The sequence below is a fragment of the Trachinotus anak genome, unplaced genomic scaffold (assembly GCF_046630095.1).
Source record: "Trachinotus anak isolate AG129_WGS33_773 ecotype Australia unplaced genomic scaffold, CSIRO_AGI_Tana_v1 ptg000009l, whole genome shotgun sequence".
Taxonomy (NCBI): Eukaryota; Metazoa; Chordata; class Actinopteri; order Carangiformes; family Carangidae; genus Trachinotus; species Trachinotus anak.
The window spans coordinates 6379365-6490848 of NW_027273860.1; the positions used below are offsets into that span (position 1 = coordinate 6379365).

At 44.9% G+C, this 111484-nt stretch overlaps 2 protein-coding genes across 3 annotated transcripts; one reads left to right on the forward strand and one right to left on the reverse strand.

Annotated features, from left to right (window-relative positions):
* The first annotated feature begins 6299 nt into the window (after positions 1–6299).
* On the forward strand, positions 6300–15811 carry prpf4bb (pre-mRNA processing factor 4Bb). The gene is made up of 16 exons (XM_071484798.1): positions 6300–6449; positions 7892–7970; positions 8539–9677; positions 9964–10137; positions 10377–10535; positions 10834–10915; positions 11057–11258; positions 12450–12523; positions 12680–12770; positions 13001–13148; positions 13296–13433; positions 13548–13701; positions 13793–13907; positions 13999–14150; positions 14272–14358; positions 14553–15811. Exons 1-16 carry the CDS (start codon positions 6391–6393, stop codon positions 14754–14756), a joined length of 3057 nt encoding a protein of 1018 aa, XP_071340899.1. The 5' UTR covers positions 6300–6390; the 3' UTR covers positions 14757–15811.
* A 1145-nt stretch (positions 15812–16956) lies between these two features.
* Positions 16957–109514, reverse strand: gli3 (GLI family zinc finger 3). Of its 2 annotated transcripts, none has more exons than XM_071484797.1 (15): positions 108795–109514; positions 92066–92239; positions 73839–74084; positions 59257–59362; positions 41570–41775; positions 38182–38343; positions 34399–34600; positions 32513–32732; positions 31339–31452; positions 30024–30164; positions 23998–24147; positions 23742–23906; positions 23339–23629; positions 21737–22130; positions 16957–21150 (listed from the first exon to the last, which is right to left on the reverse strand). In XM_071484797.1, exons 2-15 carry the CDS (start codon positions 92196–92198, stop codon positions 18767–18769), a joined length of 4914 nt encoding a protein of 1637 aa, XP_071340898.1. In that variant the 5' UTR covers positions 92199–92239; positions 108795–109514; the 3' UTR covers positions 16957–18766. The 2 variants fall into 2 exon arrangements, with proteins under 2 accessions (XP_071340898.1, XP_071340897.1); XM_071484796.1 differs by having other exon boundaries at positions 92066–92242; positions 108795–109512.
* Between the last annotated feature and the right edge of the window lie 1970 nt (positions 109515–111484).

Below are 111484 nucleotides of genomic sequence, written 5' to 3' on the forward strand. Positions count from 1 at the left end.
GATCGCTCATCTCAGCGGTTGTTTACAGCAGGAATGGAATCATATTCCAGAAGAGCTCCTTCCAGTATTACTGTTCTCGCAGCTCCAAACATTAACCTGTATCATTACAATAGCAGAAATTACACAGTGGGAAGAAAATTACTGTGATGCACTGTAATAATAAACTTGGTCAGGGCAGCACTCAGTGTTTGAACTGTCATGTCATGGTTGAGGTGTGAGGTTCTGTGTTACACAAACCTTTTACAGAGGCAGAGCTGAGTCACCCTGAAAAACATCCAAGCCCCAAACTTAACTACATGACTTCACTAGATGTAGTGTGGTACACAACTAGGGTTAGGCTATGCTTTAATCACTGAGTTCAACTTCAGCGGACAGAGTCGAAGCAGCTTGACTTTCTTACTAACATCAGGCCGATTCCAGAAAGAGACTGAGAAGATAAGAGAAAAACTGTGGCTCCACTGTGTAAACTGTGGTTTAATTAAACTACAGAGATTATTTCAGTTTTTCGAGTAGCTTTGTGCGATGTTGTTAAACGATCCCTCGACTCCGAGTTGTGTTGGACTGTGTGGATGAATGATGGACAGGAGGCTCGGCCCTATTTCTGTTTATTGTCTGGAAAGGAACAACATATGGTCAGTGACACAATATTTGTACACAGTACTGAGCTTAGCACCCCAACCTGGGCATGTACCTCATGAACTGGCAACAATTACCACTGGCATTAATCTATTAAGAGAAGAGACCCAGTAAACCTATATGGATACATCAATTAATATAAAACAACAAATCAACTTATGACAAGTGGAAACACATACCATACAAACTCTCTACGGTCTATGACTCTAGCCAAGCTAGCAACTATATAAAGCAGTGTTCTGAGCAAAATGCTAATGTCAGAATGCTAGCAGTGTACAATGCCAGTGTTATCACGCTGATGTTCTATATTTACCCCGATCAACATCTATGCATGTTAGCATGATAAATTTCTCAATAGCACAAGCCACAATAAACACCTGATGCTGTTGGAAATGTTGTTAGTTTTTCATTTTTTATTTGTTTTGTTTTGTTTTTGGCCATTTATTGTAGTTGAATGTCTGGACCAAATTTCATCGCAAGCCATGCATTCAATCATTGTTGAGACATTTGGGCAAAAAATACTGCATGGGTTGCAGTAGTCAAAAGGATTTATCCTCTGGGGAGCATGAATGTTTATTTCCATAGCCGTGCAGTCAGCGTTGAATTATTTTAGTCTGGATCAAAGTGGTGGACTGACTGATCCACAGACAGCCCAAACTTTGAAAAACAATGAAGTAAGCCCTACTGTGAAATAATTCATTTCTTAGGGTTAGGGTCTGACACTATGGTTTAGTTTTTTCAAGTCTGTATATGCTGTATGCTGCACATTTCATTTTAAGCATGAATGATTAGAGATGATTATATTACATAGAGAAACCGCATCAGTGTTATCAGAAAACCCCTTCTCCCCTTGTGTAATAATAGGATCTGTCTGTTTTGAGCAGGGCTTCAATCTGTGGTTGGGCCACATTTACAGAGTCAGCACATTCTGCCTCAGTACCTCATTCCAGAATAATTCCTCTGAAAGAGTAAACTTTAAATGGAAAAATCGACTTTTGCCCACTCATCCTTAAAGCCCCTTTTCATGCAGAATTGTAAGCACATTTGTCTCTCATTACAACAGAGGCAAAGCCAAAACTCTGTTGGGAGAAGTAAAAAGTAAGCAGGAGGAAATGTTAAGAGTTGGTTTGTGAAATAAATGTGTAGATAGGGGAGAGTTTGTGCATGTTAAAATGTCCTCAAAGGATGGAACGGCTTCATACTTTTAATGGACTAATCTAGGATTAGCAATTAAGTTTAGGTTTGAAATAACAATTTGGATTTGCCTTAGGTTAGCATAAGGATTAATTCAGGATTAGCTCAGGATCAAGAATTGCATACAACTAAGTAGGACTTAAAATGAAAGTTTTACATTTTGGGAAATATACTTATTCGTTTTCTTTCCAGGAGTTAAATATAAGATTGGTAGCAGTCTCACATCTGTGTGTAAATATGAAGTTGGAGCCAGGGGACAGTTAGACTTAAAAATCTAAAGTGATTTCTGACATAGTGGTTTCTTAAATTTAACCAAAAGCAGAGTCTTTTCCTAATATAAACCAGTGATTTTGTTGCCTAAAGATAACCGCAGATGGGACTGTGGATATGAACCCTGGCCTCACCAGTAGCTCACTTGGTAGAGCATGTACCATGTGCTAAGGCTGAGTCCTTACCACAGTGGCCCAGGTTCAAGTCCAACCTAGGACCATTGCTGCATGTCCTTTCCTCTGACTTTCTTCTATAAAAATACAGCAGAAATGCCAAAAAAAAGACAAAAAGTTGTCTCAGAACACAGTCCAGTCAGTATTAGGAATAATATTTCCTGTAGTTTTGCTGTATGTCAAGCTAATTTCTAAAAGACACGGTTGTCTACTGGGGATTTCTGATTTACTCAGGTTAATAGTAGCGCATCATAGTGTTTTTTGATAACAATTTTTGGTAAAAGAGAAAAAAAATCTTATCTAAAATAACCTATAAAACATTTGAAGTTGCAGTACACAAGCTTCAGCTTCAAAGCTGGGTGGTTTACGTTGTTTATCTTGTAACTTGGGAGGTGGACTTACAGCACAGCTTTCAAAGTTAACATTTGGGGCCCTGATTATCACCCAAGTAAACTTTAACAGCCATATTTAATTATGCAGAGAGGAGGAAAATTAGGCCTTCTACAACTCCTGTTTTCTAATTTGTCACTCCCTCACTACCAGTCTCTAAACTGCCACACCCCGAACCATCACTACTCACTCTCCAAATGATGGCCCAGCCTTCCCTGAGTTAAAAGAGGTGTTGTGAATTTCTACGTTAAAATCACATGCAATGCTTACAGTGAAACCATCATCAGTTTTGAAGTAACTCTGCTCCAGTTGCTCACAAGCCATAACAATGTAAACCTGCTTCCACATCCCTTCTCTTGAAGCACCCATAAATTTCACTCTGCATCAAGGCCGTATGCTAAGGGCATACTTTCAAACCCACTGCTTTACCCTTGTGAATCGTATGCCAGCCTTAAAACCAAACATGAGAGGCTCATAAAGAAAATCTGTTCAGAAAGGAGCAGAAAAGAAAGAAAAACATAAAGATGTACGCATCGGTCAGAGGACAAAGAACATCTGCGCTGATGGAGGCAGGCGGTCCCTTTTTATTGAGAAGCATTGTGAGCTGTGGCACAGCTTCACTTGGAGGAAGTCATTCTGAGCCATAACTCTGTCTTTATCCACAGCAAAAGACAAAACCCAGTGAGGGGCTGGGGTGACAGTGGGTTAGAGAACTGCCTGAGTGTTTTTAACAGGCTCGATAATGGACTGCGGTTGTCTTCACTGAGCATCTGTTGGACCTCATGTTTTATGGCCTCATCCTTATTGTGTCTCCAGTGAAGCTTGGAGAGCAGTGGCTCTAAGAGTCAAGGCAGACCTGATGTCTGTTTGTTTTATTTCCTAACTATGGAAATCCAAGTTCCAGCAACACAGGCAATAACTCAGATCTGCAGGGTTGAAGGGCATCAAAACATCTGTGCAGTTGGTTCCGTGAATGTGGTTTCATCGGTAAATTATTACAGTTTTTATTGTTTTTTATTGCATAAACCAACAAGTCCTCCAACCTAACAATGTCACCTGACTCTCTCGTTTGCTCCTGTCATGATTAATACAGCTGCTAAAAAGTATCTTTGGGTTGTAATACAATGACGCAGATACACCTATGGGCTTGTGTTTAACAAAACAGTATGACAAAAATTACATTAAATGATCTGCCGATTCTATGCTTGCATAGGCTGTTTCTGGACTGTGGCAAAACTTGCATCAAAAATGTAACTCCTTAAACTTTTCAATTTATCCTTTAAATGTGTGTGTAATTTCTTGCACCAAAATGTTGAGTTTGAAATCATGGACTTTATATCCAATTTAAAATCTGTGGGTTGTTGGACCAGGCTGGCGATCTGGCCAAACAAAAAAAAAAAAAAAAAGCTCAGATAGCAATCTTTTTGGGTACAATTGCAATTCAGATATAAATCACGACCTGCATTCTATTTCTGCTCAGATTTTATCGTGAAAGTCCTGACTGGAACTTGGGATTTGTATCTTTCTGCCACCTTGACATTTCCTTCCAATGCGTTACAACCAATCTCACTTTTTGCTTCGTTCATATAGAATATTAGTTTTGACTGGCGCTGGTATTTATTTGTGGGTTGCTGTTTGTTTAAATTTGAAAGAACAGTCACTGCCCAGCTATTACCGCCTCATGTTCCCTGCAGGCAGGTCTCTCTTCCCATGAACGGACTGTAACTTTTGGAATTAAATCTCTAAATATAGCACCTTTTAATGCACTTTACTTGATTCATCTGAAAAGTCGATCATATGCCAAAGTAATATCCAAGATATAAGATCTTCAGATCGCCTAGCCACCATTTAGCTTGATGGCTAATTAAGTCAAAGTAAAACTTGGATATGAATTTTATAAGAATGCCAATGTCACTGTTATCCATCTACTGGGGAAATATGTTGACATTAGTACCTCGTTGGGGTTTTTGACAGTCATGATTATTTTATAATCTGAAAACGTAACAAAATATATTGTTATTTTCGGACTAGCCTACTCCAAACAAGATGTCAGCAAAACATGATGATAATGATCATGCCTGCAGGACTGTCATCTGCCAGAAGCAGTTGTCCCGTCTACCAGGACGTCAGTATTAATGCTGTGATATATCTTCACGCCTCCATTACTTTCACACTGCTGTGAAAACAGGTGCCTAACAATAACATGATGTACTGCTTCATATAAAACTGTCGGATGTGGTTAATAACCACCCCTTGAAAACTTTTGCACCCTTGAAAGCCGAGTTGGAGGCTGCTGCTCACTTTTACACCTTTACAACTTGTCTGTGTGTTTTAAATGCTATATGAAGCAATTACTATCCCTCATAATGGACTTGCACTTTGCATGTGTACGTCTTAGCAGTACTAATAAGTATAATTAAAATAAGGGCAAGAATGCTGTTACTTGCTGTACCTTGGTCATCTTATGAGTGTAGAACAAATATAAACTCAGGATACTTTCCATAGCTTCATATTTTTTCTTGTCAGTCTTGTGAAACTGTGAATTTCATTATTAGAATACGAGGTTTTAACATGCTATTTGTGTCATGCACAACTCTATCCTTAGATAAACAGCAACGGTTTTATACTAATTCAAAAGTACGTGTATATAACATGATTACAAGCCATAATAATTTACCAACCAAGATTTAAACGGTTTGGCACGTAAAAGATAGGAAAGCTGGGCTTTTCCAGACTACGCTGCTTCATCAATAATGGAGGATAAATTGGATCAACAAATTCAGTTACACATCTCAAACCCATCAAACAATGCAAGTTATAGTTCAGGTGTCTATGATTAAGGCAACAGGAATGTTTAATGGCAGGACCTTTAGATACTGTAAATAAGACAATGACGCACATAATATTTGTATAGATGATGGATAAAATTATATGTATTACATATGGTGCAGTCTATTTTACAGAAATACATCTCTTTTCTTTTACACAGGATGCTTTTGAATTCGAATGCTTAAAATCTCTACTCGGAAAGGAGTGTGTATTTTTCAGGATTGTGGATATTTTTGACATTCTTAAGAGTTAGTTTATTAAAAATGACAACAAAAATTAAAATGTTTCATAATGTGTGTTCCTCCACTGTAAGTCCAATATTGATCATTTTTGAGTTTTGAAGTTTTGAAACCCACCCCCAAACCTACTAGAGGCGGGATAATCAACTGAACAATTTGTAAAAATGTTTGATAATAAACAGACAATAATATATGTCTGTTTCTACAGTCTAAACACATTTTGGATCCTATTTTCACTCAAGTTACATTAATCAAAACAGTTTACAATTTCACTGGATGTCTGTCTCAATAAAGAATGACCCGACCCCATGTTGGCATACATGTGCAAGCGCTCACCCAAATTAAGTAAGAATGAAGTAAAATTGCTGATACCACATTGCAAAAATATCTCATTACAAGCAGAAGTCTTGCCTTGAAAGTGTAATCAGAAAAATGAACTTAAAGTATGAACAGTAAAACTACTTCATGCAGAAAACCAAATGATTATAAACGTTAAACTACACAAGCATACACCCTGGTGGACAAAACACCTACTTCATTGCACAAATCTGGGCTGCAGTGCGCCGCCAGCACAGTAGGGGGCCTGTCGGTGTTGTGGTACTGTCGCACTTCTGCTGTCAAAATATTCGAAAAAGAAAAGGCCTCCTCAACTGAGGAAAATGGCCGACGTTGAGATGGACATCACGTCTAGAAGAATGAATAATGGCAACGAACACGTGTAAGTGATTTAATTTACGATAGGACGTTCGCAGTAAGAGGACTAGAGCTCCTTGCTGATCCCAAATCAAAGAGAACTTGTTTTGTAAGTCGGTGGCGCGAAGGCTAAACTGAGCGGCAGGTTCACGTTGTTGCCGGGGCTAGCTAAATTACATGCCAACGGCTGGCTAACGCTCCTAGCCAAACCAGCTAATGTGCTGTAGCTCAGCTAGCGTTAAGTTTCGCTAAACGCACAGCGCAGACATACGTTAACTTCATTGTTGTGCATTTCCACCTATAATATACACATACAGTCAAACAATGGCGTTTGATAACAGGCAAACGACCCTGAAACGTAAGTTAGCATGGCTAGAAGCTACCCGAGGATGTAGCTTGTTAGCTCTAAGTTTGCTAAGAGCGGTTAGCATATCCTGGCTAATGATTGAAAACCGTCTTGGCGGTCGAGCTCAGGGGAAGAGCGAAACAAGTTGCAAGGTGCGTGGTGATAAACGCGATTCTGTGCTGCACTAATAAGCAGATCTATCTCTGAAAGTTACAATCAGCATGATCTACGGCATTGCTCATGTTTCTGCAATTTCTAGCTATGTTGAGCCCATTACGTAACGGCGGTTTACCCAACGATAGCCGCTTGTGATCTACATGCTGCCTTCTGAGCGATGGCTTCTTTTTATAAAAATGAATGTGCTAAAATGAGGGTAGAGCAACCGTATATAGTTTTTTTTTTTTTTTCATAAAGACGATTAATTTCACTAAATGGTGTCGTTGCTAAACACTGTTAGGCAGAAAGTGGATTTCACCACAGCACGGAACGTAGAGGATTTTTAGTGATGCCAAAGCGCCCTGGTTGCTATTGGTTTGGTTGCTATTGGTTACTAATGTTGGAGGAGACAACAACAAAAGCTTCTCCACAAGCTTCATGCTCTTCTCTGGCATCTCTGTTTTATATCATACTAAACAGAATATGACTCTTGGTTAGACAAGACATTTGATGAAGGCATTACCTTGGACTGTTAATTTTGATATCTGTACATGAAGGGATTAATTTAGGAAAATAACTGAAAGATTTATCACTAATGAAAATATATTTTAGTTGTGGTCCTAATCCTGATATCGATATCTTTAAATCAGGGTGTCTGCCGATACCAGTGCTTTATTTTTTCAAAAAGTAAAAACTTGTTCACCTGACTGTGTGGAATTTATTGGAATAAGTTTTATACAACCTGTTGTGAATGATGGAATTAATAGTGGAAAAACACCAACTCTTTGTGATTACTTTGACGAAAAAACTTTTTATTGTGGATCTGTCAAACACCAGCATTTTTAAAAAAAAAACTTGTATCACTTCATTAATACTCTGTAAATTAACTTCTTCCAACCCAACTGTTTTATCATGTATGTGTGATGTTGTCTGCTCAACATTTAAGACTTTCTTCTGTTAAACAGGAAGCAGGATCTGGAAAGCCATGAAAGAAGTGGAAATGAGGACAGCGGTGACATGTCTGAGGAAGAAGAGGAGGAAGAGGTAGGGGTGGAATGATGTCATGATTCTGACATAAACACTTTACATCAAATTTATTTTAAATTAACCTTAATTTAAGCAGTCTAAATGTTGTTGTTCTCAAATCATAGTGTTGGTAGTGCTGTGTGTCTGCACCTTAATATTTTGTCCATGTGGACACGTTAAATAACAAATTGTGGCAGTCATATAATAATCTGGAAGTTTTACACTTTACAACACATCTAACCTCATATGGTGCTTCCTGTCCTGATATTTAGATTTTTTTTTTTTCTCTGGACGAAATTAATTTTTTTCAATGGTAGTATGCAGATGGGTTTTGTGGTTGTGGTCATTTCTGCATGACCGTAACAACATATATCATATTTATGCTGTTGTGATTACATGCTCCATCTCTTTAATAACACTAGCCCGCGCATCATTCTATACGTACACCTGGATGAATACAATGTTAATATCTAAAACGAAGAAGAAGAAAAAAGATGGCCATGAGCACAACATATCCTGAATTTTGAATATTGTGATGATCTGAAACCTGAATCAACTGTCAAACTGATATGTTGTCTCATCCTAGGAGGAGGCAGAAACTAATGGCGAGAAGACAGAGGAGGGGTCCAAACATCACGGCAGCAGTGGTAAACACAAGAGGAAAAAACACAAGCATCGTAGTAAGCACAAAAAACACAAACATGCCTTTGATGAGGACAAGGACCGCAAACGCAGACACCGTCATAAACACAGGAAACACAAACGCAAAGAGGGCTCCTCCCCCTCTGGTGCTGGCCTCTTTGGCTCCACGAGCCATAGAAAAGTTGAATCCTCTCCCTCCTCTGGAAATCCAAGTCTGGATGACAGGGCCTTGCTGGAGGATTTGGAGAAACAGAGGGCCATGATCAAAGCTGAGCTGGACAGCCAGTTGATGGAGGGCAAGGTTCAGTCCGGCATGGGCTTGATCCTTCAGGGTTATAACTCTGGATCAGAAGAGGACGGAGATGCTAGGGTAAGAAATGGAGAACAGCGTCAAAGAGGCAGCTCAGGTAAACCTATATCTCCCAGAGGGGGAAAAAGTGGGAAATCGAGAAGGGACTCAACAGAGGGCAGTAAGTCCAGCTCCAAGCGTCGCAGTAGGAGTAAGTCTGCGGACAAGCCTGCAAAGGAGTCTAAGCAGGACAAGGTGACCAAAAGCACCAAGGACACAGGTGTTAAGGACAGAGGCCGCGGCAGGAGCAGGTCAAAGGACAGAAAGCGTTCAGACAGCGCTGATAGGTCCAAGGAGAGAAGGAAGTCCAACTCTCCCTCCAGCTGGAGAGGTGAGCAGAAAGGCAGCCGCACTGAAAAACGTTCCTCTCCACAACGGGATGACAGACCAAACCAGGAAAGAGCAACTCGACGGTCCAGATCACCTGGACGAGAGCGATCAAGTCGCTCTGACGCTGACCGGGACAAGCGGCCAGCCAAGTCTCCATCCAAGGACGCATCATCTGGGAAAGAGAACCGCTCACCTCACAGACGAGGACCTCACAGTCCCCCTCCAAGGAAACGCAGCACTTCCCCTCGCCACAGAGATGCCCGCCACCCCTCAGCTAGCGCCACAGACCGGACATCAAAACAGAGCCATTCTCCATCCAGAACAAGGTCCTCCCCGAGGAGAGGCCGCACTCGCTCACCAGATGTCAGGAGGAGGGATGCTGACAGGCAGGACTCACCACTGAGGTTGGTGAACAGAGAGGTTTTTGACTTGTGTAACTAAGTTATACTAAGTTGACTGGACAGATGAGTCACAAATGACAAGTCTGATTCTAAGAGATGTACAGGCATCTAATATTTTTAAAGTTCATACATATATCATGGAAGTGTTTAATGTAGCAAACTTAAGAAGAGAAATTTGCCGTATTTGAATACTCTCGCGAACTTCATCAGCATCGTAACAGTTTTGTTGAAATGACTCTGCAGTATGTCCATTTCAGCCTGTCAATCCACCGCTCTGATGTTTGTACAGGAAACGCCCGCGGGCAGATGCAGGGCCAGGCAGAGACAGATCACGAGAGACCAGTCCCAGATCATCGTCTCGCCGTAGGATGAGCCGCTCACCTCTGAGACGGAGGTCCCCATCACCACGGCGCCGCTCCCGCTCTTCCCCTCGCAGACGGAGCAGGTCTCCACTTAGACACAGGTGATGGCGCTTTTCTATAGTAGCAGCAGAGGATTTTTACACCAATGTACTTTATGTAATCAAAGGCAAAGTTTGACTTACTTGTGTATTTGGTGCTGGTACACTTAGCATAGCGTTAGTGTTAGCATTTCTCTCTGGAACTTTGCTTGCATCCAGTGTCTCGTAGTATTGTGACAAGACCGTTTTGAAGTTGTAAATTTCAAAGGGTAATAAACTATCCCTCCTTGACATCCTTACAGGTCTGGGGAAAGAGACAGGTACGGAAGGCTCAGACAATACCGTCGCTCAATGTCCCGCGATCGGGAGAGGAGGAGGCGGCGCAGCAGAGATGAAGACAAGTTCAAGGGTAGCCTTTCAGAGGGCATGAAGGTCGACCAGGAATCCTCAGAGGGAGAAGTGTGAGTAAAAGGAGACATATGCACTTGTGTTTTTTTGAACATCCATATGAGTTTTACATGTGAAAGGTATTGTTAAAATGATATGAAGTAATGGCTTCACTTGCAGAAAACAGATAAAATAATCTTTTTGTCTTTTTATAGTCCTGCTGCTACCCTGCTCAGTGAAAATTGCACATCTTTTGATGTCAGATTGCATTGACAGATTAATGTCTTAGCACATCCTGTAGGGATGTACTGATTCCAGTAAAAGGAAATTGTGGCGTTACCACATTTCTGAAAGCCTTGTTTGTGTTTGCAGGTTGGAAGACTTTGATGGTGAGGAGATAGATGAAGAAGCTCTCATTGAACAGCGCCGCCAGCAGCGTTTGGCCATTGTCCAGGTCAGTTTACACTGAACTGCTTTTGTACCATTCAGCTCAACTGGTGAGACTAAAAAGATTGAACAACTATAAGTTGTTATTTTTTATACTTGTCTGTTTGAGATGCATGCTTGTGGTCTCACTGTTCCTGCCTGTGTACAGAAATACAAGGTTGTAAATGAAGACACCAACATGGTGTCAGAGCCCAGCAGCCCCCAGAGCAGCACACGCAGCCGCTCTCCCTCGCCTGATGACATCCTGGAGCGAGTAGCCGCAGACGTCAAGGAGTATGAACGCGAGAACCTCAACACCTTTGAGGCCAACATCAAAGCCAAGCACAACCTCATCGCCCAGGAGAAAGACGGTAATGTCCTGGTCAGGGTCGTCATGTCTGTTGGCGTACAAGGCCAACTGAATGAACCGCACCGTCACGTGTCCCCTGTAGTTGACTGTCACTGTCCACATGCAATCAGCTTCTTTACAAATATACACACATATTGTGACAAGATGCAAAAAAAAAAAAAAAGTATCTTTGATAAATGCACAGACATTGTTCAGATATGAGGAAGTAGGTGTGAACACAGATCAGTGAATGTAGTAAACAGTGGAGTGGTTCTTCCTGACGTGGCAGATTTTGTTCCTCTTGCCAGTCAGTGTTTTTTTCTCTCCATATCTGCTGGGCATGATAAGACAGAGCAAATATATTTAAAAGGTGAAACATTGGTTTAAAATCATTATTAGTTCATTAATAAATAGTCAAAACTGGAATAGGAATATATCAAGCACAAATATGGCTTCATATATGGTGCTTGTGGCTGGATGGCATTAGCTTGACCCAGGTAACTACAAAGTATCATGCTTTATCCTTCCTCCAGCTTCATCCATCACTTAAGCCTTTGAAATGTGGCTGTAGAAAACATTCGTAGGTCACTGCATCTGCTCCCTTCATCACTGAAGAACACAGGCTTCTGTGAACATGAAGGAGTCCAGAAACCAAACAGCTAAAAGCTCTACCAGGGATCACTTTGGATAGTCCCTTAACAGTTTTTGATTTTTATTGGGAGCAAAATGGATTGTCAGTGCTCTTACAGTGCAGTTTTCCCCAGTTGGATCATGATGAGTTCAGCAGATGTGGAGGAAGGAATTTATAAAGAGGAAAAGTGATTGGTAGCATCTGTTGTCCTCCCTTAAAATTCATCAAACCATAACTGTGCATCAATATTGGTACTTCCCTGCAGTTTAGAACAATTTGGCATTTTGTGGTTTATTACACAGCAGAAATTGGGATATAGATTTATGATATAAGCTGGCTGAAAGATACCAGTGCATAGGAATGGAGTTGATGATGCAGGGATTTTAATATTGTTTCTTTTTGTCATGTGTTCATTCAGTTGCTGGCTTGTAATCCAAAGCCTGAGTGTCTCTGCCACCTGCAGCATGTTTTGATCTCTGCAGAGTATGTGAACCAAACACATGTTCCACATATTCTGTTTTACAACACAGTGGACAACAAGAAACCCATCATGTGGTGTTTTATTGTGGTTCTTTGTTTCAGGAGCCAATCCAAAGAAGCCTTCAGCCCCTGACATGTTTACTGAGTCAGATGACATGTTTGCTGCTGACTTTGATGTGAGTATTGTAATGTTGAATTCTGCAGGGCATTTGAACATTCCTCTTATAATGGTCTTCTGCATTTTAGTATCCATTTTCTAGCTTCAGAAGATTAATGGGAATAGAAGGAAACGCAGTTTAATGACTGACTTGATTTTTGTGCTGTGTCTGCAGAGTGCCAGGATGAGAGCAGCAGGCGTAGGAAAGGACTTCAAGGAGAACCCCAACCTCAGGGACAACTGGACTGATGCTGAGGGTTACTACCGTAAGTGCTGCCTTTCAAATTCTCAGATTATGGACTGTCTGTATGGGGGGGGGGGGGACACCCATGAATGTTTATTCAATTTCATGGCAACATATATCACAACCTTGCAGTGTCTCCTGTGTAGACCATCATCACATGGTGGTTGCAGTCTTGAGTCAACACACACACTGTCACATTTTTAATCAGACAAATGTGTGTGCCTGTGTGGGTTTTTTTCTTTGGTTATTTAGGGGTGAACATTGGGGAGACACTGGACAAACGTTATGATGTGTATGGCTACACTGGCCAGGGCGTGTTCAGCAACGTGATCAGGGCCAGGGACACTGCAAGGGCCGGCCAGGAGGTGGCAGTCAAGATCATCCGAAACAACGAGCTCATGTGAGTAAAATAAAGAACATTATTACATCAGTAACAAACGTTTTCATATCAAAAAAGTCCAGATACTTAGAAATACAGTACTGTCAACAATAAGTGCTTGATTGGATTTACATTGATGAACAATGTATATGAATTTTTGGCGAACAGGCAGAAGACCGGTTTGAAAGAGCTAGAGTTCCTCAAGAAGCTGAATGACGCTGATCCTGATGACAAGTTCCACTGCCTTCGCCTTTTCAGGCACTTTTACCACAAGCAGCATCTGTGTCTGGTATTCGAGCCTCTCAGGTACTGCAAAAAAGGGAAACGCTACTTTCTTCTCATATTTTGTGCATCCAATATAGGTAACATATATGTGATGGCCTCACTTGTTAATGATCTGTTGCTGTCTGTATTGTGTAGCATGAATTTACGAGAGGTGCTGAAGAAATACGGTAAAGATGTTGGGCTCCATATCAAGGCCGTGCGCTCGTACAGCCAACAGCTCTTTTTGGCCCTCAAGCTGCTCAAACGGTGCAACATCCTCCATGCTGACATCAAGCCAGACAACATCCTGGTACGATCTAAACACTGATTTCTGAAGTCAAGCTAGATCCTTGAGTGATGAAAGTGGTACTATCTGACTTGTTTGTGTCCATCTTTAAAAGGTGAATGAGTCAAAGACCATTTTGAAGTTGTGTGACTTTGGTTCTGCATCCCACGTTGCTGACAACGACATCACACCATATCTAGTCAGCAGATTTTACAGAGCTCCAGAAATCAGTGAGTTGCATTATTTTTATAAATGACTAATCTCACCATTGATCAGTTGCATTCAAAACTGGACCTTGCTCACAATGTCTTTCTGCCTCAGTCATAGGAAAGCCGTATGACTATGGGATTGACATGTGGTCTGTCGGCTGCACTTTATACGAGCTTTACACCGGCAAAATCCTGTTTCCTGGATCTTCCAACAATCACATGATCAAACTAGCTATGGACCTCAAGGGCAAGATGCCCAACAAGGTAAAGTTGCATCATTTAATCTCAGTTGTTTCCCTTTCTTAGATGAGGTGAGATGTGTTGCTGTTTCATGCAGTGTTCAAGGAGTCATGGCTGATGCAATAATGTGATTTTGTTTCCTCAGATGATCCGTAAAGGCTTGTTCAAAGACAAGCACTTCGATCAGAATTTGAACTTCCTGTACATTGAAGTAGACAAAGTAACAGAAAGGGTAAGGTGTTCTGACTCCTACACTGAAGGCTGTCAACATGTCCTGCAAATTTAATAACGAGCCTAAAATGTTGTCTTACTGGTTTAGATCTGATAATGCGTACCTGGCATGTAATGAATATGTTCAGTAGTAATCATTGTATCAAGTATGACTTCATACTCTCCTTTCATTGCCATGTCTCTGTGCACCATCAGGAGAAGGTGACGGTGATGAGCACCATCAACCCCACCAAAGACCTGCTGGCGGACATGATAGGAGGCCAGCGACTGCCTGAGGACCAGAGGAAGAAGGTGATGCAGCTGAAGGACCTGCTGGATGGCACCCTGATGCTGGACCCAGCCAAACGCATCAGTATCAACCAGGCCCTGCAGCACCCCTTTATCCAGGAGAAGATTTAACACTGAGCGCCACACACTCCCAGAGCCGACGGAGAACCAACCACTAAACCAGCTCTGACAAGAACTCTGCAGCGAGGCAGCCAACCCACAGACTTCTATTCAGAATGTCACTGATTTTTGTTCTTCCTCAACATTATTTTGTTTATGGATACATAATTGTGTTTTATTGTAAATAGATCATTGAAATGGTAGCCATTCTTGAATACATTGATTTTGCAATTTATCATTGTAAACTTCCCCTAATACCCGGCAATGCAGTTATGGACTTTTTTTTTTTTTTTTTTTTTTAATTTAACTGGCATTGGAGTGACAGATGTTTAAAAGAAAAATATAATTCCTGTAAATACTGTATGTCTATTGCATTAACAATCTCAAGCAGCAGACAGTTGACTTTTGTCGTAGTTGCAGATGTCTAAATACATCAGTCTTTTTAACCACATTGCTCATTGTGGGGCGATGCATGCTTTTTGAATGTGCACCCTTTGTGCGCTAGATTTCTGTGGTGCAGGCCTGTGTAAATGCTCTGTCTGTGCATCAGTGTCTCACATGTGACAGCACCCCTTCCCCTAACCAAGTTTCCAGGCCTTGAGGTCTGCGCTGAAGGAATAGATGCATATTATGTACTCCTTGAACAAGATTTTTTTTTTTTTTTTTTTTCTTTTAATTTCCAAAGCAGGTAGTCATTGTTTTCTGTTGCTGGACATTTCCATGTTTTTTTTACCTTCCTCTCCCTCCAGCACTCTGGCTAGGTCCTGGCTCTTAAGGCTCTCACATTCAAGTGCCTCCTGTATGAGCCTAGTGTGTTAAAACACCAAACAGTGCTGGCCTACTGAAGCCACACCTGTGACCCTCCTCCTCTCCCACTGTTGTAAATAGTCCATAGTTACTGTCATTTCATGTATGATTCATTTTTGTTTTTTTCCATTAAGTGGTTTAAAAAAAAAAAACAATCTTGTGATTTCAATAAAGAATAGTTGTGGAAACGCTGCTGAAAGAGCACCTTCAATATAAGACAATTTTTTTTAGTAATAAAATGTTTCCTATTGTATACCAAACCCCCGTTCTTCATTTCATCCCCAACATGTTGGCATCGAGGAAGTGATGTTTTGTATCTCAGTAGCAAAATTAATTTCAAATTGTTGAAAACAATGATGGTTTCATGCATGGATGTTCACTGTCCCAGGAGGTGCTTTTGACATAACCATGGGCAAGATCCTTGTACCTCAGTGAAGGAGGTCTGAAGATGGTAAAGGAGTGTTAGAAAGGTAGTGTATTCCTGGGGGGAAAAATAGTTTCTGACTGAGACAGCTGCAGCCTCACGGCATCAAAAGTAAAAATGCTCTATCTTGTACCCGGTTGAACAATTTACAAGCTCTCATGCTCTCTCTCTGCAGCGGAAGGTCTAACTGTACCCTTCATTTCCGTTGCATGATTGCACTTGTGTTGAACATCTAAAAAGCATAATGGGAGACTCGCTTAGAAAAGGTTCCCATTTTACTCCGTCTGGAAAGTTAGGGAATGATGCAAGATCTTTCTGTGCTTGCATGGAGCGCGCTAAAAGGACTTCTGATAGGAGCTGATGGGCTGTTAGCCTCAAGGTGTCTGTAAATACATGTGAGCTGAAGTGGAATAACCACCAGTAAAGAGGTCAGTGTCAATGGGCAAGGATACTAACATCTGCTGGCTTTAATCTCAACACAGAGAGACGAGGGCATGGCTGCTTTTAATCTGAATATTAACCAAACAAGTCATTTATAACCATGCTATCAAATTCATGAGGACGAAATTCACACTGCATAGTGCCCAACTTATGACATAATTGTAGTTTCTTGTGATGATCAGAAGAGGGCATCAGAGGCGCTAGCTATTCTCCATAAATGAAGGCACTGAGGGTGACTGTTCAGCACTAAAAGTGTAAATTATGTTTGTTTTATTTTTAATGAGGAGTATTAAAAACATCTAAACTAACATCAGACTTCATATTCATGTACTGTCTTGGCATAGTTTTATCAAGCTGCTGAATATGGTTTGAAAATGTGTTCAATCTAATTAATAAGGTGTCAAAATGACAAAAGTAGTTAATCATTTTATCTTCTATCATGAGGTGGCATCTCGATAAAAAGAAATATGTAATTGAAACCAATACATTTCATATATTATGGGACCAAACCAGCAAATAAAAAGGAAAAGAGACTTAAAATATAATTTCCATTTTTATTAAAACCATACAAACATTTGTAGTCAGTTATAAAAGAGCAAAGTGGCTCTTCTGGCGGAGGGGCAGCGCTGGGCACTTGAAGCTCCGCTCTGAGCCAGATCTGTCTGGCCTCTAACCAGGGCCTGGGAATCCCTGCTTTCAAAGTCAGTTCTTTATTGGCCCCAGGATACTCCCCATTTCCTCTGCTAAACCTACAGAAAGAGTATTGTATTTACATATTATATATAAAAGCACAATAAATGTGAAAACTTAAAAAAAACAAAATCAAAGAAAAGTAGAATGCATTTCGCAAATCTTGACTTTTCTGAAATTCAGACTTTTCTTATATAAATGTTCTAGCATTTTATCTTTTTTCAGGTCTCACAAGACACTTTACATGTTTAATTTTTATTTTTTCATAATTCACAATGGAAGATTGGCAGTGATCTTTCTCTTTACCGATAGGCAGATACGTATAAGGCACACACCTCAATGTAATTTCCTTCTTTCAAAGGAAATGATTTCTACTTCTTTGAAGAAAAAAAAAATACACCATCAATGCACAGCTACAAAAATGACAAAGTAGTACCAAAGAACAGTAAAACAATTTGTACCTCATTGTTTTGATGCTGAATAAAAGGTAAACTACTCAATATTCTGTGCACAGTCATATAAAACTGCAAGGCAATACTAACACTGCTGACAAAGTCACTGCAATACTTGATGGCAGCACACATTCTGAATTTAAGAGCTTTGGAGAAAACAATACAGATGATTTCCTATAAAACAAAACACATCACTTTACAGCACTTATCATCGTGAGAGGAAAATCCATGTGCTGTGGACCACTGATGGTCATTAAGACAGATTAAAACCATAAAGTACTCATATCAATTCATGTAAGCAAACATAAAGCACCAAATGGGACCTTTGATCGTCAAGGAGGAAATGTCAATTTTCACATCAGCTCCGAACAACCGTGCAATCCAACATCAAAAAACAGATTATCACAAACAGAATATAAAAACACTGTTATATACACTGAGTACCTTACCGGACTAACTAAATCAAGCCATTTAGATATCAAGTAGACGACTATCTACGGTGCCTTGAAGACTTGGATGTGTTGTCCATTTTTTTTGGACTCGATACCATCTTGACAAAAAACACCACTTGGTAAAAGTTGGTTGAAGCACTGAAACATTTACAGATTCACAAAAGTAACATACAAACAAAATGACAACGAATGTAAATATACCACTTATTAAAACCTATGATATATAAAGTTATCATCAGGGCCTGTTTAATTAATGACCCATGTCTCACCTGCTGGGACAAGAATGGATTTAGCGATTTTGTACCTGTGGGATCGGAACGGTAGATACTTGGCACATGGGCTAGTCTATGCACTTATATAGACAGTGTTCAATGTTTAACCTTGAATGCATGCATTTTTACCAACAGTGTGTACAGCAAAAACAGTGACAATACACAGAATACTGTTTCAAAGACGTGAGCTTTTGCTCACCATCACATAGTAATACAAAGAGAAGGGCTTCCAAAAATAGCCTTCATTCCAGAAAAGGAATATAACTATTTAACTATACATAATTTTGACACATCCCATTTCTGTGTGGGATGACATTTTTACAAAATAAATGGGTTTGGCATCTGCCTGTTCCAGAACACTTTAAGTACATAATAAAGTTTTCATAATTGCCACTTTTGTCTTAATCTTCACATACACCAGAGTTTTTCTCTTCCTTTTTTCCATTTTTCCTAAGGGAGGAGAAAGCAGAGAGAGAGAGAGACACTACTGCATGATAGCCAGGAACTTACTCTCCTCAGCAAGGGTGGTGAGGAGAGAGCTCATGTCTCCTATGGCCATGTTGTTTAGGCCAGGGGCCACACTGTGGAAGGTTGTGGATGCTCGAGGGGTGGTCAGCCGTGATGAGGTCCTGGACAGACCCTGGAAGATGGAGGGACTCAGCACCCCTGAGACCAAGCTACCCTGATCATAGCCATCCTCCAGCATGGCACCAAAGTCCAGACTTACCCCCTCATCTAATACACCAGGCACATTGCCATCCACCGTGCTGGTTACCTGGTCTGCACCCGGGGAGAGAAGAGCAACCGAGTTCCCGTTGCCACTGCCACCACCTTGTCCCTCGGACTCAGCCATGGAGTCGAGCAAGCACTCGTCCTCCAGGACAGGGAACGAGGCAGCCTTGCGATCCGCTGGTTCGTAAGAGAGGCAGTCACCAAAGCCCTGCTCTAAGTATCCATGGTCTGGGGCCTCCAGTTTCAGCCCAGATACCTGATGTGCCAGGGAACAGTGGTCCCCACTCCTCTGCAGCTGTTGCTGCTGGTTGAGGCTACCCTGGATTTCATTGGCGCTCTCGGCACTGAGGTACTGCTGGCTCCTGACCAAGTTCCTGTAACTGTTGATCGGTGGGCGAGGGACATGGACCTGCCGATTGTGATGAAGAGCGGTTCCCTGGGAGAGGCTGGGAAGGTTGTCCATGGAGCCCCTGCTATGGTTTAGGTTGTTTCCAACTTGACAAGAGGTGCTACTGTTGTGGTTCTGCTGGAAGTGGCTCTGTTTTTGAGGTCCATTAGAGGCCAGCTGTTTGAAGCCTTGGGGAAGACGCTCATCGATGATCTGTGAGAAGTTCGGCCTGCCAAAGGTATTTGTTGAGTTGTGACTAGTACCTCTCATGTCCATGCAGGAGTTAGGCGACGTCTCCAGCTTCACCCCAGTGTTGACACAGCATGCTCCTTGAGACTGATTAGCTTGGGAACAACTGTTCTGGAAATCAAGGGACACTTGCTGCTGAACTACCATGTTTCCAAACCTGCCAAAAGGTGCAGATATGGGTCCATGTTCTGTGCCCAACCACCTTCCACATTGTGTCTGGTGGTTTTGTTCTCTCTGAGGAGACCTGTCAGCACTCCCGGAGCTCACCTCATTCCACTGGATGGGAAGCTTACTGGGGCTCTTCCTCTCTGCTATCCGCTGCTGCTGGAGACTATGGGACCCAGGGAAGGCCAAATCCAACCCTGATGTCTGCATCTGTTCTATCTCCTCCATAGATGGATGGGAGGTGTCCCTTTGGCTAGAAGCTATTTGGTCCTCAATGTGCATGTAGGAGCCACCATCCACTTGAACCTGGGAGTGGAGATACTGCACCAGGTCATCTGGTAGCATATCCTCATCCCCAAGCAACAGGCCAGCCACCCCATCATCCTCCATGGCCAGGGCTTCTAAGGCTGCATGTTCTGCGATGCTAGGAGTGTACGGTGAGTGCTGCAGACCTCTCTGCAGGTTGCCTTCTGAGCGCGTGTAGTTCTGTAGGTTGAAGTTCCGAGTTTCTGGTGTAGAATGATGAGACAGAGGTGGAAGAGGGTGGAGGTTGTTAAGGCTGTTGAAGCGTTGCACCGGGGGCAAACTGCAAGTATCATGAGCCTGCGTCCGGACTGGGTCACTGGCCCTCCGGTTCCCATTCAGTGGTCCCTCACCAGGATAGAGGACCCTCCTCCTGTAACCTGCATGTCCCATATACCCATTGGTGTACCCATTGGTGCCATCACTGCAACGATGTGGCCTGACTAGAGGTGGCAAACAGTGGTTGCTACCACCCTCGTCCATCATGGCCATGCGAGTCTTCAAGCTCATGCGCTCCATGTTGGGCAGAGGCGTGGGAGGTGGGCCGCCAGTTGCTGCTGCATATTTGGCTTTAAGGTGGTAGTGCTGTGCTGGGGTTAAATTGAGCATTCCCCGTGAGCCCCCTCCTCCTCCCATGCCTACTCCTCCTATACCTCCACAGCCCCCACCGGAGAACATCCCTCCACCCCCTCCTGCCCCACCATACTGACTAGCCTCGCTGGACCGGCGGGAGGCATCAGTGGAGATGGGGTCATAAGAGTCGGTGGAGCTAAGGTTGTGGAGGCGGCGGTGGTGGGCAACTGCCATAGTACCCTCACTTTGGGAAGCCTGGCTGGAGCGTCGGCTGGAGAAGCAGGGGGAGATGCCTGAGGAGCGTCGGCTGCTACTCAGATAGGCCGAACTGGTGGCACTACCACTGCTGTCACGCCGGTCTCGGAGCAAGTTGAGCACTGTTAGCTCTGTGCTACCCAGCTCAGCATGAGCAGGTGGCTGAGGAGCAGACACCCCCCACTGCCTGCCCAGACAGGATCCTGGGGAGAAACACAGACGGAGAAATGGGCATGAAGAACGTCTGAACACAGAGAGAGAACAAGGAAATTATGTGGTGAAAGAGAGATTACAGGAGGGTGAGAGAAAAAAAAGCCAAATAAGTTAAGTGCGGAGAGATCCCTGAAAACAGATGTTACCAAAGACAACTGGCAGCATTTGGGCATGAAACATTGTTACATGCTATTCTCTCTGATACGATAAACAGCTTGATATGGGTTTGATACTATTTTCCGGCAGAAAATACATTTTAAGCATCTGTTTTGCCCGAAAGCTCCAGCCAAAATGGGCAAGATGGAATTCAGGATAATTCTTCTCTCAAAAAGTGATTTGTGCACACATTTGTGGTGATGTGTAAATTCTTTGTACAGGTGCTTTTTAACTGTAAAATGCCCACATGAGCTCTCTATGCACCAAATAAGGCTACTCCATCTGTTTGTGAGGGTCCTGGGCTAATGTAACATATTTTACACGCATTTGTAAAAGGTTTCCCAAAACCCACTTGGCTCTCAAATTCAAAGATTTTCCAACCAAATGAAACTGAAAAAAAGTTTAAAAAGTTAATCTTACCCTTCCCCAGGATGTTGGGTAATGTGGAAGCTTTGGGGGGCGGTGTAGGGGACAGGGGCCCCAGCCTGGGCAGCGCTCCATTCACCTGCTTCAGCCGCTCCATCTTGATGTGCTCCATCCAGCGCAGGGGGCGGCCAACACTTCGCCTCGCCTGCAGGGTCAGCATGGCCGCGGTTGCCGTGGAGACCGTGGAGTCCATAATGGGGGCTGGCTCACCCTCACACTCCTCCTCTGCCTCCTCTTCGTTTTCCTCTTTCTCCTCGTCCTCCTCCAACCCCTCCCCTGGCGAGCGTCCGGCGCTCACAGCAAGCTGGACTCCACTGCTGGGATAGGTGCTGACGGGGGACTGGTCACTGCTGCATGTAGACTGACCGCCAGGGCTTGGCTGAGACGTCTGACAGACACAAGCCAGGAATGAAAGACAAGACCGGCAGAAGATTGGGAGAAGAGCGGAGAAACAGAAAAGGAAAAAGGAAAAGCAGACGATTATGAAGATTCCTTTACCAAAGACAAGGGAAGTCATATACAGTCTCATATGTCACAAACAATCATACGATGTAGTGCTTTGAAGGATGCATTTCCTATCAACAATGATAATTATTCATAAAAATGTGCTGAAGATTATTTTACTCATGTGTTGATATATAATCCTCTTGCATAATCACTGCAGTTTGTGCTGGTCAGCCAAACCAACTGCTATCTTCACTCTTTTAGAAAAAAAGAGGTGTTTGGTAGATAATGCCTTGTGCATTATTGAGGCATGAGTAATGCCTCCCCCTGTGATCCACTCAGGACACTAAAAAAAAAAAAAAAAAAGAGAGAAAATCATGTTTTGGGTTGTTTTCAGAGGATAGGCAAATAGGATAACGGCCTCTTATGAGACTGGCGTCTAGTGTCTAATTAGGTTGTTTACTGAATTACAGGAACTATGTTGCACTGAGGAATAATGGAATCACTTCTTTGGCATCAAGTGTTAAGAGTGTTTAGAGGGTATTCATCCTGTTTCCTACTGAGTGAATTTGGCTGCACAGCACAGTGCAGTCCTGGACAGTATCAGGCATACTTTCAGCAGCTCACAGTTCTGCCAAAAGCAGTGGCCACTGCTCACAGACATACATCGCCTTTTAAATATCAAAAGTGCTGTACAATAGAATGAGAGGAATCATCTTTTTTATGAATGTGAGGGATGAAGGAAACCTACAATGACAACAAATCTGGTGAGCCTGGAGTGAAGGTGTCATGCAGGTGTCATAGGATGAGAAACAGACAATAAAACGATGGTCAAGAACATAAAGACCAGACTTCACAAATAGAATGTGAAGGGACACCTGTCTCACCTGATTACCCACTGTCCTTAGAAAGAAAGAGAGAGGCATGCCGAAGCATTGAACAGAAGAAAACATTTGCTCATTAGAAGACCAGCGTTAAATGTGCCCCAAGTTCAATGTTAAATCACACACAACAGCATTCAAATATTCAAATCATTATGTTCAAGTGAATTGCTAGTAAAAGTACTAAAGGAGACTTAAAGGAATCTAAATCGTGTTAAAGGTGTTAGTGTCAGGGAGCTAAATGGATATAAAACCTGAAATCAAGTCTTACCATAGGCTTCTCTGTCTTGATGGACTTGACCTGCAGACATTCATCTTGCTTTGAGGTAGCATGGTTGTACTCCCTTTGGTCTGTATACCCACTCAGGGGCAGTTGCCCTGGCGACCGGCCCTGGCCGTTGCCCCCTGGCTCCCGGGGCTGGGGCGGAGGGCGTGGGTAATCTCCACGCTGTTTCTTGGTGACGTGCGCCTCCGGACCGTGCACCGTCTTCACGTGCTTGCGTAAGGAGCTGGGGTCTGTGTAGCGTTTGGTGCATCCTGGGATTTTACACACATACGGTTTCTAAAAATGAAAAGGAGAAAGACGAGATGTGAGAGGCGTGTTGCTTGTCAACACCTCATTCGGGCGGCAAAGTGAGAAAGAAGTGTAACCATCTGAAACTGTTTGTCAGTACCTCATTCGAGTGCGTGCGATTCTGATGTTTCGCCCGATCGGAGGCGTTGGAGAAGGCCTTGTTGCAGCCTTCATGCTCACACACATACGGTTTCTCTCCGGTGTGGGAACGTAAGTGAGTCTTCAGGTTTTCCAGACGGGAGTAGGCCTTGGCGCAGCCCTCAAACTGCAGGAAGAGAGAGTAGAGGAAAATGACATGTAAAAAAAAACATCTTACGAATAAATGAAGTCAACTGAGCAGACAGGAGTCTCCTTACTGTGCACTTGTGTGGTTTTTCCCCAGTGTGCCTGCGCATGTGGACCACCAGCATGTACTGTGCCTTGAAGGGCTTCTGCTCTCGAGAGCATTCCTCCCACCGACACACGAACTCCTTCTTTTCCCCATGGATGTGGTCATTGTTGATGTGCTAGGAAGGAAGATGAGAGAACTTTAACTCAAAGCAGCTCCTGCATTATTAGCATTATTATGAGCTCTTGCTGGGTCTGTGCATGAGAATGAGGTAAGTGCTATGCCATTTTGCCTTTAACTGATTTGTTGATCGGTTTGAGGGAATTCTTTTGCTCCGCAGAAAGACAAATATAATGATGTCTTTCCCATTTTCCTTTTTCTTTTGCATGCGGTTCTTTTAATTTCTTCCATCTCATTTCTCTTAACTCTTTCCGTCCTTTGCAGCCGTTCTCTTTTCTTTCTTCCCCCCCTCACTCTGTCGAAATCTGCACAAAGACGGGCGAAGACGGCTCAAGACTTGTGAGTCTCAGTGTCCGATCTGAACAGGATTTTCAAATAAAACCCTGTCACTTCACATCACATTGGGCCTTCGCCCCTCCATGACAAGTGCTGACAGTTGTGCTGCCGTGGCAACTTCCCATCTGAGGCTTAGGAAGAAGGGGAGGTGAGAGGGAGGTGAGGAGATAGGGTGAGAAATCAGAAGTTCAGACGAGGCATCTGAAATGCAGGGGCTTTACAACTCCAGCCAGGCATTATATCTCTGAGCGCCACCTTTTCTCTCTTCCTTTTCTTCCCGTTTTTCTTCGTCTTCTCTCACTAACTGTCTTGTAAAACGGGCTAAGTGGTGGATGTTACAAAGGAATGAAGGAGGTGCAGAGAGAAAAAAAATAAAATACACGCAGCCAAAGACCCTCTGGGGATGAAGTCAACATCTGGCTGTCTTTCATAGACAACACTGTGTGGTGGCCTCTGAAGTGCCTTTCCGAGAGCAATTTAAACCCAGGGAGACAGACACAATATCCTGACCAAAAGAAACCGGTATTATTACATTCCTGAGCAGCAGAGAAGAGTCTTTTTAGCTTGGGGGTGAATGAAGAGAGCCGGATGGCAACAGGAGAGAAGGAAGGGAGATAAATAGAGACTTGACTTTGAATGCTCTTTAAATGTCTGGGGAAAACATGCCGTCTTTGAGCACTTGCGCGCAAGATTGTTGAGCCATAAAACATGCAAGACCAAAGCAAATAAAGTATCCAGGGTCAGTTCCCCCTCTGGGCATCACACTGCTCTGACAATGGCATCTTTGTACCTTCTTAGTTCCCTGCCCACTGGCCAGATAATGACCCCACATAGAACTATGACCAAGACATTCACCAGAATCCACCCTGCTTTTAATCTTTCCAACACATTTTGACCCTCCCGAGTCTTTTCTGACTACAAAACCACTGCACTCACTTCCCAGTGAAGGAGGAGCGTCAACAAATGAGTCAGCGCCGTAACAGCAGGGCGCAACAGCAAAAGCAAAGAGTGAGACTGACACTAATATATCCGCAAAGGACCTCCATTATTCTCACTTGACATTTTTTAATTTTAAAGTGACAAAACAAGACTAATTCCAGGGCAAATGATTGGGGACTGGATGACCACAGACGTTAGTGAAGTTTCCCCAAGATTGATCTCCTCCCCAGCTCGGTCAGAGCCTCAGAAAACCTGACTCGTCTTCTCTTTTTCTCCCTCTCCGTGAGGGAATCCCTGTGGCAAGCGATCGGTCTGTTGTGAGCAGCGTTCAATATCCCCCGGCCGAGAGCGATGGGAGAGCGCAGTGGTGCTGGATCACGCCGGCGGCTGGCACCGATGCACGCACTCACACACACACACACACAGATGGATACACGCTCACATCCTGTTTGTACAAATGAAGGAGGTCGTTGACGGGCGTGATGCATGAGCCTCCGAGCTGACAGAGAGGGGGACAGACAGCACGGGGAGAGGGGCCGCCGAGAAACCTAATGGCATGATCTAATGGCAATTCTTATTGAATCAATAATCTCCATGCTGAGCAGACAGGCCCCGTTGGCCGGCTAAATCGACAAACAGGTGCTGATAGCGGCAGCACGGCAGGTTATTCATCTTCCCCCTGCCAGCTTATCGGCCAACAACTGTAAAAACGCCACCAAGATGGATTTAGGAGGGAGTCGCACGACTGGGAGCGCCAGCGACACGGACACAGGGGACACTGAAGCCGTCTGTGACGTATGAGAGGAGCGCACACACACACACACACACACACACACACACACACACACACAGGTGCAACCACTATTTTCTTGAACCAGACCCCCGCTGCAAAAACACTCTACACATTAACAATAAAAAAAAACACAAACTATTTCATACGTGGATTAGTGGTTTTTTTTCATTTTTCTAAAAAATAAAAGCCTCTGATTTGAAAATTATTTTCTGTCCCTCTATGCCAAGTCAAACCCACACATCTCTACACATGTTACTGTTAATACACAGAATCCTATCTTTTTTTTCCCTGTGTTTGTTTTTGCCATTTCCCAGCATTTTGCCCACTTCAGTATCCATCTCCATGTCTCCTTATCAAACCCTCTCTGGGACATAGCCCTCATGCATTAGAATGCAAGCGTGCATGAAAAGAGGGCCTGTTTACAAGGCAATTTCACTAAGCTGTGGGACCCGCAACACCGTTTAGCTTTATCAAACACTGCCTAATAAATCATATGCTCTTTTGTGATGTCAGTTGCTGAAGTGCTTTGTGTAAAGAGAGAGGAAAAAACTGCATGAAAAAGGCAAAGAAGGAAAGGAGGGAGGGAGGGAGGGAGGGAAGGAGGGAGGAAAAGGGGGAAAGATTGAGTGAGTGAGTGAGCAAGGGAAGGAGGGTGGATGAGAGTAAGAGCGTGAGCGAGCAGGGGGCAGGGAGCTAGAATTGGCATGTGTAATTCAGCACAGTCTTTTCATCTTAGAGTAAGATACTCTAGACAGATAAGGGGCCTAATCCTTCTCCTGATCAAAAAAAATCTGCATTTTACCAATTAAAGGCCTGTGCCAGCAGCCAGAGAGGGGGGCTGCCTTCAGACTGCGCCCGCGTTTATCTCCCTGCAACACCGGGGAGGCGCACAGCAGCCGCCTCAGCAAGGCTGCACCCGGGGAGAGCCCGCTCCCCACCTAAGAACAAGGACATCACAACGCCACCGATTCAGATGACCTGGAACAGAGTGGTAGACTGTGGTGGGTAGAGAAGGCCTGATGAGCTGCGAGAACACACACATGCAGACCACCAACCCTATCACACACACACACAAACACACTTACAGTCATCCTCCAAAATCTGCTGCTTGCAAGCGACTTGTAGTGACAGGACAGAACCTGAACTAAATAATCACAGAAAATTACAAAAAAAGGCTGAAAAATAATTAATGATGCAAATTCATCCAATAATCTATGTGATGAAAAAACAACCAGCTTTTATCTAAATTTGATCACCTCCTATATCCATTGACTCCACAGCCACTTTTTACCGAGAGGAAATGCTTTGCCATGCAGAGGACAGTATGGCTCACATTCATTTTTTTCCACCGTGCAACAGCAGTGGAAATGCACAGCTGCCTCGCAGCTTTCTCCATGGTGAAGTATCAGTAATAGATCAATGAGAAAATAATAAAAGATTGTTGAGCAAGGCCATATTAGGGAATTATGGGAGTGTGGGGTTGGCATCTCCGGCGACAAACCCGAGTGAAAAAAGCCCACTTCAGAAGAGAGACATTAAAGAAGCCACCAGGCCTTATCTTTAAAAGTGCTCCCTCCGAGGGGAAAGAGGGGAGGGAGAGAAAATGAAAGAGAAAATGAAAGAGGGAGAGGTTTATGCCCAAAAATGGGGAAGCACGAGAATTTGGAGCTGAGTGGAGAGGGAGATGGAGAGGTATGGAGCTGAAATGTAATAAAATGAAATAAATACAGCAAAACTAAAATTGACACCCGCCTCGCTTTTGCTGACTGGGTAGGCCAGATAAGTGAGCTAAATTGCATAGATCTGATGTTTATCTTATCGGCTGCACCGAGAGCGCTTAAACGCGGATGATAAAGGAACGCCGCGGCGTGTCATGGTGAGAGCACGTTTGAGAGTGTAAAAATATGCATCAAGAGCACGGCAGGAGTGCTTTTGAACAAGGTGGAAAGCGATGAGGGTGGTGTGAAGGCTTAATTCTAAAATTAGGCCAGCCACAAAGGAAGTGGGATACTGGAATCAGTGCAGCCGCTACTTTTAATACTTCAGAAAGCCTTTTTTTATGACTGTCAACATGGCAGACAAATTGTTTAAAGGCTAATACTGCTGAGTATGAATCCTTGTTTCAACTTTGTGCAAAAGCAAGTGGTGAATGGTAAATGGTTCCAACCAAGGAGAAGCTGGCTTTTTTTTTTTTTTTCTCATCATGTTTTTTTCCCCAAAGCCATTTCAGAAGACAAGTACAGGGGGAAGGGACGCTCCATTGTTTGGTTATATGGAAATCCCCCCACCCCCAAACCCCTCCCAGTGTGAGAGGAGAGCCACTGTGGTCCAAATACTGTACTTATCCTATTACTGAGGGGGGTGGGGGTGCGGAGAGATAAGAGCATTTTCTCGTCCGCTCTGCTGAATTAGAGGGCAGGGATTCTGTAGGCGAAGACTTTTATTGGCATCTCTCTGCATATCTGCGTGTGCATAGAAAATGAGAAATAAAATGCAATATCAGAAAGTCAAATGCTGGAAAAAAAAGGGACAAAAAAAAAAAAAAGAAAAACAATTCCAAGATGGAAAAATGGAAAACTAGCTAATACGGATTTTGTTGGTGTGTGCCTAGCCTGCACAATCTGATAATGGGTGCAGCTCGGCAAGGTTAGGCTGCTGGGTGGTGTATGTGGAGGAATGAGAGGACACGGCTTTGTTTGGATGGCCACCTGGTGTGACTACAGTACAGGAGAGGATGTGCGCGAGCCTTTCCTCGATTAAGAAAGCCGACCTCGCCCTCCTCTCCCACCACCTTAACTCATCCCGCCCCCTGAAACAGGGGCAAGAAGTTGTCAAGATCCTCAACCTTTGAGCCGAGCCCTTCAAACACGGGAGGCAGCCCATTCCGCGCTGAGGATATCAATTATAGATAGGGGTTACCACCGCGGCTGAGGATTGCAATGTCAAGACGGTGAATAGACAGCTGTGGAGAGCTGAGGATCTTTCTATCAGATGTGTGGTGATGTGTGTTACATGTGCGTGTGTGCACGGGTGCACTCCAGCATCCCTTGTTCGCAGCATCATATTGGTGTATTTTCACCATTTCTCAAAACTTCAGCCTGCTCGCTCTCTCTCTCTCTCTCACACACTCTTGGTCGGCTAACAGGCGAGCGGTTCACAGGCCGCGAGAGAGCAGCAGAGCTAATAGCATCAGTGTAAGTAGCCAGAGTGGGGGTGATACGACCATAATGTCATTAATATTTAGCTTAACAGTGAACCCTCGGGCGCAGCGTGATGAGAGCCATCCATCTCCCGGGCTGTGTGAGAGTTCTGATAACAGACAGGAGGAGGGCCGGTCCAGTGTAGTCCACAAAGCTCACACCCTGACTCTGGGAGGCTTAACCCACCAAATCAGTTAGCACAGTTCAGCTGTGAGATGTGCTCTCCAGCTTTTTGAGCCCATTACCACCGTCCCTGGATCCAATCAGGAATCCAGCGCCAGTATCAGTCGATGCCTGCAGCTCTGACTCGACTGTAGGCTGCTGCTGCACAGACACGCAGGCAGGGGTTGTGGCCTGATAGGAGGCATTGTCCAGAGCAGTACAGCTGCTGTTGATGCTACTGTGAAAACTCTCCCGGCACAGACTCATTTTGGTGTGTGTTTTGTGAGCTTTTCACTCATCTTACAGCTGTACACACCCTGTTGTGTCTCCCTGTTTCCCTACAACAAATTGGTCCTGGAGAATAACTGGGGTGAAAGTTTAGAAAAGAAGCGTCTGTGTGTGTGTGTGTGTGTGTGTGTGTGTGTGTGTGTGTGTGTTACTCACTTGGACTAGCTGCTCCTGCGTGTCAAACTCGCGGCAACAGTTCTCCCAGTGGCAGTTTGTCTCATAAACCACCTCTGGCTCCTGCTTGCTCTCATCCTTGTCTCCTTCCTCCTTCACCAGGGTCATGCCATCAGGATGGTCCTGAAAGAGTGAAAAAGTTCCAGCTCAGCAGACAGTGCAACAAGCAATGTAATGTGACAGCATTAATGTCAATAAACTGATTTAACACCAAGCCGTAAAAGCTAAAGGAACTGACTTCCTCTCGCCAACATCACTGCGTCCAAATCTGTCATAGAAGTCATTTTTTACCTCCCTGCTTTACATGAGAGGCACAGCCAAAAATGATGTGGTCACAGGTCTCAGCCTCAGCGCCCCTGTGAATCTGGCCTTGTTTGGCTGTCTGGGAGAAAAGTGTAGAGAGCGGAAATGTAGCGCTGAAAGCCCCGCTCTGTGTTTGGGGGTTTGTTATACGACAGGACGAGGGCGAGTATTTGAGGAATCTAACCCCCTCTTCCTGCTGTAGGTTGCTCTATTAGCCCAGACATATTTCACTGTCACACTTAGTGTGGCTGAGCCCAGCAGAGAGCTGGTGTGGGCTAACACAGGAGAGCCTGCAGCTTCAACCACACACCTCAGGCTGCATCTGCGGTGGAATATCGACTCTCGCAGGGTTTTTCCTGCAGATGCAAACACTTGCTGTTATCACATTTCTCTTTCATTTTTCCAGCCACTTAAAAAAAAAAAAAAAAAAAAAAAGCAAAAACAATTTCCTTCCAGTGTCCCCAAAGATCAATGGATTGTTTTGCTTTGGAAACTGAAACTGATAAGAGCAGGGTGGGAAACTAACACCAACAAACGGCCAAATGCAGGTAAATAAATACAGACTGTGGCTGGTAAGCTTGTGCATTGTTGCAGCCATTTTGGCAGGTAACCAGCTATTATATAGGCTTCTTATTCCAGTGGAAAAATCTAAAAATAAAAACAGGCTGGTGAATTTTTGGATTCGGTTTGCAGTATGATACTTTTTTTGCCAGAAAGCTGAAGAATGTCTATGGAGTCAAAAATACATGCTTTTCTTAGGTTTTTAGTTTATTATTTTTATTTTTTTATTTATTTTTTTTGCATTTTTGCCTTTATTCTGCTGTGAGAGAGAGACAAGAAAGTTGGGGAGAGAGAGAGGGGATAACATGCAGCAAAGGGGATCAGGTTGGACTCGAACCCAGGCTGCTCTGGTAAGGGCTGAGGCCTTCAGGTGAGCCACCAGAGCACCCAAATATAAACGCTGACATTGTTCATGAATGGAGACAATCCTCACCTGTACGCTCACTGCACCCGGGCTCGGCAGCTCTTCCTCTGGTTTCATCTTGGAGCGTTTGTGGTGCAAGGGATCTCCTGTGCTGCTCACAGCAGATTCACTCGTTGGTTTGGTCTGTGGAGTCGGAGACAGAAAATATTTGACCACTTAGACTTCACCATTTGGAGCCTCCATTGGCACAGTGTTGAAACATCAGGAAGTTTTTAAACTTCCTGATGTTTCTTGTTTAATCCTTTAATATTGCACGAGGCTCAGAAGTCAGTTGATCACCACCTTAATCAACCAGAAAAACAACTGAGGTTGAACTATAATGATTCTGTATCCATCCCAGGCAGGAGCTTTAACTATGCTAATGAAAAACTATGCAATTCTATGTATCACATTAGCTAGCCTAATCATTGCAATTAAAACATACTCATGGATTCAATGAACCATTCTCTGAACCAATGGATGACCCGACTGTGGCCCTGGTTTTAATTTGCCCTTGGGGGAATTCTTGTTAAATACCGAGCTCACCTTATAAGAATTAACATGTAGATTTTAGAGGTAGGGGAAGGGAAACGTGTTTTTTTTTTGTTGTTGTTGTTTCTGAAAATTGACACTCTGGCAACCCTGTTAGTTTGTGCTTTTGTTACACATCTATCTTTCCTGAAAGACACAAGATTCAGCTGTGGCTCCAAAGCAAGACTCTGTTTATTCAGAAGGAGGGAAAGGCAGTTTTGGTGCGCCCACTAATGAACGAGGCCCCACTTGCGATAATACAAAATTCAAAGACCAGTAATAAAGACTGAATATTTGCTTCAAATGTGGGCCCGCACATACAGTAAGGGTTGGGGAAGGAGAGGAAAAAGTCCCGTTGGATCCATCCATCCATGTCAATATTCCCTCTCCATATCCTTGTTCTCTCTCTAGTGATTAATGGAGTCAGCAGTGGGATTCTATGCTAACAAGCCCCTTGTTGTTTGCTGCAGGCGCGTACTGGGGCGTGCTCGGCAGTCTAAAAACAAGAGACAACACAAGTAGGAGGAAACTCCCAGGAGATGAGCACGTGGAGGGGGGGTCCTGCCTGTACCACGTTAGCTCGCTACATCTCGCCAGGCTGTGGCTGGCATGCGACGCCGCTATCTATTACCTGTGATGATGAATCGCACAGGCAGCCCGCCGACGCTCTCACCTGTGAGGAGTCGTTAGAGATGGCTGAGTGCTCGCTGGCGCTGAGCCCAGAGGGTGGGATGCCAGGTACAGGCCTCTGGGTGGCGAAGGCCGGCGTCGGGTGGATGAGGGGAGGGCTGTGGCCAAAGGCGGAGCCCACAATGCCAGGTTGGCGGCCAATCAGCTGTTGGTGCACGTGCAAAGCCACTGGGGTCGGAGGGTAGGCGAAGCTTAACGCCGGGCTGGAGAGAGAGAAGGAAGAGGGACATAGAAACCGGTTACAGAAGAGTTTATAAAATAATCATAAAACTGAAGTACAACTTGACTGAAACATCAGTTGCAAAGGAAATGAGGCAAAAAAAAGGGGGGGAAAGAGTGAATAAATGGATTGTTCTGGATAGCTCCTCATCCCTGAGGACAATCTGACAGGAGATGTTGTGGTAATGCTGGAACCATGGGGCTGCCGGCAAATCCCTGCCAATGAATGTTCAGCTTGTTAACACACAGTGAATTATCATGTGGTCTGTGTAAGGCAGTATGTCATTCTTCCACTGGGCAAATGATACAGATGATAAACAATCTGGAGTGTGTCCGATGGCCTTGCAAATAAAGAAGAATGATGTTCCTGTACAAGCAACAGAGTTGTTTCCTCAGTTTATTTACCTTCATCCTGAGCTAACTTTGTTGATCCTTACAAAAAAAAAAAAAAAAAAAAAAAAAAATCCCAGAAGCCACTGAACTTCCTCTGGGGTCTGTATAACCACAGGTGAACCGCCAGATAAACACAGATCTGTGTGGCTCCACAGCAGCGGCCTCCATTCATCCTGAGCACTGACGCTCCGCTCTGGCCACGACCCATATGTCTGCTGATCTTATTACGAGCCGAGTGGAAATCAATGGGCCGAGACACATTTGGGGGCCCATCCGCTTGTCATATCACTCATCAGTCTGTTGGCTCTGGCTATTTGGGTCCTGTCACCGGGACAGTGGCCGAGCAAGCAGCGTGATTGATCAGGTTCTCCTTACAGATCGCTGATCAATGGCTGTGGGTGGGGCGATGGATCTTTCCTTTTCCCCTCTCTCCTCTTTTCATTTGCTTCCCTCTGCTCGCCTCCAGTTCCAGGGCGTGATGTATGTGACGTTTTCCATGAGGGGCACCGGATGACTGACACAAGCCGCCGGGGAGGCAGGCTGACTTGCTGGCTGGGAGATCGTCACCCACATGGGGGTTTGACGTGGACGACATACACATGTACACTTATTCGCTGCCCTGTTTCTTTTCTCTTCTCACCCTCTTCTTCTCACACAAGCTACAGAACGCAATGTAACAACAGTTTTATACAATTATCATGGTGCCATCCCGAGGGAGACGTGTAGGTTTTTCTCTACAACTGTGCTTCGTGAAAAACACCAATCAACGATATTAGAAAATCATTGATAACATCACTCCCTGCGGGGAGATCCTGCTGCTGGATGTATTATTGGCACCTGTGAGTCCCTGAACGACCACCTTGAAAGAGACACAGTCAATCAAAGCTCCTGAAGGACATCCTGTCAGGATAATAGTTACTTTTTATAGTGTTAAAGGAATGATCCAGTGATTTCATATTGCACTTCTATAAAACTGGGACACTCAAAATATTCAGACTTAAACAAAAGAACGGTCAAATCAAAGCGGAAAAGACTGAAATATCCTTAATTTTACTCTCTACTATGGCTCAAACTCCAGTAACACTGCATCCTCCAATTCCCACAGTTTGTAATATGGCATGAACATTATGAAATGGTTCAAAATCGGTTGCTTGTAATACACAGAATAAAACCGACAAACCTATCTATATAGTAAAGGAAGTATCACATAGAATAAATATATTTCTACGCAAGATCATTTTCAAAACAGTGTGCTACCTGATGGCTCCAGCAGAGAGGTGACCGTAGGAGCCGCTGGTGGAGGAGCTGGAGCGCGAGTTGTTCAGCATGGTGACCAGAGAGTTGGGTGAGTTGCGAATCATTGTCTGCAGGTCAAAGCTGTGATCAGAGAGGGGTGAGATGGGCAGGGGGCGCTTCCTGCTGGGCCGTGATGGCAGCCTCGGGCTCGGGAAACGAGAGCCTGCAGGATGAGGAAGAGAAGAAGATTTTTTTTTTTTTTTAGAGGAAGGTACGAGAGCAGAGTGACTGCCAAGTGGCTGCGGGGGAAGTGAGGGGTTGAAATTGCCTTTAAAACTGTACATGAGTCATTATCTGCTCCCTCAGTCCATGTTTCCTGGAGACGTGCCTCAGTTAAATTCCTACAAATGAGTTGCAGATCAAAAAAAAAAAGAGCATTTGCTGGTTTCTATGTGATTTTCTGTTTGACTTCATCCAAACTCTAACCTAATCTAACCCTAACAGATGACATTTTTGTCAATCATCAGACAAAAGGCTCATCTGTATGAGTGTTCGGCTGTCACTTGATGCACTGCTTGCATTTCATCCATGAGAAAACATGCCTTTTATTTTGGAGAAATGCTCTGACTGTGTATGGTAATATTTAATCAAGTCCAATTTGACTCGTTATTCAAATGCAATCAGTGTTGACTGGAAATAGTAAAAGGGGGTTTGAAAAGGTAAAAGGCGGAAACAGCACAACCATTCTCTGTGCACATACAATGAGCCACGGGTAGAGATTAAAACATGACTTTTGTTGTCTTTTCACATGGAGATGTCACAAACAAGACAGGGAAAAACAGAGGGAGATGGAAGGAGGGGAAAAAAGCGCTGAGGGGATGTCGTGCTTTGTGCATGAACTGACACAATGACTTTGTGACTCAAGACTTGGAAATAAAACATTTTGAGTTATTTTATAAAGGCAAACAAAACCAGCTTACGCAGCCCCGATAACCCCCCTCCATATTTACGTCCCCCACAATCCATCCATCTCCCAAACGTAAATGCTCCATCTCTCGTTTGACACATCCAACGATTACAGAGCGCTCCATTCACATGGTAATCAGAGTGTGTGGATGTGGATGTGTGTGTGTGTGTGTGTGTGTGTGTGTGTGGATGCGGATGCGTCTGCAGCGGCAGCGGCGGTGTTCTGGCATACGTAGTCCTGAGTTTCAAGTACAGCACGGAGCCGTATGGAGAGCGACACCCCCTTTACATTGTCATTGTATGGAAAATCTGTCTTTTTGTGTCTTAGAGAAGGGGGTTTTGGGGAGGAGGGGTGAGCATACACATACCCCTACAAATCCCCAAGCACACATAATCGCTAAATACAAGGTAGTTAGTCATGTGACGTTCCTCGACATGTCTGATTCCTCACTATTTCAGTCAAATCAAATCATAAATTTAATATATTTATTATCCTGTTTAGACAAATCCAACTTTCTATGTTCAAAATGTGACACACCTGACATTTTTCAAACAAGCCAAATCCACATGAGCGTGAGAGACGGACTCCACTTGTGGGGAATTAGGGGAGGGGGGTGTTATTGCTGCGGAGCAGGGCCAGCGTCCCAACACTGCAAAGCCCCAAGGGAGCGGTGTTTATTAATGCACAGCCCAAATGATAAATCGGCCAACCGGGGAGAGAGAGAGGAGCGTCCTGGATCGTAGCAGGACTGTCCCTCTAATTTCCTCTTGATTTATGGACACACTGGCCGGTTACGCGCCGCGTCATTAATTCTCACGGCCAGGGAGGGTTCAGACAGGACGGACGGCGTTGGCTATAAAAGCTGGGACCAAAAGTGGGGTTGAACCCTCGCCGACACATCTGGGGGCCACCTGAGAAGGAGGACAACTGGAGTGTTATATAACACTGCCCACAACTTTTTTTTTTTTTTGGCAACATAAAACTGGATTTAAGAGATGTTAAGATTATAATTATAAGTTAAAGAAGTATATTTTATAGTTTATTAGTATTTATTTACAGTTTACACAAACTGTTTATAATGCACTTTAATATAGTTATACACTCCTGTAAGTGTTTCTTAATGTACAGCAATTATTACTTCACCTATAAAGACATTTTTCATATTATTGACTGTGTTTTACTATGTTGTTGTTCATTATCTGTGTATTTATTAAATGTTTATATATGCTAGAGTTGCCATCTAATTAATAACTACAATTAATCAGGTTAAAGTAAACCTGTTAATAAGAAAAACAACTTTATATTAGTAGAAAAAATATAAAGGAGATTTAAATTATCTAATAAAGACTTAAGTGTATGATCTGTGAGAGCTATGGCACTAATTAGGCAGTAAGAATGTAGACAATAGCCCATTAAAGCACAAATAGGCAGGACAGGCCCATTGTTTCATTAGCACAGCTCTCTCTGAAGGTAATTACACTGATGTGAAAAATACTAAAATAGCCGCAATACCATGGTAGCCCAGATTATCAGTGAAAGCCTCTTGATAGACTCTGCTCTTTGTATGTTTTTTTTTTTTTTTTAACTGATATCCAACAAAGCTTTAAAGTGTTAATTTTTCAGGCGTTGGAACACACATTGTTGAAACATGATGAGTTATTACCAGCAATGATCACAGGCGATTTTTAAGTGAGGAGCACCACATCTCCACTTAAATTTGGCCCTAATTGTTTTGTTTCAGTCTATTAATCTTAAAAAGTGACACAGAAGAAAGGATTTCTCCAGTGATGAATGGTGGGACATTCCAATTCCCACTTAATAGCAATTAATTTTCTGATACCCGCACAAGTTTGGCTAGTTTTAATTAGTTTGTGCGGAGGAATAGGGGGAACTTCACCCCGGATTTCCATGAAAGCGGCGTCTGCCTGACTAAATACATTCTCATCAAAGGGAACGGGGTGAGGCTGTCCGACCTTTCTAAGATTCAGTGTGCGTTTAATTTCCTATTTACACTTTAAAATAACTCATTAGCATAAGTCCTCTGCACACAGTCCTGAGCCCAACACATTAAGACAATAGCTCATTTAAATCATGTCAAAGTGAAGTTGCAGGTCCCTCCTCGCCGTGGTTGAGCTGCAGCTTGATCTATATTTAGTACGAGATAGGTGTATTGTGAAAGTGCGTTTTAAGGGTTGAATTCCCACTGGGGCCACCCATGCTATAATGTGGAGGGATGCACTCATAATACTGTAAGGTGTGGTCCCAATAGGCACAGATGTGGTAGGTGTCTTTTCACCTGCAGGGCTGATGTCTACAGAATCTAAAACTATTAATTAAACATACTGTAATTTCAATGACTAATGCTGCACTTTTCAATATGTAATCAGGACCTGACACAGACTGAAATATAATCATTTTAATGCTACTGAAACACTACAGATGTGTAAAAAACATTCACCTTTCAACCACATGTAACCTGTCTGATCTGCAAATCCATGCTTAATGAAGCTGATTGTCTGCTAAAAGCCATGTATCTCCAGATTTGATGATTTTGAATATTTTAGAAGAGGGATTAAACTTTCCTTTATTGGGTTAAAATTTTTCTCTATCTCTGGATTATTTATTTGCCACTAAGGTGCAAACAAACAACCTGATGAAAACTTGACGTTCGCATTTTTACGGTAAATGCTGAAAACTCCCATGGCCATGGAATGCCTCGCGGAATAAGGAGTTGATGTTCATGTCATCCTGTGATCCTGGATCTGCACTGTAGTCCTGATTCGGGCTGAAGTGTCTGTGCGGGTACTGAGTCGTGTGTGGGATCAGTGCAGACTTACTCTCCATTGCCTGCAGGTACTCCATGTGCAGGGCGCTGGCGCTGCTGGTGCCGGCCGAGGACGCCACAGAAGGGAGCAGGTCGGTCGTGTACGGGCTACGGTGGCCCGCCAGCAGAGCCATCTGGTGGTAGTACTCAGCTGTGGTCAGACCTGTGTGAGGGGCTGCAGGAGAGGAAGATGCGCGTCAGCAAGGAGGAAACAAGGTAACCAAAAAAGTGAAGGTGACAGATCAGGAGATGGCTAGAAGATGGTGACTAGAGAGGAGGTATTAGAAGAAATGGGAAGGAGAGATGGTGGAGAAACAACATGGGCAGGAGAAAAATTATTAGGTGGTGAGTAAAAGCTGACAGGGAGTGCACCTGCACTGCACTATAAAGCTGCATTCATTTACATTAGATGATAATCAGCTCAGCAGAACAGTAATGAGCACATTAGCAACACCATCAAGTTAAGCAAAACAGCTGCACAGGGAGCATCACCTGAAATGGAGAGCCTCACTGGGGATTACCGGATGCTTGCTCAGAGATTACAGTGAGCGTGCATTAGTGTTTGATTGATGCATTCATGCCGAGCACAGCATAACCGATCATCTTACAATACAATTCTTAAACAGCCTTTTCTCTCCTTGATCACTTGGACAGAGCGCACATGTCTCTGTATATATATTTATATATATATATGTGTGTGTGTGTGTGTGGTAAGAGTATGTGGGCCGACACATCTTCTGCCAGAGACGGTGCTTGTGTGTTGTGAGCATCAGGGCTGCAGTCTGCAGATATGCAACCTGCTCCTCGACTCTGCTCCTTTAAACTCTATAGGAAAAACAAAAGGCCTAAATCTGCCCAGATATATCTGCATACATAAAGATTCAGCAAACCATTCTGCCTCCACTTCATTTCTCTCTCTCTCTCTCTCTCTCTCTCTCTCCCAAGTCATTCCCTTAGTTATAGAGTGCTGTAAGTCCTTGAACCGTAGCCTAAAAATAAACATCTGGCGGTGGGCTTCCTTATGCAAATATTCTAAGAAAGAGAGAGGGAAAAGACTAACACTGTGGTTTTGGATGCAAATATGGAATCGGTTCAGACCCACAGAGTGCAGCAGTTCTTTTTTTTTTCAACCCCAATTGAAGAAATAAAGAGAAAATAAATAAAGAAACACTGTATGAGGAGATTTCCTCTTAAGGCTGGCCTGTATGCCTGCAATATGCATCCATGATTGGTTGAATGGATGTAAGAAAAAAATTCTAAATTAATTCGATCTGGGTATTATGTCTTCACTGGAAGGAGGGAGTTTCTTAATTGTCTCCCCTGTTCCGCCTTAGCTTTGCTTTTGCATTCAACCATAATGTGGCCCTTTCAGTATCCACGCACAGAAAAAGGGTTTGCGGAATTTCTAAATCAGAAACGCTGGCATCCGAGTGCCATCCTGGGGGCAAAAAAAAAGGGGGGGTGGTGGAGGGGGAGGCTGTCAGTGTGGCACTCGACGTGGAGAAGGCAAGAGAAGTGCCTCAGGACTTGGTGAGACACCAGGTGCTTCCTTCGGCACAACAATAGGATCAGGGGCGAGCCTACCTCTGAACCTCATCTCACATAGAGAAGAGGAATATTGTGAGGGAGGAGTGAAAAAAAAAAAAAAAAAAAAGCAAATGTGTGGCAGCAAGAGGGTGGCACTAAATCCCACCCACTTTAAATCTCCATTAGATTCTGTTAATTAATTCATCATTATTCAAATGTACTTTTTGGTAGGAAAAAAAAAATCTTTGCATATTGAAGAAGGAGGCTCCCTGTAAGCGCGGTGATATACTAACAACACAAAAGCTGATGGGTTAATTAATCACCGGATTGATTAAAGGAGTAATTAGGTGCCTCATTCACAATTCACAGCATTATGAACTGAAAGGGGATCATGTGGTAGGTTGGAGAAACTATTTTGATTTAAGGCAAGCTGAGACTGGTGCACATTATGTTGTGGTAATGGAAAATTGGAGGGTAGAGAGTGTGTACTTCCTGTTCGCACACAGCTGTGCTGTGGCGTGCAGGAGAGTGGTTGAGTGAGGGAGCGAAGACTCTTGGTCTTCACTTAAGACGCCGCTTTTAACAGACCTGGATGAGAGGAAGTGGAGAGCGCTGGTGGGGAGGAAATGCCCCTGCTATCTGCTCTTTCTGAAATACACTTCAAGAGGAGGTGGGGAGCTAAAGTGGGTCTCTGCTGCTTAAGTGCCGAAAGGTGGATGGGCGAGGACATGAGGGCCATAATGGGTCATCAGAACATTTCAAGAACTTCATGGTGAACGCAGGTTTTTGGCAAATACGCTTTTCGATCAGGCTACTTTTTATGGTGAGACCATTTCCAGGAGTTTTACCTGTGTTTCCTTTACTTAAATTACCTTCATATACTGCTGAATAAAACAGGTTATAATACTAAATGAGAGAGCCATAACGAAGGATTTTTTCAGTGTTGATTAATCATTGGATTACATTGGTGATTAACTAATTAATTATTAGTTTATAATAGTAAAAAAAAAAAAGTAAAAAAATAATCTATCTCTATCTTTTTCTCAGATTATTTGTTTTGTCAGACCAACAGCTTAAAAAAAAAAAAACCTAAAAAAAGTAAATCTAGAAGCAGACATTTTTGCTTAATATTTGACTTAATTAGTCATCAATATTATCAAATCTTGTAAATTTTCTGTCAAGCCAAACAAAAAAAGTGTCTTTTCCTCCTACATTTCTAATATTGATCTTTTGTATCCGCATTTTTCATATAATTGACCTGGCTCTGGTGTCCACTTTAATTGATTTCCCAGTTCATCTCCGGAAACAAATGCTCCCTGTAGGACACCATAACAACCCCCCCCCCCCCGCCACCCAACCCTGAACTTGAATCCGACGCTCCCTCAGCGCGCACGATGTAACTGTACGTGACCCTGCCGCTCACTGATGCATCCTCCAGAGGTCTCTGACATGACTCACAGATCAAAAGGATTAGCCTCCATCCAACCTGCAACCCCCCACCCTCACACCCACCCACACGGATCGTGGCACACTCATAACACTCCCATGCCCCCGTTCCCTCACTCAGATAACATCTCACCAACCCCTGGGTCTTAATAGAGATGGATCTGGTTGCCTCTCACCTGACCTCCTCAGATCTCAGACAGGAATTACACTGATACAGAGAATCCAGATTCCTCCTAATAGCCATCGAACCTCACTGATCAATCCCAACAATTATTTTTAAGGGGCTACTGACGCTTTGTCGCTCATTTCTGCTCTGCTGAGTGCAGATGTGTGTGTGTGTGTGTGTGTGTGTGCTGAGCATGCAGCTGGGAGCATGTATATACTGTATGTTCATCATGCTTTGTGTGACGGTGTGTGTTTCACTTCACCATCTGCAGGGCTGAGGCCCCGGGGGACTGACAGAACGGAGATGGAGGGGCTGCTGTGGAGCGAGCGGATGTAGTCCATGTATGGGTTAATGTAGGGGTGCGGAGGGTGAAAGGGCGACTCCGCCCCCACGGAGGGGGTCCGCTGGGGCGAGATCCGGATGAGGGAGATGTCGGAGAAAGCCGGACTCCCCGCCAGCGCAGGAGGCCTGCAGAGACACACGGAGGGGAAAAAAAATATACAGAATTTTAAAACAAGTTTTAAAACAAACTTAAAGCAATCGCACACATTTCCTGAGGACAACGCATGAGATTGCTGTAAACACTGATCCTGACTGGGCTGATTTCTGTTTGATAAGCACATGAAAACTCATTTGGAGATTAAAGTATGGAAGTTTTTTCTGCCATACACCACCTTTATATGCAATGCTCCGAAAAGCAGAACACCTAAAACACATTATAAAAGATGTGAAAAAGTTAAACCATGTTGGAAATTTTCTAAATAAGCTGAACTTCTTTGAGTCTGCTCACAGCAATCAGACTAATCAATCCACCACATGTGGAACAGCAGCATCTTTTGATCCGATTCGGCTCTTGTGTCACCAGCTCTGTGTAAACAAAACATGTTCAGTTGCTCGTTTCATTCAGGCCACATTGGCTCCGAATGTCCCGCCTTTACTACCGTGGCTGGACTGGACAGTGGCGAGGGCCAGACAAATGGACTGTGACACTATCTCTCTGCCTCCATCTGCAAAGCAGAGAGGAGAGCGCCGCATTCCAACTGCTCCCTACGCAGACATTTCCTCAGATCAAAGGCAGCTTTCACCACTGCGTCTTAATCAGAGGGAAACGTTAGACCGAGCTCACCGCTGGCCAGAGCCAGACAAGCAACGCTACACCACTTTACTCAGATGGCTTCAAGCTTGGCTTTGAGCTCAGACCGTGCGCAGAATTGCACATGACGGATACGACATTGTACAAAATCCATCAGCAAGTCTCACACAAGACACTCCATCTCTGCACATCAGGCTATTCTCTTTATCAAAAAAGAAAAAGAAAACGTTACTATGAATTGTCTCTATTGTATGAGATGTGAAATAAAGTTGAGAACAATCAGGAAAACTTCTTAGGAGCCAAGTTTGAGATGAACTAATTTGTCTCCCTTCTTATAATTGGCTAGGAGGGCTAGGAAACTTCATAATGATGGCCTTCACCACAAAGGCCTTCCCCCGAGGATGTGGAGAAATCCACATATCAGCCAGACATTAACAGGCTAAGAGATTAGACTGAATTAGCCCCTCCACTTCTCTGTGGCTCCCCAGTGGACCAGTCTACTGTGACAAAGGACCCCAGGAGAAGGAGAGCATGAGCGGAGGAAGGAGGGAGGGAGGGAGAGAGCGGGCGTTTTAAGAGGGAGGTGAGGAGGAGGAGGAGGAGAGATGGAAAAGGGTGGAAAAAAAAGACAAGAGAGGAGGGAAGAAAGAGTGAGAGACCTGGCCCGGAGTTTGTCTCACAGTGACCTTGAGCAAGGAAAGGGGAGCGGAACAGCCCAATTACAACCTCCACCCCGTCCCCTGATCCCCTACCGGCCCGTTCATCCCTCCATTTCTCAGCCGCCCTAATGAAAGAGCTCAGGCCAGGGCCAATAATGAGCACTGAGGAGCGGAAACAACACACACACACAGACACACACACACACACACACACACACACTTTGAGACATATGTACACAGGCATTCACACATACAAACTTTGTCTTCAGGAGCCTCTGTAATTAGCCCAAAGGGGCTGTGGGACAATTTTAAAAGCTTTCACTGAGTCCAAGTGTGTGTCAACATGTCTCAGTGATGCTGAAGCAGGTGCACGTGAGAAAGACAATAGCGCTCTCAGGAGGAGACGTCCTGGGAGGAATCTCAGTAGAAGTGTGCAAAGGTGACAGATGTAGGGATCAAACCTGACGCTGCAATTCAATGAGGCTTTTTTTTTTTTTTTTTGTTTCACCTCCATTTGATTTGTGTATTTCTGCACGTCTGCTGTCAAAACTCTCATGAGAAATGTTTTACTTCCTCCACACCCTGCAGGCCACGCTGAGGGCAACTGTGTGCACCTCAGAACAGGTGTGTATGAGCCTGCGTGTGTGTGAGCGTGAGCGTGAAAAGTGTGTTTATGATAAGCAAGTCATGTGCCCACATGCCACCATTACATGGCTCATTTACACACATCACAACACAGCTGCAGAGTGACGCTCCCTTTGATGTCACACGGTGCTGAACATGCACGTACACACCTGTGCACACGTGTAGCCGGAGAGAAACCTGCTTCGTCATGACAGGGGACGAGACGGAAAAATAACCGTATCCTGCACCTGACACTTACATACACAACTGAAAGGAATTCTTTTTTTTTTTTTAAACCTGAAATTTCCACATGTACAAGGGTTCATTGAATGCAGCGCAAATATTTCTGTGTCCCTGAAAATTGCTGCATGTGACACTTAAGACATATTCGGAATAGAATAAGGAAAGTTTCGTGACTTCTCTCTCCTCGTCCGGCCCTCCACATGGCTGTTTGAGGACAGCCAGACACCCACTCTGGCTACCATGACACTGATTAACCCTGTCATGCGTTGGCTGTGTCTCCCTTCACTGACCCTGGCTAAATGCCTCTGCTTTGCCTTGTTTTTCCAATTAACTTAGCGAATAAGAACAAAGCTCCGCTGGCAGGCTGGGAGTACCGAAAAAAAAAAGAGGTGGGCAGAAAACAAAGGAAACAAGAGCACACATGTTGACTGGTAGGAAGATGGTGGCACGAAGGGGGGAGAGGAGGATGTGAGCCTGTTGAAAGGCGAAAAAGGGAAAGAGAAGTTCGAAAGGAGGGGAGAGAGGTGTGGAGGGAGGCCGAGAGGCAGAGCATGAACAGTAGTCGGGAGGAGGAGCGGGAGGGAGTGTGTGAAGATACGGGCTATGAATTGGGAGGGAAGGGCGGACAGGGAAGAGTTAGGGCAGAGGGGGAGTTAGAGAGGGAGGAGAGAAAAAGAGGTCTCGGGGGGGTGCAGAGCCAGGTGTGAGGGGATTTGAGGAGGACAGCAGAGAGATGGATGGTTTGGAGGAGAGAGTTGAGTCTCTGTGCATGTGAGGGGGAAAAGCTGGAGAGTGTCCGATCCTCCGTGTTCAGCCGCTCTGTGCAGGGCCGTGATCGTCTTAGCATCTGCCAGCGTGCATTAATCAACATGACGAAAGGAAGTAATCTGACAACGTGCAGTGTGTGTGTGCAGGAATGTTTGTGTGTGTGTGTGTGCTGATGTTTGAGGAGGTGTGTGCCAGAGAAGTAGCGTCTTAGTTACACCTGATTTGAGATTTACATCAAAGCTGTACCGCAGGGTTTGCAGGCTCTTTCTTACCAGAGAGAAAACTTTCCCCCTCGCTCCTCTGCTTCCCTTTGTAGATTTATAATTCCTGTTAAAGAAGGCATCCTGCAAACAGGGCACGAGGAGAGCCTGAGCTCCTGACATATGGAAGCCATTTCCTTTCACGTGGCCTTGCTTAAACCAGCCAGCGCCTCTTTAAGACATCGAATGTTTACACGGGGCGGTCTGTGGATTTTAAACTGTCGTCCTATTTCACCCGATGAATATACACTCGCCAAGCCCCCATAAGATTTTGCGGTTTCATGGAGGGGTGTGTGTTCATGTAAACAGGCCTTGAATCTTTGTTTGGAACAAGGTTATATCAACACTAATAATTTTTTTGGTGAGAGCTGCAGAGGAAACACACAGTTGTGGTGAGCGTTGATGACTTCACTAAGGACAGAAGGTATCATTGTGGTGCAGCAGTTAGACCTGCTGCTATTGACACAGCGGTTTTTACCAAAACAGGAACTGTGCTTTGCGAAATACTTTTAGCTCAAGCATGAAATGGTTGCACATGAAATAAAAATGAAAATTTCTTAATGTGCACTTCACTGAAGGCTACAGGAAATTCAATAATCCAGCGACTGTGAATGTTCATAGACCATCGTGTTTTTATCTGGAGCTGCTGAACACGGAATTGAAAAAGGAAAAAACATGAAAGCTGAGAGTCACACTGCCGAACAACTCCAACAGAAATTAGATTTAACCCAATCCTTAGTATTTAATCTCAATAAAACATTACCAAAGGAAGACTGAGGCTTCTGAGCAACTGGCATTATCAATAACGGAGATGACAGAAACATTTCCTGGTGTTTTCCAAAAGAATCGCTTCAATTCTGGTAAAAACTAACTTCGTAAAAACTAACTGGTAAAAACTAACTTTTAGTCGCACACACTGTGCGACTAAAAGTTTTGACTTAATCTCAATAATTATAAATACTTATATACATAAACAATGTATATAAGGGAGTATAGTTAGTATAGTATATGTGTTTTATGTTGATGAGTTACAAAGCCAGGCTACCTCCCCTTGCTACAGGTGGTTATTGTCTGCAGTGTGTGTTTTATATTTGCTGTACAGTTAAACTGTTGAGCTGGAAACCACAACAATAGTCTAACATTAGCTTTATCTATGCAACATATACTGGGTGGTACAGGCACCTGTGTGACCTGCAGAGTAAATCCTAAACAAACTGGCACTCAGACCAAAAACATGCATGAGTTAGGGGTTGTATTGGTGGTGGTGTGTTGCTTCCAGTACCAGTAAGACAATAAAATACGATCCAGGGAGTCCAGCACGAGTAACACCGCACACTGCTTTATTTTACTGGTCTGAAAAGTTCTCAGTTATAATATAATTGTAGTATCTATCATCGCAACAACCATATAGTAAATAGTGCTTGCACACTTAATGCTTGCATATATCTGATTGGCTTACTACCTTACAGTAAGAGGTAGTTCAGACCCCTGTAGACCCCTCCCTCCTGATGCATTCAGCCTGTGGCCTGTGGAGTGAGGGAGCTGGAGTTTTGGAGGCCACTGGGATCAGTCAGGTGTCAGATACTCTCATGACCGGGGCTGACAGCATCACATGCCCAACCCCTCCCCCGTCTCCCACCCCCACCACCAACCTCACCTCAATCTCACCACCTCATAGAAACCTGCGCTCCCCCTCTCTGCCCTCCCAACCCACCCAGCCGCAGCACCAAGGCTGCCACCGCTCTGAAAGCCTAAACCAGAGAGGAGGAAGAGAGGGGCTCCTGACAGCGGAAACAGAAGCACTTTAAAGCTCCAAACCCTTTCACTGAGATCAAAGGGCCACAGGAACAGAGCCAGCTGAGACCCAAGGAGAGAGGAAAGGGAGCTGAGACAAGGGGAGAGGGAGAAAGACAGACAGAGACTGAGAGGCAGACACAAACACAGTAGGGTGGATGTATTCTGGGTTCTTAATGATTCAATGGGAAAGTCTTCATTACGTTCTGCCACTGAGGCACATTCCAATGACCTCCAATGGCTTTCCACATTAGTAATGACGATTACAGAGCGGCTTAGACTCAACTTAGTTTTATACTCAGATCCAGTGGCCTCTGGACAGCAAATACTTCATTACACTCAGACAGCTGCATTTAAAAATACATCTTTTTCCGCACTGAGCCAACAGTTCCTACCCACAAAACAGAGCTTTCTGAAAAAGCGGATGCATTTGATATGGTGCGATGCACATGGTGAATAAAGATTTTAAAAAAATGCTGACATATGATTGTCATGTCATAAATCTTTCAGTAACATGACTGACGTTACAACTGTTTACCAGAAATGTTAAGAAGCCCACTTTTCTTTCAACTTAAACTCTCTCTTTGATTGTGCATTTTGGTTTTCTACACAGCTGATCGCACAACACAGGAGCTGGAGCTGACATTTTTGTCTGTTTCCAACAGGTCTGTGAATTGATTAAGGTCCTAAATCCCCCACCAAAAAAACAATACAAAGACTCAAAGTCAACTAACTCGCTTCTTCTAGAGCTTTCAAGCATATCGCATGTCTTCATCCGTTACTGGTGCTTGCTCAAAACCGTTGGATTTAAGGTTGACGCAAGAGTTGTTGAGTGATGACTTTCACACATTGCACATGATCCTGTTGAATCACGCTTTAGCAGAGGGTTTGCAGTGGACATGGCTTTGCTAGATGTGGGTTAGTGGCAACCTGTATCAGCGTCGCAAACCTGGTAAACACAAGCAATCGCTGCTAACAAATCACATTCTTGTGGTGTCTGTGTGTGATCTCTGTAGCCATAGCCCAAATGTGTTTTGGTTAGCCTATAGTAGTAGTTCATATATCATATTTAAATACAGATGAATTCCCAATGAAGCTGTTTTTTCTGTTTCTGTTGTCAGACAAATATGAAATAGTGAGTGAAACACAGCCCCATTAAGACTGCATGTTAACCAGCAGTCACCTCCAAGCCTTTTACAAGCTGCTGCTCGGCTGCAGCTAAAATCCTGATTTTATAACCACGGTGTTGTTTGACAAAATCACCAAACACATAAGTTAAAGACAAGGGCTGTGCTGTGATTTAACCTGTGTGTGCTGATCACTGAGAGAGAAAGATAGAAGCTTATTCATGTCATCTGCCGGGCGGTCAGCGTAGAGAGGTGTGCCTCTTGCTTGCAGGCCAATACTGGCAACTCTCTTCCTTCTCTTCTCTCCAGAAAGTCGCTAAGGTTTGTCCAAATAGTTGCCAGATTTGCTGCTGGGTGCTTTTTTGAGAAAAAGTTTGGTAAAGGGGTCTGAGAAGAAGTCTGAGAAATCTGTAAATCTAGCAACAAAGGAGCTAAATTGACAACACTGCTTATTTGTGCTAAATCATTTGAAAGAGCCACCACCAATGAGGAAACTCCAACACAAGGCCGGTCGACCAATGGTGTATCTTCATCACTTGCTCAACTCTATCACTCAGTCAGTCACAGAGATTCGGGTGTATAACACTGGCCCTGCTGTTGCAGTGCAGCAAAAAATGAAGTTGCTTTTTGAAGCTTAGTAACTAAGAGCAACAAACACTGAGGATGCACTTACTAAACTGTATTCAAGGCTTTCACTCTTGCAGAGCAGAGCAAAACAAGTTAGCAGGGGTCAGAGTCTTGCTCAAGGTCACGTTAACAGAACGGATGTTGCAGAGATGTAATCTGTCACTGTCTTGCTGCCGCCCTCATATTTGAAATGAACGTTTTGTAATTCTTTGAACCCAATTAGAGCATTTCAGTGATAAATGAAGGCCAAGAGCTTCCTTCCTTTAGCCTTTCCTGTGAGCATCAACACTTATAGTTTGTTGTCCATGTAATCTGAATTTCCTCCTCTCTGCTTTGAGCTTTTCTCCTGGCAGGGCAGAGCAGACCGTGGGCCTGGCAGGGCAACGTGAGGTTGCCAGGCGTTCGGGGCAGCTATGTCCCCCCGGTGCTGCAAGGGCTCTGTGTGACCCCCTGACATCAAAGGGCTGGGTGGGTTCAGGGGGTGGGGAAGGCTCTCTATTCATGATCCCATCAAGCAGGATTCCCTCTCTGTGGGATACCTCTGGAGGCGTGCCAGACATTCCCATACACCGCACACACAGTTCACACACACACACACACACACACACACACACTCACTGTCCAACTGAATACCACTCTCTTTGAGTTTCTCCACCTCCTCCCCCTGCGTGTTTCGGTCCCACTCACATTGTCCACATATACGCGGTGGAAAGAGCACGCGTGCGCACTTGCCCGTACAGTACGTCCCTGCGAGCACGTATCACTCCCACACCACTGCAGTGATAACATATGTTTTTCAACAGGAGTCAGTGAGTGTGACAAGTCATAAGAAACAGGTTCAGGTGTCAGAGGCTCTAACTGCTGCCTGTGTGAGTCACAAGCCCGCTGAAGGTATGTCACACGTGAAAAATGCTTCTTGTTTTAGATCAAGGCTCCACGTCGCCCCCCCCAGACTTCCACAAAGTCAGAGGATTATGTTTTATCAAAAAAGGGCAGAATCGCGTCTTTTCATTACGACCGAACACAAACGTTGTTTTGAAAAGTTTATGTCTGGCTCTGCTGCGCGGCATGGGGTTATTTCTGTTTCGAAAACCTTTTTTTTTTCCCCCTCACAGCAATTAAATGTAATTTTCAGCCATCGAGATAAGACTGTCTACCAAAACGAATCAACAGAGTATATAGCAAGAAAATGAAAACATGAAAGTGAAATTACACAAAATGAGCCTGCCTTTTTTCCTGTAATTTCAAGGGGGCTGGAATCAGGGAACGAACATGAGACCCAAAAAAAAAAAAAAAAAAAAAAGATTTTCTTGTTCTTTTTTTGGTGCTTTCCCATGCTTGATTTTGCCCCTTTTACAAACAGAGCAATCACTTTGCATGGAGCAGCCAACCTTCATCTCTGCTCGCTGAAAATTACACATTTGATTGCTGCTTTTTTTTTTTTTTTCAAAGCAAGCACAGGTGGAATTAGCACTGCTCTCAGTTAGTGTTTTGAGTTCCTCTGGCATGCCCCAGGCTACGGAGAAGATAGGAGGGGACTCCTGGGTGTTGAAGTGTTAAACTTCTGAAAACAAGGAGGAAGCAAATCTAGCTTTCCTTTTCCTCTCAAGTAGTGTCTCGATGGCCCCGATGCTTTTGCAGAAAAACTCAGCTGACGCCTGCAGCTAAACAGGGTTCAGGTTCCACACCCCATCGCCTCCACTACCCTGACAAGTCAGGTAATGAGCGTGCGCGTCTGTGTGCGTACAGCCCGTCTCAGGTGAGGGACGGCGAGGAGAATGAGTGTGGCCCAGGGGCTGCGAGAGAGCGGTGCGGCTCGGTGAGACGGCTCCGCATGATCCCCCCTCAATTCACCACGTCACACTGGGCTGCTGAAATGAGCAGCCGCACGGATGGGCCTGAGCAAATCACAAACAATACGCAGCGCTACAAGACAGCGGAGACACACTGCTGGAGATGGTTAATCCTTCAGACAGAGATCTGAGGTAGAACAACAGAAAAAAAAAAAAAAAACGAAAAGAAAAGAAAGGGGGTCGGGAGGAAGAGGAGCGAGGGGAGGGAGAGGAGAGACACAGAGGGAGGAGAACAGGAGCATCAGGTACAAGACACATAAATATATGTTTCCTTCTCGGCACTGAAAATATCCTTTTCAGAATGAAATCCATCACGTTTTCCTAATACATACTTCTAGTAGAGGAGGGGAAGGAAAGGAAAGCCGGACAGAAGAAAGGCAAGCGCTGGTGGGAAAGTGAACAGACACAGCCTACTTTATTCTGGCCATTTCATCCATCTTGTTGGACTAATAAAATGTCAAGTGGAGTTCCTTGATATTTAATCATGAAGGGGCTGAGTGCGTGGTGGTGCCAAGCTCCAGCTTGATGAAGCTTTGGGAGGCTTAATCAGAGACCTGTGGAAATTTTGGGATATACCCAAAGGAGGATGTTTCACAAACCTGCTACATAAGTGAAACAAAACTGATATGAATGGGAGGGAATTCCTAATAAGCCCACTTTGGGAAACATTTTTTTTTTTTTGCTTTGGCTCTGAGAACAAGAAAAGTTTCCAATCTTTATTTAATCCCTTTAAACAATGTTAAAAGTTGTCGTTCCGAATTCCTAATAAATCACTCACACGTGTCAAATAAATGATGGGCATGCAACAAGGACCTTGCTGCATTCTTGCAAGTGCGGTCACCCTGCAGCTGTGTGCATGACTTTTGTGCAGCCCACTGGGGGAAAAACACACAAAAAAAAACTTAACCAGCTGACCCCCCCCCCCCCCCATATAAGAAAAAGTATCATGGGAGAGAGAAGTAGAGAGAGGGGGTTTCTCTTTGGCTCATTCCATACTCCAAACGACATTATTGTTAGATGAAACCATTCTCTATCACGCTATCAGATGTAATGGACGCCACATCTGATAAGGGAGATAACGACGGGCTGAGAGAAAGGAATCGCTTTATGCGATATGAATTAATTTTCATTGGTGAGGAGAGTGTAAAAGGAGTGAAATTCCCTGTGATTCTGCAGATAAACAAATAGAAAAAGGGAGGAGAGGAAGGTGTAGAAGCTGGAAGAGAAGTAATGAACTCATTTCCTCCCACATTAAAACTGTCAGTGGTCTTTAGCAGAGCCTTTAGCCGGACTACAGGAATTTTATAACCAACATGTGGTAACATTTTACATTGTTGCATTTAGGTTTCTCTCAAATCATTTATTGAAGGCTTGACTAGGAGAGATGGAAGCGGAGGAGAGTGAGCGAGGGAGGAGAGGAAAGGGAGGAACAGAGAGAGGATGGAAAATGAGGAGAGTTGGAGAGGATTTATGACCCTGTTCCCTTGGTCTCGTTACTTGCTGTAACTGGCCCCCAGAGTGGGATCGCAGGCTCTGGGGCCCAGAGCCCAGAGATCAGAGTAATGGAAATTCCACATTTCGACACTGCTACAGCATGACGTCTGCAGGGCACAGCCTGAGTCGAAAAAAAAAGCTGTAAACTGACTCTCCTTTAATTCCTTAAACTGAAAATCATTATTGTGCAAAAGGCAAGGAGCACAATATTTCCTTTTTTTAAAAAATATCAGTATTTTCTCTAATTGCAGTGAAGTAATTTTAAGTGACAGCTTCTTTAAACTACTGCTCCGATTTGTGAGGAGAAGCAGATGTCAGGACAGCGGCCACCTGAGGTCGTGGAGACGATGTGAGGCGGCGGCGTGCTGCTGCCAGCGCCGGGTAATATCTCGACAGTCACTGCTGTTCTCTAATAGCTCCGCACCAATGAGAGGGGAAGGGGTTGGGGGGGTGGGGGGTCTTTTACAAAGCCAATTAAGAAGCGGCTCATAAAAGTGACAGTTCACCACACCCAGCAAATACGTTACCAATGAAACCACTAAAATCTACAAGCTTTTACTCATGTGCCCTGAATGAATGTCACACATCCTATAAATTTAAAGATGTTTAAGGCTAAAATACCAAAGATTCTCCTTATTTTTTTAAACTGACAAAAAAAAAAATATGAATATGTCACCTTAGGCTCTGGAAAACTGAAAATACACCACTGACATTTTAAATGAAAAAACAATTAATCAAGAGAAAAACAGGCAGATTAAGGCACAATGAAAATTATTATTAGTTGCATTATTTGTGATGGACGTTATAACAATTTCAATGTGTGAATAAAATCCTCATTTTCAACAATTAATTCTCTAATGCCTAAGAGTGTGACGAGCACACATGGTAAAGAAAAAAAGCAGTAAGATTAAAGTGTATTTCATTTTATTTGAGAGAAAAATAAAAGAAGAAGAATTCCAAACGAAAAATTAAAAAAAAAAAAAAAAAAGGCAGTGAAATAAATAAAATGACTGATGAGAAAATGTGTGTCTGTGTGTGTCTGTGGATGCACACACACACACACACACACACACAGGGTGCGGAGCTGTTGGCACCTGCCTGTTATCTCTTCCCCTCAGACCTGGTTTTCCATTGTGCTCCATGGGAGAGCTACAAATTGAGATCTCAAACATGAAGAGGGGGCAAATGACTTCTGTATAGAAAAATCAAATCCACTAATGTGTTACATGTGCAAATTCACAGGCCTTGTATTAGGGATTAATGTATTCCTCTTTTATCGAAAATGTACCTTTTTCAAAGATATTTTTAATGGACCCCAAAATTAAATTCAACCAAGGGCTAACACCGAGGATATTACGATGAATAGTATTTGTTAAAGGAATAATCAGACAGGATTTGATTTGCATGAATAAAGGTGTTATGTAAGGAATCAGAGATTGGAAATACTGTGAAGTCTTTCGTTGAGATTACTATTTGGCTTTAAGACATACTAAATCAGTCGTAAACCATTTAGCAAGGAGGGGAAAAAACATTAAAAATGAATGTGATATTTAATAACTAGGGAGAAATACAAATACACACAGAGCGGCTGCAGCAGCCTCAGCGTAGGTAATCCTAGCCTGGTAAGTAGAGTTTTGGAACATGTCTTTACAGATCTCCACGGGTAATGACTCAACCCTAAAACCTTTACAGGCCTTGTCAAATATCTGCAGTGCCAAAGTCGGTTTTTTTTTGTTTTTTTTTTCTCTCTCCCTCTCTTCTTCCCTCCAACCTGCTGGATCCATCATTCTCAAAATACACAGGTGCCTTCAAAATATCACGGTGCTGTGCTCCGGCTGAATAGAAAAAATACTACACTGCCCATTTAGGGTTCTGAAACTGGTGTATTACAAAAAAATAGATATACTGTAACTTCAATCTGCCCACATTTCTGCTTAGGCATTTATCTCCTTTCTCTCTAAATCCTGAAATTGCCTCAGAAAAAAAAGGGGGGGAGAGATACACCCCCCCTCCTCGCACATTTTCACAGAGTGGTGCACAACTTTCTTTCTCTCCTTTTTTTTTTCTCCAGTGAAAATTGAAGAGGCTTTATGTCAAATACGGCTAAAGCCAGCCTCTCCATATCAAACAACGCAGCGCGAAAATTACTGTGGCGATGATAAGGCTGCCAGATAGAGTGGGAGAGGAGAGCGAGGGGGGAAAAAAAAACTGAAAGGAAGTGACTCTACTCAATTATACTGCAAAATTGGTATGACTGAATATTTTTCATTCAGGTGACTGATAGTATCAGTGAAACTGCAATGCAGATAAATAAAGGAGCCTTCTGTCAAGAATAAACACCATTAATCATGAAGCCAGCTACTGCGTGACCGCCTGTCCCCCCGACTTACTCCATAGAGAAAGTATTAAAGAGGGAGGGAGGAGGGGGAGAGCAGGGATGGAGGGAAACCAGTGACTGCACCAGAGAGGGGGTGACCTACGAAGTCACACAGAATGGGTTTTGGACAGTTAGAGAGGAAGATGAAAAAGTGGCCTTCATCTCTCTCCCCCCTGCTTCTCGGTGACAGCAGCCGTATCTGGACAGAGATTATCAGATGCGATTATGAAATAATCATAAATTCTTCACATAATTTATGGCTCCACTTCACATTCTGCTTTAGTCTAGACCATATTCAAATGTGAATATTAATAGGCCATCATTTTTGTTCACATTTGTGACTGACAACCTGGAAAAACGTTGCTTGTTATGTTTCTAAAAATACATAGTTACAAAGTCCAGCTACCAAGAAATGCAGACAAAATCAGTAAAAATAATCATGAGGTCTGGCCTGAAAGCGAAATATCAAGCATTCAGTGAGGTCTTGACACAGCAAAGTCAAATCACGCCATAAACAGCCACTGATGAAGCTGTCCACTTATAAAACACTGTTCCTCTTGCTTCTATAAAAGCTATACCACATGCTTTTGTCTTTCTACTGTTTTGCTGTATGTGTGTCTGTATTTGTGTGTGTGTGTGTGTATAGGAATGCTCGGCCTCGTCCCATCTGGAAGGAGGTGTTGAGATAAGACCGTGGTCTTTATGCTAAGCAACACGCCGCTCCTTCATGCCCAGACTGGGCGCTCTGACAACAGTTTATGTAAATAACAAAACAACAGTCAACACATCTTTAAAAAAAAAAAAAACACACAGTGAGGACAACGAGGAGGGGTTGGGGGGGGTGAGACGTGGTGTACAGAGACAGTGTAAAATTGGTGAGAATCTCAGATCCCTGCAGAAAATAAACAGGCAATCAGAGGGGAATAAGGTGATTCTCTGGATTCTGGTGGTTCTTTAGATAAAACCGACACTTCAGAGGCAGCAGCTCACGCAGCCGTTAACTCAATTAACTCTTTCCTGGCTCATCGTTTCAGAGCTGAGGTTGTTGCTGCGATGACGGAGCCTCCGCCCGGTACCTACAGAATACCTTCCAGTCAGGCCGGGCCCACAGCTGAACAAACACACTCCTGAATGAAGTAACCACACAGGCTGGGAACACGGAAACACACCCTCGCGGCCCCCACCCTCACTCCACCTCCACAGTGACAGAAAATACAGCCCCTGACTTTACTTAGGAGAAACACTGAGAAGGTTTCTGTCAAATACAACTCTTTAGGCATCTTCGAGCTGCAAGCTGTTGCATTTTTCTAAATCAATTAAAACACAATTAAAGTCATTAGGACTCAGTGACTGTTCTTATACACATATACACACGTTTCCAAATGGAAAAATGCATCAGTTCAGAGGCCTGCAGACAGCAGAGAAGTGATGATATATTGATTTTTGACTTTACTTCTTTAAATTAAATAGTTACATCTTGAATTTTCTCACATCCTGAGATGCTTCAACGAATGATCTACTTTCAGAAACATCTCAAATTTCATCTTTAATAAAAAATCAAACAGAAAGAAAGAAGAATCTCAAAGCTCAGGCTTTTTGTCTCCCAACTTTATAAACTCTTATATTGACTCTGGCATTTTGACTAATTCCTTCCTAAATCCACATACGGCAACTGCGCAAAAGAGTTGTGAGTCAATTGCTTATCCCATAAGACTGTTTTGTTGTTTTTGTGGCCCCATTCACAGCACGAGGGCCCCGGGCCTCCAGAGTAAACTCTGATGCTGATAATTGACTTGTGACGAATACCTCTGTTTGTTCTGAGCGGTCTCCGGGTGACCGGGAGCCGGCGCTGAGCCACACTAGAGGGCTGTTTTGTTTTGCTGTGTACTGTGGTCAGGCAATAAAGCTGGAATGAAAGGAGCTGTCTCTTCTCTTGGCCCCGGACTCCCCCCCAAACTCCCATTAAGCCAGTCCTGCACAATGGTGGTGGCAAAGGGGAGCAGAGCTCCCATGGAGAGCCTGCTCTTCACCGATCAATGTGTTTATTTAAGCAGGAAGCATCTTCTCTGGAGTAGGCTTTATGTCTGTTTGGTGACGCTGGAGGTCAGCTGTTTCCAGACCAGAGTCATACAGAGAAACAGCACTGGCTTCAGGGCAGAAAAGCTCTGTCCTGGTCCTGAATCAGGCTTTACAGGTTATAGAACCTCAGAGGAAGCTTGTTGTTAGCTGGCTTCAGTTAAAAACTCTAAAAAAAAAAAAAAAAAGTGCCGCTCCTACATGTGAATATACGAGTTCCTCAGTAAATCAAGCACCCACAAGAGGGGACCCCCGCCCCCCTCCTGACCCTGAGGCTTTAATATTGAATGGCACATTGGTACCTTCCCCACAAGAATTCATAAACTAAACGATTAGCCTCTGTCTGTAATTGCGCTCTCCCTTGCCTAATAGGGGAGGTGAGGTAAAGAGGGAAAAAAAAAAACAAAGGACAGTTAATTTGTGATTTCCTCTGCTCATTTGAAGGCAAATTAAGTGTCAAACAGCTAATACAGAGCATATTTCATTTTATGAGCTTTTAATTTAATTCCGCCGCCTCATATCGCTGGAGCCTGTTAGCTGCGCGGCTAATGCCTGCTCCTCATCTGAAAACTGGGGGCCATAAATAAACATGTTTCAATTAGGTCCTTCGCAGTAATAGGATATGATTCTGTTCATTTGCCACGTACGGATGGTGGATGTGTCATTGTGGCAGAGAGGAAACAAGCTGCTGGGCGTGCTGTGGTGTTTTTTTTTTTTTTGCTCCGGCCACGGATGCCCAGTGGTGACTGGCTTGTGTGCATGGAGGCGGCGGCGGCAGGATGGGGTGGTGGGGGGGGGTTGGCTGGATTGATGGAACCGCCGCAGGGCCAACCCAACTGTAATTACAGGCCGTAATGAGAGGCTGCATGGGGAAGTACTGCAATAATAGTCCCTGTGTACTTAGGCATATCTTTGAGAGGGCTAATAACGATTAATTCTGTTCACGGAGGAAAACTTGTCTTAAAACAATTCAATATTTCTCCATAAGCCGGCTCCTGTCCTCCATTTCCCCCGAGGCGACAGCCATACGTGGACGGCCTCTGTTTCCCTCTGGCCGAGCTGGATACATCACTTCTGAATCTTCACAGATTTCTTATATATCTTGGCCTCGTAAAGTTTGGCCGCGGCTAAAACTTGCACAAAAGCCGAACCTGAGAGTGCAATTAACTCCAATTAGCCATCAGGTGGTTGGACCCAGCTGTAATACCACAACTGATGAGCTCTCCTACCCAACGAGGAATTCACTGCTGCTTTTTTTTTTTTTTTTTTTTTTTTAATCAAGCAGGCAATATTGCTGCTTCCCAGCGCAAAGACTCACAAGGAGTTGGGATTTCTGCACGTAAGTTCACAGATAAGGTGCATGACAGTGAGCAGGCAGACTTGATTTAAATACGCCCGGCCGCTAAACAGCTGTCTTATAATAATGACAAATAGTTTCCCCCCAGCGCAAACGTGTCATATTAAACAGCTCTGTGCTTAATGGTTTTGGATAAATAGGCTCTAAGTAGCACGGCAGAGCACGGCCCTGTCTCCAATGACAGCAAACCAAGCGTACAGATAACTCCTGTCCGGACAGAGTGACTGAAGACACCGGCGCTGCAGAACTTCTTCCCCCTTAATTCAATTCCCGGGCTCCATGTTGTCCCCTCCACCCCCTCCTCATTTCTCCCTCCCTCCCCAACCTGCGCTCCAGATCGTACCAAAGCGCTCCTGACGGATAACAAGCCAGGCTGTTTGTTCCAGCCTGTGTTTCCGCTGCGTGTTCGGCCCATTATCTCCGCATAAGCTAAATGCTAAATTATATTTGCCATTTTGTTTGCAGTGACACGGGGCATCAATCACCTCCCTTTTTTTTTTTTATTTCCTCGCCTCTCTCTCTCTCTCTCTCTCCCCCCACAACCTTTTTGTTTTTTCCTCTGCTGCAGCCCCTGAGCAGGAGACGAGGGGTTGAGAGGTGGGGTGGGCCGGAGGTGGGGAGAAGGGGGAGGGGGGCATAAAAAATTCATTACGCTTAGTGGCACATCAGCAAGGGAGAGATATGACTCCTGAGGAAAGGAAGGGGGGAGCTGATAATGATGAAGAATATCAAACATAATGCGGCCCAAGTAGCTGCCCCATCCAATTTGTCCTCGTCGCGCCGTGATCGCTTCCTTCGTGTCTGCGGGTAAGAAACAAGCGCCGCAAGGACGATGAAGCGTCTCCTTGTGGTACTTGTTTGGACGCAACGAACACAAACGATGGGGAGAGAAGAAAGAGACAGAACGAGTGAAAGAGATGTGAGTAAAAGTAAGGAGAGTGAGCTGAGGGAAGGCTGAGTGCTTTGAAGTTATCTGCCCCCCCCCCCCGGCCGGTCAGGAGCTCTCCAGGGAGAACAGGAGGCTACTGTAACAAGAGATCCCCTGCTCATAAATACTTAGCACTCTCTTAGGAGGCATGACGCCACCTTTTTACCTCACTTCATATTTGATAGTGTGTACACGCATGTGATTGGATGAGGCGGGATGGTTAGCTGTGTACAGTTCATGTGTCTGTCAGAGACGGGCGGATGTCAGCGGAGGCACTGCTTCCTTCTCCTGACAGGGCTTGATCACTGCTCTTATGAGAATCGCACACTCCCAGGCTCCCCTCGCCCTGCTCTCATTTCCATGTCTCTGACACATGTTCATTTGCGTGTCTCTGACACGAGGATCATGTTGCACACGTACAGGGCCGTGGCCTTTGATCCTGGAAGGCAAAGAGAGGCGCCCGGCACCCATGAGGAGGATGCTCCACGCCCACAGGAGGAAGGTAGTTCGGGGGGGCTTGATTTGTATCGGCATTAATACGTGGGGTGTTGTGCGTGATGCAGCTGAATCAAATGTTCTCTCAGGTGTGATCAGCAATATTTCAGCTGTGCATGTCTGTGTGTGTTACAGTGTGTGTGTGTGTGTGTGTTACAAGTTTGAGAGACTTACACGTGAAGAGGGGGCACAGGGGAGGGCTCGTAGATGTAACGTCCCTGGGCATGTCTGTCGTCAATGGGCACAGGAGGATGGAAGGTGGGGAAGAACTGTGGCGCAGCTGAAGAGTAAGAGAAAGAGAAAAGACACATGAAACATTTTTTTCATAGCACTCTGTAAGATGACCTGGTCCCTGTGAATCCATTCCCTCCTCAGCTAATCTAAATAGCAGCTATAATGAAAGGCAGTGGTTGATGGCTATCTTTCAGCAGACCCACCCAAGTGAGACCTCATTAAATGCACTGAACTAAAAGCTGCACGGCTCCAAAATGTTCACTGAGGAAGTCTTTGTAAATGTCTCAAGGCTGACAGAACTCAAAATAAACAGCGATAAAGAAGCGTAAGAAAGGCAGCCAAATGGCACATTTCTCACCGTACCAAGCATAATATGGTTTTGTACAAAGGATAATGTTTAAGTACAACCAATGAAACGTACAAAACGAGAACAAAAACATCCTTTTCCGTTTCAGTGTTTTGTCACAACTGCCAGAGAGAATCAAGAGGCTTCTTTTTTCCCCCTCCAGATAAAACATTAAAACATTTGCATAATATGAGCTTCCAAGCCTTTCTCTATTTTTACCCCTGAAATTGAAACTGTTGTGCTGCCACTGGGCTGAATTCACATATGTGCGCACTCATCCTCTAACTTCTCCCTGCACTCCGCACCATAATCTTGAAAAAAAAAAAAAAAAGCTACAGCTGGAATTTTGTGTTGCAACCGTGCATCCATTGCAGGACAAGTGGCAACAAGCAAACCGTGAGTGGGAGTTCAGCACTGCCTACCTGAGGGTCGAGGTGTGAAAGTGAAATGGGTTAAAACCTCTGCGGAAAAGGGCTGTCACACTTTCCCAGGTCCACACAGAAACAAATGAATCACTTCTCCATTCACACACTGTACGAACACATCTCACTGCCAGAACACATGTCACTTTATTGCCTGTTACGGGGACCATTGCCAAGTTGCGTATCACCGCCCTGAGGCAAAGCATGTGTCAGCATCTGCATACCTTCACGCAGCGGGTCTCGGAGGCTGCTAGCTATGTGTTTTTGCTTGTAAACATTTGGAGGCGAGCGCCAAGAGGGCAGACGGCCAAGCGATGGGGTGCCCCGACAGCTCTGTATGTGCTGGTTCATGCCAAACGCAGCTGCATTGCTGGGCAACACAGCAGGTGTTGATTCCCCAACGCCACTCAGGTCTGTTTACCTCATCACTCATTCTTTCACTGGGATGATCACTGCCAGCTTGGGCCAAGACAGCTACAACTGGAGGGGTATTCAGAGAGCGCAGACCTCTGCCAATGTCAAAAAACATACATCAGAGTTCTGAGAAGGGAAAAAAAATCTAATTCATAAGAAAATGATTTGGATCTGCCCCAAAATTGAATGAATTCCTCTCAGGCCTGTGCCTCATCCCTTCACCAAGTTCGGTGCAAAGCGGCTCAGTACTTTTTGTGTAATCCTGCTGACAAACAAACGAACCAACAGACACCTTGTGCGGAGGTGATTAAGAGGGGATCAGTTTGGTGCTGTTTGAAATCCTGCAGCATTAGAATACAACTCTAAAAGATGGACTCCAGGGATTTAGTATTACACTTCCATAAAGTTGGGGAGCTTGCAAGAGACAAACTGTCAAGTTTGTATAGGTCTTTCTGTTAAAAATGTGCAGTATCAAATTTCAGACCAAGATAAACGGCTGATGTAACTTTATGTAACGTGCATTTTTGGAGATTTTGGAAAGCTCTCTCCAATGCCACAGACAAAATTATACTGTTGTTTTCACAGGCTGTAGTACTCCATGAGTAGTAAATTGACTTCGACATATGTCATTGGTGGAGTGCCCTTTAAAGCCTAAAATACTGGTGCCACATGATGCACATCAGGACAGCCACCACTTATGTTTTCTGCTCCGACCCACACACCAGACAGACATCCCTGTGACAGTTAGTATTTTATTTTATTTTATTTTATTTTATTTTATTTAACCTCAGACAATAGCAAATCTTTTGAAATCTATTAGGGGAAAGTGAGGTAAAGAGGGGTTGGCTCTTCAAGTGAGGAATCAAATGAAACGACTCTTAAATGCAGATCCAAATTCACTTCATCTGGTATAGATGCTGCATATGCTGCATAAGTTGTCTCATTTCTAATTACTTCTGAAATACAACTCAGAACATTAGAATATAGATTTGTTTAATGTCCTAAAAGTGAAAAGAAAACTTCAAAACTTCTTGAAACCATTCGGGGGTTTCATCTTGTCCTCACAATAGCAGAGATAAGTAGTAAAAGCCTCCTCCATACAGCTCTGGCAACTATCTGACCACTCCGTCTCTGTCTGTTTAATAGTTTCCTCCTGATGACTCAGTTTTGGCTTGGCTCACCTCAGCTGATTCCAGAGCTGCTGAGGGAAGGAGGGAAGAGGGGATGCTGGGATGGAGAGATTGGCTTGGTGTTAGACAAGGGCAGAATCTGCTTTGTTTACTCTCCACAGCTCCACTCCTGGGCTGTCGGCCCTTGGCTGTCAGAGTCGGAAATGAACCTTCAGGTTTACCGGGGTCTATGTACTGTGTTCTAGCTTGATGGGAGTAAAGGCTTTGTGTTCTTACTGATCCCTGCCCACACTGCAGGAACTTCACACTAACCTCTGTCCTGTTGGGCAATGGGGGATGACTGTAGAGATTACAAACTGTGAAATTATTTTTAAGACTCCACCCCTTCACCCCTGCAACACACACCTTCATTCCCACATCCGCCACTCCTCATTGAATTACCCAGATCCCCCCCCTATGTTTATGTCTCTGGAGCTCCTCACTCAGCACAGCCCTGGGCTGAGACTGGACTTCTTTTTTTTCCCCTCGCTCCTTCATCACTCTTTCCCTCCCTCCTCTTGCTGTGGCCCATGACTTTGCCGCATGGCAAACTGTTCCGCAGAGGTTTATTTAAATCTGACTCAGAAGTTTACTTTACCATGGCCCTATCTAAATAGAGCCTGCCACCTCTTTTACGCCAGCGCAGCTCTCCATTAGCAAGGCAAACAGCCCTGTGTCACTGGAGGGAATGTATACAGTCGCAAAGAACAGAGGGCGAAGGAGAGAGGGGGAGAGACTCCATCCTGCAATCCATCTCCAGTGTTTCCTGTAGGGACTCCTTACTGTTTACTCCGGGACTAAATTGCCCCTGCTCTCCTGGATATTCGGGGGTATTTTCATCGTCTAATACAGAATACAGCTGCAAGGCACATAGGAGACCAACACACGAGTCACAGTTTTTACCTTCCCACTGCAGCCACACACGCCACAGCAGCTCCGGCATTCCTAAGGGAAGTGTAATCATGACGGTTTGTCTGTGTCGCATATGGTAAACCACCGCTGGCAAAGTGAGACGGATTAAGTCATCTCAGCCAATCAAATGTTTAAAGTCACTCGATATCATAGTTTGTAAACTTTTTTGAGACACATCTTTATATGTATATACTGGGGGACGATTTTCATAGCTCTCTGGCAATTCATCAGAACTCTTCTCAAGCATTTAATGAGTCCAGAGTGGCATTATTAATTTCAGGTTAAAATTTTTCCTTTTTTATTCTTTCAGGAGACAGAATGGAAGTCATTAAGACATGATTACAAATGGGTCTTAATGAAAGGGCAATTAGAAGCAAACTTTGACCAGGCTCATTAATTCTAATTCAGTACAAATACACCGTGCTCAGGACCAAAAGCCAGCTTCTCCTTCATTAAAGAGAGGATGGTAATTGCCTTGTCCTTTATTGGACACTTGAATAATTTCAAAAGAAGGGGGAGGACAAGGGGAGGATAAAGCCTAAAGCATATCATTTGCAATGTCCTTATTGGTTAATCTCCTTTCATAATGGAAGTTTTTACCACAAAGGATCTTCACTGTGCTTTTGAACATATGTGATGTGATACTTTAGGAAAATTTGAGCTGTCACTCACAATGTTGATTCGGGTTTTGATAATACACAAACAATTTCTCTTCTTTCTCTTTTGTTGTCAACTCAGCATTGTGAGTATACTGTCTTGACGGCTAAACCTGAGCTCCTCCTCTGCTCTTGTGAGGGTTCACTGACTCTGCTCTAACAGAGTGTCACCCGCAGCCGAGGACGAAACACTCTTCCATAAACACTGCGCTTCTCATCGACGCACCGCTGAGAGAGCACAAAGAGCCAGTGACAGATTGTCATAAGCGACTAAGGCGGAGTGAGAAAAGGGCTGCTGGGGCCTGCTCCAGAGGTTTGTGAATTGCTAATGTGGAACATATGAAGCCTGTGCCGGGGCTGTGACTGCCAGATTTCATTATGCCACCTCTCTCCCCGCTCATGATCTCACTGCTCAGGCACGCTCGTCTGCACTGAGGCCAGCAGTTACACCACAACTCTGCAACACTTTGCAAACTGTTAAGATGCTCCAGACTGTGTCTGTTTGCATGTTTGCAAGTGCATGTGTGCACTCATGTACATGAGTTTGCTGTACAAAAAAAAGGACTATGCAGTTCAGGGTGCAATTTGTTGCTGATATTCTTTACTTACTCTTGAATATGTCACCCTGAGATATTGAAATACTTGGAGCAGTATTTCCCAACATTTTTACATAACGACCCCTTAAAATGAAGCCAACCACAGAGTATTTCTCCTCAAATTGTTCCAGTTGAATAACTTTATGGGCCTGAGGAGGTGAACGTATCAGGTATCCATAAAAAAGCGAAGATTAAATAAAAGTCAGAAAAAGCTACATAATTTTATGTAGCAAACACTAACATCTACAGACAAGCACAACTGTGAGTATTCGGTGTGTTTAAAGGAGCAATTTGTAAGTTTTGTTATTGCCACAGAGCCAACGTTAGCATTAGCAAATGTTTATTTACACATTTTTTTAAGAGCTTCAGCCATTGTTGCATTTACAAGACAAGGGGTTACAATACAACCTCTGAGAAGCACTACTTCAACAGGGTAGGCTGGACGCTACAGTGACTCGGTGTCAGAAAATTACAAGACAGGCCAACCGGGCTGCAGCTAGCTGGTTAACATGCTAACTTCAGTACAAGAAAAGAAGTGATAGAAATAGAAGCAAAACAAGAGGGCTGCTCTCTGCCTCTGGAGACAGTTCTTGGCAAGTGAAGTTTGATGATGAACTTATAATGTTTCTTCTAGACTGGTAAGTAAATAGCTGTCTATGCTAATTTTTGCTATGTAGCAATAGCTAAACTTATATACAAATACCTCCTTTAACACTTTTGATCCTGTTCTGCTCAAGAAATGTGACACCGGGCCCCCCGTCATTGTCTGGTTGGCAGGAGATGGAGCCCTACACAGTAGAAGGAGTTTGGAAGCTGGCTGTCTTGCGAAGGCAAATTCCCGCTCTGATCAACCCCTTCACACCCAGTCTCTCATCATGTTTGCTTGCACTGAGACCTCAAGCTGTTTGGACATGTAAATAACACTTTCGGAGACTGTTTAGCTAAGCTCAATGGGAGTTGTTGTTGACTTTTGGAGCGCTTTGCTTAATTACGGGTCCCAGATTGTTTCAGGTCTAATGGCCTAATTACCGCTGTATAAATTAGTCTAATGTTCTTGCTGTGCAAAGCTTTCTTTACTGTATGCGATGTTTGGGCACTAGAACAGAGAAAGATAAAAACAAGCCTTTATTCAGCAAAGAGCAATGCTTAAAAAAAAGGGGAGAAGAAAGCAAGCGGAGAGGTTAAATAACAGAGGAATGTTAAGTGTTGCCTTGCCAATCCTCTCTGCCATTCATCATATACGCAAGGCTGGCAGATCACACTCTGCCCTTCCTCTGTAAATCAATAGATCTTTTTCTCTCCTCCGCTGTGTTTTGCACTGTTTTTGCTTCGGCTGTCTCTTGCTCAATTGCTCTCACACTCTTAAACACAAAAAGACGTTCTGTGGGTAAAAGTAATTAACACGGTGGAAAACAAAAGCAGAGCAAAGAAGAGAAAGTGAGCGGTGAGAAGAGAAACGTCAGCTGCGCTCCCTGTTCAAGAATACATTCCATCGCTAGTCGCTGTCAGAAGTAATTTGTTTGTCTAGACTGAACAAGTTGGTCAATGCCCATCCTTTCTCTTCATGGCTCTACAAGTCTATGCATATTTGCACTGGGACTTTAGGTTCAGGCAGGCTATCTCTGTGCACTAATATTTACAAAGTTAAGTGCAGGATAATTTATCAAGGCTTCACTCGTACATCATCCACATCACATGCAACAATACCCTGCCAAACCTTATCTAAGAGTTCACATTTTTGATTTTTGAAATATTTTTCCATGTGCAGGACATTTATCTGAAATAGTATTTGGAAACAAACCCTTTTTTAGCAACCAGAAGTCAGGAGGAAGAATGATGTAGATGTCAGCTGGGCTTCAAGTAGCTTCTAGTTACTGCCTCTGCCCCCTCCCTTCTCCACGAGTCACACAAATATCTCTCTGGAACACCAGCATTTGCAAGAAATTTCAGTCCTAATAAATTGCACAGCAGCACAAGGACCTTTGCCTTGCTAGAGAAGAGAAGCATGCACACAGCTCTTCCTGCCCCCCCCCCCCCCGCCAGAGCACCAACCAACCCCAGCCATTCCCTGCTTTTCCTCCCTTCCCCTACCTCTCTCTTCCTCCCTGTATCCCAGTGTGGATCAGGGAGTGAGGGTTATTTCACGAGGCCTCTGCAGAGCACCAATCTATCTCCTGCATTTGGTGAATTTCTCCAGATTGGGATAAGCTGGGGAGCAGAACAAAGCGTTATGCGTTGGCCCTCTCCCCTCACTTCAGCACCCTCTCTACCCTACACTACCCCACCCTCCGGCCTCCTCTCCCCCACCCAGCTGAGGAGAGATTTACACAGCAGTTTAGTAACTGAAACACTGCGCACTACACCTTGCTCTCCCCTTCTCTCTCTCTCTCTATCTCTCACATCTGTCTATCTCCCTCTCTCCAAACAACGATACCTCTCAGAGAGAAGGGAGTTGATTTAAACCTCAGGTTAACTCACCAGGACTTTGCTACATTTATTTTGCTTCGACTCCCCCTGTGTGATTTATTCTACTCAAACACAAAGCTGCTTTAGGGTTTGATCTTTTTTTGAGATCTTTATTTTGGAATTGGGGTCACTGAAGAAATGAGAAGATGCACTGTGTCCACAATCTGTTTTTAAAAATCCCTTTAAATGCCTGTATCATAGAAAATGTATGGTAAACTATACAGTATATATGTATATATGAGCCAAGGTCATATCAGTGGCAGTGCTCATGATTACCGCAGCTGTATCAGTATCCCATAGCCCTGTGTCACGGCTCCTCCCTGGGCCTCTATAAAACTGCATGTGGCTGTGTGATAGTGACTGTGAGGGTAATACATGTGCATTATAATAACACAAAGGCTGGACACTGCTCAGGGAACCTGGACAGCTTCTCAATTTTGAACCATGCTGAGAGGCCACTGAGCAAAACTCAGTCATTTTTATGTCATTTTGTTTACAACACCACACTTCCTGGTAGCCACTGTTCTCTGTTCAGCTCCGTGTGCTGCAAATGTTTGGTCACCTTTATTCATTTATTTATTTGTCAAAATTATCACATGGTAATGTGATAAAGTGGTGCATTCAAGGGCGCATGCAAGATTTGAAGGTGAAGTGGCAAAAAGCAGCTCATCGATGAACGACTTTGCAGCCAAACCTGGAACAGCGAGAAGAATGACATTGCAAAAAAACAGTATAGCATGTTGTCTTGTGCAAAGACAGAGGCTTGTTGTAGTTTGAAAACCAAACCTGGAATCTGAATATTTGGAAAATCTTTTATTTAAAAAAAAAAAAAAGAAAAAAAAAAAAGGTTGAGCTCATAATTGGCAACAAAATGCTCTGGATGATCTATCTCAAGCAAGTCGTGCGCTTCTGCAAGGTCATTTTCATATGGTGTTAAAATTAGTGGCAACCAGTGGCTGCACAGACAGTGGGAAATCGATCTGGAAACGTATTATATCCTTTAGAGAACGGTCATGCATGCAGCTTTAACATTCAAAACCACCAATAGAGCTTTTTAATGTAGTTTACAATCAAATGGTATTTCCCTTGGGTTTTAAATCTTTTCCTCCATTTTCCACCGAACCTATACAGACATTAAACAAAGTCTGTGCAGGCCTCTGGAGGTACGTGGCCATTATTTGGGCTAATGGAGGAAACTGTGTGTCACAGAGCAGAGACAAAGCCCAGTGTCACAGCAATCAGACAAATGGCTGCTGGGCTCCGCGGGGCCAGACAGGGGTCGACGCTTCTGGACCAATTAGGTCTTATGAGAGCAGCAACATCTGGAATTCGCTGATTCTCTCTCTTTTCCACTCTCTGTGCTCTTTGCATTGCTGTCACCTTACCCTCTCTTTCACCCTCTCTCTCACTCTTGCATCGTCCTCCTAATTCTTTCAATTAATCCCGCTCTCGGTCTATCTCTTTCTCTTTGCCTCTCTCATTATTCAAAGCGCATCCTCCTGATCTCTCCCCTTTCCCTCCTCGCAGCATCCCAAAACAAGGACAAAGTTGTAATCCATTTACTGCACCCCTGTCAACAGATTCCACCCAAATAATCCTAAAAGACTTACAACCAGGCCTAGGTACTATCAAGGGAAGGGGAGGAAAGAAGGGGTAGAATGCACAGGGGAAGGCGAGCGAGTGCCATAGAGGAAGAGGGGAGAGAGAGGAGAGCATAAACGAGTGAGGCAACAGACGGAGGGAACTTGTGTCACAGTGATTTGAGTCTTTGTCACACAGGTGGCGCCCAGGGGTTCCCTCAGCCTGGGCAGAGAGACAAACTGGGGCCCATGTAAACCTTAAAGAGGATTAACCCTGCCGGAGCGCTTTAATGAGACCTGAAAGTGCCGGGCACCGGAGAGCCCCACTGATTGAGCTGCGCTTGAGTCGGCTCCCAACGGTCCACCAGCCCAGTGGCCCAGCAGCGCTGCTGCAGCCCCGTGGCCTACAGCTGCCCGCTCACACTGAGCCACATCAAAGCAGCCTGTCTGGGAGAACCCCGAGATGGGAAGGAGAGGAGGGGGAGGTGGGCATGAGGGAGGTGGAGAGTGTGAGTGAAGGAGAGGTGGGAGGAGGAGGGAGAGGAGGGTGGCTGGATGGAGGAATCCCTTATCTCCTCCTGAGAGGATGCTGCTCTGTGGTGCGAGATTGTCTGGAGCTGCCACCTGTCCCAGGCATCTTTGAAGGCAACACTAAAGCCTGTGATGGGCCTGACCTCCTTGAGCTCCCATTCTTTTATGTCTCTCTTCATTTTCTGCTTTGTTACACCCCCCCCCCCCCCCCCCCTCCCCTCTCTCTGGCTCTCCTCCTCTTTTTCTTACCCCTCTGTCTCACTTGTACCCTCAGACTCAGCCTTGACTCCCCGTCTTCTCTCTCCAGCGATATCTTACATTTCACCAGGCTGCTACAAACATTTTAATTACACTGTGTTCATCAGCCTCCTCTTCGTGTAGAACAATATATACTCGCGACCCTCCAGAGACGAGAGCAAGATATGGGCTGTTGGCTGAAGGGATACGAGCGCTTATCTTTGCGCTATGTGAGGGAGGAATGCAAAAATAAAAAGGAGTGATGAGATTTGGATACACTGAAAACAAACGTAGAGAGGCATGAAATAACTCTGAGTCTCCCCGCAGCACACAGAGGTGATTATCCTACTGGAGACTACAGGGTAACTTAAGGAGGAGAGAAAAAGCTTAATATATTGTGGCTTTCACCAGCTAGCTGAGGAGAAGCCCCCAGGAGCATTTAGTCTTCTCGTTTTTATAGCATTGTGTTTGATGTTCTTGTCACAAGTGGTGTTTGCTGCAGCCGATTCTCCTTTTGGGTGGACGCAATCTTCACTTTAAGCCTCCACAACGACAGCAAAGTGCCATTGTTCCTTTTTGCATCTGTGACTTGACTGATTAACAATTCTCATTTGAAAAGCAGTAAAACACACTGACAGATGTTGCTCCAGTGATACCAAGAAAAACGCTGAGTACTCTTCTTTGAACATCTTAAGTTCTGTGGAAATTCTTAATTCTTCTTAGCCCCTTCACATTTAATCTTGTCATTGTTAATAAGCACCGCCATTATTCTCAAATGTTCAGCTCACACGCATCAGCTTTGCGGTTAAGAGCACCGCGCGACCTTAAGATGGTATGAAAGTGCATTCTCCTAGCACTTCAAAACTCTGCCCAACCCCCTCAAATCATCCAGCGCTCCATAAGAGGGCACATGCATGTGAGAATATGGCCTATCTTACAGCATGAGATGCCTCTAATAAGCTGTATAAAAGGGGATCATCTGATTATCCCTGGTGCGCTGGACCAAGGGGCCACAGCAGAGCACAGGCCCATGTTGTTCTTTCTTGATGAAAGGAGGTGGATGGAAGGGATCCCTCTACATTGCCTGCAGTGTGCCCCAGGCTTCTCTGTGCCGGCACTCTGCTGGGGGACTACACTGTGCCACCACGCTCAAAAAGCCAATATTGAAACAATCACAAAGACAAACACTTACCCATGAAACAGGCACGTGTCTTCTCACCACAGGCTCTCTCTGCGCTCCCCAGTTCTTTTTATTTGGGGGGAGGGGGGTGTTTGAACCTGTATCCTATCTAGTGCTTGACACGTTTAAACCAACTAGAGGTCTGAAAGTTTGTTCTTTCAGAGCAATGTCAGAAGAGCACTGTGTTTGTAGCTTTTTTTTTTTTTTTTTTTTAACCTAAACTGCTCCTTGCTGCTCGTACTCTTTCAAGACATCTGGAAAGGTCCATATGAACTGAATGACCAAGCACTGTAATTAACTGTAGGGAGTCCAGGGCCATTGTTGTGCAGATCACGTTCAGTTTGGTGACAGCTAGCTCATTCAGTTCAGTGGTCAGCTGCATTTTGATATTGAGGCAGACAGACTGACGCCGGGGCAGCGGCTGGCGTGCTACGGCCCAGTAGACCTGAGATCAGCTCACCACAGCAGTTTAGAGTTTAACCCGTATGACTGGACACCCTCCACCCCCGCCACACCATAAAACCCCGGGACGGGTTTTATGCCACAGCTCAGCGTTCCTACTAGCTTTCCCAGAACACAGGGCCCAGTGTGATCCAGGTAGCAGTCACCTTTGGGCAGGCTCAGAGAGCAGGGTTACTGCGATGCATGTGAAAGAATCCTTCAGCCAAGAGATCCATACCTCCGCTGCCTCTAGCTTAGCAAGCTTGGTTTCTGAGATCAGTCAAGGACAGCAAGGCTTTAGTGTGGGGATTATGCCCTGGCAGCCAGATCTGGGCTTGATTTTTTTTTTTTTTTTTTAGTAGCTAACCCAAAGACAATTGGACTGATAGGAAGCCATCACAGCCTGGAGACACACTCCTACTCCTTTCAATGACCGAATGTATCATTGATACAGCGCAGCCACAAAACTTAAGTCACTTTAGCGCCAAAATACTTGAGCATTGTCTTTAAAGCTTGGCAAATGTACTCTCCTTTAGTCGCCTCGCTTTCACTAAACATTCTCGCGTAGTTTTAACATTTGCAAGAAAGCCATTGAAAAGGATGTGCTTTAAGTCCCTCCACGGATGTGTTTAGTCTGGCAAAGAAGGGCAAGTGTTTAAGAAAGAGACACTTTAAAGAAGAGGATCCCCTCTGAGGAAGCAGAGATGCTTCGCCAGCAAGTGGGCTCACTGTTGCTGCAGGACCACTGACCGGCTAATCGGCGCATAATGTAAACAGATGTCAGCGCTGCGCATCCCATTCACACATTCTACACAATTAAGATCTTAAAAAAGACTTCTGCCTCATTAATCCTCATCTCAATCCTTTCTTCTTATCCCACAGCAAAGCCCCATGTATTAGTGTTGTGGTAAGAAGGATATGGACTCTTATCTAGTGTTTGCCCAAGAAAAGCGGCTAAGACTCAGGCATCACCACGATTAGCTAATGGTAACAATGGGGGCAATGTTTCCTCGGTGCTTCCTCCTTTCTGCTCTGAAGTGGGTGTAAAAACCAGAGTAAACACAGTCTTAGGCCACGGACACAAGAGGAGTGGGAGATCACAAGTCTGGGTGAATAGCGGAGATTTACCCAGAGCACAGACCCCAAACCCCCCCCCCCCCCTCCCCCACCACCACCACCACCACCACCGCCACCTTGCTCTCTTCTCGTTGTTCAGCTCCCACGCCTCCCAGAGCTTCGCCACCATTATAACGACCCAGCGGCCAGGTGTGGGGAGGCTGCAGGTGCCATCGCATTTAGGCACATTAAGCACTGACACACACCAGCGCTAAGAGTAATCGGATTTACCTGGCTGTCTGCTGCGTGGCGTGGCGCGCCGTGCAAGCACAGCACAATGGCTTAGGGCCCCCTCTCCATCACAAACACACACACACATGCACACACCTGGGATGAATTTAGGAGGTGACAAAGCCCTCGTAGTGAGGGGCTGCCGCTGGTGGAGTAAGGGCTCCGTGTGTGTGTGTGTGTGTATAAAATGTGTGTGCTCACATGTGTATGGAACCAGAAACCAGAACAGGAGCCAGTGGCTTTTTTACACCTTGTGGCGTAGGAGTGGCGACAGACGCTACAGGCTTCTGGTTCAAAGCAGCTGAGGGAGGGAGGGAAGGGAGGGGGAGGCGGAGGTTTTAGGGGAGCCCTTTCGTTCTGCTGACCCTCAGACCGCTGGAGCTCATGGGGATTGAGCTCTGGTACTGGGTTCAATCAGACAGAATGGGACCGCCGCCTTTAGGGACTCCCCATGTCCTCAACACCTGGGGCCAGGAGGAGGTGTTTTACACAGCAATGCTCTCATCTCAGATCACAAGTCTTCCTGAGCAGAGTCCGGATCAGAGGATTGACAGAGGGAAATCAATGAAAAGCACTAGGAGCCATTCAGACTTAGTGTTTTCAAAGTCACAATTTGTTGTTATTTTTATCTTTCTTGGTTAATTTCCCTTTATAGCACTGGTAACCACTGAGGGCTTAAGTTTTTGTGTAACTGTTACACATCTACTGACACTAGGGCTGCAACCGACAATTATTTTCATTATCCTTTATTCTCACAACATATTTTTCACGATTAATCAATCATTTTGTCAACAAAATAAAAGACTAATCAATCATTTAATTAAAACTAAAGACTTTTATTTGGAAGAAGTAGTTTAAAAGGAGAATAAAATCTATGTGCATCATGCCAACAGCTTCTCAACAAGCACCTCGGCTCTGCTTCGTGCGATTGCAGCCTTCCAGCCTCTCGAGTCCCCGATGCACAAAGAAAACCTCTTAAAGCTCCACAGCCCTTTTGACTTCTCCTGCTGCTTTTGAACTCTCCCGTTTCAGACCGTGACTTTTCCACATGACCCCGAGCCTCGCAGTGACCCCCACCCCCACTACCCCCAACCCCCACCCACTTCCACTCCTACCCCCAAAGGCTTCAGTGGTCTGGAACCGCCGGAGCTCCTTCACACGTACCCACACACGTACATAAAATGAGAAGTGGCAGTGTTGCTGAGTTAGGTCAGGATGTAATGGGCAGTAATGTTCTGCCCTCAAGGGCCCTGTCCACAGCACCACTGCCTGGTTTTAAGTAACCTTTCCCTTAAAGAGGCACCTTGGTGACTCCCAGGCACCCAAGCACAGGGGAGTAGTAGCTAATGAAGTGGCTGAATAAATAGAGTTACAGTATACGGTCGGGGTCCGCTGGACTTTTCATTACTGCCACTGGATTAAAATCACTCTGTCCCACTCTGTCTCCCCCAATTCAGAGCCAATTTAACCAAACTAAACAAGCTATCACATCAAATCCAGGCCAAGTCCAGGCTACAGTGGCCGCTGAATTAACCTCCTAATCAGCCTCTTACTCCCCAATCATCTATCTCCTGTTCTCTCTTTCCACATACACTTTCATCTAACTACTACTGCCTATCTCACCTTTTTTTTTCAAATTATCAGTATCTCTCTCAAGCCACAGCTCTCCCTTCACCTCAGTCTCTCAAGCTTCATCTCCATTAGTCTCTCTCTCTCTCTTTCTCTGTCTCTCTCTCTCAGCCTTTCTCTCACACAGGCTCTGAGTCCCAGAGAGAGAGAGAAAGAGAGAGAGAGAGAGAGAGGCAGAGTAGGGAGTGGTGAGGTTTGACTCTGCGCTGCTTTGGGGCTTTGAAGTGTGTGTTGATGAGAGAAAGCAGAGTACTGTGCTCAGACAGGCCCCTAATGAGGGAATTAAGAAGCTACGCTGGCCGTTCCCCATACTAACTTCCCAGGCACAAAACAAGACAAGTGTGCGTGCATGTGTTCACAAATGTGTGTGTGTGTGTGTGTGTGTGTGTGTGTGTGTGTGTGTGTGTAGAGGCAAGAGCAAGAGAGAGGCTAATCTGTCAGACTTAATAAAGCATCTGGCAGTCCTGCCTCTCACCTACAGTAAAGACACAAACTTGGCCTCAGTGTTTTGGGGCGCTGCAATCATGTCTTGGAGTGACGCAGTTTCTTAACTTCATAAAATCTACTTCAAATTATTTTCTAGCTAGTGGACTTACGATAGTGTGAGTCTAGGTAGCCGTTGCGGGGGTCCATAGCGAACAGAGTGCCTCGGTAGGGCAGGGTGTGGTCAGCCAGGTGGGGTAGGGAACCGTGCAGCTCCTTCTTGAGCAGGGAGGGCCGTTCCTCCGTGGAGGTGGAGGGCTCCTCGCTTACGTTCCTGTCGGGGGCGCCGGGTGTCGGGGCCTGGGAGCTAATGGCATTGCGCCTCTCGCGGTGGTAAGGCGTCCCTGAACTCTCCTCCTCTGTTAGAGTAGACAGACAGAAAGAGAGGAGGAGAATATGATGTTAGACCTTTGCAGATTTGTTAGGAGCAGATGTTAGAATACAAGCGTGAGAATCTCTCTCCCTTCCTGGTTATGTTTCTCTCTCTCTCACACAGCTGAAGACACACATGTTCTGAACACCCATATGCATGGAGAGGAAGTCTGTTCATGTAGAGGGAGCAGGTGAAGGGAGGAGCAGGGGATCAGCTTAGTACACCTGAAACCTGCTGTGCATCATAGGTGTAAATCTGCCAGTGTTTGCCTTCCACAGCGCCAAATGTGGGAGTTCAGAGGCAGACGTTGTATGAGCAGGAAAAAAAAAAAAATCCCAACCTCTTCATTTCGCACAGTTGAGGCCGCATTTCCCAAAAGTCTGGTCTTAAATTCAGCTCTGTCTGTTCTTTTTATAAAGAAACTGATTCTCATGGAGGAGGCAGCACAGGCTTTCCGCCTGCATTCCAAACTGCCCATTAACCAGCGTCATGGGTTGTATCAACCCCAGCCTCCCTCACCCTCTGTTCTCAAACTAAATCTTTCTCTCTCAGTCCGAGGGCAAAATTAGGAGGAGTGGGGTCTCTGGAGAAAGCTTCCTGGCATGCTGGGTAAAGGGGATAAATGTGGAGTTGACTTCAAGGGCTGAGCTCCACCAGAAAGACATGATCCTTGACCTTTGGCCTAACCTCTGAACTGACATGTATAAGGGTCAGTTGGCCTCCTGACCTGGAATTAGTCTTTTCTGTAGTACGATACTATATAGACAAACTCAGAAACTTTGAATGACATTTTTTGGATTTTATTTCATTTTCAAATTTCAGCACAACACAATTGAAGGTGTGTAATTTTAGCTAAATACTAAAGTCGATTTAATCTTAAATATCAATATTTTTTATTAGTGGATTTCTGTAAATCTGTTATTCAAACATTAGCTGTGCCCCAATTCAGGAGGCTGCATCTGAAAACTGTCCCAGGATGTCCCATTTCAAAGGCTCCTTCAAATGCGGCCTTCTTTTCCTAGGCAACAAAGGCGCCAATAGGTGGATCTTTCATGGCCCAACCTATCCCGAGATTCATTGTGGTAATTAAAACAATCTGACAGCGAGCCTTAGGATTACACTTTCAAATGTAATAATCAGTTTCAGCTCAGTTGAACAGCTAACTGTCCAACTGTTAAAAAACCAAGGGCCTTAAAACCTCAAGTTGCTTGGCAACAGGAGTGGCGCTTTGCAACACAACAGTAAGGGCGGGCACAGCTGGTGACACAAACCATCTCATTTCGGTTTGACCTTTACAATCTACGAGTCTTCGTAGGCCACGTCCTGCGAAGATGCGGCCCATGAATTGGGACACAGCCATTGCAGTAGTAGATTAATCATGAAATACAAATTTCCCACATTCATGTTGGACTTCATAGCCCTCTATTATATTGTAGCCTGTACATTCTAGATTATCTAGTTCTACATCGATGAATGAAACTTCTCTAAACTGATTGGATACATGTGACAGCTGACAGCGCACACCGATGAGGGCTAGATGCTTGACTTGTTATAAGGTGTACGTGTTTTGTATTTTGTATTTTAGTTAAGGTGGTTTGCTGAGCGACGTTTTACCCACACGCTGATCCACTAAGGTCTCCATGTTCAGCCCTGGTTATTTGCAGTCATGATTTCACCACTGAGGGTGTTGGTCATCACCACACTCCAGGCTTCTTTCTTACATTAACGTCGTTCACTGAGAACCTGGTAAATGTCACTGTGCTGGCTCCAGAGGTACTGCAGTATTCGCAGCCTATCGGTACAGGGCTCCCCCACTATGCACTGCAGCCCAACAGCATCCAACTGCCAATTAAGAACAGAGGAGAGGGCCAGATTAAAGAGCACCACCTTGAGCACTGAAGAGGGCCGGCATAATGCTGTGCCACTTCACAGAAGACGAGAAGCGATCAGAAAGGGGGAGGTTAAGAGAGAGAAACAGAAAGAGAGAATGAGATTGAAAGAGGCGAGGAGAGAGCAGGAGGAGCAACCCACGGGTCCCGCTTTTATTCCCCTCATTCTCCCACATCCATTACCTGCATTCGGGCCAGCCGTGCCTCAGCGCAGTACTGGCAGCAGATTCAAGGATTCTTAACGCGGAACTGACAGCCAGAAGACGCAAGCCGCTCTCATCCGCAGGAAATGACAGTGTCAGTTATGATATAAGTATTTAATCCTATACTGCACAGCCAGTGATCTTATTAAGGGAATAATGGCACTTATACGGTTAAAGCTGGATTAATAGGTCTGCTCTTGCAAAGCGCAATATTAACATAAAGGGATTTTGGAATTGGGTTCATCTCTTGACATGGATTGAAAGAAGTCGGGACTGTAAACTATGCTGGGAGCAAGCACTGCTAAGGGCAGAGCATGTAGCTGTGTGCAGCGCAGGCTTCCTCTGTGTACTCTCAGCTCTCTCACATCCAGAAAATCTAGCATTACATCTGGGAAAGTAAAAACTGTCTACATATTTATGAGCTCTTTTTCTTACTTTCATACTGATATTTGATGTTTTAGAAATAGACTCACCACTAGGGCTTTAGATAGCGTAGCAGTTAGGAGGCCAATGGGCACTGAAACTGGTTTAAAACATCTTCCAGCAAACTTAGGAAAAACAACTGAGGAGATTCAGTTGCTTAGTTTCTAAAATATACTATGCATTAGTAATTTTTATTTCATCTTATTTTATTTTGTCTTATTCAATCTCTTTCCCCATCTTTCTTTTTTCCCCCCTTCTCCAGTGTCCCCCACTGCTATTCAGATACATCTCTCTCCTCCAAGGGAGGTCAAGCGACTAACAGTTCAATCACAGCAGTGTCACAGTCCCACCATCCCCCTCCAGTCACCATGGCAAGCCCTCAGGGAGGGGTTCATCATTCTACCATATACCACCTTAAGGGGCTTCATTACTTCAGTTCATAGCACCTTAAATGGTTAAACAAACACTCAGCAGCACAAGGATCAATTGACTCCACGGACCGGTGGAAGAGAACCAGAGGTCTTAAGTAAGGTTTCTTCTTCTGTGCTGCTTGTATCGGTGGTGGAAGTTTTTTGTATCCTTCCAACATGTCAAGTATCTGTCAAAGAACAGGCTAATGAAGACAGAGCAGACACAGGTAAACACATGCAACTTTGAAAAGTTCAACCCTGCAACACTTCTGTAACTCTGACCATCCGCCCAACAGACCCTTTCCCTTTTTCCCTCCCTCATTTTTCATTCCTCTTTTATTTCCTCTTTTCCCATGGTTGCCGCATCCAGTCCTCTACCAGTTTGCAGGTCTATTCAGCCCAACACAAAAGCAGCAGGCCGGTCCTCTGTGGACCAGAGGAAAGCATGCCTCTCAAAAAAACAGAAAAAAGAACCATCCTGCTCTCTCTCTCTATGGTGATTGAATTTCTTAACATCTTTTCAAAAAGCGCTTAAATGCCTGGAGGCGAGAGGAAGAAACAAGCTAATGGTGGATGGGGAGCACTGAACAAATTTCAGAGCCCTTTCCTGCTCGCGTTTGAGGTTGAAAGCGAGCTCCTGCCTTTCAAGTTTCAAAGTCCTCCTTCCTCCTGCAGTGTCACTGAAGGATTTGAAAAGAAGGTAATTGTGCTCACTGCCGTCCTGATCAGAGCACACGCCCCAGCTCTAGTATTTCAGGAGCTTTCTCTTTCACTATAATGGTACCTGGTGCTCCATTCCTGCATTCTTCCTCCCTTACTACTCTTTCTCCTCTCTCTCTCTCTCTCTAACCCTCTACAAATGCACTCTCTCTTGCTCTCCCTCACTTGCTTTCTATCCGTCTTTCACCCCCAGCAAGCCACTCATTAAATCCTAAAGCCCAGGTTTCTCCCTTTTTTCCCCTTGTCTGGGGTCTCTATTGTAAAACTCTGGTGCGAATACCTTCAGAGAAAACCCTATGCATGGCCTTTAATATGGCGGTATAAAAAGAGAGCGTGGATGCAATGACAAAATGAAATTTTAAAAGAGATAATGAGATATGGAGCGGGCCCAGTTGCTCTAAGAGTTTGGCTCTGGGACAAGGGGGGGCTGGCCAGCTCAAAGAAACAAAAAATGAGACAAAACCCTTGGCTTGTTGCTTTTAAAGGTATTTTCTACAGGCAGAGGTTAAGAACAAGGATTGGTGTTCCTCCATATGCCAATCTGTCCTTGACTCTCAAGCATCTGATTTGCCCTCCAGCCTGAACTCATTCAGACACAGGGTCTCTAAAGCTGGGACCTGTATGTTTCATGGGCGCACAAAAGGGCCACTGCACATTGCAACTCTTCTCCCCTCCACCCCCCTTGTTACCGCCTTTCCTAAAAGCCTAAACATCAGAGGAGGTGTTGTTGTACCTCTGAGCCAAAGCCAGACATATGCTGTGTTCCACCTTCGAACTTCTCAAAGCGCTGTTGTCAGTGGCACAAACAGATTTTGGCTGGGGAAGCACAGGGAGAGCGAACGAGGAGGAGAGGAGTGGAGGATATACAGTGAAATCACAAAACACTTCTTCAAAGCTCCTCTCCTCCTGTGCAATAATCTCTTGCTCCTTTTTTTTCTTTCTCTTGCAAATCAACTCCCGGGAAAGACTCAAGACTCCCCAATTAACAATGAGAGGGGGAAGAAAAATTCCAGCAGCTGGCTAGAGTTTAATAAGAGCACCTCTCCAAGCGGCTTAGGCTTATGTACCTGATTCACCGGCCCTGGCATTGGCGCTATAGACAGAGGGAATCATTCACGATTAGCGCAGACTGAAAGACAAGGGAAAGAGAGGCCGCTCAAACTCCACCAAACCCAACACAACAAGAGCGCAGGGGATTACTGCAATTGTGTGAGGTATTTTTCCGATCAACTTCTTGGCGTGCCACAAGGAGCTCGGTGCCTTCCCCACAACAGAGTTCAGCTCCGCATTATGTGAAGGTTACGGAGTCCTAATGGAGCTTCCTGTATCTGCCTAAAAAGGGCGACATTCGAGAAACTCCTTGACAAACAAGGATTCTAAATGTCAGAAGGCAGATTCAGGTCATTACCCTGATTCGCGTGGGCAGGATAGTTCGTAATCCCTCGTCAAAATATCCATCAGAGCTCTGGAGTTCACTCCCTCTTACTTTGTGCTCATGTTTGATTCTGTCTCTGCAGAGTGAATCCATGGTGGTACATTATTTAACCATAAGCGTGTGACTGATGTTTGGACCAATTGCAGAGAGAGGCATGGGCAGGTCAGGATGTTCCCTCTCCTGGTTAGCAGTCTATTGTCAGCTGCTGATTTCCCACACAGCGCCCACAAATGCCCTCTTCAATATTCATCTAGGCAAATTCGACGACTCCCACATCTCAATTTGGCTCTCTGCAGCCCAGGCCCCAACCCCCAGCTCCGTGGGCCCTGCAGTCCCAGCCTGTTCTCTCTGCCGCCGGGGGTCTGCTGGGACGCACCCAGAGCTCAGCAGCTCGCAGCTCCAGCCTCCAGGCCCCGGGGCTGGGGAGGGGCAAATCAAAGCCTGCGTGGCTCCTTCCTTCTTTCCCTGCGCTCACCTCAAATCAGCCTCACAGCAGGGTTGTGTCGTGCCAAGCCCCCGCCTGCCCCTAGCTGCCCCTTATTCACCCATTAGGGGCACAGGCCCACCATAGAGCAGCCTGAAACCCCACTACCATTTCATCAGGGCCACATTGTGAGGGAGCAATGAGCATTGCAGTGAGAGAGCTGAAAGCCTTGACTCTAAAATGCACATTGATGCATTTTTGACCATGGATAGTTATAGCCTTTAAGGTTTTTCACTCAGAGAGCACCTTGGCCTGCATTCTTTAAGGAAAACACCAAGAGATGCATTTGATCAAGGCTTTGATGCAAAAAAAAAGCCATTTACTGCTCTGATTGGCTTATAGACTGTATTAGTGTCGCTTCAGACAGTCACAAGCCAACAATGATCAGCCGCAACCTGTTAGTTATTTATACTGTCCTCTGTAACAATATAAAGTGATTGTGTGCTAGGGCAGACTAGGGCAGAGTTATGTCCATTTGGGATAGTGGGTCTTTTAGGGTGAATCTGGGCATGCTGCCCACCAGACCAGGAGTGGGCCAGCTTTCCACTGGGCTTCAGCATTGGAATCCCACTTCTGACACCAGAGCGATCCGGACCAAGTCTGTGGCACTCAGATTAGGAGCAGCTCGCCAAGAGAAGTGAATATCCAGCCAAAGCAAAGAAACACAGAGCCAACAGTTTGGATAGAATAGAAAAAAATAATACAAGTAATTTCAAGCACATCAACTATGATCCAAAGGGCCACTGTGGATGTTTCCCACCTCACAGAAATGGATGTTATCATAACTTTCAGTAGTTCAGACTTTATGTCCATGTTGCATTTTTCCCCCTTGAATGATCTTCTGTAAACATGGCGTGATCCTGTTTGTTTTTGTTTGTGTAAAAATGCACATTCACACATTGTGGTACACGTGTTCAAGTGCACAAGTGTACACTGCATTAAGGCACAGAGGCCCCCATTAAGATAGTTAGCCAGCACTTACTCGGAGCTGGATAATTAGACACTTCAAAGGCACCTGCCTGCCATCCCAGAGGGGGCAGGAATCGCCCCCCTCCTCTCCCCGTTTAAAAGCATGTTAACTCCTATCTGAGGCTAGCAGGCTAATTTAACTTTTGACATTTGATATCTAAGGAATGAGAGGGATCAGCCATTTAGCTGGAACAGGATTACCCCCCACCCCACCCCGCACACCCCCAACAGCCCTCCTCCTCTTCCTCTCCCTCCCCTTCAACCCCAAAACCCCCTCTCCCAGTCAGGCCGGATTCATTAATTTTCCTGCTGCTAAGCACTTTATCAATGACTGTTGACCGTCTAAGTCCAGAGTGGACTCTCTCTCTCTCTCTCTCTCTCTGTCTCTCTCTCTCTCTCTCCATCTCCCTCTCTCCATCTCTCTCCCTCCCTCTTCCCCTCTTCTGTGGTGATTAGGCCTGTGGATGTGCGGATCTGTCCGTCTAATTCGCTGCCCGCTCTGCTGCTGCTGATCTGTCCTCACACCTTCTATGCAGCTCAGTAAACAGAAGTGAAACTCTTTCAAGAAGCAGGCAAATTCTGAAAAACTTTAAGTGTGAAAATCATGTGCGTCCAGAGTAACATTTTCAGGTAATTTTTTTTAAAAGGTCACATTACACAATGCCCCAAACAGCAAATGGATGGATAAACGAATAAAACTCGTCATTGTATTTTAGTCGGTAAAAACCAGAACTGTGCATCTCAGCCCACAGTTTGGTGGTTAAACTTCTGTTGTGTCCCCTCCTGCTGTTTATTTAGATGCCTTCATTTACATATATTTTCTGTTTCTCAACTGAAGTAGCATAAACCAGGGATTTAACTCTGGTCATTAAAGCTATAAACCTGAATAATCCAAACCCCTAATGCACGATCACAAAAGTTGTCTGACATGATAAACACAAGCACTGACATATAAAATGAGTGATCGCAGAGTGGGTTTGCTATCTTTACTACCACACAGGCTTACTTTATTGTTTTTCCCATCCACACTGAAACCCCTCGTCTGCTCTGGACGCCATGTTTGAAAAGTGTCACACACCAGCATAAGTGGACGGAGGAAAGACAAAGATTTTACTTCACCCAGCTAAGTGTGGATCTGCTCTCTCCGTGTTGGCACAGAGTCGTAGACTACATTTGCCGTATTCATTTTAAATCCGTATTAATGTCCGACACCACCACTGCCAAACATATTCAAATATAGTCTGTAACCTTTGACAAATCACAGGTAGAGAGGTGCTGGGAGTTAATTTGCATCCATAACTCTACATTAGTCTCAGTCTAATGCCTTCTGCTGAATGTCTACATTACAGGTTGAATCAGGGGCTGCACATAAGTGTGACGGATCTGGGTTAAATGAACAGCATGCCCGGGCCTTTGATGCTGCAGCTGGTAATGCTTACTGTTTCTAACCCGTCACATTTGGACATAAGGCCTTTTTACCAGAGAGCATGACAATCGGAATTCCAAACTACAAGCCAAACGCCATAAAAATAACACAACTCAACTGACTCCTTCACTCTGCTCCCACAATGAGGGGCCATTCTGCACACACATTAAGTCACCTGGTGTTAAAAAAAAAAAAAACCCTAATTCAATCAACTTTTTGCCTTTACAGCCTGACACATTCATTATTTAAAATAACATTAGTTCATTTTCCATATTTTTTTTTTTTCCACCAAGACCATAAAGGTCCCAGTTCACCTCACAAAGAATCCTTTCTAAACCCATCAATCATCATTTGCCTTCAAACGTGCTATCATCATTACAGCTGACGGTCAGGCCACATTTGCTCGACCCGACCCTCAATGTGCGATATGAATGGGAAAGCCTGCTTCAAAAACAGGGTGTAATTCACCCCTCTCCCCCTTAAAATACAGGTGAGACCTGGACCCCTTCATTACAGCGTCTGCAGCAGCCAGGGAAAGCTCTGCAGATTAGAGGATCTACCATGTTGGCCAAACAGACTTAACCACTGTCTGCAGGGGAGGGGGTGGAGGTTGGAGGTGAGCAGGGGAGAGGAAAAGGCACCAGACTTTCTGTGTGATTAGATAAATGCCTCAGTAATGCAAAGAAACACAACACAGAGTGAAGGGTGCAAGTCTGGACGATGTGTTGGACTAACAGCTGCAGCAGTCGCACTGCATGTCACGGGTTAGATCAGCCAGCGTGCGTCGACTTGACGTGTCGCCGAGTCCCTTTACACAAGTGCGCACTGTGGTGTGGAAGTGGAGTCATAATTGTGTCACCAGAGGCCAGGGTTGGTATCCTGAGTCAAATAAGGTTGGGGAAAGATTTTTTATTTTATTTTAAATGTACATTAACATGTTATGTCTGAAATCACTGTGAACCTTTCCTGATATTATCCAAGTGCTGAGAGTCTAAACATAACCATTAAAAAAAAAGTTAGAATACTTTGTTCAGTGGATATTGTACAAATATTGTGTCAAATATGTAAATTAAGAAGATCTCCTCATTACGTTAAGAGAAAACATGATGTATTTGCTGTAATTTTCATCAGACAGGGTTGATAGAGTAGCATTTAGAGCAATAACAAGCCTTAGAGAGGAAGTTCTAATATTTATAATCAATCAATCAGACATTTCTCCAAGAGAATCTTAAGTTTTTACGTTGAGGAACATTGAGAATAGCATTCAACTTTTAATGAAAATTTACAGATGGGAAATTATGTCGGGCGCACACAGTGTACTGTGAGTTTGACCTGTCAAGTGCAGATATTTTATATAAAAATATACAAAAGTGAAAGCTGCTCCTTTAATGCTCCGTACACGGGACACATTCCTCAATCTGACCACGTATAAAGGAGCTTTCTACTTTTTTTTTTTTCCACCTCTTGGTTTTCCTCATCACATCTCCAGCTTCAACACTCTCTGTCCTTACGTCCTCTCATACTCCCTCTGATGCTCTCCCCTCCTGCTACTGTCCGCTCTCCGTAATGAGCTCCCCTCATGTATGACCTCTCCTGTCACTCCCGCCAGTGGAATCCTCCTCCTCCTCCTCTCCCGCCTCCACTCTTGCCTCCTTCACTAATCTCTGCATTACTTTGCCATTAATCCCACATTCCACACAATGATGGCAGCTGCAGCTCAGCTGACATGTTGCCTTTACAATCTGGGGCTCAAACTGGAATGAATCCGTGGGATGGAGGCAGAGCAGTGTTTAAAATTATCATAGAAAAAGACTGCTGCTCTAGGCTGCTTTAGGATTCACCTGTAGCATGTAGCACTCGCCTCCCTCTCCATCCTTCATTCCCCCTCTTTTACCTCCCTACATCCCACCTCCTGTATCTCATTCCCGCTCTCTCCCTGCTAATCTCTTGCAACTCACTTCTGGCTTCCTGCTCTCATCCCTCACTCTCCAAGGTCCTCTCCCAGTTCCCATGTCTTCCCCAAATCTCCTCAAGCTCCCTGCATCTCCCCTCACCCCTTTCCCTGCACACTCACTCCCCGCTCTCCGTCCACGACCTCCCTCCATCCTTTCCTTCTCCCTCCCTCCAGAGCCGCAGTGGGACTGTCGGACTCACGCAGCCCCATGCTGAGCTGCTCCGGAGCCAAGCCAGAACAAAGAGCCCATTGAGCCGAGCGGAGACATAATGTGGGCCGCCTCTGACAGCACCGAAGATGAAGTCATGAGGTCGCCAAACAGTTAATAATGACGGCCCCATCCTCCAGCTGCACCAAGTGTGTGTCTGTGTGTGTGTACAGTCGTCAAGCGGAGTGAGAGAAAATGAGAGATTATGTGTCTGCATGCATGAATGAGTATGTACAGTGTGCGATGCGTGTGTGCACATCTCAGAGCATGTGGACGGATAAAAAGCTTTTAAGAGCGTAATGAGATACTTCATGACACTCAAAAATGCGCTCAATCACTTTGTAAATACCACAGAGGGAAAACAAAACCTTCAGAGGATTGCACTTTTTAGTTTTGGCTTTGCTCCAGCTGCGTTGAACAACACCCATCCCATCCCACCCCACCGCCACCCCCACCCCCCTTTCCTTATTGGAGTCTGTCTGGCGCAAAGTCTGACATGAGACACATCTCCCCGGGACTGGAGCTGTCGCTGCGAGGCCCACACTCCGAACATCATTAGACTCACAGCTCCAGGTGAGATCAGGCAGGGTAAGGAAAGACAAGGAGAGAGGTGCATGTGTATTTGTGTCTCGCATGTTGGGGGAGATTCAGTTCGAGCGTTAATCTCGGTGCCACTGAACAGCCACGGTCTATTAAAATGCCTTTACAGGAGCACTTGCTTGTCAAGAGGCCTCTGGGTTGAGTTGTGCTCAGGACAAGGGGAGGAGGAGGAGGCGGGGGAGAGGGAATGGTGAAAGACAGATATGCAATTGATTAACATTAGAAGGACTTGCTCAAGTTCAAATTGCGCGGCCCCTCTGCTGTAAGCTACAGACATTTGTTTCCCCGCAAGTAGAATGTTTCTTTCAAACCCTGTCTCTGCTACACATCTGAGTTCAATTCTCCGCATGCCCTCTCTCTGAAAATCAATTCCTCCTCCTCTTCTCTGCTCTTTTCCTCCAGCTCTGCGAACAGACCAGGGCGAGGGGATTACACTGTCCCTCCCCAGATCCAAGCAAGACAACAAATGGTTCTTATCAACTGACACCCCCCTGCCATCCAGCAGGAAGAGGCAGAAAAACTGGCCAAGCCGCCTCGGCACGGATGTGTTTTCTGGGCTCTGTCTGCCAATCGTGGCTACTCTTTTCACACTTAAAGCCTGAGCTATTTACGAGAGCCCTGGGAGAATGCGTGCGCAGCACCAGAGGGTGGGAAGAGCAGAGGGGAGAGAGCTGCTGCTTCTCAACCTCTGCTTCTAATCAATCACCAGAAATCACTGCCATGGTTTATGGCCTTTGATCCTAGCTCCTCTTTCGCACTGCGAGGGAAAGAGCTGGGCGGGGAAAGGGGAAGGGGGAGGGGGGAGCAGGGAGAAGGGTGAGAGTCAAGGCCCAGGAGGTGTGGAGGTCAGGGGAGAGAGATTATGGGGTATGAGGCCTTTTGCTCTCTCAAACCTGAAAGCATGTCTTGATTTAATCCAGTGAGCTCTGAGCACAGAGCTGGAAGTGGCCTGGAACAGAGAGGCCGCGCTCAGACACAAAATACGTTTCAAGTTCAAAACAGAAACCATGACACATTCAGATGGACTTTACTGCACATCAACCTATTTTTATCTTGGTTCATAATACTAATATACACTAATTAATACATGCTGTATCTTTAAAACTGTGAGGCCAAAAATGTTCTTTGAACTTGAACAGCTATTAAATAACTTGTTTAAAAATGGTATTTTGATGTACCATGTTAAAATTTGTGTGTAGCTTTTCTTTAAAAGGTTTTCTTGATTCACCTGTGGTAGTTTTTCTTTTGCATGTACATGCAAGCTACCAATGCATTATTTGTGCTTTTGTAGCCTATTTATTTAATTATTCACACGCTGGAGTATATATTATATTTTATGTCATTGCACTTATGTCAAATTAGGGTCTAAAAAAGTGAAAAAGCAGAAAATGCCATAACATGCATAAAACATAAGTCATCTTTGATTACAGTGTCTTCCTGTGTGAGATCAGTTCACCTGTCCTCCTCATCATTTTTTCACATAAACTCCAACCCTGGTGGCGAGGCCACTAGTTGCTACTTCATCCTCTGAGTCCCATTCAGCAAGAGCCCGACTGTGGAGAGGAAGCGTGAGTGAGCAAACAAAACAGAGAGGACGCGGCGGAGAACACACCACAATAAATCCTCCTGGCAGGGTCAGGACACTCCTGCTTTGTTGCTCCTGGCAGGAGGGAGGCCACTGATGCCTACCGACAAATGGACAGAATGGTAGAATAATCAACTACTGTTCCTCCACTTTATGGGTTTATGAGTTTATGGGGCCCCTCGGTCGCCCCTGCGCCTCCCTCTCTGAGAGGAGTGAGATCCGGCGTGGTGGCTGTGCTGCTGGGCCACAGCAGGGCCGGGCTGGTGGATGAAAACCCCGATCCTCTCATACAGGGCCGGCTGACTTGTCTTTGTGAGGCTGGTCATCGGTTCAGAGACTTGTCTCTGACCCGGGTGACCTCTGACCCCCAGGCCTTTCTGGCTCTCAGCGTGTCAGTGAAAATGACCTGAGGTTCCTCTAAGGAGCCTTTGTGATGGTCAGCATGAACTATCACAACATATTAGATTTAATAATCTATGACTGAGCTGTCAAATTGAGGTTGCACTCTGTATCAGTGTATATCATCAATTCTGAGTCAAATTAAAGTGAAATTCCAGTTTCATACAATTTGAATCTTATTTTCATAGCTGACCATCAATAATAATAATAATAATAATTAACATGTAACAGTAATTGCTCAGATCTGAATGTGGCAACACTGATGAAAAGGAAAGCAAGGAACACAATCATATACGTTTTTAACAAACTCGCAGGTTTCCAAACTTATTCAAAAGAGAAAATAATGGCGAGTGGTTATTACTTCAACATCCAACACTGGTTCAGACACAGTTTTAATAAAGGTATAAAACATAAAATGAAGTGGTTTTAACAACCTGGTTACACTGTTTATTTACAATCCAGCCCATCATCTGGCTGCTCGTGTTTCCTGCCCTGTCTGACTTCATCATAGCACTGTGTTCCCAGATTTCAGCTATTACTTTGGTAAGTATGATGTTACCATAACAGCTGGTTACAAAACAAGGGCTTAAACATCAAAAATAAGACCTGAGGTATTATAAACAGGAGCTTTCTTCCAGGGATAATTTCGGAGTTTTCATTCAGGTTGAAAGCCGCTACAACAAGTAGGATGAGCACTTCCCAAAAAAAGAAAGATGCAATTCCACTCCAGTTATTTTCAGGTGGTATCTCCGTAGAAGTCTGGAGGAGGAAGCTTATATGCATCCTCCAGCAGTGAAGGAGCAGTGGAGCTCCAGCAGGCAGATCTGAGCAGGCGGAAGTGTGCCAGACAAGAGAGGCCAGGCTGGGCTGGACTGGGCTGAGCAGCTGAGGTTTCCCTCCGCCCCTGATTAGCAGCGAGGCTAAGCTAATCCTGCGCCTCAGGCCCCTGTGAGGTGGCTCTGCCAAACGCCTGTCCCCCTGCTGCTGCAGGAAATTGCCTTCGGTGCAGAGGTCCATGAAATGTCTGTGGCTCCCCAGTGAAAGCAAAGCACATCCACTGTGTGTGCACACGGATTCAGTGTGACTTAACAAATCCTAATCTAACAGGTAGCTTTTACATTTTATACCTCGCCTAAAACCTCATGATACGCTATCATGGAAACATCCATAATGTAAATAAATGATTTTCTTCAACGTAATTCTGTTTGTTGAATGAGTTATGTATTTGTATGTATTATTTATGTACCGTACAGAGCTCTTTTGACACTAAAAGCCAGTTTTCCTGTGTGGGGTTGTGTGTCAGGCTCTATAACGCCTCCTCCATTGTGCTGTTTGACCCGTGGGCCAGCCAGAGCTCCCATGAGGTCCCTTATCCCTCCATCAGTCCTCTCTCATTAGCCACCACAGGCAGAGCCCAGAGCAGGGCAACACAGAGGGGTCCCTGCTTCTTCCTCTGGCCCCCGTGAAACACATACAGCACAAATACAGATGACAGAGATCATCTTTTAGCAGTTGTGATCCACAAACAACTAGTGCATGTCTTGAAATAACCAGCAGCTTGCTTCCTGGGAAAGAAAATGAGCAGATGCATTTCTTGCACTTCTTGTCATTTTCCGATCCCTGTCAGATTTCCCGATGCTGAATCATCTGTCAGCTTTTATTGCCAGGCAGGAGTTGGGTGTTCTTGTTAATTTTATGTATTTATTAATGTGTTTTTTTTTTCTTTAGAAATGATCAGAGTGGTTCATCTTTTAGAGAGGGAGGGGGGATAAAACGGGGATAAAAAAAAAAAGTGGAAAGCAGAGGTGGCAAAATGAAGAGGGAGGAGGAGGAGACTGGGCAGGACACAGTGGAGAAGCAGTTGATTATGAGTCCCATCAAGTGATCAATGATTTCATTAATAAGACGGATCACGCGGCTGTCATAGCTGTGACACGGGCTGAGGGATGATCCGCTCCCAACGCTCCATTTCCCCCAAGCCTCTCTCCTTCCCTCCCTTTCCTGTCTTTCCAATATTGCCTCCCTCTCTGCCAACGACAAGGGAACGCCAAGGAAACAAGGGATGGAGCTGGGTGTTGACGGAGGGGATGGGTGGGTGGAGGTGCAGGGGAGGGGAGGCGGGGGGGGGGGGGTTTAGTCATGAGGGAAGGGAGGGTGTAGAGGGGGGAGAGGAGGGAGGAAGAAAAGTGAAAATCCATTTTGAAACCCATTTTCAATTAGGGGTCCACAAGCTGTTATCACAGGTGTCCCAGAATGGGGGCCCGTAAGTGAAAATGTCTCCTATCCGTTTCTGAAATGAAACCTTATCTGGGAGGCACAAAGATGGCGGGGACAGCGTATCTGTAAATTACTTTCCATCCCCGCTGTTAACGGGAACTTTATTTCTGTCAGATGACATTCCCCTCTATTTACTGTTGATCATTTAAATGGCTGCCTAAAAAGAAGGTGGCCCCTCACTCTTCCTCTATCTCACCCCTCTCCTCTGTATCAGTCTTTCTTCTCTTCCCGTCAGAGGATTTTTTTTTTTTTTTTTTTTCAAAGCAGTGAAGTGTTCTTTTTCTTCTTTAAACACTTTAGCCACGCTCTCCCTCTTTGCTCAGGGATTTCTCTGGTAACCTACACGAGAGCCTAACATTTGTTGCCCTTTAAAGCTTAACTTGTTTGCCTCAGAGACCCTTTGCTCCTGCCCTTTTAAGCATGACCATTAAAAGGTCCCATCTCACCCTCTTTATAAACTGCTTTACATTTACTGCTGTTACGTTAAAGCAGCATTCCCTGACAATTTTTCTGAACTGTGTCTGCTTTATTTTCAGCTCTTGTCCTATTACTTACACTAACTCCCTCTCTTTCCTCAAATCAGCAGCACTCATATCATAAAAAGTCCAGCCATCCAGAAACTTTTTCCCTTTCTTTTTCACAAATAATCAACCCTTCAGCCCCCGCCCTGCTTTTTTTTTTTTTTTTTTTTTTTTTTTTGCAAATTATCCCATGACAACAGGATTTCTTCAGCCAAGGAGCATTGGACATTTTTTTTTTTTTTTTTTTTTTTTTTTTTTAGCTCAGGACCCAACAAAAGAATCAGAGGACTTTGTGGTCCACCTGCCTGCCGAATGATGAGGGTGGGAGGGGAGAGCACCCCCCCCCCGGACCCCTCCTAAAGAGCACCAATCACAGCATTGTTGTGGCACAGTCGGCCCTTTTGAGCTGTCAGTGCGAGAGGAGGGGGCACAGAGATGAATGGCACACAGGATGAAGCCACCATTTAGCCAACCATGTGGGAACGCTCTACCAGGACTCAATAATTACTCTGAGGCTGCTCAACTTGGACAAAACTTTACAGACCGAGGGGAAGAGGGGAAGACAGATTGGTGTTGGAGGAAAGCGTTAGAATTACCCCTGTAGTGCATGTGAACTGACTTTAAAAGCTAAATCAGTTTTTGCTAATCAGAACAGCTTCACGTTGCCACTGATCCACCACAGGATCTGATGATCTTGGTGTTTAGCTTGGAAAGACCAAACTAAACATCCGCCGTGTCCACTCCGCCTGCCCCTCCTACTTATTTCCCACTTTTCACAACTTATCGTAGCACACTGTTGCCGGGCGCGCCACGGGGTTTCCGCTGCGCTGAGATCAGGGGCCGCTACACTGCTTGACGGGGGGAAATATTTTGCCCGGCCTTCCTAAGAGGAACCAGTCGCTGGGGTTCCACAGCTGCTCACAATTACCTTTTGTTTGGATGGAGGCAGCGGGGCAAGGGCTACGGGGGTTAAAGTTGAGGCGAGTGTAGGGTTACACCTGATAAGAGGTTATGAGTTCTGGGGGCGACTTGGGGAATGTGCTGTAATTATAACCACACAAAGAATGTGTAAGCTATCTTATGATTCCAAGAGGGAGATTGGGATCTAAAAGGGACCTTTCTCCGTAGATAAGCATCATCCCTCCCCCTCGTCAAGTAAATTATAAGACTACTGTATTTTAGGGAGTGCTTAAAGCTGTAGCGTATCTTCTGACGTGGCTGAGTCATTGTAGGAGACTCCTAAGCAAGGTTTTCAAGACGAACCTTGTCCTGTTCTGAGCTGGAATCACAAGCACATTAGGGGAAAAAAAATCCACAATCACTGAACCAAATTGCATCCATGCTTTTTCCACCACAAACTTTTTTTTTTCCCTTTGCTGCCCCTTTAATTAATAAAACAGTGCTGGCCATCTGGGACTGAGTAAGAGTTGTGTTCCCAAGATGCTTCAGGATGCATCACCTTACCCACTTCCTGTGATAACTCCCATATGGGGGCCGAGTTACAGCAGCTTATTTACCCTTCCCTGGACTGTTTGTCTCCTGTTCACACGTGCGGTGATCATATTTGACATCAGCAGAACCAAGGAGGGAGGGAGGGTGAGGGAGGGAGGACGGGGGCGGGTGACAGAAAACTCTATCAGGCCACCAGCTCCAGCTACTAGCCCCAACCCTCCACACCCAAAACCTTCCAAATCCTCTCACTGCTAATGAGCACAGCTGCAGCTTAGGCTGTGGTGATCTCAACTCTGGTTTTGTTATGACTTAAGCTTGATGCTCCAAGGCTTCCAGTCAAAAAAAAAAAAAAAAAAAAAAAAAACTGCCTTCTAATATTCCTCGTTCCAGCATCTGAATTGAGAATGAAAGGCTGAATGACGACAGGCCTAATGAACTGTAAGCCCCACACCACTTTTAATAGCATGTGTTGAAGACATCGCTGTGTAAACATGCCAGAGCTTTGCTACCAGCGAGCGTTGCATGCGACTCACTGTGAACCATGACCAATAGGAAAACGTAAACAGTCATAAGTGAGGATCTGAGCATGTCTACATCTTTGAAATCATGTTGCTGAGAGTTGGTCAGTTTCATCTTAGAGTAATGAGAGCATGGGTCCTGCTCCACAGGAGATCAGTGGCATCAGGAACATGACGTATTGTAGCCACACCTCGAGATGGCTCAAAAACATCAGGAAATGTTTAACAAAGAGATGGTGCAGCTCAGAGCTAATTGATGAAACTCATGATTCAACGACATAATTTCCCACAAGTTGGGGATAAAGTTTGATTAACAAATGCGACCGACCTCAGGCAGCGGAGAAACTTGAATTTCAGCACAACATAATGCAGTTGAGCTGGTGTTGGTAGCTACACAGCATCAGCAGGGAGAATGGCAACGTCCCACCGGGTGTGCCCCAAGAGACCAAAATTATGTTTACATTAACCAGTGTGCAGTCAGAGGTGACGCATACCGTTTGAGGTGGTGCTGGAGGCCACCGCCTTCTCGCTGATGTCATTGCGCGCTGATGTGCCCTTGGTCGCCACAATGGTCTCCACTCTCTTCTTCTTCTCAGCTGCTGAACTGGCCTGGGACTGGTTTTCCATGGCGATCGCTCATTCCTCAGCACCTCATGGAGACGGGATAACTGCTGGAGGAGGAGAAGAAGAAGAAGAAGAAGTTAGGTGAGCTATCACAAGTTGAATCAGACAGTTGCATTAATTTTCTTTCCCGCCACTTAACAATAAATCCTCACTGTGATTCGTGCATTAAGTTTATTTTATTGCTTACTTGTTCCACCATACGTTAAACATTTTATCAATAGACTGCCTCAAGAAAAGACTTCAACATTGGGAATCTTGTGAGGGAAAACTTCAGATCCAATCCTCCCTTTTCATGATGCCCAGAGCAGACCACGGGTCAATCCACCAGCTCACCCTGATTTATTTTAACTCAAACCTGCTGGGCTCTGATCTGCTTGTAGGGAGGCTGATCTCTTTCTCCACTGACTGTAGTTACATATCCAAAACCAAAATATACTTCACCTTATTTTCAACTATGTCACACTAAACGTCTGACATCTCAAAAAAAACCAAAAAAAAAAACCAACAACTCTATAAACATAGTAAGGCAGGACATCCTGACTAGGTTTTATATCTCAGAATAGAAGTAAAGGCAGCTTGTGGATACACTGATAATCCTGCTCTAGCAGCCTTTCCAGAGAGAAAGGAGAAACCTTAAGGGGATACCACAGAGAGAGAAACCTTCACAGTCCTGAAAAAACAAGGGTTGTTTGAAGGCCCTTTTGGGAATACCATGGTGCCGGGCAATTTTTCTTTCAAAGAATAAAGGTGGTTCAAGTTAATACTGTCTGTGGGTTTAGAAGGGGTTCAGCCAACAGTCTAGCAGACATGCTGCTCGGTTCAGCACCTCAGAGGCCGTCTACAAACTCAGCTCTATCTAGGTCATGGAGGTCTCTGATTATGGAGACAACATGGTGATACACCGCAACCGCTCATTTACACAAAGTACAGGACAGCTTCATTTGGTACAATACAAAGCCTTTACTTAAGACTCCATAATTCATGGGTGATTGCTGGAAATATTTAGTCTGGCTAACATTTTCTTTCCAATAAAGACCAGCTAATTCCCTACCTGTACTATTTAATTGTCCTCCACCCTATAAACACGCATGGATACAAAGGCCAGCAGTAAAGTCAGCTATAATGCAAACAGAGGCATGCTGCTGAAAGTGGTGGTGGTGGTGGGGGGGGGGGGGGGGGGGGTTTACCAACTCCCCAAGGAGGCAAGGCGAGGGGGAAGTGGTGAGGGGTAAACTTCAGACAAACACTGTGTGCTTTGTTTGTTTTTTTTCCCAACCCCCTGAAAAACCAGAGTCTGTCATCCATTCTGACCCGACAACAACATCTGTAAGCAATTGCTGGCTTACAAAAAAAAAAAAAGAAAAGGAAAAAAATAACACAATGCAATTACTCCCCTACCAATCAAAACAGAATTAAACAAGAGCTTGTCCTCTAATCACTCCCACATGCATACATGTGTAGCCGTCATCCGCAACCAAAGACATTTCTGTCCTACTTGCACAGATATCATCTCAAATCACTGTTGCATGCATTTGATAGAGGGGGATTGCTTTCATTTCTGGGGGTCTTTGCAGTAAGAGCCAGTTATAATTGTTAGAATATGTGCGGCGCATGTATTTTTCTGCGTGTGCACGTGTGTCAGTTTCTCCGCTGATATCTGATCACAGGTGCCATTCCTTCACTTTTATTTCATGGAAGTGAAACGATCAGAGGAAACTTTTCAGTCTCCCTCTTTAGACTGTCATTACATCATCCTAATGACTGAAGCTGAGCAGACGCAGGGCAAGGGGAAGAGAAGTGTTATCGAAGAGCTCCTAACTCTGCTTTGTGTGTGTTTAGCGTGCAAACATGTGTGCGTGTGTCTTCTTGTCACACCAGGTGAGTTGGACGACAGCGAAAGCAGCTGAAAGTGCAGGGAATATGAGGGTGAGGGCTGAAGGGGAGGTGGGGGGGGGGGCTGAGTAGAAAGCGGGGCATTCCACTGGTCGGGCAAATATTCACAAGTCCAAGCCACTGAAGCGTGTCTGACCGGCCTTTTGTGTTCCACAAGGCAGGCCACAGTTCCAAAGCAGCAATTAAAAGCAGGACCTTTTCACCCATAATCCCTCTGACCTGGACGCCCACACCCAGTCCTGCAGATGTTCCTATCTTTGCTTTCGCCTTTCGTGTTGCTCATTTTCACCCTCTGTTCCACTCTCTCTCCCAAAAAAAAAAAAAAAAAACACTCAGAAATTCACAAACACAAAAGAAACTTCCATCTGTGTTTAGATCAAGACATCAGGACGTTGTCATGTGGAAAGAATTCCTGATGTGACAAAGTTTTTGCAATAAGATGTTAATAAGGACTAAGGACAGAGGCGCTAGTCCTCAGATTTCATTTTTATGTCGCACTCTGAACATTCAAACTCTCATCTACTTATACTCCAGATGCAGAAATCAGATTTTTAAACACATTTACATTCAGCACAGAAATAACCATCTGTACGGGGACGTCTGCACAGACCCTGCACCCGCGGTGTGTCACAGAGGCCTGGCACAAAAGAAGGAATTACAACTAGGCACTGGTCGCTGTTGTCACCCAAAATAAATGTTAATTTCATATTAATGTCTTTCCCATGAAATGTCTGTCCTACACCCAATTAGAGAAGAGAGAAAGAGGGTGTATCTCTATTTGTGCTCGACTGTAATCCTTCCACACAGAAAGGGAGGCGATTAAACAGGTTTAAAATACCACAATTCAGACTGTTCCCTCAGAAAAAAAAAAAAAAAAAAACATTCTTATTTTATAAGCACATTAGGCAAATCAATTTAACATAAATTATACGCCTTGGTGACAAAGGCACTGAGTTGAAAGTCATCTGCAAATTGTACACATCAAAGTGTAACACTAAAATAAACTTTTGCCTTTGATAGGGAAAAATTCACACTTCTTTTTTTTCCGCCCCTTCATGCGAGCTTAAACCACTGCTAACAGTATCAAAAATCACTGCCTTTTGATATTTTCAGGCTATGTCTTTACAGGCTTATTGTAATGAAACTGCTTCAGGTGTACCTGCAGCTCCACTGCTTCCTGTCACAGGGAACACGTTTGCAAATGCATGGCACACACTCCAACTTACACACACACACACACACACTCAGAAACTGGGGGACATTTCTATATAAACTCTTGAAGTGTCTTCTTAGATTTGGCAACCCCCCCCTCACAGACGGGGTACTGTATTTGTGTTCATTTCATTAGGGCGACTGTTCAGTGTCGAGGGCCCCCCGAGGGGGGAGACTGGCAATGCCGCAGCATTCATCATCATTACATCAGCGACCACCGAGATCTGCTATCTTAGGCTTATCAACCCTGCACAAATGCACCGCGGCGCGGCGAGTTAGAGGGGAGGGGAGAGATGGGAGATGGAGACGATTGAGGCAGATTGTGAGCAAAAGTGGGATAAGAGGGGGAGAAAATGAATGGAGAAAGGGAGGAGCGTGAGACTGTGTGTGTGTGTGTGTGTGTGTGTGTGTGTGTGTGTTCATGTATGCGTGCATGCATGCGTGTGTGTGCGCCTCACTGTGCCCCTGCATGCCTGCACATGTTTTCCTCTGTGTACATTGTGTGTTTTTGCACATTTCGCAGCTATGCCAACAACATTAAGGGCTCCTGCACAGCTGGAATAACTAAAACACTGAGGGGCGATGAGGGGGGAGGAGCCTGAGCCCTTCAGCGAGATTAGCTGAATCTAGCAATAAGACCGAACGCGCTGGCCCGGGCTGCATGTGTTTGCATTGGACGAGGTCAATGAGGGGATGAGGCCCCTTAAGGAGACAGTGGAAGTGCTTGCTGGTGGTTGGAGGGCCTGTCATTGGTTCAAAAATCCCTACTGAGGAGGTGTTCCCAAACTCAATGGCTCTCTGAGGAAACCACATACTTAGGTTTCCATGCTGTGTTCAACACTGCACTTATGGATTGCCCTTGGCCCTGGAAGGCACAAAGAGGGGAATGGGAGGGTGTGGGGGGGTCTGGGGGTGTGGGGGGGTCTGGGGGGGGGGGGGGGGGGGGGTTGTTTGGTGGCTGTGGCTGCCTTTCACCAGTGAAACTTAACATTGTGCCCAGATGGCTAAGTCTGGCCTACAGCTGATGGGGACCAGCCCCTCAAGTAAGGGCCATTTAGCAGGAATTAGTCACACCCCGCCACACACACACACACACATCAAATCCCAGATATGCACATGCAAACTGGTTTAGTGCTCGGCCTTCTCACCCTTTTGTGTAGTGTGCCATGCTTAAGCTATACAGATTATTAGTCATTTACATTTTCATATTCTCCAACCAATGTGTGAGTCCCACCTTTTACAGCTACACTCTAAAAACTTAAAGTCGATTTAACGGTTTCATTTATTAAGATGCTCCTGCTTGTAAAAATGTATCTCATATTTTAGGCTTTTTCTGCCTTAAAAATTCAACAAAAGACATAACTGTCTTTAATTTATCTCAACTTTGGAGGTATGGCATCATAATATTATTCCATCGCTAAACAATCTGGGCTGCCATCACCAGTGCACTGCACTGCAAATTTGAAAATGGAAAGCCTGAGCCAGTGAGGAGTGTTTATGTTTGTTTTGTTTTTTTAGTCAAGGACAAACAGTGCAAAAACACAGCCCATCAGTAGCTTTCAGTGGAGCTAATAAGATTATCCTCGCGTGCGTCTTGGTCCCTCAGACCTCTCCACTTAAGATGCTTTGGAGGGCTGGTGAGGGACCCTGTGTGCTGCACAGCAGAATGAGCTGAGTGCATCTTACATTCCTGGGTAACAAACCCACACGATGTAATCGCAATGCTTACACGATGCGTCTTTTGCGCTCGCTACCCAGTAGATAAGGGCCGAATAAAGCACGCGCCACAATGGAAATCTTGCGCCTTTTCCCCACAGCCCCCTGCTTATTAGACTATTTATTTATATATTTTGACTTTGCATTTGTTGTGAGCCACTTGTGTCAGGACAAGTGGGGCTGGGAAGACTGAGACAATGGATAATGCAGGCAGCTTTATTGCTGTGGTGGCCCAGTTATGCAGTATTGCTTTCCCCTGTCCTCCACTTTATTCAGTTTCTTCCCATGCTGGAAGGTAGAGCTTTTGTTGGATCAGACACTTTTCCTGGTTCTTTAGAGGAAGGAAAAGATGCAGCAAAATTCCAAGGAGAAAATAATTTTTTTTTCTATATGCAAAAGTTTTTTGACTTGAACTTGGAAAGAATAAGATTTGCATTATTCCAATTATTCCTCCCTACTGTACTGTTTGCGCAGCATCCACACATCCTCAGTTTATTAGAAAAACTACAGCTACTTGTTGTAGCTGCCGGCACATGTATAGCTAAGGTGTAACTCAAGTGGCCCCTGCATATGGCACATACTGTAAAGCACAGGAGAGTGGGGTCTGTATCCTGTCAACGGGCCTCTCATCTACAGTAAAAACACTCCTGTGTTTGTGGAGGCATTCTTCATATGAGGCTTTAGAAGGCGCTCAGCACGACGCCACATCCAGGGCGCTACGACACCATCCTTCGCCGCGCTTCCCCCGGCGAATGAGTACACGTCGTGCCGCGTGCTGTGCTGTGTTGCGACTGTGTTTAAGAGTGTGTGAGCTTTGCTGTGTTGATGGTGTGCACGGGACTAGATGCACCAGGTGCTCTCGTGCACCCCTCTGTATGCAAGTGCGATCACTGTGTGCAGAACATAAATAAGAGAGGGGACCCCGGGGAGGAGATGAGTGGAGGAAGAGAAATTCCTGTACTGATGAAAGCCTCACACATGCACATACATCTCTCTCTGCCTCCTCCTCCTCCTCGCCCGTGTACTCAGGGAAGGATCAAGCAGATAGATGGTCCTGTGTGAGTGTAGTGGCAGCAGGTATGGCTTCGACAGAAGGTCTTCACACTTAGCCCAGGGGAGTGCAGAATCTGCTCCTCTTATCCTCAGTTCCTTAGACAGAGGTGTATAACAAAGAGCAGCGAGCATTTGAGGGAAACAGCTACTGAGAGACTGCACAGCTACAGGTTATGGAGTCACAGTGAAACTGTCCTGCCCACTTTGACTTGAAGTTTCCCTTTCCTGCTCCATCGTTTTGTGCATGCTCCCTCTCCTCCTCCCATTCTTCCCCTCCTCCTTTTCTATCTGTTTCCCTTCCCTTCATTCCTCTGTGTCATTGGGATAAGTGTTGGAGCAGAGTGAGTCAGTGCTACTATGTGATTAATGACGGGCCCTGGCGTCTCCGGGGCTGAACGCTAACAACAGCCAGGGGGCAGCGCGATAATGCACAATAATAAAGCTAGCAGACAATCAGCCAGGCAAAGCAAGGCCTATTAGCTAGCCCCATCAGGACGGCTAAGTGAGAAATTAGCCCTTCCCAAGCCCCGCCACAATTCATCAAGTGCTGCCCCTGAATCCCCCCTCAAGAAGTCATAATGTTTACTTAAAGACTGGCCTCGATGCCCCAGTGGCAAGCTTTATTGGCTCTTATTAATTCCCGCCCTGGCCCTCGCGGCCATGCCATTTAAACCGAATTAAAGGGGTGAAAATTGGATGAGATGAAGTTGTCTCGGTGTTTGGCTCTCGCGTGATAAAGCCGGACCTAAACAGAGGGAGACTTGGAAAAAATAAGAGGGGTGGGCAAATAAATCGGGATGTAAAGGAATGCTGAATGAAGCTGTCATGAAATGCGCCGCAAGTCAGTCAAAGGAATGCAGGGAGAGAGAGAGAGAGAGAGAGAGAGAGGGGTGGTGAGGGTGAGGAGGAGGAGGGGGAGGGGGGGAAAGGAAGAGAAAATGAAGAAATGGCATTGCCTTAATGCTAGACTTCCTGTGTGGATGGGAACGGTTCCAAAAGGGTAACACTGGGTCACACATTCCACAGATGCAGAGACGGGACGATTCTGTTGTATCTTCCCGTTTCTGCTTATCTCTCATCACACGGGGGCCTGAAACATACCTCGAAATAAGGTCACTCTATCAACACTCCAGCTTTAATTCGACATGGCAGTGATGGGCAGGAGTTAAAACAAAAAGGGAGGGGAGCACACTCACAGAAGGTGCATGCACTTAATGAGCTGGCTGCGCTCTTAAACCAACAGAGCAATGAATCACACTTACAAAAACCCAATGACAAAATGGGTCTATTTTCATCAGCTCGCTCAAATGACCCCCTTTACTTTGAGCTGTGTGTATTATCTACAGATGAAATGCGCACTGGATTAATCGATCAGACGTTCATCAAGCTGGTTCCAGCTCCTCAAAAGCGAGAATATCCTGTTTTTCTCTTTTGTATCGGTGTAAAGTGAACTTTTGGTCAGACATCAAACGAGAAACGTGAAGACGTCACCCTGGGCTCTGGGAACTCCTAACGGGCGCTCTGCACTTGTTTCTGAGATTTTACAGACTACAAATAATCTATAAGGTCGGTTGGCCCTTGTGTGGGTCTGTAAGTGGAGAGTAAGTTGAGACTCATTCATGTGACCTGTGGGTCTGTGCTGCAGGAGTGACGGCAGGTGAGAGTGTGTGCTATAGAGCAGTATGGAGTGTGCGGCAGCGGAGGTGTGAGATCAAAGACAGCTGAAGCTCAGAGGGAGTCCCGAAGACTTCTAGTTCCCTGACGGCTCTCCCAGCGGCAGCGTCGGGAGACAACTCTCTCCCTTCACTTTCATATCAGCCGCAGAGCCCCCCCATCCCTCTGCACAGGCTCCCCACACACACACACACACAAGCAGTCTCAGAGGATTTGGCAGTGCTGCCAAACCTGTACCTCACCTACAGCAACACTCCTGCACACAGACACACACACACACACACACACGCTGTTGCTCATCAGAAACCAACGCATCAAAAACACACAGCTGAATATTTGGGATTTTGAAAGGCTGAGTTGGGAAGAAACTCTTTTTCACTGCCAGTGAAAAAGACTCACGCAACTCAAATACCAAGACAATATCACACCACACAACACTGGGATGAGATGCCATAAAGCTCACAGCACTTCCGAGTGCTCAACGAAAAAAAAGAAAAAAAAAACTTAAAAACTTCCCGTAAACTCCAAAGCGCACAGTCACAAAATGGCCCCCTGAAAATCCCCTTGCATAAACAGCGAGGAACAAGACTGTCATTAGAGAAGCAGCCCCCTCAGGCCTGCCGACTTGATCGTGAGGAAGCCAAACATCTGGGTCTATTTACTCGTTTCAGCTGTTTGCAACCCCGCCTCAAATAAATCAGGGAGCTGGAACGCCATTGCTTAGGACAGGTCCTAAACAAACATGCTCAACGCTCGCCGGCTCGCTCGCTCGCTCACTCACCTCGCCGTGTTCGAGCATCCCAACCAGAGCTGGGCCGGCTAACGCAGGCAAATAAATTCGCGAGGAGGAGGAGGAGGAGGAGGAGGAGGAGGCCTTAATTGGAGCGTTTGACGGGTGCCTGGGGTTAATTGGGAAGCATGGAGAGCAGCTGGCTCCACGGTGGAAGTAGAGACGGGGATAATAAGTTCACCCTTTGCAGGAGAGACAGTTAGTGATGAATCAGATCAGAGGAACAGTGTACTGTAATCATCCTCACATCTCCCCTCCTCCACCCTGCTCTCCTGACAAGCAGAGACAACCTGGCTCTCAGCTACGCAATCTGGCACCTATCACACAGGACCGCTAGTCACAGGGAAGAGATCACCCGGTGATAGTTCACACACACGCACACACACACACGCGCGCTATCCTGGCGTTCATTCAGCTAATCACTCACACACACAATAATTCTTTTCTTACCTCTAGGACACGGAACCTAGTTTATCAGTTCTTCGGTCGATGTATGTAAATCTCTCCAACAATGTGTGTACTAATGGCTTATTACCCTGCGTTAGCCGGTTTGCATTGATCTCTATGCCAGAGGGAGATGGGGAAACTAGAGCAGTTCACTGCTCATATGTACCAAGCAGGACTATAATCACATCCCAGCTTGTTTCAATAAAGGCAACATTAACATAAACCATCTCAAACACACTAAAACCTTCACCCCCGCTCGGTCCGTGCAAGAAAAGGGGGGAAAAAACTTTCCTGGATTACAGGGTAATCAGGGCCATATGGGATGGGTCTGTATAACTTTGTGTGTCTCTCTGATGTGTACAGATTGTGTTTGTCTCCACGTATTATGACTTTCCAAATGAGAAAACTGTTTTGTTTTTTTGTTTTTTCCAAACGAGAAAATCTTTAACCAGTGTGCATAAAGAGAGAAAGCGTGCTTCTCCCTGGAAACTAGAAGCTGTAATGGGTTTAGCTATAACACCAAACTCAGTTCCTTGTGCTGGGGGGGTGGGGTGGGGGGGTAGGGGGTGGCTGAGGGAGCGTTTGGGGGCTGAAGGAAGCCCAGGTAGAGTCATAGGCAGTAATGGGAGGAGACAGGGACTTAGAGCGCCACACAAAAGCCAGGCTTTATAAATAATTCCAAAAGCTAACAGGATCCCTTGTATGTGTGAATCTGTGAAATACATTCACACATGAATGCACACACACACCCGCAGACACACACACACCCTGCCACAAGGGGGAATAGGTTATTCACACTGTTCCACTGGGGCTGTTGTGAGTCTGACCTGCCTGGATTGGTAAATTTGGGTGAATATCTTTCTTGCATAGATGATGCAAAAAAAAAAAAAAAAAAAAAGAAAGAAAACAGAGAGGTCCATTTCAGCAACACACACACACACACACACACATTTACACAATCACACACTCACTCACTCATAATGCAGGGCAGCAAAGCACACCGGAGACCTGTCTTGTAAATCTCTTTGTGAAAGCAGCTTTGGGGGGTAGACAGGGGCTTACACACTGAGCCCTGAGGTAGAGCTACAGACTCCACTCCCTCTAACCCCCTCATGGTCTTTCTCCCTCTCCCACACACATACTCCGCTCTCTCATCTTCTCTCTTCCTCACTTTCCCTCTACCCTCACGTTTCCTCCTCCTTTCTTGCCCTTCTCTCACCTTTTCCGTCACTCCCTCCCTCCCTCCCTTCCTCCCTCTCCCCTCTCTCTCCTCCCCTCTGTCCCAACCCGGGCTCCAGAGCGCTGGTCCTCAGCCCTGCAGGCTCCTGTGGTGTTGCGGTGACTAATGTCCTGCCTTTGCTCAGACAATGAGTTTGAGGCTGAGCCGGGAAAGTGTTGAGGAGGGAAAAAGACTCCAGCACCTTTGACAAATGGAACCCTTCGCACTTCTGTGCCCACTAAGGGAGGCTTTACAATGTCGCGCTCCACGCTCCACGTCCTCCGAGGGACGGCTGCAACCCGCAAAGCCGCATCTGGGGGAATATAATGAATTCTTTGGGAAGTCTAACCTGGCTTTCTTCATGAATAAGATATATTTCCAAAGCATGTCGACCCCTCTTAATAAAAACAGCAGTCTGGCAGGAATAGCCAAAGCCGTTTTAGGGCCCCATGTACACGTTAATATTTCTGTTTCTCTATAAATTTTCTCAGGCCCACTTCTCTCCAGGCCTGTCACTGCAGGGCCAGCCCTGCATTTCCCTGGAAGGTGGAGGAGCCGTGATGACAAACTGTCATTAAAAACGGCTGGAGTCCCTCTCTTTCAAGGAACTCAAACTCTTGGATGCTCCCTCCTCTTCCCCACACACCCTACCCCCCATGCAACCCTGAAAGGAACTGGGCTTTGTCTGAGGAGCAAAGGAGAGAGGAACCCCCCCCCTCTCTCAACAACCCGACCTCCCCTCCCCAAACCCTGCTCCTCACTCCCTGCGGAGTATTGTTAAAACACAGCCCCCTCTCTTTCTGTGGCCCGGGCTCTTAAAACAGCGTGCTTTGCATGAGAAAAAACGATTAGTCTTCAAATGCTGCGCTGTCAAAGGAGGGCTCTTTCAGGTTGGGGCAGCAATTTGCTCAGATAGTAGAGTTCCCCTTTTGTTTTTTTAAGATGAGGCATTATTAGAGCCAGGGTCTGTTAGCATTCATTGCTGAGAAGAACACACTGAGAGGGGTTTATACGGGATGCCCGCCGCCCTCCTTTTCCAACTTGCCCCAAGTCCGCAGCAGAGGGAAATGAAGGAGCCGAGTGGGGGAAGAGGTACTCATCTAAACATGTTTGGAGAGCAGGGAGAATGTCTGGGGCTGCGCTCCTTTCAGGTATTAACCTTGGGATTTACATTTGACATTCAAACAATAGCCCCGTCCTTGACCACCACTCCAGGATGCAACAAGACTCAGGCATAACTCCCACTGAAAGACAACTACAAGCAGCATGGGATAGCAAACACATGGGGTTCACATTGTGAGCTTTACTGCATGACAATACATAACTTAATTACTGGTGCAAGGACCGGAGCTGTATATTTGAAGAAATATACACACTTAACAATATAGTTTTTTTTCTTGCTCAGTTCAAATTATCTGTAGGACAGGGAGAAAAAAAAGTGTGTGTGTGTGTGTGTGTGTGTGTGTTTGTCTTGGAGTAGACGGAGCCTGACTCATGGCTTCACACTTCTAGAAGCAGGGGTAAGTGACAGATCATTGTTCACAGCAAGCGGCCAGTTCATCTGTCCCCCAATCACCACCCCGGACGAGAAAGCACAGACCCCCTCACGGATGCCACTACCGGCTCCCATCAAAGCTGACACAATGCCACATCTGCAATAACAGCCCCAGCCCCCAGGACACTGTGTCTTTAGGTGCTCAACTTTACACACACACACACACACACATACACACACGCGCGCATACACGCAGCCCACAAGCAAATGGGCCCCACAAACCAAAAGCACTTCACCTCTTGTCGCAATACTTCACACGGCCGACTTAAGGACGTTTTTACGGCAGCTTCAGCAAACAGAGGAGGGGATGAGCGGCGCCCTCATGCAGGCGCGACCTGTCCTGTTTCTCCTCAAGTGTGTGAGAAAAGAAAACGCCAGCCGCGAGCTGGCACACTCTGCGTTCTCGCACTCAAACCTACATAATAAAATTTACCGTGTCCTACACCAGGGCTTATGTTGAGCTGTCAAACACGACTCCACCGGTCGTAAATTCAAATCACTTAATTCAAACGTATTTAACTGTTTTTCCTCAGGTTTTTTTTTTTCTTCTTCTACTTTTTTTTTTTTTTTTTACTGCCGTCTTCGGTGCCTCACTCTGGGAGAGGAGTTGACCAGACTAATTGTCAGGTCCAGTTGGAGTTTCCAACAGGCTAAAGCCATGGAAAACAAACCAGCCCCTGCAAAGGCAACTCGAGCTCCCACTTTTTTCCCTCCCATTCCTTATTTCTTCAGACATGTGAAAAAAAAAAAAAGTTGCTCCCACAAGAGGGGGAAAAAGAAAAAGAGACTAAACCTAAACTACACATATGTTTGTGTATGAGTTAAACAGGGGGAAGCGGGAATGAGAAGCAGAATGAGTGTAGATGAGTGTGATGAGGCGTTGACTGTTGTGTCAGTGCGCTGTTTGCAAACGCCCTGAGTGTATTCACATTCCTGAATGTGAGTAATATACATATCTAAAATTACAGTACGATGTCTTGAGTCTCATACCCTCTTCATCGCTGCTGCCACCCGCCACCCTCCCCCAAAACCATACGCCTTATCCAAAGACATCACCCGGCTTGAAAGGTGCCTTTAGCAGGCTCCTTGAAGCAGGGAGTGGGGGTCCCGCTCTGGGACAATGATGGTTGAGGTGGAGGGGAGCCGGGGGAGCAGGAACACATAGCATATTAAATCTGCTGGCGGAGCTGGGTCGTCTGCCCGGAGAGCCAGAGAGCCAGATCTGAGGCATGCCCTGAAGGGATGGCTGGGCCTGGGGATTAGGAGGCCAAGGAGAAGCCCTCGCGCACCCGAAGACCCCTTCTTGTCTCTGCTCGCACGCAAATGCATCCAGACGTTTTGACGCTCCTCAGGTTTGCCATCTCAGCCCAACTTTTCATTGCACTCCTCCGCGCCTCACGAAACCACAACAGCGCACACACACACACACACACACATCCATTTCCACCCGCTCTCATGCACAGCCTTTTTTTTCCCCTCAATCACTACCTCTGTCTGACTTGTCCTCTTTCTTTCCCCACTGTGTCTGTTTCATTTGATGTCAACATATCAAAGTAGCAGATCATCAAAGTGTGAGACCTTCTATTCAACTGCACCAGTTATATGCAAGGGAAGCAACAGCTAATCATATTACACAGGGTATTACTCCCAACTTTCACTGGTCAGGTGGTTACTGTGTATTTTACTGGAAACAATTAAAACTTGTGATGTGTTTTTACACCTCTGTGTGGTTCCTTCATCCTCCCACAAAACAAGAAATTTAAGAAAAAGCACAAAACGGGAAAAACACACAAGCCACAACAACCTGCAAAACATGCAAACTAACACTAAAAACTCACTGCACTCCTCATTATCTGAAGGAAAATCAGCTTCCTTCACATTAACCTTGTTTTAACAAATCATGTGGCACCTCATTGAGGGCTCCAGGTCGCAGCATTAGCACAACAACACAGCTCATTAGGGCCTCTTGCATACAAACCTGATAACAGGTATTCTTCCTGCAGGGTTTAAAAGGCCTGAGGACAGAGCCTGCCTTTAGCTGTGAATGCAAGGCCTTTTAAAGCAAAAAAGGGGGAGAGGGTCATACCTCAAAAGCTAATAGCATGTCATCTCCCTGCATTAACATGACAGCCCCTTATTCTGCCAGGTCACAGGTGTCCTGGGCCAGTATCGCTATGCATAATGTTAGTTAAAGGAGTGCTTAAAGTTGAGATAAAGCAGCACGCTGCCGCTGCTGCTGCTGCTATCTGACGGACTGGCTCCTGGAGAGGGGGACGTTATCCGCCCGTTCCCCACGTATGGAGCTGGAGAAGCAGAGAGCGGCGATGATACATCTGTGCTGGCTACAGTAAGCGAATGGCACCGAGTTGTGCATCTCATTCCTGCAGATTAGCATCTTAAACACTGCTGCATTCATCACTGCTGCTGCATCATAATGAGGCCAAGTCTTTCTTCTTAGCAAAAGGTGCACCTGTTTGATGTCAGTACCGCCCTTGGCTATTACCTTAAGGTACAATTGAAAACTACCAACAACAAGGGTAAGTGTACCATTAATATCAATATTAATTTTCTTAAACATTTATAATTGGAAACTTAAATGTTTTATCACATTAAGATGTTTTATATGGTTTATTTTATTTTACAAATTTGGAAAATGCCCTGACATCTGAGTCATTAATTATGTGTAACGTTGTTCTGTAGAATATTAAACAAGCCACTTAAAATTTGATCACACTTAATTTAAGACTGGTTGAAAATATCTGATCTTAAATCTGCCTGCACGCTGAAAATAAAATGCTGTCACAATGTTGTCATCCAATAATAATGATATAGAGAATATTGTATGGTATTTTTAATTATCAGTACTATTTTGAAATGCTTTATTCACAAGTCACAGACCAAAAAATGCAAAACATACAGGAGGAAATGTAAAGTCCTCTGTTTAATGTCTACCAATACAATTATAATTATAATATGTTCTAATTTTAAAATATAAGATATTAGGCCTAAAGTCTGAGTGTTTAAAGGCCTGAGGTGTCTGTGTATTATTTTTTATGCTAATATTTGGACACTGATTTATTTCCACTTGTGAGGCCTGTAAAATGTTATTTTGTTATTATAAATAAAATAGTGGAAATAATAAATAATCATTTATGTGACAGTCCCTTTTTTATTTTATTAGACAAATGGAACCAAGACCTGAGAAAACTCTGCTCACAGCCAAATCCACAGCCAAGATGAATGATGGAACTGCCTCATAAAAATAGCTCGAAGGAGATTTTTATCTGTGTGAACTTGTGCTGTTAAACATCTTATTTGGTGTGTTCTGCCACTGCTCCGTCTTCAAGGCGGCCAGACCTCCGTTAATAATTTGCCAAGTGTCAAAAAAAAAAAAAAGGGAGGATTTGAGCTGCACCGCATGGCTGAGCACCTCGGACCCTCGTCGTCTGTGTGAAACCCGAGAGCAGACAAGCAGATAAAATGTGGAACAGCTGGCGAGGACAGGAGGGAAAGTTTCAAACAAATATCTGCACATGTGGAGGCTCGGGGGGCTCTCCAACGTTTTCATGTCCCGCACCCCCAAAAATGAACACACAGACTTCTGTTGGAGAGATTTTTTTCTCCTTTTTTTTTACTCTGCACGAGACCATGTGAGAGTTTTGTGTTTTTAGTGTTGACTTTGTTTTTAAATGAATGACTGGCTATGACAGAGACAAACCTATGATTGTATTAGTCAGTCTTATCTACTTTTAAATTATTTCAACTCCAGCGCATTATAATAAACTAAATTACAGTGGATTTATAGCATTTCTCATTTTGCTCGGGGCCCCATAAAACTCCACACATGGACCCCTGCCGGGCTACAGACCCCACTGTAATGGGCTTAAATTTCTCTGAGCACATGCTCATGCCTCCAAACACGCTATGATCTACTGATGTAACCTAAAATATTTTTCTTTTTTTATGTGAACCAGATCATTGTAAGCAAGATGGATTACGAATAAGATTTCCTGCTGCTGACTGATCTGCTTAAACTTAGGTGAGATTTACAGAAAGTGACACTCGATTTGTGGACGAGCTGGAAACCTAAAGAATTATTTCACATCAGTGGCATAATGTAATTTTCATTTGTTTATAAAAAAAAAAAATCAATTCAATGCCAAATGTGGACTTTTTTGCAGTGCAAATATTTCTTGCTAAAATCATGTGTGCATCCAAAAAAACAAAAAGGCCTCAAGTTGACTTTTGAAGTTTTGATATCGGAGAGCAGTCATGTAAAAATGTGTTAAGCTGCAAAATGCATTATGTCTCCATGTTAAAGGTCAAGGCGAGGGCCAGCCACAGGCTTGGATGGATTTTTTTTTTTTTTTTTTTTTAAACTTAAAGTCAGTGTCTGAGCATGCCCCTGTATCTCCCCATTCACCTTTTCAGTAACAGAACACACAGAACCAATAACAGACACTGAAATATGATCACACATGCACATAAATATGCATGTCTCCCCCCCCTTACAACCCACCCCCACGCTCGTTTCTTTAGGCAAAGGTCCAGTAAAGTTTCCCGTCCACACAAGTTCATCAAGTTTCAGCACAAAACTCCCAACACGTGTAAAACACACAAACACCCAAAAGAGAGAAAAAAAAAAAAAAACATGTTTTCCCATTTACACTAAACTTGCAAGATTTGAAGCGCACATCTGTCTGTCGGGTACTTGTTAAGTTTCTAACAACCTCCACTCGTTTCACAGAGTAAATCACACCCAGAGCCGAGAGGATCCACAGTCCGTGCTGCGTTTGCGGCTCTTTTCTCGGAATCCGAGATCCCGAAGCTTTCATCGCTGTGCAAGAAGCTGCAGTTTCACACGAAATCCTCCCTGCATTCTCGTCCACTTCACGTCTACTTCATCTTTACTTGTGTGAAACTCCATCGTTGTGAAACGTGATCTGCTGATCTGCCTTCACAAACTTTAACAAGCAGGCAACAAATACGCGCAACAATCTTAAAAAAGTCTATCCCGCCTGTGTGGATTTGAGTACTTACTTCTTTCTGGGTGTTTTCCCTCAAATTCTTGACTTTTTTTGTTGATCTTCTCAGAAAAGAAATAATTTTGTCTTCCTTCTTCTTCTTCTTCTCCTCTTCCTAAGTTGCAGATGTGCCTCTGGAGTTGCCTGGGACTTTTTTTTTTTTTTTTTTTTTTTACGCAGCAACTCCAACTCCAAAACGGCGCTGCCAGAGTTTTTCCTCTTGTCTGTCTTTCTCCTCCTTCCTACAGTTTGCTGTGCTCAGCCACCGCCGGACCAACACCATCAGCCTGCCGATGAAATCTGCCGATAGCAGACCGCAGATGTGCGTGAAGAGGGCAGACGCGTCAGGGAAGCGCATGGAGAGTTGTTATTGCGTTTAGAGCGCTTTTTCGAGGAGAAGAGAGAGGGCGAAGTGTGGGTCTCCAGCTGCTCCTTCCCTCGCTTGACTCCTCCCTTCGGATTGCTCCCTCCTTTACTCACTGCCTCCCTCCTTTTTTGATTTTGTGTACCCCCTTTCATTCCTTTTCTTTCTTTCTTTCTTTCTGTTAGTATTTTGAAAACTTTAGTACTAATATCATAGCTTAACTTACTGATCATAAACCAATATTAACCTCAGGTTACCCGCCTTTCTATTGCTCATAGGCCTTCTTAAAACATAAAGAAGCATAAAACTGACCCTGGTTCAGCAAGGTTTATTATATTCTAAGAAAAATCCCTGAACAAATGTATGTTTTTACTGAAAAGAAAGAAAAAAGAGGGGTTATTTTCCTGTTTGCTCGCACCTTGTTTGTCCATGTAACTTGGCTGTGAGTGTTTGAATTAATGTGGGACCTCTTCACAGACTCTACTATGACTCTGAAAAACAGGTTTCACCTAAAACTGCACGGATCCAGTGCAACATGATGATAGAGCTGCCGGCCACTCCTCACAAAGGTATAAAGAAATATGTTGATCTGCGTACATTTACATAAATCTCAATAATTACACACAAATGTGTACTTCAATGTCACAAAAAACATTCACACCTAATTTTGATTGTGTTAAAATAAAAGGTCAGAGGGTTGAAATAAAAACCTTGCATCACATGACAACTGTTTGGAGAGAATCATAGTGACATATATGTTGATTAATCTTGTAATTATAGGATATTTTATAATGAACTGTGTTTAAGAGTGTTTTTAAACTGATTTTATTCAGGTAATTCACTCAGGCCTCTTTCTCAATTATCCATCCATCCTATCCAAAAAACATACACACACACACACTCACATGCGCGCACACACACACACACACATTTACATTATGGAGCAATTTGACTCACATATTGGAAACTGTGGATTTATGAGGGCTAAAATAGTCTCCTGGGCTCAGCCTTCAGAGTGATATCTAATGCTGCGTTAAAGCAGAGGGAAGCCCTCCTGTAGGGTTAGGTATAATCAATATACATAATCAATATACAGGGAAATGATGTGGTAAGAGAGGTCTTTAAGGTGCTGTTTCAATCAATGAAGAGGTGGGAGTTTGGAGAGGAAAATCACCGGTTAATCGTTTAAACAGGATTTGAATGTGTGTGTGTGTGGCCGAGAGGTCAAGTCCATCAAGGCACAGTTAGTGAATTTATCCTGAATGTAACACACATCCAACCAGCTGCTGTGGCAAATAAGGACACGTGTGATTTGTTTTTGTCTTTTTTAAAGGGAGGTTTTATATGTGTTTTACAATCACTTTCCTGATGTTTATTCTGCCAATGAAGTCCACACTGACTAATTAGTGCCGTAATCAATCAGAGACTAAGATCTTCTGTCACCACTGTCAACATCTCTGTCGTCAATAAACCTCCAAATGTTTCACTCTGATTTTGTCAGAATATGAAGATGGATTTTGGATGTCAAAGTTGCCTCCAGTCAGTTTGTGAACAACTACTTTTTATTACCCCAGTGCAACTCAAACGTTATCTCTGTTCGTCAGTAAAAATCAGATGCAGATGGTTTTTTCCTTACTGCCCATAAAATGTCCCGATAAAAAGCACAAGAGTTGATATTTGATGATTTTAAATGGAAATACTGACATAATGAGGAAGGTTAAATAACAAACACAGAAAAGCTGCGAATGCACAATGACAGAATATGCACTGTGATAGAAATCAGTGTCAATACAATGAAAATGCTTGTGTCTGTGACGACAGGAAGTCGGGCCAGGGAGAGGAGACAGTCAAAGATGCTCTGTAAGACACGACTTATTCTCCTGTCAGATTGTCAGGCGGTGCTCATCTGGCCTGGACTACACAGAGATAAAGTCCTTGTTATGAATCTCTCAAAGAGAATCCGAGGAACGTGGAGGTGGGGGGTGGGGGAACAGAGGGTGGGTAGGTCGGGGTGGGGGGTGGGGGGGTTGTGGTGGTGGTGGAGGGGAGAACAAGAGGGTAAAGGAGGAGGAGGGGGGGGTGCACATGGGCATCAGTAGGGTTAGCGGCTCCCGAAAGTATTTCATCAAAGAGGGCCAGGATCCTAGGGATTGAGATTCTGCCTGGAGGCAAGTAACCATTGGTCTCCCAAGAACATATTCCAAAGTAGGACTCGCAGAGCCAAAGCACACATCAAAAGCACCTCTGTAGCCAAAGCGATTCTGGAGGAGAAAGAAAGGGGTTCGGGTCCCTTCTTGGCCCCCTTTAAGCCCCAGATCTCACCCCAATTAAGAAGGAACTAC

What these genes read in the sequence shown, in the direction of transcription:
- gli3 (XM_071484797.1), bottom strand. Translation starts at nt 92,198, where the DNA reads ATGGAAAACCAGTCCCAGGCCAGTTCAGCAGCTGAGAAGAAGAAGAGA. An exon ending in CTACCTAGACTCACACTATC is followed by an intron (nt 59,363 to 73,838) that starts GTAAGTCCACTA and finishes CTTACTCTTCAG; the next exon opens with CTGCGCCACAGTTCTTCCCC. An exon ending in TCAAGACAGAGAAGCCTATG is followed by an intron (nt 22,131 to 23,338) that starts GTAAGACTTGAT and finishes TGTGTCTGTCAG; the next exon opens with ACGTCTCAGCCAAGCCCTGG.
- prpf4bb (XM_071484798.1), top strand. Translation starts at nt 6,391, where the DNA reads ATGGCCGACGTTGAGATGGACATCACGTCTAGAAGAATGAATAATGGC. An exon ending in ATCCGAAACAACGAGCTCAT is followed by an intron (nt 13,149 to 13,295) that starts GTGAGTAAAATA and finishes TTTGGCGAACAG; the next exon opens with GCAGAAGACCGGTTTGAAAG. An exon ending in TTACAGAGCTCCAGAAATCA is followed by an intron (nt 13,908 to 13,998) that starts GTGAGTTGCATT and finishes TTTCTGCCTCAG; the next exon opens with TCATAGGAAAGCCGTATGAC.